This window comes from Cupressus sempervirens, chromosome 1 (genome assembly GCF_028749045.1).
Source record: "Cupressus sempervirens isolate cs-2001-9-10 chromosome 1, ASM2874904v1, whole genome shotgun sequence".
NCBI classification, from domain to species: Eukaryota; Viridiplantae; Streptophyta; class Pinopsida; order Cupressales; family Cupressaceae; genus Cupressus; species Cupressus sempervirens.
This window is the reverse complement of record NC_143118.1, coordinates 218,997,941-219,142,119: the sequence shown is the minus strand read 5'-3', so window position 1 is coordinate 219,142,119 and position 144,179 is coordinate 218,997,941. Positions and strand designations below refer to the sequence as shown.

Sequence of the window (144,179 nt, the reverse complement as noted above, 5' to 3'; positions counted from 1 at the left end):
GTGGAGTTCACTATATAGTTATCTAATTATAATTAATTGATATTATGAGTAAAATTATAGATAATGCAATTGAAATTATAAATCTCAGTTTAAGTTATTTATAATTACACTATGAATTTAAAGAAGAGTAACTATTAATATTGGACCTAAATGGATGTCAAATTAATATTCTTGAAATGAAATTAATATTGATACCTAATCCAATAATATATTTATGTTGTTAATTAAGTTATTTATAATTTAAGGTAGTTTAAATTAATATAATGATAATATTACATGACATTTTATATGTACAAAGAGATTTGACATTTAAATACTTATTTATTTAAATAAAGTATATCAGCATAACAATTTATATTAACATCTATATTCTTGCCTTATTGCTAAACATGTCTTTATGCTCCAAACTAAACAATAGAAAATAATGGAATTAAATCATATGCTTGAAAACTATGTGTTTATTTATGTTTTGTTTAAAGTCTCGTGATATTTATTTTGCGATGGTTTTATGTGACTTGTGTAGTTGGCAAAAATAGGATGTGCATCAAAGGCTTCTTTTGTGATTTCTTTTATCATGTTTATTTGGTTGGATGTCATTATGTATTTTATGATTCAAATTGAGGTTTATATTTATGAGATTAATTTATAGACCATTTATGATGACTGGGGTTTCAGAACCAATGCATTTTTCAAGTTGCCTATTATGGAGCCAAATTGGATCAATATAGTTTTTGTGATATCGGACACAATTTTGCTTTATGAGATTTTGGAAGGTTTTCTAGGTGCATTCTATGGGAGTGGCTTGCAAAGGGGTTTGGGGCCCAAAGTGGTTGTTAGGATAACTCGTTATGAGTTTTGTAATAAGTGATAACTTAATAAACTTTTGGGAATGGGTTTAAACATTAATAAGATATTTGTGTTCATTGCTCATGCCTCAAGCACTAGTACTAGATAGGATGGGAGTGGGAGAATATGTTTGATTATGATCTTACATAGTTTCTTTGATTGTACAAAATTGTTATTGATTTTGCATAAAGTCACTAAGGGGTCGAGGCCTAGAGAGACTATCAGGGTAACCTTAGAGTTGGGCTATCATGATTCCTTGCCTATGATTGACTTATGGTTTAGTATATGTATGTGGATCGTACATTATTTCTCATGCATGGTGGGAGTGGGAGCTTAATTAGGTTACCACAAGGTCGAGAGGTAGTGACTTCTTACCATTTGGATCCCCCTCAGATTGACAGATATTGGATGTTCGTTGATGGAGTTGTACCATTATCGTTCTTATTATTATCTTTGAGACTTCATTTTCAGTTAATGTATATATGTATTTATTTGTGTTGTATTTTGAGATCATATGGGATGATGTATTGTTTTGATGTAATTATATTTATTATTACATACCCTACGACATGTGCAATGGACATTGTGTATTGGATGTGCTTCATTGTATCAGTTGTAATTGTGTATTTTTTTAATGAGATTATGTATTTGTTATTCATTTGTGATTATGGAAAATTTACTTAAGATTGAAATTAATGAATGCAACTTTTTAAATGTGACTCAACATGAAAGAACCCTTGAGCAATGGAATATGTATTTGTATTGCATATGTGCAATTGATGTGTATGTGTAGATTGCTAGTACATTGTTACTTTGATGTTTAAACTTCTTTTTTAAAATAGTCCAATAAAATTTGTAACGTATTAGATTAATTTCTCTTGGGTTCCTAAGAGGAGCATTATAGATTGTGTGTTCCTTTTGAGCCAGCATTTCAGGTCACACTTTGTGAACCATCATCAAGAATAGAGAAGCAAGAAGATGAAAATTTTTTACTACTCTTGAGGATTTTCTATTGGTGGATGAGGAATAATCTAAGATTCTCCATTCCACATCTATCCAAATTTTGGTCAAGTTGGATGTTTCAATAGGTTTGTTCATTGAGATCTTGATCTAATCTTCTAAGAGTAGTTGGATTCAATTATTGGACTATGAAAAGATTCCCTTTAGGTGTCAAAGATGTTATAAAACTATTCATGTGGATCTATATTGTGGGTTTGATGAAAAGAGTTCATTAGTTTCTTGGTGGTTGAGCACCTCAAATCAACATTACACAATTGGGAAGAAATCTTATTTGAGCTTCTCTCTAGTGGTGGCTCTAGATCTTGCTATTTCTTCTCTTTTTTCTTTTTTTTTTTATGGTGTGGTTGTTCATGATAAGTATGACCCTCGCATTGTGTTGGAGTATGGGAAGGGTGATTCTAGAGCTATCAATATATCTTTTGATGGAATGATTGGGGTAGTTGGTACTGTTGTCACAAAATTTTGCACCCTTGTCCAAATTTTTTACCTAAGGACAACCTCATGAAACATGGAACCAACCTCCAAGCTATGGGACTTGAACTATGAGGTTGAGTCTCCAAAGAAAGCTAGCTTCCTCTACTATTAGGATGCATTTAAACTATTCTTGAAGAGAAAAGGGAGAAGGAATACATGAAAGTAACTATCTAATCTATTCTAAGGAGGAGATGCACCAAAATAGGGTGTTCAGACCAATCTCTACCCATACATGCATAGTATTATTATTATGACAGTCCAAAGATATACGGATTCAGACTTGCTTTAATCTATTAACTACACAAAGATTAGAAAACCACATGAGTGACACAAGGAAAAAATGCTTCACTTCTTATCATTCATGGGCCAACAAAGATACAGAAATGTAGCTTATAGATATTCATAGTAAATCGAAGAGACAAGATGTCATATAATTCTGCGGCAAAGAGGGAATTTACAGTAGCATGCCAAGGAAATACCAGAGAAATAGAGAAGATCTGACCCTAAGAAAGAAGACAAAATTTTCCTTTATAGTGCAAACATAACTTAGATAACTTCCATTATAAGATAGAATTCAACCACTATAATCAAATCTTCAAAGAATAATCACTGCAAAATTGGAAAGATCTGATCACAGCACAAATCCATACACAAGAAGATCACTTCTTCACCAAAAAAAGCTCTGAGAGGTCAAGAACAACGGCTATTAACTTCTAACTGAATAGATGGATCAACAAGCAATGGTGGAGAATCTCTTTCCATTTACCAAGCCTAGGGAATGATGAAAGTGGTTGCAGGAGATTAGAAAGATTAGATTAATCATCAAGGAATTGCTCTCATTGTCATCAACTTGCCAAATCAATCGTGTTATTTGGTCATCTAGATTTATCCATCAAGCTTTTCCATGTGGACCAGATATCTCTCAACATTTTACCACTCTGGTAGTACTCAATGTTATATTTTATATTTGACCACCTATGATCATAGTCTCACCACCACCTTCCCTTAATAACAATTCTTGCTTGTGAAACTGTGACTCTTTGATTTTCGTAACTTCATAATCCACCTCTACCTCTAGCATTTTCCATTAACCGTTGCAATCCTACAAAGGCTGAGATCTTGAGTGCAACCCACAGCATCGCCACCTTTCTCGAGGTTCATTCTTTAATCCTTGTGACCCAATAAAACAAGATGAATTGTTTGATCACAACTCAAACTTTAGCCACCTCTTAACCTATTGTGATCATGCATTGGTCATAGATTTGAAAGATCTAATGGTGCAAAATGTGTCCTTGGAAATATTGAATATTTGCCCCTTTTTGCATTGTCACAACTTAAATCATAGCATGTTAAATATAACCGTGTAATCAGGTGAAAACAAAGCAAGCGTGCCTTCACTATCCCAACTTTGGTTAAGCCAATACACCCTACGATAATGCGAACATAAAGCAATCGTGCCTTCACCATTGTGACCTTAGTTAGCACTTAACAAACTATGACTGTGCAAATCGCATGGTCGCGACTCAAAATGTTCTAAGGCCTAATATGGAATAAGGAATATAGCCAATGCTAAATTATTTCATAAAAACCCTAGATAGTTGTTAAAACAGACTTATATTTGAAATTGATTTTCTGGTGGGAGGGCATTTTTGGCTAACATTTCTGGCAACTCAAAGGGGATGCAAGTCTACTTGGCATAAGACCAATGACCAAAAAAAATCCATTGGGCTATGGAGTCTCTGAAACCATGAAACTCATCAAATTTATCACTTCTACTACATTTTGAGCCATAAAACATGCCCTTCGAACTCTACAAATTTACAAAAATTGGAACCAAAATATTCTTTGCTACAAAACAGAACATGTGCCTATGCGCTTCTTGGAAAATAGGAAAAGATAGAAAGAAAAATAATTAAATATATGAATGAACATTTATTTTCATCAGAAATAGCACTTGAGATATATCCCATTTACTAGAATAGATATAACTTCACCATCAGGTCTGCTTAACTGAAAAGCATTGGCCTGCTTGCAACTACTAATTACATAGGGACCACTTTATAAGGTATCAAATTTTGAGTGTCTCCCTGCTTTTGCTAAGTCCCATTTTAACACAAGATCACCTTCCCTAAAAATTTTGGCCTTAGCCTTCTTATCAAAGCTCCTCTTCATCTATTGTTGATGTATCTCTAAAGTCCACATTGTTTGACTTCTTTTTTCCTCTAGCTCTACCAAATTTGTCATTCTCATAAACATAGCATCATTTTAGATTAGCTCCAACTGATGGACCAGCTCAAGAGATGGAAACTCCAATGAGATAGGAAGCCTAGCTTCCCTACCATATACTAACATAAAAGGAGAATTTCATATAGCTCTTTTAGGTGTTATTCTATCAGCCCAAAGGGTAGTCTTTAACTTCTGGTGCCAACATCTTTTACTATCCTCTATAGTCCTCTTGATGCTTCTAATCAAATTCTTATTGAATGACTCAGCCAAGCCATTACCTTGAGGGTAGTAATTGGAAGATGTGCTCAAGTAAATACCATGATCAATTTTCCATGCACAGATCTGAGCTCCTATGAATGATTTAGCATTGTTTGATATTATAGTGGAAGGAACAACAAACCTAGTAGCAATTCCATTAAGGAATTCTACAATTGAAGCCTCTGTAGAATCCTTCAAAGCTACTATCTCTGTACACCTTGTAAAATAATTTTTTGCAACCAAAATCCACCTATGACCAAAACTAGAAGGTGGATTAATGGGACCAATAAAATCCAATCCCCATTGAGAAAAAGGTTGATTAGCCTGGATAGGGTGGAGTGGAAGAGCTACAAGTCTTTATTTACTTGAGAAGAAAGCACACTTTTCACACTTCCTTACATGTTTGTGGCAGTCATGGAACAAGGATGCCCAGTAATAATTGGATTTCATGATCTTCATTGTTGTGGTTCTTGTTGAAAAGTGACCACCATTAGGACCATCATGAATCTCTTTAACCATTCTCTCTACTTGATCTATGTCAATACATCTTAACAAGGCTCCACTGAAGTCTTTCCTAAAAAGAACACCATCAATTATAGCATAGGGGATGGACTATAGTCTAAACTATCTTCTTTGGATTTGTCCTATCCTTGGGGATATCCATTCCCAGCTAAGAAATTCTTCATGTCATCTATCCAACTCCTTGGATTATTATTTCTTGCTTCTTGTTGTTTTGTCAATACCATAAAAACTTCCTCATTTGATTCCTGAGATGAGATCATTTGTTTGCACAATCCTTTTCCCCTAAACAACTTTGTAATTTGAATGTCTACATCATATTCCATCACCTTGGTGATCCAGCCAGCCCTTTTCTCACTAATGTCTCTGCTCGACAAGAAATCCTTAATGCTTGCATGAGGAACCAGCAAATGGATTTTTTTATTGGACAGCAGGTGTTTGAATTTCTTCAAGGCTCTTATGAATGCAAGGGCCTACTTTTCCACATAGCTATACTTATTCTCATATTCTTTCAGCCCTTCACTAAAGAAAGCAAAGGTTGCTCTTCATTTTTTTCATTTGATTGAGTCAAAATAGCAAAAATACTTGACTCACCTCTTAAGGTGTAAAGAATGAAATCCTTATCAAAATTTGGATTGATGAGAGTAGGGACTAAAGCTATGGTCGTTTTGATTTCTTCAAAACTTGCTTTTTCTTCCTTGGTCCATGAGAAGACCATATCCTTTTTAAGCATTACTGTAAGAGGTCTTACCATGGTAGCTAGATTAGGAATAAATCTTCTCACAAAATTTATCCTACCAAGAAAAATTTGCAGACCCTTCTTGTGGCTAGGAAGAGAAAGTGCAAGTATTGACTTTGTTCTTTCTGGATCAATAGTCAAACCTTCCTTAAATGAAATATGTTTTAATAATTTCCCTTGAATAGTGGCAAAGACACATTTTCTTGGATTCAAAGACACTTCATACTCTCTACATCTTATAAACACTTGTTTGAGATGACTAAAATGTTCTGCTACATCTTTTGAATATATTGTGGTATCATCAAGGTAAACCAAAACAAACCTTTCAATCATATTTTTGAACATCATCTCCATTACCTTTTTAAATGTGGCACCTGCATTTGTTAGTCCAAAAGGCATTTCACTATAGGCATAGGTGCCCCATTCGGTAGTGAGGGCAGATTTATATCTATCATCTTCTTTGACTAACACCTGATTATAACCTGAGAGTCCATCCAAGAAGGAGAATCTCTCTTAACCACTTTGGACAATATTTGCTCCATGGATGGGAGAGGATGATGATCTTTGAGGGAGCCTTGGTTAAGATCCCTAAAATCTACACATAGTCTAATTTCTCCATTCTTTTTTCTAATAGGGACAAGGTTTTCCACCCAAGAAGAGTGCTTGATAGGGAAAATGATATTGGCCTCAATTAATTTGGATAGCTCATTTCGCATTAGTGGCTCAATCTTGGGATTTACTAGTCTTTGTTTTTGTCTAATAGGCTTGACATTATCCACTAGATCTATAGTATGTTGAAATGGAAAAGGGTCAAAACCCTTTAAATCATCACATGTCCAAGCAAATATATCATTAAATTCTTGACATAGATGGACAAAACTTTCTTGCTCAATTTTAGAACATACATTTCCCATGTTTAGCATCCTTCCATCAACAACTATAATTGGCATATGGTCTCCTTTGTTTGCAAAAAGATTCATCCATCTTTCCCTTGCTTGGTCATTAGGATTGAAGAAATTCTCTAAGGTAATGATACCCTTAGGTAACTTATTGGAGTTGAGGGTGATGATTTGATCACCATATTAACCATGCAATCTCAACTAATTTTTGTCCAAGAACTCTGCTTCATTTTACAAGAAACTCACAATTTGTGCATCAAATTCAAAGACCTTCCAATTGATATTATTTTTAGGGACAACGGGTCTGACCACCACTTTAATCTTCTACCTCTTCTTGTCTTTGAAGTTGCTTGGGATATCATAAGATGCACCCATTTCTGCAAGTCTTTTAGCATGTCTATTTCCTCTTCTAGGGATGCTTTGAATATTAAATGCACTGAAACCTTCAAGCAAATCCCATATTCTATGTTTGTAAGACTTGAGCAAACCATTTTTAGTAACATTTTGATTCCTCACCTTATTTACCACCAACTCACTATCTCCATATACACTTAATACTTCAATTCCTCTTTTTTGAGCAAGAGACCTTGAATCAATAACTCATACTGGACCACATTATTAGTACAATTGAATTGGAGCCTAAATGAGAAGTAGTACCTTTCTAGTGCAGGAGAAACCAACATCACACCAGCCCCTAATCTATTTTTATTTCTTGATCCATCAAAGTACATACCCCATATCCCACTTTTATCTTCTTTGGTTTTCATTAGGTTGGGGACCAGAGCATCCTTTTCTAGTATACAATAGATGCCAAGGCCTATCTCTAAATAATTTGATATAGGATCAAACTAACATGTATCAGCCCACTCATCCAAGAGGAAATCAGGTGTATCAACTAAAGGAGTGGTAGGCTCATTTGTTGTATCATTTTCATCTATTTCTAAGATGGTACAATTCATATTGATGAGATTAGCAGTGTAGGGCTCAATATGATGGAGGGCTAATGGTTCTACTCTAATTGAAGCTTTGGTTTTGTATCTAGTTCTAAAAAACATATATGACCAATCAGAAGATATGTAACCACCTATTTGTGCAGTGAAGTCTCTTGAAAGACAAATGGAAAAGTGGGGCTTAGCCTCAACAATTGATATGTCTTGAACTAAAATACAACTCGAGCATGCATGTAAGGCCATTTCAACATTTATAAGGATTTCCACAGTCTTGACAGTACTACCATCTAGCTACAATACATGTTTAACAATGGGTTCATATTTCACTTCTAAACTATTAGCAACACATTTGGGCATTACTGAACTACTAGCCCTTGAATCAATCATGCAATTGTGAACTAGGTTATCTCTTATAATTAGAGAAACATAAAATGGAGTAGGTCTAATCTTTTTTCTTGTTTCTACTTCCTTTGATGGTTGTACCAAACTCACGGCATTCTCATGCTAGGTAGTTGATCTCTGAGTTCAATGCTTTCCAACTCCTATTGCAGTAACCTCCTTTGTGATGGCACAGTAGTTACAGCATCCCACATAGAAATATTCACATTCATCTTCTTCATTTTCTCTACCACACTAAAAGATGCATTAGATGTTCTAGTAGAAGCTTTAGAAGTAGAAGCTTGAGGCGGGATAGTCTACGAGTTATTTGCATTATCTATGCTTTCACCCTACCCTTACTGCTAAGGGACATTGGTAGGTTGATTCGCACTGTGTTTTTGGGCTATTGCTTGTACATGAGGCACTACACTTGATGTGGTAGTTTGATTAGGAGGTTGAGGAGCAACCTCTTCCATAGCTCTTATCTTGCTCCTAGTATTATAAGCACAAGAATCTTGGTTTACATTACCATGCTCTTCCACCAAGTAGTTCATGAAAGAGAAACCATCCTACTGAAAGGTATCAATAGGTTGATTACCATTGTGTTGTTGTGAAACTACTTGATCCGATACAGTTAAAGCCAAAGAAGATTCTACCTTCTGACACATGCAATATCCATAGGAGTAGTTACAAGAAGGGTAGAAATATTGATCTTGGACAAGGTTGTTCTGAGGGACTAAAGCCCTATTTAGGTTGGTGTTTGAAGAATGGGGTGGTTGATAGGTCTATTATGATTGTGAGGGTGGTTGATAGGTCTATTCTGATTATAGGGGAGATGACTCTAGTTTGTAGGTCTACCATGAATGGGAGCTTGACTCTAGAGTTGGAGAGGATTATTATTTTGATCTTGTTGCCTCTTCATAATCACCAGCTCATTTCCCATCTTTTACACTACTACATTGTTGTTTTCCATCTTCCTCTCTTGATCTTGCATCCTCCTATCCACATCTTGCATCATGGCCTCAATCTTATCGACTCCATTAGGGGATGTAGAGGCTATTGGGACCACAAAAAGAGGCTAACTTATAGAGGAGACATGCATAAGGGCTACAATAGGCTAATGATTAGGCATGTCGGGGAAGAAAGGCATTGGGGGCCTTGGAGCTAACTTCCCTTCCTATATCAAAATATTTTCTACTCTTATGGAAACCTCATAAGCATTTGATAAAGTGTTCCCTCCCATAGATTATAGAGTGGTATAAATACCATTTTTGAAGGCTCTGAGATAATACAAGAATGCATTACCAGGAGAGGGCTTCACTGTAGCAGATATTATGTCCCATGTCTTCTAAAATCTATATTTGAAATCATTCATCGGGTCATGGGGGGCCCTTTTGATAGTTGTTAGTTGTTCCAAAAGTGATAGGTGATCACTTTTGTCCTCAAATGTTTGCACAGAGCTACCCCTAATCCATCCCAATCAGTAATAGAGTTATGAGGCAAACCTTTATACCATTGTAATGCCTTTCCTTTCAAGGATGAGGCCAGAAGCTTGAATACTACATCATCCTTGGTGATGCCATGAATATTGTAGACATTAGACACCTCTTGAATATGTTCAACAGGGGAGATGGAGGTTTCACCAGTAAACTCAAGTACACTTTTAAGAGATAATATTGGTATGTCATGCCTTTGGGCTAATAGGAGGGGGCTCCCACCATTAAAGGTGGAAAAAGAATGAGCTCTAGCCATGTAAACAAGTGATCTATTAATATGAGTAGATGGCATCCCAGGCTCAGACCTAACAACAAGAGTGGAGATAGATCTTGTAGGGGTATGTGTTACTATTGCACTCCTAACTGGTGATAGAGATACCCTAGCCTTTCTTCTTGGATTAGAAAAAGAAAGCTCTTGATATTGAAAGTTACCTCTGGAAGATGCCCTTGTGTGTTTCTTGGGCATGAACCACAGCAACTTTGGTCTAGAAACCAATTTTTTCTTGAAAGTAGAGTTACTAAGTACTTTTGAACAAATGAGCCTCCTCAAGGCTTAATACTGAAGGCAATACTATCTCCTCAACATGAACATGGAATCTTTCTTTGACACTAGTGAACTTTAAATATTTTGATATATTGTCCCATCGAGCATGCCAAAAACTATTGTCACAAAAGCTTGCGCCCTTGTCCAAATTTTTTACCTAAGGACAACCTTGTCAAACATTTAAACAACCTCCAAGTTGTGGGACTTGAATTATGAGGTTGAGTATTTGGAGAAGGATGGCTTCCTCTACTATTAGGATGCACTTAAACTATTCTTGAAGAGAAAAGGGAGATGGAATACATGAAAGTAACTACCTAATCTATTCTAAGGAGGTGATGCACCAAGACAAGGTGTTTAGACAAATCTCTACCCATACATGCATAGTACTATTATTATGATAGTCCAAAGATATATAGATTCAGACTTGGTTTAATCTATCAACTACACAAAGATCAGACAACCACATGAGTGAGACAATGAAAAAATATTTCACTTCTTATCATTCATGGTCCAACAGAGATACAAAAATGTATCTTATAGACATTCGTAGTACATCGAAGAGAGGCAGAAAAAGCTTGTACAGTACATCAATAGCTGAAAAAGATAAAACACAATGTCATATAATTCAAAGGCAAAGAGGGAATTTAAAGTAGCATGCCAAGGCAATACTAGAGAAACAGAGAAGATCTGACCCTAAGAAAGAGTACAACATTTGCATTCATAGTGCAGGCATAACTTAGATAACTTCCATTATAAGATAGAATTCAACCACTACAATCAAATCTACAAAGAATAATCACTATAGAACTAGAAAGATCTAATCACATTGCAAATCCATACATGAGAAGATCACTTCTTTACCAAACAAAGCTTTGAGAGGTCAGGAATGGCAACTATTAACTTCTGACTGAATGGATGGATCAGTAGGTGGTGATGGAGTATCCCTTTGCATCTACCAAACCTAGGGAATGATGCAAGTGGTTGCAAGAGATTGGAAAGATCTAGATTTATCATCAAGGAACTACTCCCACTGCCATCAACTTGCCAAATCAAACATGTTATTTGGTTAGCTGGAGTTATCCATCAAGCTTTTCCATGTGGACTAGACATCTCTCAGCATTTTAACACTCTGGCAGTATTCAATGTTATATTTTATGTTTGATCGCCTATAATCGCAGCCTCACCACCACCTTTTCTTAATAATAGTTCTTTCTTGAGAAACTATGACCCATTGATTATCGCAGCTTCACAGTCCACCTCTAGCATTTTTTATTAACCATCACGATCCTATGAAGGCTAAGATCTTGATTGAAACCGCGATGTTGACACCTTTCTCGAGGTTCATTTTTTAATCCTTGCAACACTGCAAAACAAGGAGAATCACTTGATCTCAACTCAAACTTTAGCCACCTCTTAACCTGCTAAGATCATGCATTGGTTGTAGGTCTAAAAGATCTAACGGTGCAAAATGTGTCCTTGGAAATATTGAAGATTTTCCCCTTTTCGAACTGTCACAACTTGAATCATAGCATGTTAATATAGTCACATGATCATGCGAAAACAAAGAAAGTGCATCTTCATTGTCCCAACTTTGGTTAAGCCAATACACACTGCAATGATGTAAACATAAAGCAATTACACCTTCACCATTGTGACCTTATTTAGCACTTAACCAACTATGATTGTGTGAATCACATGGTCATGACTCAAAATGTTCCAAGGCATAATATGAAATAAGGAATATAGACAATGTTAATTATTTCATAAAAACCCTAGAGGACCATTAAAACAGACTTATTATTTGAATTTGATTTTCTAGCAGGAAGGCATTTTTGGCTAACAAGTAATGTTGGCATTGCACCTGTTGTGTCTAGGATGGGTGTTACCTAAGATAGGGCTCTTCCTAGAGGGTATGCTTTAACTATCAAGAATTATGTCGGTGTTGTCTCTCTAGTTGTTGTTGTTCCAAACTCACAATGTGTTATTGGGCCTATCTCTCATTCATCTTTGGGATTTTTTGGTTTCTCTCTTAGAGTGTTGGATCTTTTGGTTTGGCAAGATCCAATTGCTAACATGGAAGAGGATTAGATTATTCTGAAAGGGAAAAAAAATATTTCCATGCCCTCTTTTGATATGACCCTTCCTATAAGGGTAGTGATAAAGGTATATCTTAATGGTTTTTTGTTGTAGGTGGTGAGGCTAAATTCTTCTTTGGTCCTTTCTTTAATTTGTAGTTGCATATTGGTTGAAAAGAGATTGTTGAAGTGAAGAAGATTGATGAAACCTATCATGGAACAATAATTATTTTGCCACTAATGTCGAAGCTACTACTTTTTTGGTAAGACAATTGCTTGCTTTGGTCTGAATGATATCAATTGATTGATTGATGAAGAAGATTTGAAAAGAAAGGATAACAAGAGAACCTAGAGAAAGGTTGAGTTATATGGTGTATAAAAGGAGCACTAAGACCAATAAATACATTGATGATATAGTGTATTATTTATCTACTTAACGCTGTAATAAAAGGATACTTGAGAAAAGACTAGAAGAAGGCTAAGTAAAGAAATGTGTCTGCCAAGCCTGACTGAGAAAATAGTGCAAGCTGAGAAAAGTTAGTACAAGTTGAACAAAAAATTAGTTAAAACCAAGCAGTAAGTTTGGTATGAGTCAAGCAAGAGAAATCTAGTTGGTGCCAAGTGAAGAAAGTTAGTATGTGTCGAGCACCAATAAAGACAATGTGAATGTCAAGTGACAGTAAAAAGAGTTTAAGTGAAGACTTAACAAATCTGAGCTGACAAAGTTGATTTCTTGAATTGTGTGAAGCATGTGGAAGATTTCTATGATGATTTGGTGGCACATAATTCAAGATAAACTATTTTAGGAAAATTCAAAGAGGATTATAGAAGTTTCTAGAAGGGGCTAAAATGGAAACATGGGTAGATTCATTGAATCTTACCTTAACCTAGAATGGATGATTGTGGTTAAGTGGCAAAAGACCTAAATTCTCTATTAATAGAGATAGTAGGCTATAAGCAATAGTTATCATGTGCGTGAACCTAAGAAAGACAAGAATTCTAGGGTGTTTCTTCATATGGTGGCCGAATAGAAGAATCTGTAACTGGCATGCAAAGTAAGAATCCTTAAGAGGTTGAAGGCTTGAAGGATGAACAACCAATCAAAGATGAAGGGTATGAATGCCAAGTAGAATGGAGAACTAAACCAGAGATCTATAATTTGCAAGTGAGTTGTGTTTTATTATTAGATAAAGTCTTACTACTACTTTCGAATCATTGTATCAGTCTAGATAAATCCTTTGGATTAAGGTTGACCTAACTATCATTTGTAAATTCTTTAATAGGGTGCTATTCTAATGGAATGTTCTAAAGTCCTCTAACAACCCTCACTCCTAATAAGGTGATTGAAATCCTTTAACCAGGTCACATTTAACAATGTTTTTTGTAACCTTTAACAAAGTTGGCTCCTCAAGGAGCTCACATCAAAAGAGTGAAAATTGGTAGCATGTTACTGGTGGTTTTTCCCAAATTGGATTTCCACATAAAATCCTTGTGTCAAAATGTGTGATTGATTTTGTGGTATTCAATGTTTGCATTTTTGCAAAGTTATTTTAGCATAGGACAACAATATGCATATGTTTAATGTATTGAATGGTCAATGTATGCATAAGGATAAGTTGCAGTACTGAAAATTTTATTTGTACTTTTGGACTTTGGATAACTAATTCACACCTCCCCCTCTCAATTATTCTAAAGTATTCCAACAATTGGTATCAAAGAACAAAGTGCTTGTGAAGAGAAAGTTCGAAGGTACTTAAAGCTAAATATCAAGATGTACAAAAAGGAAGTGCCCAAGTTAAACAAGGAAAATTTTCCTACATGGAAAATTTTGATGAAGCTACATCTAGGAGGTCTTGGAGATTATGCACAGTCAACTATCACCACTGAGCATGTTGATCTAGTTGAAGCCGCAACTAGTGATCAATTGAAATAGAAGAAAGAACACAATCAGACAATGTTAGAAATTGCATCTACCCTAAGCTACTCAAAGTTTGATGACATCAAAGGATTTGATATTGCTAAGAAGATGTGGGATGCCCTGTAGGTAATCTATAGAGAAGACAAGAATATGTTGAGAGCCAAAGTTGAAAGCCTTAAAGGAAAATTTGATGAAAAGAGATTGCAAGAGAGTGAGACTCTAGTCCAGTATTGTACAAGGATAAAATATATTGTTAATGCTATTTAAGGATCTGATGGAAAGATTGAAGATGAGACTATGATCAGAAAAGTATTGAGAACCATGCTGCCTATCTATGCTATTAGAGCCCCTACTATAGAAGAACTGAGGTGTACCCCTGGTAGCAATTTGAACCTTGAAGGACTAGTTGGTAGACTCATTGCTTTTAAACTTTCAAATTTTGATAGTTTCAAATCTAAAAATGTTAAATCTACTTTTAAAGCCAAGCTAACACTAAAAGAGCCTAAAGATAAGAAAAAGAAAAAGGTCAAACCTACTACTAGCGAAAATGATACAGATGATAGAGAGATGGAAGAACTGGAAGCATTGCTCACTAGGAAGTTTCACAGAGACAAAAGAAAATACAAAGGTAAGTTACCTATCATATGGTTTAATTGTCATGAGGTTGGTCATATTGCAGCAAGATGTCCTAATAAGTCAAATAGCAAGAATGAAGACATAATTCAGAGGTAGAAAAGATGACAGTAACAAAGGCCACAAGGACAAGGGAAAAGAAGGCTTGTTACATTGTTGAAGAAGAATCTAGTGATGAATCTGAAGATCATGATGATGAAGTTGTTTATGTTGCTATGAATGATGATACTAATGAAGATGAGGCAACTACATTGATATCTTATGTGAACAAAAGTGATAGATGGATCATTGATAGAAGATGTTCACATCACGTGACTAGTGAAAAAAGTAAGTTCATTACCCTTGAGTATTACAATGGAAATAGTGTTAGATTTGTTAATGATGCACCCTATCTGATTAAAGGAAAAGGATCAATAAGATTGATAGATAAGATCATGTGTGGAAATGCTTACTATATGGAAGGACTTAACTATAATCTGTTAAGTGTGTCACAATTGAATAGTTCAGTTTGTAAAGTTGAATTTGATAACAGAAAAGATAAGATCTATGACACTGAGGGAAAACTAATTGGAAGTGAAGATCAGATTAGAGGTAATCTATTTTATCTTGATATTAATGATTCTACTTGTCTTGTTGTACAATTTGATGATGTGTGGCTATGGAATAAGAGGTTATGTCATGTAAATTTTGATCAATTGGTCAGTATTAGTAAGATGAAAAGAGTCAAAGGTTTTCCAAAACTAAAGAAACTTGATAATGTAATTTGTAAACAATGTTAGTTAGGCAAGATGACAAAGTCTAGTTTTAAAATTTAGACTCATAGTTCAAAATAAATTCTTGAATTAGTTCATACTAACTTGTGTGGACCAATTGATGTGCAAAGCTACAAAGATGACAAGTACATTATCCTTTGTTGATGATTACTCGGGAATAATGATAGTAATGTTCTTAAAAGAAAAACCTAATTCTTTTCAAATGTTTAAGTGGTATATGGCAAGAGTTGAAAGGAAACTGGCAAGAGCTTGAAATGTCTGAGATCTGACAGAGGTGGAGAGTTTAGATCAAATGAGTTTGAAAACTTCTGTAATGATAGAGGAATTAAGAGACAAACTTCTGCATGTAGGACCCCTCCACAAAATGGGATTGTTGAAAGGAGGAACAAATCTATAATTGATTGTGCTAGAACATTGATGATGGAGAAGAATATTACTTTGAAATAGTAGAGAGAAGTTGTCGGTATAGCTGCCTATACCTTGAACCAAGTACAAGTCAAGAAATGTACAAACTCTACACCTTTTGAATTACGGTATGGATACTCACCCAATGTCAAATATTTTAAGGTATTTGGAAGCAAGTGTTACATTTTTAAGGACAAAAGAAATGGTAAACGTGATGCTAAAAGTGAAGGAGGTATATTCCTAGGCTATTCCACAAGAAGTAAAGCTTATAAGTGTTTAGATACTAACACTAACAAAGTTGTGGAAAGTGTAAATGTGAAGTTTGATGAATATACAGAAGTGCATGGAGTTTAACCAAAGAAGGAACCTAAAAACTACATAACCTTCATGTGCTACTATGAAGACATGTGTGCTGATGATGATAATTTTGCAAACCAAGTTTTTAATCAATAAGAATCGGTAAGTGTTGAGTCACATACAATGGATGTCGAGCTGCAGCTAAGAGTCGAGTTGTAGACAGAAGTTGAGGTACATTTTGATACTAAAATTAGTATAAATGAAAGGAATGTCGAGTTACCTAATAGAGAAGTGCATAGTGACTCTGAAGTTGATATACCCATTGTAGAAAGAAGAGCAAAACCAGGATTATCAAAGTATATCAGAAGACATCACCTTGTTGGACAAATTATTGGAGATAAAGAAGCTAGACCAACAACAAGGAATAGGTTGAGAAGTAATGCATATTTTTTAAGCAGGCATGAGCCTAAGTCAGTGAAGGATGTATTAGAGGATGAAGACTGGACTAAAGCCATGAAAGAAGAAATTGATCAAATTGAGAAGAATAAAACATGGAATCTAGTACCCAAGCCAGAGAACAAGAATGTGATTGAAACCAACTAGGTGTACAAAAGCAAACTGGATGAGAATGATGAAGTCACAAGGAATAAGGCAAGATTAATTTGCAAGGGATGTGTACAAGACGAAGGAATTGACTATGGAGATACATTTGCCTTAGTTGCAACATTGGAAGGAGTAAGAACTCTACTTTCTTACTCTACATACAAAGGTTTTAAAGTTTATCAAATGTATGTGAAGTCAACATTTCTAAATGGTATACTAGAAGAAGATGTTTACGTAGAACAACTTGAAGGATTTTTTGATCCAAACAACAAGAACACGGTAAGTAGATTGCACAAAGCTTGATATGGTTTGAAGCAAGCTCCAACAGCATGGTATGAGAGGCTTCACAATTATCTTGTAAAGATTGTTTTTGAGAAGACTGGTGATAACAACAATCTGTACTTGAAGACAAAAGTAGGTAAAGGGATTTTACTAGCTGAAATATTTGTTGATGATATCATATTTGGAGGACAAAATGCATTGTGTAAGACATTTGCAAATGAAATGAAGAAAGAATATGAGATGTCTATGTTTGGAGAGATAAATTTCTTTGTTGAATTGCAAGTATACCAGATGAAATATGGTATTTACATCACTCAACCCAAGTATGTGAAGGAAATATTGAGAAAAATTTGGTATGAAGGATTCAAAACCTATTAGTACTCCTATGGTGACAAGACACAAACTATCCAAAACTAATGATTCTGCTGAAGTAAATCAAATATTGTATAGGTCTATATTGGCAAATTGCAATATGTAATTTATAATAGACCTAACATTGCATTAGTTGTTGGGATTGTTGCAAGGTTTTCTATGAATCCTAATGAGAATCATTTAATGGATGTTAAAAGGATTATGAGATACGTGAAAGGAACAGAAGACTATGGTCTATACTATAAGAAAAGTGACAAGTTTGAGTTGAGAGCCTATACTAATGATGATTACGCTAGAAACATTGATGACAGAAAGAGTACAAGTGAAAGAGATTGGTCACCTAGACCAGTAAGAAACAAAATTGTATATCACAATCTACTATTGAAGCCAAATATGTGGTTACTGTAGTGAATTGCACAAAATGTGATATGGATCAAACAATTACTGAAAAGAATGAAGGAGGAAATTACCAAACATATGGTACTTTATTGTGACAATACAAGTGTTATAAACATATCAAAGAACCCTATAATGCGCACAAAGACAAAGCACATTGCAATCAAGTATCATTACTTGAGAGAGTTGGTTCAAGACAAAGAAGTGAGAATGGAATATGTGAATACAAAAGAAAAAATAGTTGATATATTCACAAAATATTTACCTAAGGATGCCCATGAATATCTTAGAGGTAAACTAGGGGTGATACCCCTATCCAAAGCTACTTATGAAGCAAGAGTAGTGCCTTGCATCAACTGAGTTGAATGACAAATTTTACAACTTGATAAGTGGATCTTAATTAGGACCTACTTGAAGTAAGGAAGGAGCTGAAACAAAAGATTTATAGTTACATGCAAGGTGACAGAGGGAGAACTTGAATTGATTATATTTACATGTATAGATGACAAGTCTTTGGCATTGTTGTTAAAGAGGAAGATATAAGATAAAAAGCTAAGGGAGATATAATAGAAAGAGTAAAAACTTACTAAGAATATGTTGATGGATAAATCAGAGGAAGAGATTAGAGATCAGACAAAGGCAGACATATTGATAAAGGGAGAGATTTCACTACAAAGTATTGTAGTGGTATTTATTTTTCATCAATGCCAAAAAGGGAGATTGTTGAAATGAGATTGTTGAAGTGAAGAAGAATGCTGCAACTATCATGGAACAATCATTATTTTGTCACTGATGTCAAACCTACTACTTGTTGGTGAGACAATTTCTTATTTTGGTCTGAACATTATCATTTGTTTGATTGATGAAGAGGATTTGAAAAGAAAGGATAACAAGAGAACCTATAAAAATGTTGATTTATTTAGTGTTTAAAAGGTTCACTAAGGCCAAGCAAGGCATTGATGATATTATGTATTGTTGATCTACTTAAGGCTAAAGTGAATGGTTACTTTAGCTAAGCCTAGAAGTGTTTTCATAAAAAAGTGTCTACCAAGCCTGGCCGAGCAAACTATGCAAGCCAAGAAAACTTAGTTCAGGCCAAGTAGAAAAATAGTATGTGTCAAGTGTCAAAAAAATATAGGTAGTGTCAAGCATTAGGGAAATGATAGTAGTGACCAAGCAAGGAAGACTTAGTTGATGCTGAGCAACTCAATGTTGGTCGAGCATCAGAAGACTATTATTGCCAAGTGAATAGTGTGGATGTTGAGTGACAGTAAAAAGAGTTTAATCAAAGACTTAATGAATCTGAGCCGACAAAGTTGATTTCTTGAATTATGTGAAGCATGTGGAAGATTTCTATGATGAGTTAGTGGCACAGTATTCAAGATAAACCATTTTAGGAAAATTCAAAGAGGATTTTAGAAGGGACTACAATGGAAAAGTGGGTAGATTGATTGAATCTTACCTAACCCTAGAATGGAAAATTGTGATTAAGTGACAAAAGACCTAAATTCTCTATTTATAGAGATAGCAGGCCAGAAGCAGCAGTTGCCATGCGTGAGAACCCAATGAAGACAAGAAGTCTAGGGTGTTGCTTCATACGGTTGCCAAATAGAAGAATTTGCAATTGGCATGCAAAAAAAGAATCCTTAAGAGGTTGAAGGCTTGAAGGGTGAACAAGCAATCAAAGATGAAGGGTATGAATGCCAAGCAGAATAGAGGACTAAACTAGAGATCTGTAATCTGCAAGTGAGTTATGTTTTATTACCAAATCAAGTCCTACTACTACTTTATAATCATTGTATTAGTCTGGATAAATCCTTTGAATTAAGGTTGACCTAAGAGTCATTTCTATACCCTTTAATAGGGTGACATTCTAATGGAATTTTCTAAAGTCCTCTAACAAGGCTCACTCCTAATAGGGTGATTAAAATCCTTTAACAAGGTTACATTTAACAGTGTGGTTGTTGAAAAGGTGGAGGATGGATAGAAGTCAGTTAAACAGAAGAAAAAAAAGTTAAATCCTCCAAACCTTCATTTGATATGTCTTTACGTTCTCAAATGACTAGACCAAAATGTAAATCTTGATGGTCCTTTATTTTTCCTGGGCTGGTTTTTAGCCTTCTTGTTGGGAACTATGGTGTTTCCCTCTAGTTTGTTGGGTGGTGTTCCACAATTGTGTTAAGATCCTTCATTTCTATATCTTTCTTTTCTCTTTGTACAAGGTTTCAAGTCCTTCCAAAACATGTTTTTACTTAATCAAAATAGTGTGTTTTGTAACCTTTAACAGGGTTGGCTCTTCACATAGCTCGCTTCAAAAGAGTGAAAATTCGTAGCATGCTACTGGTGGTTTTTCCCAAATTGGGTTTCCATGTGAAATCCTTGTGTCAAAATGTGTGATTGATTTTGTGGTTTTTCATGTTTATATTTCTTCAAAGTTATTTTGACATAGGACAGCAATATGCATATGTTTAATGTATTGAATGGTCAATGCATGCATAAGGATAAGTTGGAGTACTAAAATGTTTTATTTGTATATTTGGACCTTGGATAACTGATTCACCAAGGCCATTACTCAAAGAGTATTTGATGAATGTCATTAATATTTAGGGAGGCCAATACTCATGATATCAAATGTGAAATCAAACTTTATTAAGTATTTGGTGAATATCATTGATATTCTGGGAGGCCAATAATTATGACATCAGGTGTGATATCAAACCTTATTAAGTATTTGGTGAATATCATATGTTGATATTCTAAGAGACCAATACTCTTGATATCAAATGTGATATCAAAATGATGGATATCTTCTTATCAAAGATATCCTTAATCTTGCTATCTTGATATTACTTTGAGGTGATATGTGTGTTTATCTCTCTAGCTAAGAGGAAGTGTTGATGTTTGGTAGCTTTTATCAGATAAACCTATATATAATTATATATGAAATATAATTTATATAATATTTTTATTTGAAAGAAATTGATATAACAATTATATGTGTGTGTGTGTGTATAAATGATTAAATTTATTATTATATTAATTATATGATTAATGAATAGACATATCCCATGAAGGGATATGTCTATTCATAGCTCATACTCAATTTAAATATAAGTGATTTTTGCATTTGGAAAACACATACCACATACCACCAGTGCTTAGTACAGTTGAGAAAGAGGAAAGAATGTCCAACCTCTTAATATGTCCCTACCCCCTGTCCTTCATCCCATCATAACTCTTCTCCTTCTCTAACTTCTCCTAAACCTTCTCCTATTTCCTCTTACTCCCCATCTTCTTATGGACCTACTCCTCTTTCCCCTTCCTCCCCCTCCCCATCTTCTTCTGAACCTATTCCTCTTTCCACTTCTCCCTTGGATCATGTTTCTCCCCAGCAACCTTCATCTAATTCCCCAACTTCATCATAAATCTTGATCTCCTTCCTCTTGTAGGAGTTGGGATTACAAAGGACAAGAATTGGTGCTTGAAAATAGTTTTAGTTGGTTGGCACAAGAAGATAACTCTATTTTGTCCCATTAAACTTAATCTATTTTCCTAGAATGTTAGAGGCATTTCTCACCCTCATGGTAGATATAAGTTTAAGGAGATGATTATGAAATGGAAACTTGATATTTTATTCCTTCAAGAGGTCAAAACCAATGACATTAGACTTAAAGTTACCTTACAAAATGTATGGGATGATGCCACATTTATACATACTTCTCATTTGTGGATGGTAAAGGTGGTGCAATTATTAGAATGGAAAATTGGGTTTCAAAATATATTATTGATAAAGATGAAGATCCATCTCACAATTGTGTTTTGGTTCTCATGCTTATTAATAGACAACTTGTAAGATTGGTTTCTATCTATGCCCCAAATATTTCTAAAGAATGCATTCTTCTCTAGGATTGGTTGGCCAATAACTTACCTAATGTTGATTGGATTTTAGGAGGTGATTTTAACATGGTTGAGCATTCTCATTATCGAAGCTAGACGAAAGCTTTTAATCTCACTAGCGATGAATTTGATAGTTGGTTGTTATGTTGTAATTCCTTAAGCATGTTTGATCCTATTCATGATAAAGTTGTCATCTATTCCAAAAATTGGTATACTTGGTCTAATTGTCAAATGGGAGACAATAAAAAATTAAGTAGGCTAGATTGATTTTATCTCTCTTCTACCCTCCCCTTGGTTTATGACTCTTCAAGGGTATGCATTAAATTACTCTTCTACCCTTTCATGTCATTTTTTGATTGTTTCTAGCATTTGTTTTTCTCAAAATTTCATTACGGAGAACTCTCTTCCTTTTAAGTTGAATGTTTCCCACCTAAGCAACCCATCTTGTTTAGCTACTTTAAAGGGGATCTAGAGTTCTCTTCCTAAACCCAATGATGGAGAATATTGGATTGATTAGTGGTGTAATGTCATCTCTCAATGATCCAACTTCCTTCAGTCTTTTGGCAAAAAAATAGCTTGGCAACGCAAATGAAAGGAAATATCTCTTCAAGGGAAAATAGTGCACGCTCTTCTAAGTTTTGATCCCACTAATATTAATATTCCAACTGCTATAGCTACTAATGAAAACTAGCTACACAAAATTGACAATTATAGAGGTAACGCGCCTAAAATCCTATCTCGATTGCACTCGATAAAAGAAGGAAACAAGGGTACACAATACTCTTTCAATTATCTCAACTATAAACACAAGAGAGAATGAATTAGTGCTATAAAAGATGAGTCTAATTCTCTCATTACTGATTAGTTTGATATTTGCAGTACCTTTAAAAAAAATTATGAATACCTTTTCAATGATGATTAATCGCATGACATTCAACATGCTCTAAAAGCAGTTATTCGTGGTAGAAGCAAGAGTAATGGGAAATGGGAAATAATAAGGAATCTAAAAGTAGGTATTCATGACTCACCTCCCAAGGGTTGGGATGTGAGACATACCCAAGCCAAATGACAATTTTAGCACCAACAGTTGGGCAAGTCTAAGCCCTCCATTAGCTCTATGCTTGTCAACTATTGGAATGGAAATGGCTTCCTATGGTCTTTGCCAGGCTTACTTCATGATGCAGTTGGGTATGTTGATTTGTTGGTTATTACCAAGACTCGTGAGAGTCCTGCTCGGCCCCTTCCAGGTTACACAAGATATCAGTGAATTTCATTTTACAAAGAGGAGGTATGTGCTTAAGGTGGTGTGCATGGTTCTGGTGGGGTTGCTTGTTTGATTAGAGATTATCTGTTCAATACTACCACATTGGTTCTTTCTGACTCTCAGGCTAGATTTATGTGGATCTGGGTTGGTGGCACCAGTCATTGTCAGAGAGATATCTTCATTATCGTTTGTTACTTTTCGTTGACTTCCTCACCTTATTCCATTCATAGTGTTGAGGACAAGAACCCCTTTACAAACCTATTTGAGAGTATCTCCAACTTTGGGGCTATGGGTGACATCATCATCTTAGGAGACTTTAATGCACAGACTAAAGATCTCCAGACCCCCCAATATGACTATGGGTCCTACTTGATTATATTCTCATTGTTGCTTCTTTCTTCCCCTCCATCCAAAACTTTACTTCTCCCATCTTCCCTTGGCGGATCATGCCCTCCTTAGCCTTTTGCTTTGCATTTCTTCCCACCCTATACCACCCATCTCTAGTCATCCTACCCAGAACCACTCCCTTACCCATTTCTGTTTTGAGGATAGTGATCAAGACCTCTTCATTTTCCATTTGAGAAGATTCCTCTGCCCTGCTAGCTTCACAGATCACAGTCAAGTGTCCACCATGTTTCACTCACTAGCTATTGCGATTTAGGAGTTGGCTCTCCTCTCTATCCCTCAACGCTCCATTCCTAGCACTCTCAGATCCGTTTGACAAAATACTTGTCCCATGAACCAATGGTTTGATGAGGCCTATAAAACCTTCCACCACTCCTTATGCTTGGCTTTTAATACCCATTCCCCCGCTTCCACCAATTTACGACTCTCCTACAAATGCTTTCTTCGCCATAAGAAGTGATTATTTATTGCTTCACATGGTAGATCCCTCTGTGACATGCTTATTCAGTATCCCAAGTTATTTTGGTGCATCATGTTCCCCTGGTGTAGCCAACCCCAGTCCACCCCCGACCTTCACCTCCTTGCCTCTCATGTCTCCACATTGTATGATATCCTAAGTCAGCTCGCTCCCCTTCCCAACTCACTCCCCCATTGTCACTTATTCTCCACCTCCAGCATTTACGAGGCCATCAGACTTATGACATGTAGCAAGGCGGCTAATGAGGAGGGTTTTGAGGCTGAGCTCTTCAAGATCCACGCCACGATCCTGGTCCCTTATCTCTCTACACTCTTTAATAGAATGGTTTGTTTTGGTTTTCCAGACTCTTGGTCGAGACACGTTATTCACTCGATCCATAAGTCTGGGCTGACCTCCGATGTTGGAAACTATAGAACCATCATGATTGGGCATACATTTGCCAAACTTTATGCTACATCATTGAATACTATTTTATCCAGTGAGCTCAACAGGAGGAATTGCAGGGCTAAGGGTCAAGCAAGATTTAGGGTAGACTCCCAGACTATGGATCATATCTTTACACTACGGGCTATTATTGAGGAGGCTCGACACCACTCGAAGAAAGTCTATTGCTATTTTGTGGATTTTCATAAGGCTTTTGATTCCATCCCCAAAGCGGCCCTTCTCAAAGACTAAGAGATATTGGTATTTCTAAGATCTTATTGACGACTATCATGAGATTATATGAGACAGTGATTGGTAGACTCATGACCACAGAGGGCCTCTTCGACCCTATCTAGAGCACCATTGGGGTGAAGCAAAGCTGCCATCTCTTACCCACCTTGTTTGAGATCTACATTGATGAGCTCAATGCTTTTCTAAGTGACTCCTCACTTCTAGGTGATGGTTGTCGTCTACACCAATTATTGATCTCCATCCTTCTCTTTGCTAATGATGTCATCTTTTTGTGACATGAGACAGTTGGTTGTGAACCTTAAGAAGACTCGTGTTATGGTCTTCAATGGTTTGAAGACCTCACATCCCCATTATCACTTCCAGGGTCAGGAAGTTGAGATCACATCATCTTACACATACCTTGGGGTTAAGTTTTTTGGATCTTGTTTTAGCTTGAGATCAACCATTCAGCCTCAGATTAGTAAAGGGTTGGGTTCCCTTGCCATGCTCAAGAGACAGTGCTTCAGACACCACTTTCAGGACACATCATCTAAGATATCCCTCCTATATCCCTTAGTAAGACCCACAGTGCTCTATGGTGCAGTGGTTTGGAGTCCTTCCCTTTTAGATTTGGATTGGACCATGATCGAGCATACCTAGACTTTGCTCCTCCATCTGATTATCAGATGTCACAGATCTACCCCCCATAGTATTATTTTGGCTAAGTTTGGAGCTCACCCATTTAGGCTTACAGCCATTTTTTACCTGATCTGGTTTCTCCACCGTCTTCATGGTTTTGCAAACTCAGTTGAAGGCCAACACAGATACCCTTACTTAGCCTACTACTCCTCAGTTGCTATTGCAGACTCCGATCTAGCTACTAGAGCCCACTATTGGTATGCTCAGGCTACTATCCTGCTAAGTTCAATTGAGATCGACATCGACCGTCTCCGTCCATACCAGTTCTCATTAGACACTCTTGCTCATCTACTCCCCTCTCGGAAGGAGTTGAACGGGCATGTCAAACTTGACATCTGCAGGCAATATATCAGACGGACCTGGGTGGATCCTCCAGGGGGATTACATCTGAGGATGGCTTTCTACACTGAGCACTTCCTAGATATTCAAGATGGGATTATTGTTTGCCCTAAGTACTTACACAGATATTGGACACATGCCCTGCGTATCTCCCTTAGCTCCTTCAAGGTGGGCTCAAACAGACTTCGGATCCAAGTCGATCACCATATTGCTAGAGAGGATCAGGTGTGCACACTTTGTACCTTAGTTGAGGTAGAATACGAGACTCGTATTCTTTTCAAATGCCCCATATACGACAAAATTAGAGGGAGATTTTACTATCTATTTAGAGATTGCAGATCCCTCTTAGATTTTTTCAGGTACACCGATCAACGTTGCATCGTGCTTTATCTCCATGAGTCCTTGCAACTTCATGATCATACTTTACAGCTTTCATTTCCCAGGAGTCAGGCCCAGACACAACTTATTATGACCACCTGCTCGCCCGTAACTCCAGTTTGGGTTGTGAAGCATCCGTACAGTTTCCCTGATATGGGCCATTCCAAATCTGTGAGACCCCACAGGGGACCTCTTCGCCAGCGACACTCCTCTCATAGCACTAAACTTCATCATAGGGCCTCTGGTAGCCGCACTGATCGATTGTTGTTGGACTTTTTCCCTGCAAGGACGGATGCCTAATCTTTTCCATGATGTCTCCTACTTTCTTCTTCTTCTTCATTTGTTGTACTTGCTCTTTTGTGGTCACCGTTTGGTCCTCTGTTTCTCTGCTATTTTCTTGATGTTAGCTTCTAGTCCCATAGATCCTCATTGTGGTCTTTTGTTGGACATCAATAATATTATCTTATCTTATCTATCTAGAAGACATTGTCATAGTTCATATATGTCACCACATTGATGTTGATTATAGTTGACATCTTGACAAAATCCTTACTTTGGAGGAGTTGTAAAATGCTCTTTTTAAGATGGCCTTGTATAAAAGCCCCGATAGGGATGGACACCCTATGGAATTTTGGAGGGTAATGTGGCAATACATTAAAAATGGTTTTTATTGCTTATATCTGGAAGCCTTTGAAAGAGGCTCTTTGGGTCCATCCATTAATGGTGGCATTATTAAACTTTTGCCTAAAGGAAAAAGGGAAGATTCTATCTTTAGTTGGTGTCTTATCACACTCTTAAACGCCTCTTATAAAATTATTGATATGGCTCTAGCTAATAGAATCAAGTCAATTGTGCAAGAAATTGTACAACCTGAACAAACTAGTTTTATTGTTGGCAGATTTATTCTTGACAGTCTGATTTTAGCCTGGGAAACTTTTGAATGGGCCCAACAAACTACCCAAAATGTTATTCTTATCAAACTTTATTTTGACAAAGCATGTGATAGAATTTGGTGGACCTTTATTTTGAAGATGCTCAAATGGTTGGGGTTTGGTCCTAAACTAGTAGCTCATATTTGAATGTTGTTTCAAGATGCTAATTCAAGGATCATTATTAACAATATGATGACTAATTGCTTTCCTCTATGGAGATCTATCTATCAAGGATGCCCTTTGGCCCCTTATCTATATGTGCTTACAGTTGATGCCTTGGGATATATGTTACAAGGTGCTCGCAACATGAAGCTCACTTTCAACATATCCATTCCGCAAGATAACTTTATTATTAATTCACACAATATTGATGATAGTTTATTATTCTTGCATAATTCAGAAGAAAAAAAAATTGCTGGCACTCTAGATGTTTTCGAATTATATTGTGTTGTTTTTGGTTCAAAGTTTGCTCATGAGTAAACAGAATTCTAATTATTCGTGATGGGCCTCTCCCTCATTGGATACCACAAGAATGGAAGAAGATTAGACATAAAGAAATTATGAGGTATCTTGAGATACCATTTGGTCTTAGAGTTTCTCTCTTTGACATGTAAAAATGGTATCTTAATAGTGACAAAGATAAACTCTTTAATTGGGGTAATAAATTCTTATCCTTGGGTGGAAGAATTCAAGTTGCTGATAAAAAAATTCTAGACACCCATGTTTACCATTCATCTAGTTGGATGCCCTCGAACAAAGGTTATGAGGATTTAATTAAAATTATTAGACGTTTCTTATGGTCTAAATGGGATGGTAGTCAAGGGTTATATGCACCTCTTGGTCTTATTGCATACAAGCTAAGCATAAAGGTGGTGTGGGGTTAATTGATAAAAGGAGTCAAGGGGTTTGTTTTGCAACTTAAGTGGATTGTCAAAGTTATCAAAGGGAATGCATCTTGAAAAATTCTTGTCCAACACAAGATTGAACTTGCTACTATTAAAGGCAAATGGCAAGTTTTGGGTTGGTTAGACAAGATTCTTCATGCTCCATTCTTCTCTATTGAAGCTTCACCTTATCTCCAATCCATCTGGAAGGCATGGCAAAAGGTTTGTCATCTTTTACATTGGAGAGATGCTTCTCTCTAGCATGGTTTCAGCGTTTCCACCTCTTCTATTTGGTGGAACAAACACATCTTGTATCTTGGCCAACATTTGTCCATTGGTTTTCCTCAATCCTCATATTTGGTGTTCAAAAAAGGCATCAATAAGATGGATGATCTTTGGGATTTCAACACTCTTACCTAGTTGTCATGAGACATTATTAGATCCAAATTTAATTTAATTAAGTATAATTCTTGTCTTGTCTTTGTTGAGTCTTTTGTGCCATTGGAGCTATCCATGAAGCTTTGTACCCCAATTCAAGGCATCTTTTCCAAAGACTGGTTATGGCTCTCTACATATCCTTTCTTGTTTTTCCCTTTGAAGAAGGATATATTTGTAGTTGCTTCCTAATCTACCCATAAAAACTCATTTGAACAGTAAATGGAAGTGCGCGTTTAGTGAGAAATTTTGGACCAAACCTAATGCCCACATCTAGAAGTCAAAGATCAATGTTGAAGCACAATTAATAGCATGGAAAATACTACATTACAAGTTGCCAATTGGTGGCAAGTTGAAATGTATTATGGTTCCATCAATTGTCCTTTTTACCATAAACACGAAGATATAAGACATTTTTTGGAGTTGTCAATTTGTCAAGAACTTCGAGCATTCTAATTTTCACCATTTGTCTGCTATTTTGTGTCATAATCTTAATTGGAAAGAAGCCTTACTCAAAATTGAGCTTCAAAACAATGTTATTGCTTAAGGAGTTCGTCAAACTGTTTTATTGCATTGTTGGAAAGCTCGTTGTAAAGCAATATTTAATAAGTCATATGATTCTTAGGATCTTGCATTCTAAAACTTTTCTCTGATAAATTTTATTGGCTTACATCTCTTTTCTCTTAACTACAAGAAAATTCCAAGAAGAGCTTAAAGATGTCATATCAAATCTAATGCATCCAACATCAAGTTTTTCAGCTTATTAGCAATCAGCACTTGAGTGTCCTTCAAGATCTTCAACCTCTTATCCTGATTTCATATAAAAATAGTTATGGATTGTAATATGCCTTTTATACGTATGTTCAACATTATTTGTATGGTATTTTACATCTCCGACTTTAGTTCATGACTCACTTCAACTGATATTATTCTATAAAGTTGTCTGTATTATGAACTGTAAATTCGTCTTCTCTTGCAACTTCCTTTGAACTGCTAGTCTTCCTATTTTAATTTACACTTTTTTTTTCAATATAACTACCACACATTCTATTAGTTTTCAAATCAAAAAGAAACCCAAATAAAAATTCAAATGATCCAAAAAGTAATTTTCTAAATAATAGATTGAGAAAGTGACCTGCAATGATTGCACCTAAGTCTGAAACTGCAGTCCAAAATAATAATAGAGGACAAAAAAGTTAGACTTAACCATCACCTTCATGATCAAACTTAACATAAAAGTTCACATGCCTTCAAAGGTAATTTTAAATCACTCATCTTCTAGATTATTTAATGTGTCATTATTGAGCATCTTTCAACAATATTAAGAAAATTTAATATATATTTTAGAATACTTTTCTTAAACAATTATTTCTATAAAATATATGATACTTAAAACTATTTTCTTTGAGTTTATCATATTCATAGAATTATTGAAAATTAGCAACATTTAAAAATATTATTGAAAAATCTAGATCTAGATATAAACATTTATAACTTGATTGATCAATCACTAAATAAATGAAATTTCAAAACATTATATATATCCATGACTGAGGCATAAATGAAATTTTAAAACATTATATATATCCATAACTAAGTTGCCTCAGAGATAAAAATACAAGTTATTATATTTCAGATATACATTCTACCAGTGCTGTATGTAGAAAAAGTTCAATCCATGTGGAGCATATCATCCACATAACATTATAGCACTAAAGATGGAAAATGTTTTATTGCATTTTAACAGTTGGGGTAGTCATACAATTAAACTTTGGACACTTGACGCAAAATTAAATCTGAACCAGGGTAAAGACCACCTACTTGTGGCCAATTATGTCTGCTGTCACCACTGGTCAGCACTTACTTCTTGTGACAGAATATATAATGTTTGCTACAGGTGATTAAGATTCAGAAGAGATCATTATTACAATAAATACACATAATAACAAAACAGCACTAGTCTTAACTCTATACCAAGCTGTCTGCAATGTCATCAAACACGTCTCCTGGTTTGCTAATCCCTATCTGCTACACATCAAAAACACTTGGTAAGAATAATGGATGGCGTCAAATATACATTGCTGAATGAAACATGAAACTCCAAAATAATAGTTTCCAATACACAAAATTTGATATGGAGTTAAAGTCGTACAAATCAACAGAGAAATACAGTCTTCTTGTATACAATGCATTCAAATTGATGAACAAAGTCCATACAACAGTGAAGGAATATATTTCTGCAGGCCACCTAGCTTCCACATGATATATTGTAGCATTTATAGAGTTTACTAGTGTTACTGAATTGCAAGGTAAAACAAATACTACCTTCCTCTAAAGAATGTTTGGAATCGCAACAGTCAATTAGGCTTCCACCTATTACATTTCAGTCCTCCTAAAATTCACGAGTGTTCTGGAATTGCATGGCAAAACAAACAAGATTTTTCTGTAGGACATGTATTCTGAGAGAAAGGAATGTTTGTAGTTCTTATAGAATTCACTAGTGATATAAAATTGTATGGTAAAACGACAGCTATCTTTTTCTAAGATGCGTGTCCTAAGTAAAAAGAATGTTTGGAATTTCTACAGATCACTTAGCTTTCACATAATACATTGGAGCCCTTGTAAAATTCATGTGTTACTGAACTGCATGGTAGAACAAACACTATCTTTCTCTAGGAAATGTATTCTAAGCAAAAGGAATGTTTGGGATCTCTGCAAATTATTTGACTTCCACATAATACATCATAGCCTTTGTAGAATTCGTGAGTGTTACAGATAAGACATAATAAAACAAACACTACCTTTGTCTAGGACATGTATCTTAAATGAAAGGAATATTTGTAGTTCTTACAGAATTCCCAGTGTTACAGAATTGCATGGTAAAACAAACACTGTCTTTCCCTAGGACATGTATTCTAAGTGAAAGGAATAATTGGAAGCCAAATGATTTACTTCAGTCCTTGTAGAGTTCATGAGTGTTACTGATCTGCAAACACTATCTTTCTCTGGAAAATGTGTCTTAAGAGGAAGAATGTTTGAAATCTCTTAGACCATTTTATTTACATATCCTTTCAGAATTCAAAAGTGTTACTGCACTGAAAAAGGTAAAACAAAGACTATCTTTCCCTGGGAAACGTCTCGAAAACTTCTTAGAAAGAGGCACAGTTTCAGTAACAAGCTAAAACCAGGTCGACAAGAGTGCCAGATTCAAACTTTCCAAGTAATTTCCTTTCTTTGGAAAAACTGCTAAACCTTGCCAAGAAAAATGCTCCTCTAAGTAGTTCAGAGTACTTAGAAAAGGTTCATTAGGCTCATACAAACCAAGTAAACTTGTTCCACTGCAGTACCCTTTCTTGGACATAGTGCTATCCCCCAAGGCCTCAAGTGAGATTGAAAGCGGTTCTTGGGAAGCTACTAAATCTAGATTTTCTTCTTTAGCTGAAAGGAAAATGATATATGAAACGTACAGGAACGATTTAGTTCTAGTGTGGGGTACGTCGGTATGGCGGGACACAGGAACGAGTTTGTGAGGTGGGGTACAATGGACCTTGATTCAGCACTGTAGGGAAATGGCGAGGGGGAGGCAAGAGGATGGTTGGGTAGGGAAGGGTACTGTATACTAGATATATAGAACTTGTAATGCTAGTTACGAAATGATGTTTTGGTATAACATATCAAAATCAAATACTTGAACATTGCAAAATTGCAACACAAACTAGAATCATTGAACATTCAATGTAGTAGCCTAGTACATACCCAATAGTAATATACAAAAATCAAAATTCAAATAGAAATTCAAGTGCTCATGCCAACAATAGTGTGGTTGCGGAATGGCAGACATGGGGATACTGGGGTTCAAAAATCAAAATTCAAATAGACATTCAAGTACTCATTCCAACGACAGTGTGGTTGTAGAATGGCAGACGTTGGCATACTCGGGTTCAAAAATCAAAATTCAAATAGAAATTCAAGTACTCATCCTAGTGACTATGATTGTGGAATGAAGGCCATAGGGGCACGGGGATACTCGGGTACTCAAAGTACCCAGTGCTGGGACAGGAACTTCGAAATTTGGAGGGTTGCAAGCTCCCAGGTTTCACTGTTTAATTCTAAATTTAAATGCACATTAATAATTAAACCCGAGTTCATGGCACAGCATTGATCGATGAATAATATGAATTTGCAAAATTATATTGACAGGCTTTGAGAACCTGCTGAACTCACGAACTTCAACAAACGCTAATACTTCGCCCTAATTAATGTATTGGATACCTCGGCAGGGAGCCCATTAAAACCCTCATTACATAATTTGAACCCAAAAAAGGAAACAGCCCCCATGAAAATCAAGCATCTAAGCTAGTTCATTTCATAGACTTTAAGTACTATAAACTTCCCATCCAAATAAAATTATAGCCAACAAAATATTGTGCCCTACCCAGAACGCATCTTGTTGATCTGATTAAGGGCGGGCTGGAGAATGTTATACAGCACCCACACAAGTGCGGGAGAGATGACCAGCAGGAGCAGAAGTCCCCGGTTATCGCTTCCCGCCGCTTCTGCCGCCAAACTGAGCACCTCATCTGCACGGGCCTCGCCAGGGCCAGAAAACAGGGCAGCGCCACCAGCACCCAAGCCCACGCATGCGACCAGGCCTTTGACATTTCTCATGCGGTTAATCTGGTTGAGCGCCGGCTGCAGAATGTTGTAGATCACCCACCCAATGGCGGGCGCCAAGATAAGCAGCAGCAGAGTCCCGCGGTTATCATTGGCCGCCAAATCCATCACCTGCTGCGCCGCAAAAGCAGAGTCACATGAGCTCAGTGAAGCCATGAATGCAGCCCCCATGGCTGTGGCAGGGTCCACCAGCGGAGCCAAGACCACATGTTCTGATTTTGCTGCAGCAGAGGTTGTAAAGCGCCTGGTTTGTAGAAAAAGGGGCTTTGGGCTCTTGATATTATGAAAGCTCTGAGGTCTGCTGAAATGTGGGGCTCTTGTTAGGGATGACCCTTTGGCTATTGCTACTGCAGTTGCCATCGCCATTCTTTTTTCGCTCTACCCGGGTACAAAATTGAGCTTTGATGGGTAAACAAACTGGTCCTCCGCGGGAGGGTATTTTCTTATATTTTTTCTGATTTTCATTGTCCTTCCTTTCTTTGCTTTGGTGGGGATTTGGGTGGCTGTCTGGATTTCATCCACTGTGTGATTGGCTGTGAGGATAAGATTTCTGGTTACGTGGCATTACTGTTGCCAACTAAGCCTCATCTGCCCAATTGTCTACTCTCTCAGAATTAAGTTGATAGGAGGCGGCTCAGTTAGGGGGAGAGTATGCGTAGCATATGTTTAGTGTAAAATCTGCATTCCTAAGCCATTTCTTAATTGGAGGTGTGCTGGTTTTTATTTGGGTTTGGATGTACTTTTGTGAAAATTTGATATTCATGTTATTAGTCCAGCCTATTTATAGGCTGAGATTTATGTTTTCACCTGATTTTAGGCTATTAATTTGCCTTAAAAGCTGTGCCTTTGCAAAATATTAAACATGATTTCCAATGTTTGAAGTGTCTTTTTTTTTTTGAATTGAAGTGTCTTTTTTTTTTTGAATTTCTTGAAAAGTATTTCTTTTTTCTTATTGGTTGACCCTATTTTTGCTAGGGGTTTAATTAATTTTTCATTTTGAAAATTACAAAAAAATTGTCTAATCAACTAAAAGTTTTTTTTTAAATAAATTTAAGTCTCCATATCTTTATACTTTCTCTTTATATATTATATGCTATATAATATATATAACTAGTAGTATGGAGAAAGGAAAGAACTAAGAATTAAATTATAAAATTTATTATAGAAGTTAATTAAATTTTATAAATGTTATTAAATTTTATTATATACTTTATTTTATATTATATATATATATATATATATATATATATATATATATATATATATATATATATATATATATATATATATATATATATATATATATATATAATCCCTAATCTCTTTCATTATTATAATTTTAAAATGAGATTTAAGTTTAGCATTCAAATTAGTTTTACAAGTAAAGTTAGAGTTTAGTATGGGAATTCAATTAAGATTAGATTTACTATTACGTTAGGTTAGGGTCAATAATAGAATTGCATTTAGAGATAAGCACCACAATATTTACCCATTTAATGTTTATATTGAAAAAAAAGTTTGAGTAATTTTTTATTTTAGTAGATAGTAATGAAATACATATTATTGAAATAGATTGATAGTAAATACGCTAGAATAAATTCATAAATTATGAAGAAAATTTGAAGTCATCATATAAATGAAATTATTTAAGTCAATTGATTTAAAATAATATTGTACCTATTGATTTAAAATAAAAAATATATGTTCAAACAACACTTTCCTCTAATTTTCTCTAATTTTCTATTTCATTATTCTATGTTCTTATATTATAAAAGAATTAAATTTTATTTTAAAACTTATAAAATTAATTTACTTGATTTACTCTTTAATAATTATTAGTTTATATTACTTTATTTTAATTTTCTTCTTATAATTATTTACAATCATTTACTTATGCCAATGTTTGTTCAATCCATTCAAACAATGTTTATTTTTTTACTATTAGGCTGGACTCTTGCTGTAACACAGCTCTTGTTTATCTATTTTTTTATGGAAATAAGTTTTAATGTCTTTGTTTATATATAGTTCATTAGAACATTTTGAGTAAGCATGTATCTATACTACAAGTCACTTTCATCTAAGCAACTATATGTAAAGAGATAAGAGTATCAAATTTTCGTGACCAAATACAAAATGACACAATTCCAACCAAATTATTAATAAGAAGAGTAACACACTAACCATGCTTAGCCATACACAACTCAAACTCACACCCTTCCCTCTAGTGTGGAATACGAAGACAAATTTCGCAAGAGCTTTCTTATACATTTGAAAATTTATCTTGGAGATATTATCACTTAGAACTAGGAGAAAGGGGTGAGGGCAAAAGAGAAGGGAACTCCCTTTTAGATGGATCATCCATAGCTACTTTACAAATAGATAATTAACTAATTGATAATCATCTCCAAGAGTTTTTGGATTCAATTGTGTTTAATATTTTTGACATCCAAACATCAAACACAATTAAATCCAAAAACTCTTGCAAATGATTGTCATGGATTGTAGAAATCTCCTCTTTAATTGATAATGTTAATCAACCATCTCAAGTAGGTGATTGATGTTGCGAAGTTAAGTGTGTAATAAGAGTAGGGGAATTGGACATTGAGAAAACTTAGACAAAAATGGATTGGACTAACCAATAAGATTCAAAGGAGTAGAACCCTCTATAGCATTTGTCAACCTCATGAGAAATCCCTTTAGACAATGACTCGCCATTGAAGGAATGAGAATAAAAGACCTAACATCCTAACAAGAAACATCATCATGACAGGAACAATTCACCAAAGTCAAAAGTGCTAATAGTCAAGTGATCATTGTAGTCATTCCTCCACCATTTAGTCACACCCTTGCATCGAGAGAGTGGATAATCAAAATCAAAATCCCTAATAGCTATCAATCAACTACACAAGAGACCCTCCTAATCAAGTGGTTAAATCCAAGTCCTATCCCACATCATCATAAAGATCTTTGGAGATACCTAGGTCTGCCAAATCCAAGAGAACAAAAACAAGCAACCAATTCTATTATTGATGGCCACTTACCAAGAATCTACCCAAAATTAGGGAGGAAAATTCCAAAGTCAAACCTAAATTGATCTAATGTTGACAAGTCCAAAGGGTGGGTTAAAGGAGATGGATCGAGGCTTAAGTGAGAGATGGTGTTCTTCCCACATCCATAAGCACCATATCACTTTCCTTTGAAAATGTAAAATTCATTATGAAGAAAATCTTTGCACATGGAAATAGCTAAAGCTTGTCATCATTGAAAGCTTCCAAAAATCTTAAACCCAATTAGTAAGTTCAGAAAACAACACAAAATGTAGTTTCGAAGATGAACCAAATGTCGAAAGGAAAATAACCTTTCATGTAATATGGGGGATGTAAGACAAACAAATTTTTTTATGGATTCTTAGAATGATAAGGCTCTCATTTGTCAAAAATATGACTTCACAACAAGACAAATAATCTTTCACAAGCTTGTGTGCAAGGCAACCAAATAGAGTTTGGAAAGATTTATTGGGTCTCCTAATACCAAAAGATCAAATTTTATGACTCAAAATTTTGAAGTTGATGAAAGATCAACCCCACAACTCCCAAGAATTGCCTACATGCAAACATCTAAGTAAAAAGCTATAAAGGATGGAATTCCCAAATCCATAGATGAGACAATCTTGATGAGCAAAAAGAGAAATCGTTATTCTCAAAAGTGAATCAATCAATAATTACAAAGAGAGATTGTCCGTATAAAGGAGATTGAAACCCTAAAAAGGTCTAACCTAGGTCGTATCATAATAATTAATAAAAGAATTAATTATTAGATGCCTAAAGTTTAGCTTAAGCAAACTAGAGTTAATTAGGAAATATATAATTACTCTAACACCCCCCTTAAGATGAACTTAGGGAGTAGCTAAAACCCTAGGAACTACTGTTGAAAGTAAATATGGGTCCTGACAAAAAAGCTTGATGAGGTACCCAAGCACAACCAAATTTTTGAAAAGAGGAGAAACAAAGAAAACCACATAGGAAAAATCATATCCAAAAAGAGATGGAAATAATGCTAAAAAGAACTAGTGAAGGACTAAAGAAGCCTCCAAACCAGGGAATGTCATAGAAGATAGGAATAAAAGATGATCATGAGGAACAACACTGAAGCATGTAGAAGCTACAAAGCTCTATCAAAAGTAATTGTTGATCTGAAGAAGCTCCATTGAAATAGAACTTGACCAAGTAGACAAGACTATAATCTGCATTGAATCAAGAGGCACATAAAGGAAAACAATTGAACTTGAAGATACAGATGGCATAAAACACCCAAGCTTGAAGAGTTAATCAATCGAACATGGAAGGTTGCAACCAAAGTAAGAATAAAAAAAAGAATGTCTATATGGTAAAATGATCCATCTCACTGAAATGCATAGGTACCCAGCCATTGCATCTATCTAGTACATAGGAACAAAAACTGAATACATAGCTCACTCCATTGAACCAAGGAAGCATGAGAAACAACAGAAGAACCCCCCTTATGCAGACAAGGGTGAGGTGACAGGCAACTAGAAAAGTGGGCCAAAAGAACTGCATGTCAAGGAACCACGATCAAGATACAAAAAAGAATATATGTGTGTGTACTGGGGTGATCAATCTCAGACACATCATGAGGCTAATGTCATAAAAGAGAAACTCAATAGACAAAGGAAGATGGCAAACAAAGGCCAAACATCAACCCCCCATGTCACTTTAATCATAGTAGTGCATGTACAATAAGGCATAAGATATAGTGAATCTTAATAATACAATAATCTATACGAGTGTCCTTAGCTGACACTACTTGAATTAGAAGACAAAACAAGCCAAAACAACTAAAATGAAAATACAGATGCAATATGACACTTTATCTCAATGTGTTTGCAAGAACGCATACAAATGATGTCTAAATAAACCAAAAGAGACATAAGGTTGATACAAAAAATAGTACAACCCATGACAAATCATTTAAAACAATGAAACCAATCCTTGAACCTAAAACAACCAAGATATCCACCAAAATGCAAAAATGCAAAAGGGTTAATAGAATGTGTCTAGAGAAGAATCTGAAAAAATAACCAGCATCACTAAAAAGAGCTCAGAAAGACTTTTCCAATGGTATAAAAAAATTCCAAATCAGAGATCGAATGCTCAAGATATGTCTCCCAGAGTGTAAAATTGTACCCCTAAGTTTGACAATAGAAAAAGCTATCAAAAAAGTATGAAAACTTAAAAACACTTGTAACACTCTGACAGGCTCGTAACCAAATTTCTAATGATATCTCATTTTTGGAAAATGGAGTTCGTATGCCCAAGATATGAGCAAAAATGTGAAGGTAGGTCCAAAAGGGCCTTAAGGGGTGATAGGGGTTTTGATGCAATGCTAACGTCAGCAAGTGGCAAGCATAATTTGATGGTTGAGGCAAAAAAAAGCCTAAAAAATGACCATATCGCTGAAAAAATATTCCAGGTGTCACAAAAAGAGATCAAAACCCTAAAAAGGTGTAACCTAGGTTGCATCATAATAAAAAAGAATTAATTATTAGATGTCTCCTATACATAGACCTGGTGGTCAGGGTGGTAACTGACGAGTTGTTAGTGAAGAAGAACACCAAGAGGAAGAACGTCAGGTTGGTGGGGGAGAATAGGGTAATAACAATCAAGGTGGCATTGAGGTATTCATGCCTGTACTACAAGAGATTCATGCTCGGTTGGGACCTTGTATAGAGGAGTGCCAACAGGACAGTGGTCGAGAAGAAGGATCTCATCATGGAGATTTTCACGTCTAAGCATAGAGAGGAGGGGCATGAATGTGAATGTTCTCATACACCATCGGGTGGTCGAAGGCACCATCGGGGTGGTAGGAACCGCAATGATGAGGATTTCATTTGTTTGGATATTATGAAAACTCTTCAATAGCCTAAACCACCATACTACGATGACAAGGGAGGTGGCCTCAGGGCGAAGACTTGGTTATTGGACATGAAACGTTACTTTTCCATGTATCCATATGCAACCAATCTAAGGGCCCGTTGTGCAATTATGCAGTTGAGGGATCACACATCCATTTGGTGGAATATAGAGGGGCAGAAGCTTCAAATCAATATCGTAGATCTCACCTGGGAGATCTTTGAGGAGAGGTTCAGAGAGAGGTTTTTATCCCCTCAGTTCAAAGAGGCTCAAGTTGATGAGTTCTATGAGATTAGACAAGGGAACATGTTAGTGGACTAGTACAAGATCAAATTCTTTGAACTTAGGCAGTATTCATGCTATAATCATGATGAGATACTCCTTGCTCAGCAATTCATCAGAGGAGTTAATGACTCTATCATTAGAGATGTCTATGTCCACCAGCCAAGGACACTTGCACTTGTCATGGAGAAGGCAAGAATTCTTGAGAGCAACATGGCTAGAGGGTTTAGTAGTGTGGGTTCGCAGGGTCAGTTCATAGGGTCAAAGTACACAGCCTGCAAGTTCGGGTGAACCCTTACCTCAAATTAAGTTAGCACGTTTAAAGTGTGGGCACTATAGGTTCAATAAAAAGAGCCATTCACAGTAGTTCCAAGGTGACTAGCAAGGTGGTTGAGGCATTGATACTATGGGAAAAGAGCAAGGGGACCATCAAAGTGGTCAAGCATGACAAAATTACCTAGCTCAGTGTGGATAGCAAGACTCTAGCAAAGGGATTGTCCCCCAACCTAGTAAACCTTAGGGAAGGCACAATTACGGTTATAGTTATGGTAATGGTGCATGCTTCTCTTGTGGTCAACTTGGCCATAGGGTGGCAGGGTATCCTTAGAAGACATCATTGGAACTAAGCAAAGGTGCAATGAGGTCTGAACCTACAGTAGGGGATGTAGGTAGATCCCACAAAGCTTATACGGCAATTGGTGACTATTAGGTAGACCCTCAAGGGTTAGGACATAGAGCTGCGAAGGGCCCTATGGGACCCGAGTGATGCAATCTTGACTACTTGGGAAGATCCTACACGATTGAGAGATTTGTACCCCTATCTTTTTGCAAGCCTCCAGGAGTAAGCTTATGCCTAGTGGGGGAGGATGTAGTGCCTCTCGTGGTTGTAGTCTGTACCTTGTTATATTTTGATTTGAAATATACTTGTACTCTTGTTACTATTTTTGCATTTGAGATGACCTAAGGGTTGGATGTTATACCTTAATTTCAGTATCATAGATGTTAGACTACTATGTTGCTCAATTATCATATTTGCATGATGATGTCATTTTGAGATGAGATTATGTTTTGTGATGATATCTAGTTATCTAGTATTTGGACATATCTTTGATTATGTTAGTTGTGTTGGATTTAATGCTATGGTTATTTACTTCATTCTTATTTCATTATTTTTATGTGAACGTGAGTGGTGTAAATGGATTATTTTAGTATAATTGAATAAATGGTTAAATTAGGTGATTTAATGTGTTTATTGCTTCAGCTATGTTATTATATGCAATTGCACTTAATCATGTGTTTTAGTGTGTAGAATTTATATCCCTAGCAGTGGCACATGGAGTTAGTGATTCAGCCATTCATATTTTATCAATGTTGTCCCTGTATGGTCGACATATCCTTATTTTAATTGATTAATTAAACCTTTTGGTGATTATTAAATCTGAACTCATTTGCATTATGTAATTAGACCAGTGAGTGTGTTTGTGCATTTAGAGGTTCACATTGTTACGAAAGTTAAAGAAATTTCTGTGATTTTTTATTTTCGAGCTTTAAATTTTATTGAATTTAATTTCTAGCAGCTTCACCATGGATGAATTGTTATTTCTAAGAATAGCCTATTTTCATTTGGATCAATTCATGATTAACTAGGTTGGCTAGTCATTTGCCCTAATCAATTATTCTCTCGAAAAGTGAATAAGTATTGAAAGAGGAATTTAATTCCTCACTTCTCCCTTTTGCAAAATACAAAATTGAGAGCTTTTTTGAGAATCTTCTTCTAAAGGATCACATTTCTGTCTGTTGTGAGATTTGCAGGCATGGGATCTTTGCAAGGTCAATCTCATTGGATCCGGCTCAGGGAGACCTTGTTGTGTTGTGATTTTCGGCAATTTCTATGGGGGATTTATTTTATTGTGTTGTTTCATGTTTCAGCCCCTTTTGTTGTCAGGGAGGGCTTTTCATTTTCTTGTTTTAGCTCTATTTCTTTATCTGTTTCTGCTAGTAGTTTGTTTGGAGGCTGAGAACTAGTGTTCCCCTCCATTTTTGTTTGTTGGTTATGCCTGTTTGGTCAGGTATGAACGTTTTTCCAATTTTTGGGATGAGGGTTTAGGATTTTGCACTATTATGCTGATCATTTTTGCATACGATGTTCGAACCCAAATTTTATTGGATTTTTTAGGCTTTTGTGCCCTAAGACCAAGTGGGTTTTGTCATGCCCGAAAATACAAAGAGCAAAAACACACCAACAAAAAAAAATTAAATGATAATTGGATTAAATGTAATATATAAGTATTCAAATGGAATTACTTAACTTCCTCACACTTATGAGAAATTATGAAATTTTAGTACAAATCAAAAGCGAATCTTTTCTTAACATATTTTAATCTTAAATTGTATAACAGTATATCATCATTCTATCAAATGAATCTAGATTAAGTGAATATGATTATCAAACATGAGAATGCCGCAGTGAGGTAAAAATGTCATCACATCTAATATCAAGTAAATGTATGCAAAACTGAAATACGAAAATCTCATATGTAAGCAACATTACTCAATTTTTTTTATCTTCTATTAATCAACCTAGTTCAAGGCTCCGTTGGGAAAGAACCAGTAAGAAAACCCAACATCCTTGCCTCTTCCACAAGAGTTTAAATACATTCTTACATAATATTACAATATATTATGAATTCTCTTCTTGGCCCTTAACAAGGTATCCTTTTCAATATCTTCAATACATCACAATGATCATGGAGAAGATGAAAATTGACTAGGAGACAAATCAAACATATCATGATGAACAAATCAAGCATGCATTCCCATCCCGGTTTGCACAATTGGTTCAACATTGAACCAAACTAGGGAGAAGGTGGATTTTTCCAATAGGAGATGTCGACCACAATACCATAACATAGCCCTTTCAAGGCTAAAATTTTGAAAACTTCTGTTCTTCCACAAATGCCCTTTCGAGGCCAATAATACAAGGATTTTCATTCATTCACTTCTTCAAATTTCACAATTTCAAAACATGGTATGTGATGACAAGTAGGGGCCCATAACACCCTACCCTCTTTCCCTCTTCTTGTCATGAGAAGAGACTCTACACTATCAGGGTCCAACTAAAGCCCTTCCCCCTTACATGGCCACTTCTTCCCTATCCAAGGCTGAGAAATGCCAAAAAAACCCACAAAATCTCTTTGAAAATCAAACAAAAACATGAAGGAAAACCATTCAAGAAAGCATGATTCAAACCCTCCCAAACATACCCAACATACATACAAGCATACCAATGAACAACATAATATTGTAAGCATGAACCAAGCATGAACAACATGAGTAACGTGAACACAATGAGCAAAGGAGATGAAGAACTCCTACCTCCGCAATATGGTTATGGTAAAATGAACAAGTTTGAGAAGAGCTTTTTCTTCCTTTTTCCTTCAATCTTCCTCCTTTTTTATAAAACTAGAGATTGGGTAACAATCAAAACTACTCCAAAAGGGCCTCAAAAAAAAATCCAAACTCAACCACCAAAAAAAGCAATAACTTTCCCCACTCACCTAAAAATCTAGAAGTTTCTAACTCAACCAAACTCGAGGTTAACCTCTAAGTGGAGTTGTGATTATTCAACTCATGATAACAACTTTCAATTTTCACACAAAGGCAAAAATAGACCTTTTGAGTGACCTCAAAAGTCAACAAAAGGGGCTTAGGGGGTGGAAAATGCCCCCAACCCATACCCATACCCCTTGGGTATAAAGATTTCATGATTTAAGGCCTTAGGAATTGATTTGGGACCCAACAATTGCAAAGAATAATTAGGACCATCTAACAACTCCAAAAATGCAAATTAAGTACTAATCCAAATTAGGGGTAACTAAACTCGATTAAGAAACAAATTAGCGAAAAGGTCACTAACTTAGTCTGACTTAAGTCCAAAGGTTACATAGTTAATCCTAGCTAGCATGCTGAAATGCATATGCAAATTCACGAGTGTCAAGTGACACTATAAGAACACAATTATGAAACATTAACATTTACTAATCACGAAAAGATACATTCACACATCTCACAATACAATTAAGATACAAACAACATGGTTTCCACAAATGGCACATAGGGATCAGTTTTGTTTCTTCGTTAGATTCTTCGACTAATAAATATCCTGCACACTCATTGCACACATCAGTAGCTCAAGAAAATCTTGTGCATATATATATATATATATATATATATCAGGGAAATCACATAACTCAGAACATAATGCTTCAATTAATTAACTATTTAATTCATTTCTACTCACATTTAATCATCAGTAATTACATAATCAATATGACATATAACTTATTCATTAATTCAAATTAAGTACGAGAATAATCATTGTTAGGCATGCATATACCTAAACATCATAACATCACCAACAGTGAATATTGAACTATCTAAATGCATAAAATCCTAATCATTGAGGTAACACAATCAATAACATCAGCATTAAGTGAAACACCTTGTATTATTGTTAGTGCAAATTAATGTTCAAACAGTCGAGATAACATAGTAGTTCTCCAATCTTTAAGTATTAAAGCATGGATGTATCTGTTGATCTCAATTTTCATTAGGACATCTAAAACTTACAACATTACTCCATATCCGTTCAAATCTCCTACAACAGATTTGACAGAGAAATTCATGTTTAATAAGTACATGCGAGGAGGGACCTTACATCCTCCCCCACTAGCCTTTGACTTCCTCCTGGAAGTCACACAACTAAAAAGTTCATTTTATGCTAGCCCTTATCTAGACTTATTCCAAGATTTACTCTTATTAAAAGAATAATTACTAATTAACATACATACACAGGGAGATAACATATTTGTCTAATTACCATTGTTAAAAGAGAAGTTCAATCCAAAATTCAGACGTGGTTACATTTTCTAGGGTCAATTATTCCTTAAAACATATCGGTCATATATAAACAACATTCTAATCTCTAATAAAATACTTATAAAGTCTCTAATAATAATAACAAAAACAAGTTATTTCGAATTCCACATACCCACTCATAGAGTAACAGTTGTATGAGATTCCCTCAAATGAGGTTTCATAATAAGCAACTTGTCCCTTTATTCAAGGTTAAACATTGTTACTTTAGAGTTTCCACAACGTACTAATTTCTCGATAGGATACTAAACAACCCATCGCTACACCTGCACCTTTTATCTAGAAGTTCATTTAGTTCACTTATAACCTTTAACCATATTTATCTTGGGGTGCAATCTAGCACTCATAATAGTCAACAAAAATTCATTGCTCTTAATCTCGAAGTCTTGGGAAAGGGTGGGGCATGAATACTCTTACTGATAACCCCCCCCCCAGCGAAACACATCCACTTAATTGTCATGAATCCCTCTGGTAGGCCCATCATATGTCACTTTTGCCAACAACATTTAGAAGAAAGTGCCTCAAAATTTAAATTCAACATCAAGGATGAAACATCCAACGCAAAAGTCTGAAACAAAAGAAGTAAAGAAATAAAGAGTGGCCACAATAGTAAACTTTTAAATCAAGAAATAAAGATAGAACCAAGAGGCAAAATAGAATCATCAATAATACAGTTGGCTAAACAGCCCCACATCACACTATTTGGAAAAAGGAAAGAACATTGAAATACCAATATCTGAAATCAACAATTAAGGAAATAAATCCAATTACTTATGAAATTTACATTACTGACATCATGCGGCCATACCAGCGTCTTGGAAGGCAAGGAGGAATCTTAGGTCTTCCTAATACTTTGGAGGGATCTTGAATAGAAATTAGATGGTGTTCTAACGACCATGTCACTCAAACTCTGATTGATCCCCATACTAACTACAATTTTAAAAAAAACAAAACCGTTATAATTGATAAAATGTTTTAAAACATATTAAACTATCTTTAATTAATTAATCACTAAATCCTAATCGAATCTAAAACTAAAGTTAAAACCTTTGAATTACCAAAATGTTAATCTAATCTGATACCAAAATAAATTAGAAATACCAAAAATAACCACAACTATAACTTTAATTATTCTAAATTCTAATTTAATGAAACTAACCAACAACTTTACTAATACTAAAATTCTAAACTAACATCACTAAATACAACTAATCCCAACTAACACAATATTAAAATTTAAAAAATAATACTAGCTACACTCTAATTAATACTAATCTCAAAATTTAACAATTATTAACTAAAATTCAAACTTCATACATTAAATTTAATACAAAACTACTTAAATAATAATAATAAACTAACAAAAAAAAAACTAACCAAATCTAAATCAACAATCCTACCCACTAACCCTATACTACCCAACTATACCTAACCAAGAACTAAATTCCAAGTGGCCCACTCCACTTGTTTCCCACACAACCCAAGGCCACCCTGTCATCACACGTGATCCAAGATTTACCCCATGACAGAGTGCACCAGGGCAAGGACGTGGGAAAATTCGCAAAAGGGATGAAGTCAAAGTATTCATAAAAGCTCCCCCAGTCTTGGTTGATGGGATGTTCTTTTATCCCTCTCGAACATGTTTTGAAAACATAACTACAACCAATAGCATCCCCTTCGCGAGGTCCAAGGAGGATGTAGTAGGGGTACGTATGCAAAGGAAAAGTGCAAGCTGACCACACCACAAGCAATCTCCTCCAACCAATTGAATTTAGGAGGAAACTTCCAAGTTAGAACCCATTAATAGCTATTAATACAAAACTCCATCCCAGCATATATGGGCACCGGCTACGGTGCAACATGTTTGCACCGAGCCGCTGCCCATCCAAACACCTAGGCTGCCCGCACTGTGATGTCCTATGCTGACAGTACAGTCAGATGCCGTCAGCCAAATATAGTAATTGTGCTGCAAAACATTTTAATTGAAGATATATACTTTGTTTTTATTAACCAAATCTTTTCATAGTTGTAGTTTGATGTGTAAAAATTATGAATTTTTATTAATCAAATCTCTTTATAGTTTTAATTTAATGTGTAAAAATTATGGATAATAATTTTTTATTTCAATATTTTGAATCATGAGTTCAAAAAAAATTTAATTTTTTAATGCAAAATATCTAAAAAAATTTAAAACATTAATTATAAAAGGAAGCAAAGCACCATGTTCCCACTATTAGCATGCTTAGTTTAGAGTAGATATAACTAGATATGAAGTAAAGAGATATATGTGATGAGTTATATAATGTGTGGGAGAAGTTTGATTTATGTGAATTTTTTTTTTAAATAGTTAGTTGTAGATCTTTTTAAAAATATAGGTTCTCACCTATGCCCTACTCCCTCTCATTTTGTTATATAGCATCTCGTATATTGGATCAATAATTTTAATAACATGTGTCCAATAACATTTTTGCTTTTTCTTGTTTCAACTCAAGTTGGTGGCTTGGGATCAATTTGGTATGTCTGTTGATGTGGTAGCAAAGATAAAACTATGATTGTACATCAACTGGTTACAAAATATTCAATTGAAGAGAAAGTGTTGCTATAATCAAGAAGAAAACTAGTTGTGGAGAATCTTGTTATGAATTGTATTAAGAATGAAAGTATTAAGAAATTGTATGATATATTACTCCATGGTGTCATTAATATTCTTGATGAGCATGGGATTGCAACCACATCCATTTAATATACAAAGTAACTCAACAAAGGAATGAAGAAAAATGTGCATGTGAGTCTATATCAATTGATGATGATGAATACTCATCGTCTACTATTAGCTTGAGTAGCGATAGAAGCTCTTGAATGCACATGTCAACTAACACAAAAATTATGAATAGAGAAGTGTTGTGGAATTAATCTTTAGAGCAATATGAAATGAAGCCTAAAATTGGTTCATTTGCAAGAAAAGATAGTGTTCATGCACTTCATTCCAACAACACAAATGTCAAGTAATTACAAATGTCAATTCATCAAGGCCCTTGAATTCATAAGAGTTGGGAAGCTAAGTTACTCATGTTAGACACATGATTCCTCAACATTCTTATCAAATTATTACTCCCTTCTAGACTCAAGGATGGTGGTGGCATAAGCTTGAAGTGACAAATATAATTTGAGCTCCCATTAAGACGAAAGACTCTAATAAACCATAGAGATTTAATAAGTTGGAGCTCTTGTACATCCAATAAGGGTTTAATGGAAAGTGCACTTGATAGATTGGACATAGAAGGACTAGGTCTCTCTCTTGCCCCTTCATTCCCTCTCTCCCTCTTCTTACAAATTATGTTAAGAAAGAAACTCTTAAGGAATTGCATGGTAGATTACTCCATGGTGCCATGAGTATTCTTGATGAACATGGGATTACAATTACATCTATTCAATATACAAAAGAATAGAATAAATGAATGAAATAAGATAACTTGTAAGTCCATATCAATCTGCTAATAACTTGAATAATAATAACAAAAGCTCTTGATTTTACATGTACACTAACGTAACAGTTCAAATAAAAAGTATCAAATGTTGCAAACTTATCTTCATAGCAATGTGAATTGTAAGTTTTTTTTGGCTGTTAAGAATTATTGAAATTGACTTGAATTTAAAAAGATAAAATACCCCCAACATTGGTGGTGGTGGTTTACCTTTCCCAGGGCAAGAGCATCATGGTGTGTTTTTATGCAAAAACAAACGAGAAAAGTCGTCTTCCATTGGTAGCCATATTTCGCAGCATTCCATGTTCAATCAGACATTTTTCTTATTTAATATTGGCACATCGGTGATTTAACATGCATGCACAATGCCATTTTATTAACCCCAATGATGCTGCGAACTAGCTAATTACTTCATATTTTATATTGCAAATTGACCATACTCAGATCAGAATAAATACAAATACGTATAACACAAATTTCCAGGCACACAACAACCAAAACAAACCATTCTTTTAATAAAAAGAAAAACACAAAATTGCAAGAGGAATCCCCTTTGTAGAAAAAAAATATTTGTTTATCATTTCATGTCTCAAACAATGCAACCAATCCAAAGTCGAAATTAGTGCTCTCTGTACAATTATTGTGTCCTCTGACAAAAACGTGTTCAATATGGTAAGACTAACCTACACTTTTAGGTCTCAAATTTGATGCCCTGCACACCCAAATCGTTTCTTTGAAATGCAATAAACATTAAACATCTGTTCAACATATATTAAATTGACAAGGGGCAGTTTTTTTGTTAACTCTTTGATACATTTTGTCTAGAGATTAGCCAAAGCCTATAAATAGAATCAGTATCTTTTATTTTATTCTATTGTGGATCCTCTTCAAACCTGAGATAACAACATCCCAAGATATGTAGTTAAGTCTATAGTTAGTGAGAAGAAAATTACTAAGCAGCGTTCCAATTCCTAGAAGGATTCTACCAAGAAGAAAATTATAAATATTAAAAAATCAAAATTTCTCATATAATTGATTTTAGTAGTCATTATGTAAATTTAAAAGAAAAGGAATGAATTTACTAATCATTATGTGATTTTAAAAGAAAAGGAATGCCAATAATTAGGTATATAGTATTCGGGACCTACATAGGCCAATTTTACAAAAGTACTCTGCAAAATGAATAATGGTAATGCATAATCCTAATTTATTTTCCAGAATTTGCATAATTAGAGGAAATTGCACCCCAGTGTAGCTTCCCTAAAGCCAAATTGGAGCTTTTTCGGTTTTTGATTGCACTATTATTGCAATAGATTCTTAACAAATGTATGGATTACAAAAGCATACGATGTGAAGTATCCAAGGCTATAAACAAGTTCCACTCTGTCTGCGCCACAAGAAGATATTCAAAGCATTTTGTAGCTCTTCAATGATACATGGGGGATAACTAGCTCAAATAACAAATCTATGCATAATTTGATGTAGAATGTTCAAACTTGTGGTCGTCAAGAGTTAACCAGCCAATTTAATGGATTGTAAGCATTATAAACATCTCTTCTTTAAGTGTTTTCAAAAAACACTATGCGGTCCGGTCCTAACAAAATTGCTGTTGCAGGAAACAGTAGAAAAATTTTACGCCACATCAACTCCCTGTAAATTGTGGCTGTAGTTTAGTGGTGAGAATTTGACGTTGTACAAAATATGGGAACCATATCTTTTCAAGTGCAATATTTGCGAAATCAAATGCCCGCATTGGCTACAATGGACTGTTTAATCAGTCAGATTATCTTACTTATCATATGGGAAATGTTTGTGGAAGATGAACTAGCCAATTTGCCTTGCAGATGGATACATTTCTAAGAATTTTGGTTTTGGCTATGGAGGGGTCAAAATGCACTTTCATATCATTTTTTAAATTTTTTTAATAAAGTAACATTCATTTGTAAATTTTAAATTAATTAATAAAAGTGCATTTTATCAAAAGTTCTCATATGTCGTTTAGACACTAGTAGTGGAGAGATCTCACTAACCATTGTCACTATATCAATATATCTTAAATTTTAGGTCACATCATCATTACATTTAAATTTTTTTTAATCTAATGAATACATGTCATTCTAATATGAACAAGATCTAATTATTAGTATAATATTATCAAAAATATTGATTATCACAAATTAACAAATGTGATCTCCCCTATTTAAAAGTGGACAAGATGAAATTATATCTCTTAGTCTTGGAAATTGCAACTCTCTACCTTCGAAAATAAAGAAATGCAACATATATATATATATATAAGGTAAATTTTATAGAGCATATACATAAGGTAAATTATATAGTACATATAAATAAGGTAAGATTTAAATTCTAATTCAAAGGAGGTAAAGATTGGGTTAGTAGAAACAATAAGATTATAGTGGTATGAGAAAGTTTATTTTATTTTAGATTTGTATTGATACAAAATAATCTTTTATTATTGAAATGGATTGTGTTTAAGAGTACTCATTTTTCATGTTTATTGTGTTATATTAGGATGAGATTTAGAAGTCAGTTATCCATTTACTATCTTTATATCTTTACGTTGTTATTGTATGCCCTCCCATCTTTGTGTCATATTCATGTCTATATTGTCACAATCTCATCCTTCATGTCTATATACTAGAACATTCCATAGCAATTATGGAGTCTTAACTATTTATATGGTTTCTTGCCTTTGACAAAGAATAAGTGGCTAATACCAGCATCAAGAACTAATGTGGACTATGGATTATGTACATGTGTCATATTTTTTTGGAAAGTTTAGATGTAGATAGGTGTATAAATATTCAACCATAGGGCAATGAAATTTTTGAACACTTAACTAGTATTGATTACATAGATAAAATGGTCTTAATGTGTGCAAGCATTAGTCAAAACCAAATTAGTATAGTTGGTTGAGCTATCTCACTTGTTGAAGGTGGATATAACAATTTCAAATTTAATCAAGTCTTTGAATATTGAAGTTTAAAAGTCACTAAAAGATTTTAATGAGCACAAACCTTTTTGTGACACCAAAGAGCCTTCCACATAAGAAAGAAGCATAAAATGTATTATATTAATAATACAAGGTACACAAGATCTTAACCAATATTGATTGCATATATAAAATGATCTTAATGTGTGCAAGATTAGTCAAAATCAATTTGTAGTATAGTTCATTGAACTATCTCATCTCACTTATTGAAGGTGGATACAAGAATTTTAAATTAATCGAGTCTTTAAATATTAAACTTTATAGAAGTCACAAGAAGATTCTCATGAGCACGAACCTTTTTGTGACACCAAAGAGGCTTCCATATAAGAGAGAAGCATAAAATCATTACTTCATATTTATGTAAATATATAGTTTAAATAGTTTAATAAGTAAATATTACAAAATCTCTATCCAAATGGGCATTGGTGGGAAAGAATGAAGAAGAAAACCTTCAGTATTGCCTAGAACATAAGTACTATATATAGATAGCAGACCTTAAAAGGGGCATACCCCAATTGGTGGGAAGAATGTACATTGAAGGAATGGTAGACTAATCTTCCCTTCAGGCCCTCCAAACAATTTTATGGGGGGGGAGTAGGGGCCATAAAATTCTAAGGCAAACTCTGAAGACAGACAATACTAACCCTTTTCCCATCCGCTGGCCCATAGAATTTTAGGCATCTTCCACCTAGGTCGAGTTGTTGGAAATGTGACTGTTGCATGACACTTGCGATCGATGGCCCTATCTGCATAAAGTGGACATGTTATGTATATAAGATGTAACACCCTACCCCTTCCCTATTGTGCTTGATAAATTGCAAGGGAAGGGTGCTAAGATGTGTGTGTGTGTGTGTGTGTGTGTGTGTGTGTGTGTGTGTGTGTGTGTGTGTGTGTGTGTGTGTGCGCGCGCGTGTGCGCGTCCGTGCATGCGTGTGTGTGTGTGTGCGCGTGTTCTTATTCTTTTCATTTGTACTTTTATTTTTTAGTTTTTGTGTAGGTTGTGTGTTTCTATCTACTAGTGTCTTTTGTTAATTTTTTACTTTAATTTTTTCTTCTTCTTGTTGTCCTTTTGATATTTTCTCTTGGTTCCTTTGTCCTATTTTTACTCCCTCCCTTCTTTTTATAGGGTTTTAGTTTGCAGCCTATGTCATTTTGCATTATGTTCAATTAGTTGATATACATTATCTTTCTTTCTACTGCCCTCAATACATTATTATGAGGGCACTATCTACGGGGCAACATATATGCACCATTAATCAATGGAAGTATAAAAGACTTCTACTATTTAACACTTGGGAAGGGTGCATATATGTTGCCTCATATCCATTGGCTTAGGCACTGACTACGGTGCAACATATTTGCACTGAGTCGGGCAAGCTGCCCTACCCGTCTACACACTTGCGCTACTCTCACTGCCATGTCCCGTGCTAACAGTACAGTTAGCGAAATCAATCATGCTGTCAGTCGTCCTCCTCTGACATGGGAATAGACAAGTTCATGAGCGAACAGATTACTTTTTTTTTTATTAAAACAATCCATTTTAATATTTTGAAGTTTAGTTTAATGTCTTAAAAAAATCCTATTATCTATTTTAAGGTTTATTTTAATGTCTAAAATTATACATAATATTATTTTATTTGAATATTTACAATGATATGTTGATTTTTTTTTTTTAATTATCTTAAATAATTTTAAAATAAAGAATACAAAAATAATGCTTATAAAATTATAAAATATTGAAAATTTAGTTTTAATGCTATATCTATAATAATATTTTTAATTAGAATTTTCCAAAATTCTTTATATGGACTTAAGTTTTACTCATATTATTGATGTTAGTAGATATTTTTCACAACAAATCAAATTGTGATAACATATTTGCACCTAGCCTGCTGCCCGTTTACATGTACTGCCCTGCACGTGTCGTAACCCTAATGTCCTTCACTAACACAGGAATAAACGAGTTCTAAGTGAATTAAATCTCATATTTGATTACTTTACAAGTTCTTGAGCAAATTAAATCTCATAGCTGATTACTTTTTTTATTATTAAAAAAATCATTTTAAATATTTTAGTTTAATGTCTCAAAAAAATTCTTGTTATGAATTTTAAGGTTTATTTTAAAGTCTAAAATTATCCATAATACTTTTTTATTTGAATATTTACAATGATATGTTGTTTTTTTTTTTTTTTTAATCTTAAATAATTTAAAAATAAAGAATACTAAAATAATGTTTAGAAAATTATAAAATATTGAAAAAACTCATTAAATTAGAAAAATTTAATTTAGTTTTAATGTTACATCTATGGTAATATTTTTAATTAGAATTTGCCAAAATTTTCTATATTGACTTAAGTTTTACTCATGTAGATGTTAAGAGATATTTTTCACAACAAATCAAATTGTAGAAATATTTATACCTTAAATATTTTCACCTTAAATATTTCTACATTTTAATTTTTTTAAACCTAACCTTTCTTATAACTTCTTATAAGGTTTAGTTCTATGCATAGCCACCATAAAAGTATATTTTATAATTACATTTAAAAAAATAATCTATTTTAAATTTAATTTTACATTTTAGTAAAGCCAAATTTTTAGTTTTATTTTGCATTTCATATTAATTTTCCTATTAATAAACAAACATTCTATGATTTTTTTTTATCAAAAATCATTTTTTATTTTTTCATGTATAGATCTATAAATAAATTTTAAATTAAAGTAGTATATAAATTATCCTTTAGGTTCAACTATATGGAACTTTATGATGTCTTCAAAGGATATTGTTTTTAACTATGCTACTTGGAAAATTCACAGTGGAGAGAAAGTAAAGTTTTGGGAAGACTCATGGAATGGATTTCCCCCTCTATGAAGACAAGAAAAGTTGGATGAAGCACGCCTAGTCCTAAAAGCTGAGTGGGGCTCCTCTTTTTGGGACTATGCTTTGGCAATTGAAATTCATTCAAGAAGGGTTCTCTGGAAAGAAACTCCAACATATCTTCTTAGTCAGCCAAGTCTCCTTTCTTTGAGGGAGACTCTTGCTGAAAGAATTGGTTTTCTTTCTAATAGGAAAGATATAGTTATTTGGGCCTCATCCAACGGTGGTGATTATTCAATTAAGGAAGGTTATTATGGTCTACGACAAATAGATAATTCAAGAAGGAAGTGTAGAGCATTTTCCTTTTGTTGAAACTCTACTGTGTTGCCCAAGGCTGGATGTTTTGCTTGGCTAGCCCTTAAAAAAAGAATACTCGCCAGTGAACGATTGTCCAGGCTAGGTATTGCTGAATCTTTTATTTGCAAATTATGTAACAAGGAGCTAGAATCTACAAATCACCTCCTTCTCTAGTGTCCCTTTGCCAATGTTGGGTTTTTGTGCTGAACAAGCTTCAAATGTCTTTACCTCTACCAAATATTTTTTGGGACCTATTTCAATCTCAGCTAGTTCTATTCTCAAGATCTTTGTTTGCTAGTATTTGGAAGTGCATCCCAGCTGCTGTGGTGTGGGCCATCTGGTGGGAACGTAACACATTTTTCGTAGTGAAAAAGCAAACCTAGAATCTATTTTGGATGGGATTGAGAATGCAATTTCAGAAAGAGTAAATGCAAATATATTCAATTGTATGAACAACATTTCAATATCTGCTTGGGATTATCTTCTTCTAAAATTGTGGAAAAAAAATAAGTTACCTCCAAGTTTCTTTGCAAATTGGAATTCTAATCATCAATCTGATCGACTTCATATAAATGGTTTCCTCCCTCTAGAAATTTTCTAAAGTTAAATTTTGATGGTTGCTCTCATGGGAACCCTGGTAAGTCAAGATTGGGTGCTTGTATTAGGAATTGGCAAGGTGAAGTAGTTGCAATCAAAGCAGATGTTTTACCAGTTGGCATTAGCAACCTTGCAGAAGCTCAAGCCCTATTGGCAGGTCTAATTTTGGCAAAGAGATGTAACGGTTCCTCCATCCATATTGAAGGTGATTCTCAGGTAATTATAAATGCTTGTCTCTTACGATCTTCTCATACTTGGAAACTAACCTATATCCTTCAACAATGCTGGGATTTAATTGACTCTTTTCAAGCTACTTGTTTCTCTCATACTCTGAGGGAGGGCAATAAACCGGCTGATTGTCTAGCTAATCTTGGTTGCGAAGGCTCCATATTTCAATCTTTCCATTCATAGGTTTTTTTTTTGAAAGTCCCATGCTTAGCAGAGTGCCATATTTGGGACGCAAAGAAGATGAAGGAAGCTTAATAGAAACTAGTACTATAATTGATTGACACACTTATCATTTTATTGGCTATTAGTTTGCACACTCTTTGTGCATAAGGATTCATCTTCTTGCTGAAAATGGAAAGTACAGAGCTGGCCTTCATGGTTCATGTCCCAGATTTTGATTTGGATGGTATTTTTTGGTTCACAAATGCTCTAATTATACATGAGGCTCAATGCTCTCTTGATTTTAGTTAAATCTTTCAAAAGGAGAGGTTCATTGGCATAATTGGACCCTACACATTGTTGACTATTTATATATACCATATTTTGGGAACTCTTGCTCAATGCAGAGTATGCCTTTAACACTTTTGTACTTTGGCAAGGATTTAGAGTTTTCTTGCTAGTTTTTTCTCTGATGAGCCCTTGAACTAGTTTATTAATAAATCTATTATATAAGTGCTATGTCACTTTTTGATTAAAAAAATATATATATTGGCCAAATTATAATTAAAAATATCAGTATAAATATAATTTAAAATAAAATTAAGTTTTTTTCTATGTTTGTTTTCAATATTTTATAATTACTTTATTTAATAAAAAATATTCAATTAGTTTATGAGAAGTTTTAATATTTCAAATTAAAATTATAGATTAATTTTTTTATTGGACTCATAGATGGCTTTCTACTGCTGCCCGGGTTACTCTTCTTCAAGCTGTTATCCAAGCTCTTCCTACTTATAGAAGCATGGTTCATGCTGCACCTATTTACTTTCTCAAGGAGTTTGATGCTCTTTCTCGACAATTCCTTTGGAGTGGTAATTTGCGTAGTACTAAATGGAGCTTGGTTAATTGGGCAACTGTTTGTAGGCCTAAAAAGGAGGGTGGTCTTGGTCTTCGTTATGCTCTATTGAGTAGACAAGCTTTGGCTGCTAAACTTTATTGGCGATGGTGCTCTGGACAGCATCAACTTTGGGCTCGTATTATCACTCATTAATATTTTCATGGTGCTGATCCTTGCTCTGTTTCTGCACTTCCTCTTGAAGGTCGTGGCTCAATGGTTTGGCATACTTTGAAGACAGGTGTGATGTTGGTGAAGAGGGGTCTGTTCTGGATATGTAAAGGAGGTTCTTAGGCTTTGTTTTGGTCTGATGCTTGGGATGGATTCCCTTCCATTTTATCCATATACCCTCATCTTCAGCCTCTTTGTGACTCTTTTTTGGCCGCTGGATGGGATAAAGTGGCTCATTACAAGACTCCTTATCAATTGGGACCTGTTGTTGGTTATAGATGGAAGCATTCCTCTGATTGGCCTCCTGGAGGTACAGACATGGATCGTCAGGAGCTTTCTCAAATTCTGGCCTCTAGAGAGTGTTCCTCCTTGCTTGGTCCAGATGTATTGGCTTGGGGCGGTACCTTGTCTGGTAAATATCATGTCTCTGCTGGGTATCAGGAGATAACTAGACAATTATTTGGGGATGCTGAGGTCCCTTGGTGGAAGCAAGTCTGGAATAAAGTTTCTTGGTCCAAGTGCAATTTTTTCATGTGGCTAGTGGCTCACAACCGTTGTCTTACCTGGGATAATCTTTGTAAACGTGGATTTCAAGGCCCCTCTTATTGTGTTTTGTGTGGTAATGGAGAGGAGTCTGTCTCCCATCTGTTCTTCCATTGCTCCTATTCTACTCAGATATCGCACCTTTGGTGGAGTGCTTGGGGTTGCTCTTGTCGGCATGCTTCCTCTTTGCCTAAGTTCTGGGCTCGCTTGGGTAGTGCTCCCTCCAAGTCTTCTTCTCTCCATGCTGCTTGGATTGATGGCCCATCTTTCATGCTTTGGCATATCTGGTTGGAGAGGAATCGTCGCATATTCCAAGATGTTCGGCTTGGTGTTTTACATCTTTGGTGGAAAATATCACATTCTCTCCAGGAAACTATTCTTGTGAAGTGTGAGCTTGATGGGGGTATGGATCCGGTTGATCTTGCTATCTGTAATCGCCTCAATTTTCATCTGCAGGATGGGGTTGCGGCTCATAGGTTTCCTTCTATGTCCAGGCAGCTTCACCATCAGAGGAAGGGTCGGGTTAACCGGGATGGGCACTAGACTCCTCCTCCCTGTGGAGTTCTAAAAATTAACACTGATGGTTCTTCTCGTGGGAATCCTGGTCCGGCTAGTATTGGTGGAGTGGCTCGTTGTAGTTCTGGGAATGTTAAATTTTTCTTCTCAATTCATAAGGGTGATTATACTAACAATCTCATGGAAGCTCAGGCTATTTTATATGTTGTGGGACAGTGTTGCTTGTGGGGATGGAGTAAGATTATTTGTGAGTCTGATTCCTAGGTGGTGGTGAACATGCTTTATTCGCAAGAGCTTGAGGATGTTAGTTGGCAGCTGGCCACTGTTGTTAAGCAGATTCTTTTCTTCTCTTCCTCTTTTCAGTTCATTAGGTTCAAGTATATTCCACGAGAATGGAATAGACCTGCTGATTGTTTAGCCAAATGGGCTTCTAGTCATGATCTGGGTTGGAATATTAGGGATAGGGGGCAACTGTCCTTTGAGATGGTGCAAGAATTTGATGATCTTGTTGCTCAGGATCGAGCTCCTTGTTGAGCTCTCCTTGTTGCATTCCTTTCTGTCTTAATAAATTTTTACCCCTCTTTTTGCGAATATATTTTTAATAGTAAATTTTTAGCTTATTATGATTTATGCATTTGGAACATTTTATAAATTACATTTATATATTTAACAAGTTACTTCAATACTTCTATATTTAAATTAAAAAAATATTGCAAATTTTGTATTTTTTAATTTTTTTTAATCAATTAGATATCATTTCTTAAAAAAATTATTCTAATTTTCAAATGTAATATCACAATTTGATTTGTTGTGAAAAATATCTCCTAACATCAATAATGAGTAAAACTTAAGTCCATATAAAGAATTTTGGCAAACTCTAATTAAAAATATTATTATAGATATAGCATTAAAACTGAATTATTTTTTTCTAATTTAATGAGTGTTTTCAATATTTTATAATTTAATAAGCATTATTTTAGTATTCTTTATTTTAAAATTATTTAAGATAAATAAATAAATCAATCAATCAACATATCATTGTAAATATTCAAATAAAAAAATATTATGTATAATTTTAGACATTAAAATAAAAAGATTTTTTTAAGACATTAAAATAAAAAGATTTTTTTAAGACATTAAACTAAACTTCAAAATATTAAAAAGGATTGTTTTAATAAATTAAAAAAAAATATGTTCGCTCATGAACTTGTCTATTCCCATGTCAGAGGAGGACGACTGACAGCATGACTGATTTCGCTGACTGTACTGTCAGCATGGGACATGGCAGTGAGAGTAGCGCAGGTGTGTAGACGGGTTGGGCAGCTTGCCCGGCTCGGTGCAAATATGTTGCACCATAGCTGGTGCCGCATATATGATTTTATTCACCCACTCTTCCTGACCTTATTCTCCATGCACATAAATGCCTCTGCAAAGGTCAAGGCACGTGGGCCAAAACCTACCACACGCTGCCCAAGAAGCCTATGCACTAATTAAGCCTACCTTTTTGTAGGTTTGTCTCCTCCTACATACATGAGCAGGCCTCCAAAAGGTTTAGGTGCTAAAAAGGTAAGAGGTGAGAAAAATTTTAAGAGCATTGTTTAAAAGTTGTTTTGATTGACTTGATGCCCATCATAAATACTTCTGCTATTCTCCCCTTGGGCGTCATTCCTCTCTCCCATGTGGGCGTACTGCCCAAGTCTATTGCTTGGAAAAGGAATGTGAACGGGTTTAGGGGTGGCCCATAATTCAAGGGTGATGTCGCCCCTTTCCTCCATGCAACACAATAACTTCCACCCAAACTTTGATACGTCCAGCCTTAACCACGTGGAGTGTACATGAGGTGAGATCATTTACTTATTACGCCTTGAAATTTTTTCATGCAATACTACCTAGGGAAAGTTGATAGTCAAGTCTATTGAATAATACTTCCTTAACTTAAATTCGCATTTGATTCTCCACCTCAATTGCCTAGGGAGGCGAGTGCCACTTGGGATGTGGGCACGCTGATTTAAGCACATCCCACCATACTACATCAGATCTAAGAGCAAATTGACATGGAGTGAGAGTTTTAAGTTTAATGATGATTCTCATTAATAGATGTTTGACTTCCTTATTGCGCCCAATATTTGAAAGGAGAAGAGTGAATGTGATGTCATGAGGTGGCCAAAAATCTTGGTATTAAATACATCGACAAGTTTCAAACACCATTCCCATTCAAACTGGCGCCTGGGATACGTAGGAGAGAGTTAAGAATAAAAGTACAGTAGTTGTGGTAGGATATGTTTAGAACTTAATATAAATATATTGTAATTATTTCTCTTTTTTTTTAAAAATTTATAAATATGTTCAAGGGAATATTTAGAGAATCTCAAAGATTTTCTATTCAAGAAAGAATTTAACATTTTCCCCAATACAAAATCCAGAGAGCAATGTTGCTTTTGGGGATTTTTTTTTTTTTTTTTTTTTTTAAGTCTATAATTTTTCTAAGTAGTTATTATTATTTTATTTTATTTTCACAAAAGGTATAAATACATATTTATTTATTTTTCTTCTCTAATAAGATTTGCCAAATATTATTTTATTTATTTTTTTAAATATGAATTATAGCAGAGAGTTTAAATGCTTTGTTAATACAATAACATAGGATTCTTTCTCTTTTTCCAAACAATTGCGAAAATGCGAGAGGAGGTTTAATTCATGTAGCTTTAAATGTCCACACTATACATGGACCCATTATTGCCCAAGTGTTACTAAACTTGGCTCTGATAGGTTTTTAATTCAAATTTTTCTAGTATTGGGGGTTTTTTCCTCAATTTGTGTGCCACCCAGTTTTCTCAAAATTTCTTCACATGATATTGGTCATGGACCTAGATCATCCTAGGATGTCAATTAGACCATTATTGCACTTTTATATTGCGTTAGGATGTGTGACGCATCCATTCTCCCGAGCTTGTATTCGGTTGGGGTGTATTTTTTGCTTGTGTTCTCATCCAACCCTTGTGCTATGATTTTTATGATGGTGGTGCGCCAGAGACAAGCACGTGCACATGCATTTGTCGGGTGACTTGGGAGGCCCAATCTCTCGTTTGTATTTCTGTTGAATATGTTCATTTGGGGTTGGGTTGGGAATATGCATGCCTACGGACACTCATCACGTGATGAGCATGGGTATGTAGAGTAGATAGTGGAGGGGCTTCTCTCGCAGCCTTGGTGACTATTTTCCTAGTTGGTGTGAAGAAGTTTTTAAATAAGTGATAATTATATAAATTAATGGGTAATAAAACTTAATTCGAATAAATGAATGCCTGCACGGGTTTTCTAAACACATGACGTGATGGTTTCTTGAGGGATTCGTTCCACATGGGTGTGATGGTTTGCTGAGGGATTTGTTCTGCACCGGTTTAATGATTTCCTAAGGGATTCATTGCTACTAGATGCCAAGTGAATCACCCTCCGTCGAGTCCCTACATAGTGACCCATAGAGTGTCTGACTAGGACCTATTATTCTTGCATTGTCTCATGATCTTAGTTTCAGTCATTTTTACTGTCTAGTGTGAGTGTTAGCTATGGATGTTTTCTTTGAGTGTGTTTGTGGTTGGTTCATTATCTCCATCAACACGGCGGGAGTGGACCTACAAGTTTTGTGTGGTTGGGAGGTGTAGCTACCTATACCACTGTTGGGGACCAGTGTACATAGATGGTCTATTGTCCCAGTGCGATCATTGTTGGATGTTTTCACTTGGTACTTTGGGTTCCGGAGTATGCTTTCTTGTGATTTATGCTTTCATTAAAATGCTTGTATATCATGTTTAGATGATGTTAGTTTATTGACACATAACCTTATTATGATGTTTAACATATGATAGATGACGGTATTTGCTTAGTTGGAGTATCTATTGCTTTTGGTTTTAGCATGTTAGATTTCATGTTCTTATGAGGTTATTACGCTTTAGTAGCGGCGTCCTTATAGGACAGCTCGACTATCTAGTTGGCAATTTGGGATGTTATGTGTGAGGGATGGCTAGGACCTTCGAGGTTTCATGATGCCATTACGATTGGGAGGAACGCGCACTTAGTTCATTGTTTCAGTTCATTGTGTTGTTGCTTTTGTACACTGCAATGTTGCTTTTAGTTATTTCCCTTCACTACTATGTTTAAATGATTAGATTTGGATTTTGGCTTTCCATCTTTCTGTTATTTGATGAGTCTTTCCTTGATATGTGGATTTGGTACTCCCTAATGTGGAGGAATTTCAATTCTTAGCTTTTTCACTTTTTGGTTTTTGGCGTGTTGTTTTGAATTCTCGCGCAAGATTGTACATTCTCGCGCGAGAATGCAAAAGCTTGTGTGGTGTGTTGAGTTTTCTCGTGTGGCTTCTAGCACTTTCTTGTGCGAAAACCCACACCAGTGTTGGGGTACATTGGCAACTAAGTTAAGTACTTCCTCGCGCCCTTTGATGTAGTTCCTTGTGCAAAAGGCATATCCTTGCGTGTAGTGTTGCACTTCCTCACATGAAATTCTGTCAGTTTGTTGTCCTCGTGTGAAAAATAGGGGGCATCTAGGCTTGGCCGAGGAAAGTTTGAAAGTTTGTTTTGGACTCCTTGTTGGATTTCACACCTTTCCAGTTCAAAATAGTCTTTCTATGGGGATTTGAAATATATCATTTAAGTATATGTTGATGTATATCTAATTCTTTATACTTAAGATATATTTTCATATATGTGACGATTCATTTGAGATAGGTTTCAAACCTCTCAGAGTTAAGATAAGGAATCTAGGAAATTTCAAGGTTTCAAGATTTTAGACAACCAAATTTCAGGATTCTGCATTTATCTTCCAACATGGTGTTTAGTAGATGAGTGGTTGTAACTTCGAACCCTCATCCTGTGCGTGGCCGTTGTTGGTCTCTGTTTGTAATTCTTGATTATGCTATCGTTAGTTGGAAATGGACTTGTCTGTTTAACCATGCTAGGAACTTGTTCTTTGGGTTTAAAAATAATATCCCTTTTGGGATTGGTAGTTTTGTATTCCCTCTTGGAATCTGTAGATGTTATTCGGACTTCATTTCGTTATTCTCATGGTCTGTGTTATCTTTGGTGCTTGGGGATCTTTGGGGATGTTTGTAACACTTCCATTGGTGTAAGTGAACATGTAATCTTTGACGTGTTTCCTATTCTTATTCTTTTTTTAGATGTTTCACTCTTGCACTGAGTTACTTCAGGTAGTTGTTAAGTAACTTATCTTTTAACTTGTTCCAAGGATCTCCAGGTGGGGCATTACATGTTGGTTAGGGTAGAAGATGAGCTCATATATTGTCAAATCAAATCATAAAGTTCCAAAAAATATCAATTACAAGTTAAAAGTAGATTGGATTGGTTATGTTTAAATTCACCATACTCCTACTCCACCCAAACGTGATAAGTCGGCTTGGTTGGTTACAAGGAATAAAATTGTCATTTATGACAATCTTTTGAAAAGGAGTATTTTTGGCCTATTTCACTACCCTCATAATTGCAATGATAAGGGATCTAGTAGCCATCTAATTTTTTATTGTGGTTGATGCATCTCAAATATGGTAAAAATTGGTAAACATGTCACAACTAGTTTGAATATTGTTGGAATATATGCACCAACGTATCTATAGTTGGTGAAAAGGCTCGCACTTCTTTAAGACATTTAGAACACTTGACTGCACTATGTTTTGTGGGACATTTTAGTTGGAAGGAGATTAAGAATCTTTAAATGTGAATCTTTTGACTGGGACATGTGTTAGATTCAAATTGTAGGCATATTAGTTGAAAATGTTAAACACAACATTAAGGTGAAAAAGCATGATATATTAATCCTTGAAGGGTGGCTAGCTAAATTTGTGAAATATAAGAGTTTCTCCACTTGTTAGTGAGTTAAGAGATCACAAGGAAAAAGATTTAGAGGATGCATATAAGGGAAATCTAAATTTAGTGTAGATTACTTAATTTGTGAAATAATGGTTGAGCCTTTTTTGGGTCTTCTTAATTGCTTGGTACAAAATCTAATTGGCTTTTGCTTAAAGAAAATCTTCCACTTTTCTTTAATCCACACCCTGATCTTGTTAAGACTATATTGGGCCTTAATGCAATATGAGATATAGGACATCCCAAGTCATTGTTGTTCAAGATTATGTTCACAACCTTGATCTTGTTAACTAAGGTGGTGAAATATAGAGGACATCTTAAGTTATGAGTTGCTATTCAAGTTATTTTCACACTACGCTAGAAGAGGTGAAGTTTTCCATATCCAATGAGGGTCTTCTTTTAATAATCCTAGAGACAAATATATTTCAAAGCCATTACCAAAATTGGCTTTGTTTTGTGTACAAGAAAGAGTGTCCAAGGAGAAATCAATGGGTGATTTCAATTTTATCTACAAAGAAATAAGATATTAATGGATTTCATCTCAAGATATGCATCATGTGATCAAGCATTTCATAGTTTCTCATCATGGTTGAGCTTTGAATATCACATGCTTTTTCTTTTGTTATCTTTTATCAATAATACTTTCACTCATTCTCTCAAGTGAGCAAAGTTAATCGACAAGGTACAAGTTCTAAGCTTGTTATCTACTTTTTTGACTATATTAATGAAGATAGTGGTGGTTGGTCATGATGATACACATTTGATTGGTGAGAGGTACAACTCTATTGAAGGAAATGTTTTTATGCCCCATTAGAGGGCACCATGCTCTTACATTGGTAGTGCTCAAGAAAATGTTGATTTAGGTAGTTGATTTTATATACCTGTGCTATGTGGGCATTTTGGTGTTCTTGGTTGCTCTTCTCACTCTTGGTGTGTGTGAGAAGTGTCTTCATTTTTCTTTTCGCACTTCTATTGCCATTTAAAATCAATCAAAAAAAACAAGTTTGATTCCAATGAACTATAGAAATGGTTGTCATTATGAGACCTTTTGATCTTCATGCCTTTAGGCACTTAACAAAAAATACTACTATCTCTCGTACTTATGTTGCAACACCTAATCTTATGTTTGGGGAATTTACCCAATGACCCCATACCAACTAAAACAATTTAGCAATAATCATGGTTTGTCTTCCATAATAGTCGTTCATAATGTCCTTGGTATCTTGACAATAGGACTATATCTTAATGTTTTAAAGGTGCTTACTACGACAACCATAACACAATGCCTCAGTTGTCACATTACATTTTCACCACACTACCATAGCAAGCATAGCTTGGTGTCTCTGTTGCCAAAACCCATCATATAGCATGAACCCTCACACCACGTCAAGTATAGCATGACATATACATCACAAAACCACTTCAAGTATAGTGTGGCATTTCTAAAACAACACAGGATTGCATTGCATCACATCAATAATAACATGGTATCAAATAAGATAGACATACTACACAATGTATAGAGTAAACCCACGTCATGTATGGCATAGCATCTTCAATACGACAAAACAAGAAGAATATTCTATCAAAATCAAGCCACCTCAATAAACACATGAAGTGTGTTATGACATCATATCTTAACATGTTGCATCTTTTGGGATGCCAAATCATGTCAACGGGTATATACAAAACCCATATAGCAACATACCCATTCCTCTTATGCACCATTATAACATAGCATCTTAGTATCTTCTAACAATAGTCAAGTAGCCATATCATAACCACAATGTATATATAATGCTAGAATAAGTTTTACTATTGATGCTGTAATGTCCCCATTTTGGAAGAATTAATTATTTATAAAGTTATCAATTAAAAAATATATTACAAGGTAACTTTATATTTAATTAATTTAATAAAGTGATATATTTTATAAAGTCATTAAATAAAATAATGTTCTAGAGGTTGCTAGAAGAAGCGGAGAAAAAATTTAAAAAGAGGTCGACCTATCGAAAAAAAAAGAATAAATAAGCATTGAGGGCTCATTGCCTATCATCGAGATTTATTATTGATATTTGCTAATGTGCGTTGTGGAGCCTAAGGTTTTTGCAAGTAGTCACAATTGGCCATTGATAACGGAAACTCTCAATTGGTATGCAATTTTGAGGATGTGAAAGATCACCTGAATTATTGCAGTTGTGAGAAGGATATTTCAGTCCTTTCACTTGTGCGTAATTGTTGGTTTGGAGTTTCAATTGGAGTTGCACTTTTATCATATCATCTTCAACATTCAGTTTCCAGCATCTGATCAATCCAGGTTCTTCATTTCAATTTGTAGTTGTAACAAGTTCTCAGTTGAATTCTGCCAATTAAGGTTTGTCTGTAATGTGCCATGTTGTAATGTTTCGGTGCTGAAAATTGCATATCATATGTAAAAACACTTGGTTATCATTGAATGAATACATTGGCACTATTTTACATCAGTTATTTAAGTAGAACAATTTCTTTTATTCAGCAATATACTTTCAGCATTGTATTAAATTTTTAAAAAAAATTAGTGGCCTGTTGGTAAGGGTCATTACAGATACTTCTGTCATTTCTATAAGACAGCATTTTTCCATAAGACAGCATTTTTCAATAGCTATTACTTTGCCTAGAGACAAAAATAAATATATATAAAATGTTTGTTTGCATCACTAATTGTTGACTTTGAAACTTTTTTTTTACATTACTAAACAGGTTTGATATCATATTTAAGTCATCACATAGCCCATCTAAAGACCCTTGATTTGATCAATCAATTATAAAGGCAAAAGGGTAAAATCTATGCTTTTAACAGCCCAAATTTGTACCTTATTTCTATAGAGGAGAAATTCATTAGTTTCACTGCACGTCAATTTGTGCAAATTGTGCTTGATCATTTCCTTATTGATAATCTACATGAATTATTACATCACATAATAAACTAATTAAAACTTCTAAAGCCCTTAATCATAAAGGAATCTCTACTGGTATAAGGGGATTAAAAGCTAGGACAAACAAGCTCCCACCAAAGTAGCTATTTGTCACATGAAAAGCTAGGACAAACAAGCTCCCACCAAAGTAGCTACTTGTCACTATGAATACGATAAGCAAGAAATATTTTCCATGGCAAGTCAAATTATGCTATTTTTATTAAGATTCCACTATGGAGTATCAAGCTAAGTGGACTTAATCTTGGAGGAAACTCCACATTTAAGCACACTTGAATTAGAGTAGTACTAAGATTGATAATCTCCCCAAAAGTCCCAATGATTCACCTCTATGATGAATGTTTCATAAGTCATAGCACTTTGCTTAAGATTTTCAAATGGAATAGCAAGTTAAGTGGGCTTAGACTTGGGTGAAACTCTATGGATAAGTGTGCTTCAATTAGAGCACTACTAAAATCAGAGAACTCCCAGGGAGGCCCCAACACTTGCCTTTCGGAGCATCACCTGGATGCAATGAGTGCCTAAGTGTAGTATTTGTTCTTATGAAAAATGCATGAAACATGTGCCAATGAGGCAGCTCATAAACTACATATTTGAATACTAATAGCAATATCATAACTATGTCTATGGTTATTGTACTAAAATGTGGACTCAGCCCACCACTGTTTAATAAGCAAGGTACCATGCAATATGATGGTAAACTACCATGTAAAATGTCCAATTTCCAACATTTTTAGTCATGAAAATTTGAACCAGCACACACTTGAACCTTAATTCAAAACTATTGTCTCTCTTGTTCTTGTGAGCATCTGCGGTATAATCTTTTAACAATGCATTTACTACACATGTTGCTATATCTTGAATGAAACAAACCATTGACACCAAAATCAATTTTAAAAAAGTAGTTACACATGAATTCAAGGGATGAAGTAATTTGATACAGAACACCCTTTTTAATATTTAAGATTTTCACTCCTGATAACCAATGGGTTCTTGGCTGCCTAGGACTCAACTTGAAACTGAATTGTTTGCATGGCAACACTCTTTTCAACTATTGCACTCGAGCAACCGACTGGCCTGATCTTGTTCTTCATTGCAGGCCAATCAAAATGAATATTCTTATAAAATCCCTGAAAAAGCAAATCATTATTATCATATGATGCTTTTACTCGATTCAATCAGACAAAATCATATTAGTTTCAAACAAAAGTGATAATTATAATTTCCAGAACAAAACCACAAAAGACAGAATATGTATTACTATTTTCACAAACTACCTATGTGGAGATTATTGATGTGGCACGAAAGCCCATCAATGAAATATGCTAGCATTTCAATAGTTCGGATGAATTCTAAAATGTACACAATACACAGAATGGCATGTTACATGGAAATATTGACCAAAAACAGTAAACTATAATATGGCAATGCACTTCAAAGGGAAAATCTTCCCATTCCTTCCATACTATGATAGTTTAGGTCGGGTTTATCAATTAACATTCATAAATACAAATAGGGAAGCCATGTATTTCATATGCCACTAATGCCTGACCAGTATCTAGGTCTGTACACTCAGTCTAATTCTTCAGAAACGCTGTTAAGTTAAATAGTGGAGGTCCATCCTGTAAGTCAGAAAAACAAAAAATGTTAGTCCGATATGCAGCTTCAAATCAGAAAAGATGCCCAGATAAATCTACAGAACGATGGCTCAGAAACCAACGAACATTAAATTTATTCATGATTCCTGACCAAAAAAGAGCAGTGTGTTATATAGACTAACAATAGATGATGTAAAAATATAAGCAAAAAAAACAGAGTTCTTTGGTTTCAAGGCCATCATTGCTTAGAAATAAAGTACCGGGTAAAATTTAAAAGAGTTTCTGGAACAATAAAAGGGAGATAATGATCTTAGCAGTATCAGGTTTCCACAATCCATATCAATGAATTATTTCTTCTGGGTATGATTGTGTAAATAATTCAAGATAATGATATGATTAGCTCAGTCAAAATGCATCACCTGAGAGAAGCCACAGATGAATTCTATTTATAATTTGCAAATAACAATGTATGCAAATATCAAGAAGAGGAATGAAAGAAACTTTGATCAATGTTAATCATATGAAAAATTATTTCACCATGAAAAAACCACCTCCACAATTAATATTATTGGAAACCTCGTAGGCAGGTGAATTACATTACAATACTTGGCTGATGTTTCAACTTTAACCTCCATAATAGAGTAAACAAGAACAAAAATTACAATGCAACATCCATCCAAATTATGTGCAAAGAAAACGGGGTTTTCATTAAAGATCTTGATTGAATTCAGGAAAGTTTTCAGCAAAAACCTTCATGGGAAGAGGCTACTAATAAGAGCATATTTGCAGTTACATCATTTTCATAACACAATTTTTCCTTGTACCATATGTAAATACTAGTTTGTCCCTTCTATTGTAATTTTAAATATTAAATGTACATCATTTGTCAATGGAACCTTGGTCTACTGGTGAAGTTGAATGGCTCACAAAGAGCCCACCAAGGATCAAGTCTTGCTGAGTGCAAGGCTCCAACATCGTAAGGGATGAGGCTAGGATCGTGCCCCGAGTGATTTTGACGGTGTGGAAGCCCCTCAGTCCTTGGCTCTAAGACGAAGAGGTTTCACGCATGAGTGGGCACGAGTGGGCCCGTATCGGGTTCCTAAAAAGTCTATGCGGTGGCCCTCTTTGGTTGGTATCTCGCAAGCTTCGTGCCTCACTGGGCTGCCTCGCAAGTTTGAACCCTCCATCAAAATATATATATATATATATACATCATTTATTTCGTATTTTGTAAAAAGGGGCAAAAAACACAGGTATTAATTAGAAGAGAAATGCACAAAGAAATCCTATAATGTATCGATAAATTTTGGACTAATAGGGAAATTCCATAAACACCTTTCCAACACATCCGCATTGTGCCATCCTCCTTCAAAACAACAGAAGATGTAAATGGACTAGCTATGTCTTAAGAAGCCCATATTACAATAATAGATAAGCCGTCTATTATTAGTTAATGGTTATCTTGTAAATATCTTTAGCTTTAGTTTGCTTTCGTTTTTTGCTTTCTCTGGAATAGAATGTTTCTATTCTTTACAATCGTTTCCTAAGGAAACATCGTCTCATTCTTTTGTATAAATTGACCTTTCGGTCTCTGTTAATAACAAGCAAATATTTACCAATTACCTCGTAATATGGTATCAGAGCTAAATGCTTAAATTTTTTTGTTAAAATTTATAATTTCTTCTTGAAATTATTTGTTTAAATTTTTCCAAAATTATTTCAGTTAATTTCTCCAAAAACCAGCCTAGGTTTTCCTGTCTAGAGAAATTCTGAACTCGGATCTACAAATTGCATGAAAATCGTGGTCGTTTTATACCATTCTCAGCTGGTATCTGAAAATCGCGATTTCTTTTGCCTAACATCGCGTTTTTTCTTTTCTTTTCACTCCATTTTTGCGTCTTCAGCCTGCACCCGCGCGATTTGGAGGCTCATGTTGTAGTTGCAGGAGTTTGTACTTCCTACCAAAGACGCGGAATCGACAGTTTTGGTTCAGATCTTTATCTAAGACCTTTTTTTTTGAGATCGTTTCCAACAGCCGCACGACTAGCAGACTCGCATTTTTGGGGTGAAAATCTGCATGTTTCTGTATCAAATCTTCATGCTCTTAGCCGTCTCAGTCTCTCATCTTGCTCTCGGAAGCAGATTCGACCATTTTTTATCAAGAAATCTGAAGTTTTTTCCCTTTTTTTTTAACCCTAATTTTTGGGGTCGAAAAAATATTTTGTTTGCAGATTCTTGGTGGGTTTCTCGAGAGCTCAACTAGGTTGTCCGTTTTTTTGGGTGCCTCGATTTTTGTGCCTCGATTTTCGAGCCAGCATATTCAAAAAACGACAGCAGATTCCTTTTGGGTTTTTCGAGCTCTCTTCTGGGTCATTCTCTGATTCTTCTGGGTCTTCCGTATTTTTGCCTCGAAGAACGTGCCTTCACAGATTTTCACAATTTTTCATTGAAAAACGTGCCATGGCATCTCTGACAAATATTCTGCTCGAACATAATTCCAAATTCAATGGTCGCAATTATGGAACCTGGAAGCAGCGCATCATCGCAATCTTCGAATATCGAAACACCGATCAACTTGTTCTGGGTGTTAAGCAGCGTCTGACTTCTCCGGGTCCTGATCAAGATACATGGGATCTGAACAATCGAGAGGCAGTAATGCTTCTCAAACTATCCGTAGCTGATGACCAGCTTTCTCAAATTCCATCTGGCAAGACAGCAGCCGAAATCTGGACACATCTCAAAGGTCTTCATGAGACTTCCGACAAGAGCAGAGCCTTCTTTCTGAAAAACACTCTATTTTCTATTGTCATGGATGAGCACACCTGAATCGGATTCAGGAAATCCGTGATCAGTTACTTGCCATCTGTCGCAAGATGGAGGAAGAGGATATTGTGGTAATCACTCTTCAAAGTTTACCAAATTCCTATGAGCATTTTATCGAGACTCTCAACATCACATCTACTGGTGTTGATCTAAAGTTCACTGATCTCTGCACCCTGCTACTTTAGCAAGATCGGTGGAAACAACAGTTCAGTAGCAGCTCCAGTTCCACCTCCACTGAGCAAGCCTTTGCTGCGAAATCCTTTCAGAAGGATAAGGGCAAGTTTCAGCAACCATCTCAGCAGAAGTCTTCTGCTCCAGCATCCGATAGTACCAAAAAGAAGAACATTCAATGCAACTATTGCCACAAGTATGGTCACATGAAGGTTGCATGTCGGAAACACTTAGCTGCCCAGTCTAAGCAATCAGGTTCGCAACCCAAAGCGAACAGTGCAGAGCACACTGAGCAGGCGGAATCTGCCTTTTACGCCTTCATCGCTAAAAGACCCGCAGATCATGTGCAGTCATCTGCCTGGTACATTGATTCAGGTGCCTCTCGACATTTCACTCACAGCAGAGACTGGTTTACTAACTACCAGCATTATTCAGATTCTATTATCTTTGGTGGTGGAGAAGAGTACACGGTTGTTGGTAAAGGCAACATTCAAATTCAATCTGTTGGGAAGAAGCTCATATTCCTTGATGTGTACTACATTCCAGGGATGGAACTAAATCTACTCTCGGTCAGTCAGTTGCTGCGACATTCTCCACACTTGGCAGTCACTTTCAGTTCACATCAGTGCACCATCACTGATCGGGCGACTAAGTCTACTGTTGCAGTTGGTCTTGAGGATCATGGTCTTTTCAGACTTACTAATTGAGGTGATTCTCAGGACTTAGCTATGGCTGCTCGGCGATCTTCCATCAGCACACTTTGGCATCAGCGATATGGGCACTTAAATGTGCATTATCTCTCACAACTTGCTCGGGATGAGCTTGTTCTTGGTTTGTCAGAGATTCAAACCCAACACCTTGGAGTTTGTGATGCATGTCAGGCTGGGAAGCAACATCGCACACCTTTCCCCAGTGGCGATTCTTGGCGAGCTTTTCAAGTCCTTCAGCTTGTTCATGCTGATATCTGCGGCCCTATGGCCACTCCTCCTGTTTTTGGGTACAGGTATTTTCTGTTGTTTGTAGATGATTTCAGTAGAAAAATGTGGGTGTATTTCCTTAAAAAGAAATCCGATGCATTTACTGTATTTCAGAAGTTTAAACCCTTAGTTGAAAAAGAGTCTGGGAAATCTATTATTACTCTTAGATCAGACAATGGGGGGGAATTTTGTTCTAATGTTTTCTCCAGCTTCTTGGATACACATGGCATCCAACGCCAGTTCACCACACCCCACACGCCACAACAAAACAGTGTAGTTGAACGTCGGAACAGGACAATCACCGAGATGGCTCGTTCCATGCTCGAACACAGACATGTTCCGAAGCGTTTTTGGGCAGAAGCAGTTAACACTGCAGTTTATCTGTTGAACCAGTCACCCACAGTGGCGGTCAAAGGTAAAACTTCGGAAGAGGCCTGGTCAGGTCGCAAGCCCAGAATCAGTCACCTGAAGGTTTTTGGCTCTCTTGCTTTTGTTTGGATCCCTGATGCTTCACGCACCAAGTTGGAGGCCAAAAGTCAGAAACTGATGCTTGTTGGATATAGCAGTCTTCACAAAGCCTACTGCCTTATTGATGTTGAGACATCTCGTCTCATATACAGCCGCGATGTAGTCTTTAATGAGCAGCGAGGACCATTCATGCCTGTTTCTCCTGTTCCTGATCTAGCAGACCAGCCTATGCAGGTTCATGATTTGGGAGTTCGACTTCCATTAGGTCCACCTGATGGGAGGGCTCCAGTAGCTCCTCCAGCTCCAGTCCTGCCAGTGATACCTATACAGACACCTCCGGCTTCTCCTGCAGGATCACCTCGTTTTGAAGATGCTTCACCTGAGTTTGATCCAGATTCTTCTGATCAAGATCCTGCTGATCAAGCATCTCCTAGTACTACTGTTGGTCATTCTCCTCTCCGACCTAAGTGGTGGGCTAAGACACTTGCTGATCTTCATGATGATGAGCTCATTGATGGGAGAACTGCTCGGAAAAAGAGCAAAACTACAGATTCTGTTAACTTTGCTCTTATGGCCAACATTCATAGTGTGTTTGAACCTCAAACATATTCCGAGGCTAAAGGAATTCCAGAGTGGGAACAGGCCATGCAATCTGAACACCAGAGCCTGCTGAAGAACAACACTTGGGTCCTTTCTGATCTTCCCCCAGGGAAGAAACCCATTAGCTGCAAATGGGTCTACAAAATCAAATACAAATCAGATGGTACTTTGGATAGGGCTTTTCTCAGCGTCAGGGCATTGATTATGAGGAGACCTTTGCTCCTACTGCAAAGATGAGCACCATCAGATTAGTCCTAGCCATGGCAGCACAGTTTGGCTGGAAGGTCCATCAGATGGACGTAAAGAGTGCTTTCCTGAATGGTGATCTCCATGAAGAGGTCTACATGACGCAGCCTCCTGGTTTCAAGGTTGTTGGTAAAGACCATCAAGTTCTCAGATTGGTAAAAGCTCTCTATGGTTTGAAGCAAGCCCCTCGGGCATGGTACATCAAGATTGATACGTACCTCAGTGATCAAGGCTTCAAGAGGAGTTCTTCAGACTCAAATCTGTACATCAAGACTACTGACAGTGACATCATCCTTCTGGTTATCTATGTGGATGATCTGATCATCACTGGCAGTTCGGCATCTTTGATTCAAGAAATCAAACAACACTTATGCCAATCTTTTGATATGACTGACCTTGGGCTCATGCATTATTGCTTAGGTGTTGAAGTTTGGCAACAGTCTTCTGGTATATTCATCTCTCAGTCCAAATATGCCAGGGCCTTGTTAGACAAATTCCAAATGCAGGATTGCAAACCTGCATCTACACCTATGGAGAAAGGTCTCAAGTTATCAGCCAAGTCTGATTCTCCTTCCGTTGATGATATTACGTATAGGCAACTAGTAGGCAGCCTCATCTACCTATCTGCTACTAGGCCTGATATCAGCTTCGCAGTCAACTATATTTCACACTTTATGACAGCTCCTAAGGCTGATCATTGGATGGCAGCAAAGTGTGTGCTTCGTTATGTGAAGGGCACTTTTGATTATGGACTCCTGTATTCTCGGAGTTCTAATCCTAAACCAGTGGGTTCACAGATTCAGATTGGGCAGGCTCTGTTGATGATAAAAAGTCAACATCTGGATATGTGTTCAGTTTGGGATCCGGTGCAGTCACATGGACCAACAAGAAGCAGCAGGCAGTTTCTCTCTCTTCTACAGAGATTGAATACAGAGGGACTGTTAAGGCATGATGTGAAGCTGTCTGGCTTCATCGAATGCTTGGGGATATGCAGATGTCACCAGCAGGACCGACTACTCTGTTTGTTGATAACGAAGGCGTTATCAAGTTAGCACGAAATCCAGTCTTCCACGAACGAACCAAGCATGTGGATGTTCATTGTCATTACATACGACAGCTGGTTGAAGACGGGACTATAGATCTGCAATATGTTCCTACCACAGATCAGACTGCAGACATTCTCACCAAGCCTCTTGGTCCTGATAAGTTTGTCAAATTTAGAGGACAGCTTGGTGTGTTAGATAGATCAACCATTAAGGGAGGGTATTACAATAATAGATAAGACGTCTATTATTAGTTAATGGTTATCTTGTAAATATCTTTAGCTTTAGTTTGCTTTCGTTTTTTGCTTTCTCTGGAATAGAATGTTTCTATTCTTTACGATCGTTTCCTAAGGAAACATCGTCTCATTCTTTTGTATAAATTGACCTTTCGGTCTCTATTAATAACAAGCAAATATTTACCAATTACCTCGTGATAGCCCATCACAAAAAAAAAATCTTTGATAGCCTTCTCAATTCTCTATTGTATCCTCTTGGATGATGATATGGTGTAATATAATAGGTTGGGCACCTTGTTCTAACTCTAAAGCATGCCGAAATACTCTAGCCGATGGAAATCCTAGAGGCATGTCATTGAAAATGAAACTGTAGTTGTCTAAATATTTTGAACTTCACAGTGACTAGTACCTCTATTATTAGGTGGAGACATTGTGGGAAGAATCAAGCAACTTGTTGTCCATACTGCTTGGCCTCTATAAAAAATTCTCCCCATGTTTTTAAGGACAACCCTATAAAGCTACTTTTCAGATCCCTAAGTACAATATTATTTCCATCTGCTGTGAATTTTAAGCTTAGTACCGATCAGGATGTGGATGCGAGAAGCAGGTGCGCGGATGTGCGAAAAAATATATTTGGGATGCAGATGGATATTAATGTGTGTGCACATATTCTCTAGGCACCGAGAATTATTATAATTTGAAAAGAAGGTCAATTGGCCAATCCTTAGCATAAGCAAGATGCGTAAGCTTACCTATCACATTGGACATAAAATTTCCAAGAGGGTAAGTATTGAATACATACACAAATGTTGCATTGATTTGGACGAGCCTCATAACCAAAGACACCACTCCACTATTCCCACTGTCATGTCAAAGACACTCGCGCTTTCCGTCTTTGCGCACACACACAAAAAAGTTCAGTCCTCTTGAATGGTCCAAATATCGATCTCCTTTCAAACCTCTATTGGACGGCATTGGAGCATTCAACATCATTTTAACCATACATGGTTTCAAAATTGCAGGCTGTTGAAGGCTGTCAATATCATCCATAAATTTAATGGCGTCTGTTGCATTTCACGTCTGGCTTGTCACTGAATCAAGATTTCTATAATCCACAATGCTGTATGAAAGCATTGCATTCTGGTAAACTATTGTTCTACCCTGCACACATCCAGTTGGCTGGAAGTGGCTTCCAGCCAGCATCCAGAGTCTGCCTCCTTTCATATTCACCTCTGCCTCTACTCACTGGAGGCACAAATCAGTATCCTAGAACTCAAGCTCCTTTGTCTGGTAATCCTGTGTATAATCCCCTTGGAAATGCAACCATTGGCCACCCAAAATCATATCAGTATCTTCTAAACCAACCACGTTAAAGTTATCACATGCCTTATGGTCTCCCAAAGTTATATTAAGCTACTTACTCTGGCACATGTAATGGTGAATCTATCACCTTCAAATTCTTTGTCGTCAATCCTCTCTTCATTGCCAAACATTCATTGCTAAATGTGGGGGCAGCCCCACCATCAATGAGAATGGACACCCTTTGTCCTCCTACCTCCTAACACTCCACAAACTCTAAAATGGAAGATACTTTGGAGCCTCTAAAACAGAATTAATTGTACTTTCTTTTGTGACTTGATTCTATACCAATTCAGCTACATGTTCAATTGAATCTTCAAACACCTAAAGTTCATCCTCTGACTCTAAGTATTATCTAACACCACTTCTGTATGATCTACTTGTCCTCTACCCAAGCATTTATGTCCAAGCACCTATAGCTCTCCACAAGAGAAACATAACTTCTTTCTGTTGAGATCATTCTTTCTCTCTTCATCCATCCTCTTTGTTAAAACTAATGGAATGAACTTCTGAGTTAGGGTTTAAAAATTTTTCATTCAAATCCTCTCTTCTGTTGCATGAGGTGGATGCATTGGAATGAGGAGAAAGGGCATTCTTCTATACAGATGGCTCTGAGGTCAAAGCTCTCTTCATGGCTTCTTGCAATACTATAGGTGCAAAGACCTTCACAACCCCCTTAAAGATATAACCAAATCCTCAACAAAAAGATAGTGATTCTTTTTTTTACTGACACATGGTATGCCATAACCACAACATCCTGAAATTACTTCCACAATATCATGGTGTTTACTCATTGCAAGCTCTTTAGAGTACTCATCTTCAGCAAATGTTTACAAATGATCATGACCCTATGTAATTTAAATTATGATGCCAAAGGCCACAAATCTTAGCAACTCCCTTCAAATGTAAAATAGCAAACTGAATAGTATCTTCTTCCACCACAAGATTGAGCATAAAGAATGCTTACAATTTTGTAGCCAAGTCCTTGCCAAAATTTTATTACTTCCATCAAACATGGGTGCACTCAATTTCGTGATTCCCTATTGTAAAGCTCTCTTCTCATCATTTTGGTGATCGTTATGATATCTTCTTCCTGGAGAATCCTTGTCTTGGATTTCTAAAATAAGTAATAAAATTTAAATGATACATCTCTTTTTAAAGCCTCAATTATATTCTTCAACAATCTTTTAAGATCAACATAAGGATCTTCATGAGCTTCTACTTCAACTCTTTTTTTTCTTAAAAGCATTAGCTTTGTAAGGTTTGGTAATGGAATCCGCCATAGATCTATCATTTCCTAATGTGCTTTCTTCACCCTAAGTTGCTCTATGTAACTAAATGTTCTTCGATGCATTTATTGTCTTTAATATATTCACCATTAGAGCAGTCAATGCATCTTGCCTCTCATTCATTCTAATTACATTTTCTTTGAGGATTTCTCTATCTTCAGCATTCAGTCTTCTTTCTTCTTCTGACATTTTGCTTCTCAGTGCTCAGAGAAAATACAATACCCCCAACGAAATTCAAATAGCTTACCAAATCAAATAAATTTAAAAGCACAAATTATGATATTCATGTATCTACTTCCAACATAAACTAAAATATCCACACATTTCATCAATTTTACCAATTGTTTAAGCAACTAGTTAGGCATTAAACTTGCATTAATCACACTTCAAAAATTTCAGACAACTTAACAAACTTGCAACACAAACTGTTACATCCCAAATTTTGCCTAATTTTTAAATTGCTTAAGTAGTGGTTGTGTTTTCATGTGAAGTCAGTAGACAATTAAAATTAGTTATAATCATGTGAAATAGTAAGATGGTTAATTGTTAGGATTTCATATGAAGATGACATGTTAGTTATATTCCTTATGATATTGCTATATTTTTTGTAGAAATATTGGAAAGATGGTTACTCATTCATGAGAAGTGAAATGGTAGTTAGCCATTATGATCAATGACTTGTTATAGTAAATTATGATTATTTGAGGAATATGATATTATCGTGGAGAATTTCTTCTTGCAGGAGCATGTTGAAGGGGAGAAGCATTGCCAAGAAAGGAATTGGGCAAGGGACCACACTTCACCTATAATTCAACAGATATAAGTTCTAACCAGTAAGGCTAAGGGTTAAACCGCTAGGCAAGCAAGAGTATACTAGGGACTATCATGAGCTACCAGTAACTACATGCATTAATAAAAAAAGATCACTACGCATTTAATTAAAATATGTTACCTTATGATTTTTTATGATCTCAGAGCTTCATGTGATATTGCCATGCCTTAGTACAATAATATCATATTATCTACGTATGCTTGCATGTGTGTGTGTGTGTGAATTAGAAGTATGTATACATCCACTTTATATAAGACGTATACGTTAATACATTGTTATAATACTATGCATGTGTGTATGTGTCTATGTGCACGCGTGCAGGTGTGCATGTGTGTGTACATACACAAGTATAGGCAGGTGGTGTATGACATTATTTTACTAAGGTATTAAACGTGAGTTAAAATTATTCATTGGCAATAGTTAATCTTTCATCTTGGGCAACTATATTTCTAAAATGCTCTTATCGGCCTTATATTATTTTGCTTGTGGGTGGCCACATTAATATTATTTTATTTCCCACATTTAACAGATGGCCATGTATCTTGTAAGTCTTGCAATGTTTGCAATCTTACTCGTAACTAAGCATACAGCTGAGAAGGCTAAGCCTTTTGTGTGGTAGCTCATTGAGCACATACAATATTCCTCATCTTAGCAAAACATACCACGGCAAAAACAAAGTCACTACCTTCTCTACAACCGTTGCTTCAATCGTATTCATATTACAGTGCATACTCGATCATTACAACTATAGCCTTTCGGAGTTGGGCATTCTAAGCATTATCAAGTGTTGCTCATACTATGCAAGCCAGTCGACAATTGGGCCATGTTATTTTCTCTATTTTTCATGTGAATATATGTTTCAAACGAATTGTGAGGCTTAGCAAAACTGTTGGAAAGATCTTGTAATGCTATTGTATTGAACATGAATGAATTGATGTTCACTCCTTATGTACACACTGTATGAATGTACCAAACTGCAACATCTCTCATCGAAGGAAACTTTCTTTCAGAATCATAACCAACGAGTGTGCAACTTATACAAGGGTATTTGAAATATACTCCCTGCAATAAGAGATATGCACCATGTAAATAAAGATTGGTAAATGTTCTAATTTCATTACCATTGTGTAATAACAAAGCCAGAATGGCGGATGTAATGGCTACAAAAATAATTGCTTAGATATTTAAAAGAAACAATCTTTAAATTGCGATCACCACAATGGTAGATGTACTGGTTGTACATATGAATGCTTAAACATTTTAGATATTCTTTTGTAATGCCAATGCCAGAATAGCAAATGGATTGGCTATGCATATAATGTTTTTTAAATTCAGAATTCCTTTATAATACCAAAGCCAGTTGGGCAGATTTATTGGTAGTGATTACAATTTTTCGTTCATCCACCCAATAAATCATCCAGGAAGACCAGCATGGTCGAGATGAAGGGTGTGAGAAAGGAATCATTGAACTATGGTTACTCCTGCATGATAAAAAGAAAGAACCATTAGTAACTAAAACAAGTAACGTGATTTGATTAAAAACCAATGTTAGCTCATGACAGTCCCTAGTGTAGTCTTGTTGTCAAGTCGAGCAGTGGGTGATCGGGTACATAGTGCCCTCACAAATCCTTGGCCAAGGTAGGTTAATGGCATGTTTTCTATTGTGATCACTAGAGGTCAGAGCACTAACAACTAGCAAAAAGGTGGAAGGAAGTCTTAAGCCTAACTGGTTGTATAGTTGACACTCCAACACTAAGATGCTCAGTGGCTGGACAATGGTGCCCCAAACCTGATTCCTAGGGTAGGGAAGGTCTTTCTTGGTAGAGATTGTGTGGGGATACTAAGAGGTTCGTGGTTGGGATGTTAAGCCCAAAGGCAATGCTTCTCCTCTCCTCCGGTAGCCAAGAAGTCAAAGTCTCTATGCAATCATCTGAAAGTTGGTACTTCATATTTATGTTTTGCATTCCAGTTAATTAATATAGTTAGATGATATGGTTAATTTCTCTTTACTTGGATTAATGCAGTTAATTTAGTTACTTTCTTTACTTGTTTAAGTTTAAATGGAAAGGAAAACAATATACATGTGTAGGTGGTTATAACTGCCTTTCATGTTATATTGAAAGGAAATGCTAATTTTAGATGTTTTCAATTCATTAAATTTAGTATGAATATTTAACATGTTACACAAACTAGCAAGTAGCAACTAACCAAAGCTAAAACTGCATCTAATGAGCCTGAAATGCTTGCAACTTAATTTAAGACATGAGCATGTTTTTCACATCATAACAATCATTGCAACACAAACTAGCAAGTAGCAACTAACCAACGCTAAAACTGCACCTAATGAGCCTGAAATGCTTGCAACTTAATATAAGACATGAAAATGGTTTTCGCATAAAACATGATTGTTATGACAATCATTAAAATAATATGGAACAGCAATTAACCATATCATAAATTGGCAACACAAACAGCAATCCTTAACCTACAAACACACATAGAACCAAACTAAACAGGTTACATTACTCCTTAACGCTCTGTTGTAACCTCTCAATGAGATCACGCTCATATACCCATGAGGTTACATCCTTTGAACTGCAACCAATGGTTTTCTCATACACTGACTACAATCTACTATAATCTTTTATTTGCAAATGTAAGTTGAATAGAAATTCTCAATCAAGTAAATTGACATAAGATATATTCCCAGCTACAAATGCTTACAATTTTATATGTTGCATCCCAAACATGGGTGCCCAAAATTCCACACCTCATTTTGTAGTGAAAACAAATTAAAATAGCTCTTCAAAGCCACTGGCCTAATCCTAAATGGGCACTTGGACCCAAAATGTAAAATTTACAAGTTACATTACATGGTCAGCCCAAAAGACCTTACAAGAATTAAATCATGAATCGAGAATATTATCCTTCACACTAAAACAATTAAAAATGGGAAATGACAGAACAATCTCAAAACAAGGGGTCAAGTTGTCTCTAAGTAGAATTTTAAACTACTGAACACTTTGTTAGCAAGACTGTCATCAAAAATGCCTGTTTGAAATATTTTGAAGTCTTTAAGAATAAATTTGACTTTGACGTCAAATGTTTTCCATTTCAATGATTGTAGCTATGCTTGTTTGCACTGCATCTTAACACTCTTTGAGTAATGTTAACCAATATCTTACTATTGATGTTCTCTAGCTTTGTTTGAGCTTGACCACTCTCTAGCAACATATGCATGTTGATGATAATTAACCATCACCTCCTAATTTCATCACTACATTGCTGTTTGATCAGCAGTTGAATGACCCTTCTCTCTTTTGCAAGATTCATCAAGCCATGCTTAACAATGGAAAAAGCATCCTCACAATTACAATATGTTACAGCATACTCTTTCAAAGTTGCAATTCACCTATAATGATCATGTGGCAATTGCACCAACAAATATTTTATGGGGCATCAATTTATTCACCCATCTTTTGATTGGTTGCTTATTGGCCCATCTTTTACTCGGAAGCCTACTCCTTAGTCCCACATTTATCACAGATATACCTTATTTTTCATCATGGCCCTCAAATCAGTTTTAGGGTATCCCTTAGAAATACACACATTGCAGTCAATAAACCATCAATTTTCTACAGTTCAAAACTTTGGACTTTAGTTTCAGATCCCTGACTATGTATCGATAGGTGTTACTATAACACTTCAGCACCATTTTCTGCAAAGGTAAATAGCACTGCCATTGTTATTGATGTATCTCCAAATGCAGAGTTCAAATACTTATAAATATTCATAGAAGAGACATGTCTCATGAAGAGACTTGTCTCTACAGATCAATCATTAATTAGTCAATATTAATAACACACACACACACACATATATATATATGAGTGTTTATCTAATTTATGATTGACTGAAAATCATAGAGGAATTGTCTCTACATAAATTCAATCCGACTGAAGCTACAACATTAACACTCCCTCTTAGCTAGGGAGGATTTGTAACACATTATGCTCTCAAGTATATGAAGAGATATCATCTCACCTTTCATAACACACAATTGAAATAAATTCCATAACTTTAATATAAGCTTAAACACCACCTTAAGTGTGGTCTATAATAGTAACTATGTAATGGTATCCAGCAAGATTCGGCCCAAAGAACCATGACAAGTTGGTTATCATAGTGTCCAACAAAATCTGCCTCAGAGAACCATGACGAGTTGGTTATCATGATCAAAAAAATCCAGCCCAAAGAACCACGATGACTGGGTTATCATGGTGTCCAGCGAAATTCAACAGGTCTACCATTTATAAGATTGCCACCTTACAATGGTTACCTTTTGTCTATGTAATGTCCCCATTGGTTGCCAGCATTAGAATTTTAGGGATTAGCCTAATATTGGAATTTTGTAGGCTAATGAGGATGGTTAGAAGGTCTTATGAGAATTGATTCATATCCAACATTCAACGATTTATGGATTTGGCCTTAATTGGTTAGGATGCATGTTAAATGATGCCAACATAAGTTCAATAATCAAACAAAAGTTCAATAATCAATCATAAGAAGAAAGCACTACATTCTATGTTACCAATATAGTCTAAATCATAACACTAAGATAAAAATTTAATATCATGCAATAATCATACCATGCAAATGCTTCTTAGTCGAATGCAAACTCCATCTATAATTCTTGATGATTCTCGTGAAGGTAGATGCCAAATTATTCTACCCTACTAACCATCACTAATTTATGATAAAGCATGAAGTATCGCAAAGCCCTCTACGCAGGTTCTACTCTAATATTGTGACACGTCAAGCCTTTGTTCAATAAGTCTAAACACATCAACCTAATGTAACTGAATAGGAGTTACAATCATGGAAATAGATAAAAAGCTATATCAGCCTCAAATAGGTTCTCACAATTTAATCAATCAATGAATGAAACGACATACAAAAAATCCTAGAAATCTTCTTAATGACACTTCTATAAAAAATTTCCACATGGAGTAGCAATATAAGATTCATAATAATATTCTCAAGGAAAGCCATCACTTATCTCTCAAATGCAACATCTCATTTCGCATACTTAATCTTTCAATCCCTCTAACAAGGGCACATTCAAAACTAATGGGTTTTATTAAGTGCATAAGAGGGGTCCTCTACAACTTTATCCATGTTTTCATATGAATATTTTAAATTTCTCTATTTATAGCTGCCCAATAGTCATCACTAAAATTGGCAAAAAAAATTGTCATCTTGGAAACTAGGCCCTCTGTCCTTGCTGTAACTGTCCCGGAAACTTGGGGTAACACTGTGGTGACTTTAACTGTGTTTGATTTTTCATGGTCGTGGAGAATAAATATAGCACGAGAATTTTATTTCAGTTTGTGATTTTATATAAACATAGCACTAGAATTTTATTTCAATTTGTGATTTTATATCTCATCGTGAGTGTATCTGTTAGAAGTTTGTTCAGCGTTCCCCTTGGGATTCGTGACAAGGGCTTAACCACCTCCTATGTACTATAAGTTGAGTGGTTGTATCCAGCATTGATAGATTGGTCTTTTGGTGGAACGACAACCCCACTCTAACAAGTGGTATCAGAGCTTGGTCATAGGTTCGAATCCTTAGACCCTAAAGTAACGGTGAGGGGGAGATTGTTAGAAATTTGTTTAGCACTCCCCTCAAGATTCATGACAAGGGCTTAACCGCCTCCTATGTACTATAAGTTGAGTGGTTGTATCGGGCATTCACAGATTGGTCTTTTGGTGCAACGACAACCCCACTCTAATAGTATCATGGTGACGAGTGTCCATCTAAAGCCCCTCTTAAGCACTTCCTATAGATTGTAATTATTCTTAATTTTTCCTACTGGTAAGCATATGGAATCTTTGTTCTATGTCCTTCAAGGAGGAGATTGGGGGTATGGGAATGTTTGCCCATCTTTAGATAACAACAGTTTCCTTCATTGACAAAAGTAGGTGTGCTTATTGTTCTAGAATCTAGATGCATTTTATTGTGAGAAACCTTTGACATTATTTTTACTTTTTATGTGATAACAACAGTTCTGTTCATTGACAAAAGAAGGTGTGCTTATTATTCTAGATGCATTTATCGTAAGAAACTCTTGACATTATTTTTTCTTTTTATGTGATGTTTTAGGTCCTATTACGGCTGTAAAGGTGAGATGTGTTTCCGACTGTTGGTTTGCAGAGAAGGCTATTGCTTTCTCAGTGGGCCAGGGCATAATTCCCTTAACCAAAAGGAAAGGGTGGAGTAAAGTGACTATACAAAGCTGTTTTAGTGGAGAGTGTTGCTGGTTTTGTTAGTCATAAGCTTGGAAGGCTCTGTAGACCATCCTAATATGCAATGGAAGCCACTAATCTGCTATTAATGTTTTCTAGAAATAACCTTTTGTTGATTTTTAGGTCAATAGCATGGATGATGGGTTGTCAGCATCACTTTTGAAGGAATTACATAACTTGCATTGCTGAAATTAGCTTCAATGATATTGACCTCGGAATTCTCTCAATGATTTCTTAAGATTTGTGATATGTAATCTATTTTGTCCACTGTGACCTTTACCAATAAGTTCCATATCTACATTGTAACTTTGTTGGGTATCATAAATGTGATTGAAAGTTGTCTAAGCTTTTAGGGCCACCTGACAGGCTTTGTTGCTTCTTTATGCTCGTATTAGATTTGAAGCTATTTCAACTTTATGAAGTATTGAAAACTTATTCTGGCAGAGTCCAAATTTTGTCGTATCATCTTGATTCATATTGTCAACAGCTTCTTTTATCAATCAAGTTACTGGAGGCAGGTCATAATTTATTTTCTGTCATCTCAATAATGGTTAAATCTTGACCGGTCATTGTTTTGTTGTGTCTTTGCTCACATAGTTCTATAGTGGCTTTCAAGATACTAGTTATAATCGATGATGTTCTGCTTGGATATTTCCACCTTGTTTCCTACGAGGACATTCTCTTTTGGAGATTATCCCTGCAAGTATATCAGCTACTTTTTGATCATGTCTTTGGGCAGTGCTTTCTTTTATCTTGGTAGTCTTCCTTGCTATGTCTTGTGCTTTTTTCCAGGCTTTCACTCTCGTTGGAGTTTTCTTACCAGTTTTTTAACCTTAATAGTGGTTGATCTTTTTATTGCCTTTTGAGCTGTGTGTGACAATCTGATACCTCAAGGCAAAGCACTACGAATGAGAACAGAAAGGTTCAGATGTTTTAGTAGAAGTATGTTAAGATGAAAGTTGTTTTGTGGCCAAGCCCTTATTGATTTGAATCAACCATAAATTATCACGTTTAAATGTTGACAAGAAAGCTGGGCCAAAATGTGGTGATCAAGTTGATAGACATCCATTATAAAGTTTTATGCCTGAATGTGACCTCTTCAACAAAAAGGGCTGGATGCATTAATTCTGATGGTGGAAAATGGTGTATATTTTTTATATAGACAATGTCATCTCCTTTGTATCTCGTGGCAGACGAGACACTTGAATATAAATATTCCTCATTCTCCACTTTATATAGAGAACAGAGAATAATTATATTACCATGCAGAATAATGTGATTGTCTACATTCATAATTGATGGAAACAAATCCTCTTATGGACAAGGGGAATTCTCAAGCCATATATGATTAGTAATGTTGAAGAGAGCTTGGATGAAACTCTGTCCACAATTTGGAAGAAATTGTCATTAGAGAAAGTCAAGTTGTGCTTAAGAAGATGGTGGACAGAGGTTTCGGTGACCTGTTTTTTGGTGGTTGAGATATCTTCTTTAGACATTCTGCTTGAAGAATGTGGCGAGGGAAATAAATTTCATCAAAGCCACTTAGGGATTGAACCTTCTTCAACTGATCTGAACAAGAATTGAATCATAAGGGGGTCGTGAGCACAACTGTATCACCAATGAGATTCTCATCCTGACCAGGTTCATGTCACTTGAATATTGTCAGTTTGTATTATTTCTGACAACTCTATCGATCATATCCTTTAGTGGCTGAAAAAAAAGGATGTACATTCAATGGATATTTGAATGAAGTTAATTAATATAGTTGTTAGTAGACTAAAAAATAAAATGTCCAAAAATATCAAGAACTTGCATGGTCAGAATTAGTAATCCATTAAGAGACGATTCTGTTGGAAGCAAAATATGCAAATATGGGAAACTCTACAGCTTGAGGCTGGTTGAAATACTAAATGCAATATTTTCTTAAGAGAAGGGGATAGAAAACACTGTCAACACGTAAAAATGAATTGAGAAATTGTCCCATTGCTGTGTTGATGTGGCTTCAGTTGGATTGAATTGACATGGAGACAATTCCTCTATGATTTTCCATCAATCATAAATTAGATAAATACTCTTATATTTATGATATATATTATATATATAATATATGTATTATATATATTATTATGTAAGTAATATATATATATATATATATATATATTATTATTATTATTATTATTATTATTATTATATAGATATGTTATTAATATTGACTAATTAATGATTGATCTGTAGAGACATGTCTCTTCTATCAATATTTATAAGTCTTCAAAATCTGCATTTAGAGATACATCAATAACAATGGCAGTGCTAAGTTTTCCATTTATTCTCATGAGAGATGGATTCATGTTGAATCACTACTCATGAAACATGGGTAAATGAGTTTGACTCAAAATCACACACTTAAATCCTGATAGCAATATCACAATGGCAGTGCTATTTACATTTGCAGAAAGCGATCCATGTAACTGAACATGGTATCAGAGCAGGCTGTGAATGTAAGAAAAAGAAAGAAAGAAAGATAGAATGAATCACAGGAAATGCAATCAAGTTCAAAGACCAACCCAGTTTGTAGAGGTATACCCGTGTCTATTTTTTGTCTGACATTGTGAATGCAAATGCCAAACTCCACTGTCAGTTCCAGCATCAGCAATGCCCTGCATGAGTAGGCAGTTTTTTTGGCAGGGTGCATCCTGGATCTACTTAGAACTACCTCGTGAAAATACATCAGAGAAGGTCATCCTCCCACATCTGTGGGACTGCAGAAATAAATTAGAATTCATTTCCAAAACTTCGAAATTGCCGATGCTTGCACTATCAAAACAAATTCTTATTAGGGGCCTGATCTGAATCTTGAAAGTCTTTTGTAACCATGCTATTTCAAATTTAGTTGGAGCGAAGACTACAATCATGTATTTGTAAAGTGAGTGTGAATAATCTTGTGGTACCCGATACCTTGCTATGTAATGGTATGAGGAAATAACGATATTTATTACTTTACAGAAATCAAATTTATGGAGTGGGTTTAATAAGTCATATTTGGAACTTGTCAAAACGACAAAAGCAAAATCATCCATACTGTGAGAATTTGTGGAATATACATAACACTTCCACCGCTGAAGTCACATTACTGTGACTGGATTGTATTCTTATTTGAATAAATAGTTTGACTACCACACTGGTTCATCAGATACGGAGGAATATAGGGAACCAAGACCATTATAGGCAGGAATCATACCAAAGACTGAAAAAAAAAAAAAATTGCATAGTCCAGGGACATTGAATGGAGACCAACAGGTTTCATTGAGTTAGGCATCGAACATTCTCTTATTATAATTCCACTGTGAATATTGTATCCCTCAAGTTGAGCAGCAGCCATTCAAGACTGGAATGCACAAATACAGTGACATACATCAGAAATGTTGCCAAGGAAATCTGTACTTCAAGATGATCAACGCAGCAACTAATCTTATTACTGTCCACTGATTGGACCGTTGGCATGTCAACCATTATTGACAGATACTCAGAATAGGATAGACGAGGAAATCTTCAGCAGCAACAACAATAAAATTTCAGGAATTGCATCTCAATAAATTTGCAGCCCGTAGAATGTCGAACTCCAACGTCATGCTAAGAAATACTATTGGGAGCATGCAATGGAGGCAATCACACCGAGTCAATGATATCGAGACCCACGAGAGAACAATATAAGGATCTGCACTCACGGTGAAGACACGCATAGGGACTGGAGGTAGTCGGAAAGGCAGATTTAATACAATTGAAATATTATCATGAGAATTTGAAGATGCTGTAAGTAGCAATCAATTTCCACCAAATAAAAGGTCACAATAAGTGATGGGATTTATCAACGGACTGGGTATCTATTATGTGCAGTATATATTGCAGTATACTCCGGGTTTGATATGGATATTTTCATTGGTATAAATTTAGAACAGCGGCTTCTACAAACAGTGATCAGATATATCAATAAGCAGCACACACAGAAATAATCAGGAATGTGTGATCTACACCTCTGTGGAAGAGGCAAAAGTCCGAGAAGACTCAACCAATAACACCAAAAAAAAATCTTATATTAAGAGGGTGACTTTGATTGGAATGCCCTGTCCAATGTGCCAACGCGGATTCCACGAGGACAAAAGTCCAAACCAAACGGACAACTTTGTTAGCTTGAATGACAATCAAGGGGGATCCTTATTGTTCGATAGCGGAATGAATCCGAGGCAGAAAATTAAATATATTCCTTGACTCATATTACATGCCTATCACCTCTACTAAGGGGTTGGCGTGGATGGCATGGAAACTAAAACAAATACATATGGATGGGCCCATGCTTAAGGTATGTAATAGAAACCAAGTGAAACATTAGAGCCCTAAATTTGCTGAAGGTGCATTCAATCCTTGTGAACATGTAAGGTGATATGTAATTAAAAGATGATAAAAGGTACGAATACTAACTTTTATGGATGTAGTATGATGATATGAGTATTTTTGGTAAAACAAATTTATAAGGGATTGACTATATTACATGTTTGAGTTCCCATGCGAGTTCCCTTGCGATATAGACAAGTTATCAAGGAAAAAGGACGAGAGTAAATAAAGTAAAATGAATTAATAAACAATTAAGAGTTATCGAAGATAAAATATTCAAGTTAAATTTATTACTAGGTGATATTTTACCTTAAATCTAACTTGTAATTGCACAATAAGAAAAGAAGAAAAGAGAATCCATATCAATTTAATATAAGGATGATAATCACATTGAAATCAAGATAAGGAGAGAGATAAGTATTTTCATATTATTATATTTTGCAAACTATCGTATTTATTTTTGTAGTGTCTCTTTTCATATTTCTATATGTACTATAAGAGCTATTTTCCTTGATCTTTTCCTCAAAGAATGTTACTGCGGGAGGACGGAGATTAAGAGGGAGATAGACATGTTATTAGAGGCAACCTTGAAAGAGAGAGAGAAGACTGAGGATGTTAGTTAGTTAACCTTCAGTGATTTCGGTCTTTTTGATTGAGAGGGTGTAATTGATAGCATAATTTTAGTGATAAGGAAGGAAATATGAAATGTGAATGTTGATTCAATGAATAAGAATGCACATTCACTGTCAAAATAAGATATCCATATTAACTACCACCTTAAACAAATCGAGAGCAAAAACTTTAGATCATTTAATACAAAAGGTGCTAGGCACTATGGGCCCACCTTTTGAGAGAAAACTTACTAAGGAGAGGGGTCATCACAGTGGTAGCTAAGATAGGAAATATGCAATTTAGTTGAACAACGTTTTATCGATAGGGTGCATATACATTGAGATCACAAATTGATTACAAGCTTATTCCTAAAGCAAATTTGTAGAAATTTTACGACTCCATAAATGAAATGAGTGGAAATCATACATTGTAGGGGGAATAATAATAATCAATGTTTCATTCCGACTTAAGCCATCTTTAAAAGGGGGAGATGTCAGGGAAGGGGAATCATCAGAGTTTCAAATCTGAATCATCATTTGAGTTGATGCATGTGGGCTTTCATTAAAAGTAGCTTGTATCAAGGATGTGTAGATAAGTATTCCTCTCTTTTACATTCATCTACTTATTGTACTCTCTCTCCTATTTGTAGTTCTATACATTCTAGAAGAGTTATTTGCCTTGATCTTTTCCTTTATGTCTGAGGATGTTCTTGCAGGAAAAGAAGGCTGGTACACATGCTACCAAAATTGTGCAAACTCAATCTTATGATCAAGCTGAATAAAGTGAGGCTCTCGAAGAAAATACCTTTGATGATTGAGATTATGAGTATCCTTCTACATTGGGAGGGAGTATGACACTTCTTTGAAAGCAACACATGAGCTCAAAAGATCGATACTCAAAGGGAGTCTAGAAATACATGTGTGTGACTACATGATTTTGATGGACCTACTCTGGAGTACATCATGAGGAAGTATTGACTTATCACTTGAAAAACCGAAGATTAATATCAGATTTTGAGTAAGTCTGACAAGAATCCTTGGGGGACAAGATCCTCTAAGGGAGTAACTACTGGACCTAACTTCCCAGGATCATTGTTAAGATGGAGAATCTTGAGATGCAATCCTTTGTAAATGATATCATCTCTATGAGGATAAGTTCTAAAGTGAAATTTTTTGTAAAGCATTCTTCTCTGTGAGAGAGAATTGAGGTGAAAACCTATGTACCACCCTCTGACTTGATTCATGGTGGTTACTATTTCACATATGATATGTAATGAAAGGTGACGATCTTTTGTTTACATATATAAATAGAAGGTAATCATTGTAAGATGACAATCTTATAAATGGTAGACCTGTTATCATGACAAACTTCATTAAATTGTTGTCCTAGAGTGCTGGAAGTCACGATAACGAACAAAATATAATGATCTGGGCTTAAAATGATAAAAAATAGTTAAATCTCCACTTGGGGTATTTTGTCAAACAATTGGCATGTAACCTAGGGCTGAAACTTTGATACTGTTGCCAATAAATCCAACTCTAGAAAATGCAGAAATATGGCAAATGAATTTGCAAATAATGTGAAAGTATTGTAAATAACAGTCTCGAATTCATACAATCCTTAAACAACAAATATAATAATGCTTACAAATTAAGAATGTACCAGATGTTCAAGTAGTGGTTACGCTAACAAATAACAACATTAATTTGTTTGCCATATTATATTACAATAATAGATAAGACGTCTATTATTAGTTAATGGTTATCTTGTAAATATCTTTAGCTTTAGTTTGCTTTCGTTTTTTGCTTTCTCTGGAATAGAATGTTTCTATTCTTTACGATAGTTTCCTAAGGAAACATCGTCTCATTCTTTTGTATAAATTGACCTTTCGGTCTCTGTTATTAACAAGCAAGTATTTACCAATTACCTCGTAATATGGTATCAGAGCTAAATACTTAAATTTTTTATGGAAAAATTTATAATTTCTTCTTGAAATTATTTGTTTAATTTTTTCCAAAAATTATTTCGGCTAATTTCTCCAAAACCCACCTAGGGTTTTCTGCTTGGAGAAATTCCCGAATTACGGGTCTGCAAATCGCGTGGAAATCGTGGCCATTTTTTACCATTTTGTGACTGGTATATGCAAATCGCAATTTCCTTTGACCGAACTCCTCTGCAAATCACGGCTTTATGACTGGAAAAAGCATTTTTTGGAGGTCTGTGTATGGTCGGCCCGCATCTAAAATTGACAGGGAAATCGAGTTTTTTGCAACCTGCGCGATTTCTTCTGTTTTTTCCTGCAAATACAGTCACGACCTTGACCCAATACTTGTCGCCTCTGCAATCCCACCTATTCTTAGTCATTTTTGAAGCAGATTCGAACATTTTTCATCAAGAAATCTGAATTTTTTCAAGCTTTTTTCAGCTAGGGCTGTTTTCTTTTCAAAACCCTAATTTTTGGGGTCGAAAAAAAAATTTGTTTGCAGATTCTTGGTGGGTTTTTTGAGAGCTCAACTGGGTTGTCGTCTGTTTTTTCTAGGTGCCTCAATTTTTGTGCCTCGATTTTTGAGCCAGCAGATTCAAAAAATGACAGCAGATTCCTTCTGGGTTTTTCGAGCTCTCTTCTGGGTCATTCTCTGATTCTTCTGGGTCTTCCGTATTTTTGCCTCGAAGAACGTGCCTTCACAGATTTTCACAATTTTTCATTGAAAAACGTGCCATGCCATCTTTGACAAATATTCTGCTCGAGCATAATTCCAAATTCAATGGTCGCAATTATGGAACCTGGAAGCAGCGCATCATCGCAATCTTCGAATATCGAAACACCGATCAACTTGTTCTGGGTGTTAAGCAGCGTCCGACTTCTCCGGGTCCTGATCAAAATACATGGGATCTGAACAATCGAGAGGCAGTAATGCTTCTCAAACTATCCGTAGCTGATGACCAGCATTCTCAGATTCCATCCGGCAAGACAGCTGCCGAAATCTGGACACATCTCAAAGGTCTTCATGAGACTTCCGACAAGAGCAGAGCCTTCTTTCTGAAAAACACTTTGTTTTCTATTGTCATGGATGAGCGCACCTCGCTCCAGGCACACCTGAATCAGATTCAGGAAATCCGTGATCAGTTACTTGCCATCGGTCGCAAGATGGAGGAAGAGGATATTGTGGTAATCACTCTTCGGAGTTTACCAAATTCCTATGAGCATTTTATCGAGACTCTCAACATCACATCTACTGGTGTTGATCTAAAGTTCACTGATCTCTGCACCCTGCTACTTCAGCAAGATCGGTGGAAACAACAGTTCGGTAGCAGCTCCAGTTCCACCTCCACTGAGCAAGCCTTTGCTGCGAAATCCTTTCAGAAGGATAAGGGCAAGTTTCAGCAACCATCTCAGCAGAAGTCTTCTGCTCCAGCATCCGATGGTACCAAAAAGAAGAACATTCAATGCAACCATTGCCACAAGTATGGTCACATGAAGGTTGCATGTCGGAAACGCTTAGCTGCCCAGTCTAAGCAATCATGTTTGCAACCCAAAGCGAACAGTGCAGAGCACACTGAGCAAGCGGAATCTGCCTTTTACGCCTTCATGGCTAAAAGACCCGCAGATCATGTGCAGTCATCTGCCTGGTACATTGATTCAGGTGCCTCTCGACATTTCACTCACCGCAGAGACTGGTTTACTGACTACCAGCCTTATTCAGATTCTGTTATCTTTGGTGGTGGAGAAGAGTAGACGGTTGTTGGTAAAGGCAACATTCAAATTCAGTCTGTTGGGAGGAAGCTCATATTCCTTGATGTGCACTACGTTCCAGGGATGGAACTAAATCTACTCTCGGTCAGTCAGTTGCTGCGACATTCTCCACACTTGGCAGTCACCTTCAGTTCACATCAGTGCATCATCACTGATCGGGCGACTAAGTCTACTGTTGCAGTTGGTCTTGAGGATCATGGTCTTTTCAGACTTACTGATTCTGGTGATTCTCAGGACTTAGCTATGGCTGCTCGGCGATCTTCCATCAGCACACTTTGGCATCAGTGATATGGGCACTTAAATGTGCATTATCTCTCACAACTTGCTCGGGATGAGCTTGTTCTTGGTTTGCCAGAGATTCAAACCCAACACCTTGGAGTTTGTGATGCATGTCAGGCTGGGAAGCAACATCGCACACCTTTCCCCAGCGGCGATTCTTGGCGAGCTTCTCAAGTACTTCAGCTTGTTCATGCTGATATCTGCGGCCCTATGGCCACTCCTTCTGTTCTTGGGTACAGGTATTTTCTGTTGTTTGTAGATGATTTCAGTAGAAAAATGTGGGTGTATTTCCTTAAAAAGAAATCCGATGCATTTACTGTATTTCAGAAGTTTAAACCCTTAGTTGAAAAAGAGTCTGGGAAATCTATTATTACTCTTAGATCAAACAATGGGGGGGGGGGGGGGGATTTTGTTCTAATGTTTTCTCCAGCTTCTTGGATACACATGGCATCCAACGCCAGTTCACCACACCCCACACGCCACAACAGAACAGTGTAGTTGAACGTCAGAACAGGACAATCACCGAGATGGCTCGTTCCATGCTCGAACACAGACATGTTCTGAAGCGTTTTTGGGCAAAAGCAGTTAACACTGCAGTTTATCTGTTGAACCGGTCACCCACAGTGGTGGTCAAAGGTAAAACTCTGGAAGAGGCCTGATCAGGTCGCAAGCCCAGAATCAGTCACCTGAAGGTTTTTGGCTCTCTTGCTTTTGTTTGGATCCCTGATGCTTCACGCACCAAGTTGGATGCCAAGAGTCAGAAACTGATGCTTGCTGGATATAGCAGTCTTCACAAAGCCTACCGCCTTATTGATGTTGAGACATCTCATCTCATATACAGTCGCGATGTAGTCTTTGATGAGCAGCGAGGACCATTCATGCCTGTTTCTCCTGTTCCTAATCCAGCAGACCAGCCTATGCAGGTTCATGATTTGGGAGTTCGGCTTCCATTAGGTCCACCTGATGGGAGGGCTCCAGTAGCTCCTACAGCTCCAGTCCTGCCAGTGATACTTGTACAAACACCTCCGGCTTCTCCTGCAGGATCACCTCGTTTTGAAGATGCTTCACTTGAGTTTGATCCAGATTCTTCTGATCAGGATCCTGCTGATCAAGCATCTCCTAGTACTACTATTGGTCATTCTCCTCTCCGGCCTAAGTGGTGGGCTAAGACACTTGCTGATCTTCATGATGATGAGCTCATTGATGGGAGAACTGCTCGGAAAAAGAGCAAAACTACAGATTCTGTTAACTTTGCTCTTATGGCCAACATTCATAGTGTGTTTGAACTTCAAACATATTCCGAGGCTAAAGGAATTCCAAGGTGGGAACAGGCCATGCAATCTGAACACCAGAGCCTGCTGAAGAACAACACTTGGGTCCTTTCTGATCTTCCCCCAGGGAAGAAACCCATTAGCTGCAAATGGGTCTACAATATCAAATACAAATCAGATGGTACTTCGGATAAGTACAAAGCTCGTTTAGTAGCAAAAGGCTTTTCTCAGCGTCAGGGCATTGATTATGAGGAGACCTTTGCTCCTACTGCAAAGATGAGCACCATCAGATTAGTCCTAGCCATGGCAGCACAGTTTGGCTGGAAGGTCCATCAGATGGACGTAAAGAGTGCTTTCCTGAATGGTGATCTCCATGAAGAGGTCTACATGATGCAACCTCCTGGTTTCAAGGTTGCTGGTAAAGACCATCAGGTTCTCAGATTGGTAAAAGCTCTCTATGGTTTGAAGCAGGCCCCTCGGGCATGGTACATCAAGATTGATACATACCTCAGTGATCAAGGCTTCAAGAGGAGTTCTTCAGACTCAAATCTGTACATCAAGACTACTGACAATGACATCATCCTTCTGGTTATCTATGTGGATGATCTGATCATCACTGGCAGTTCGGCATCTTTGATTCAGGGAATCAAACAACACTTATGCCAGTCTTTTGATATGACTGACCTTGGGCTCATGCATTATTGCTTAGGTGTTGAAGTTTGGCAACAGTCTTCTGGTATATTCATCTCTCAGTCCAAATATGTCAGGGCCTTGTTAGACAAATTCCAAATGCAGGATTGCAAACCTGCATCTACACCTATGGAGAAAGGTCTCAAGTTATCAGCCAAGTCTGATTATCCTTCCGTTGATGATACTACGTATAGGCAACTAGTAGGCAGCCTCATCTACCTATCTGCTACTAGGCCTGATATCAGCTTCGCAATCAGCTATATTTCACGCTTTATGACAGCTCCTAAGGCTGATCATTGGATGGCAGCAAAACGTGTGCTTCGTTATGTGAAGGGCACTTCTGATTATGGACTTCTGTATTCTCGGAGTTCTAATCCTAAACTCAGTGGGTTCATAGATTCAGATTGGGCAGGCTCTGTTGATGATAAAAAGTCAACATCTGGATATGTGTTCAGTTTGGGATCGGATGCAATCACATGGACCAACAAGAAGCAGCAGGTAGTTTCTCTCTCTTCTACAGAGGCTGAATACAGAGGGACTATTAAGGCAGGATGTGAAGCTGTCTGGCTTCATCGGATGCTTGGGGATATGCAGATGTTACCAGCAGGACCGACTACTCTATTTGTTGATAACGAAGGCGTTATCAAGTTAGCATGGAATCCAGTCTTCCATGAACGAACCAAGCATGTGGATGTTCATTGTCATTACATGCGACAGCTGGTTGAAGACGGGACTATAGATCTACAGTATGTTCCTACCACAGATCAGACTGCAGACATTCTCACCAAGCCTCTTGGTCCTGATAAGTTTGTCAAATTCAGAGGACAGCTTGGTGTGTTAGATAGATTAACCATTAAGGGAGGGTATTATAATAATAGATAAGATGTCTATTATTAGTTAATGGTTATCTTGTAAATATCTTTAGCTTTAGTTTGCTTTCGTTTTTTGCTTTCTCTGGAATAGAATGTTTCTATTCTTTACAATCGTTTCTTAAGGAAACAATCGTCTCATTCTTTTGTATAAATTGACCTTTCGGTCTCTGTTATTAACAAGCAAGTATTTACCAATTACCTTGTAATATATTATGCTTATTAAATAACACATACACGATGATAGCCAATACAGTTCATATATTATAGTCTCAACACTTTGCATAACAAATTAATGGTTCAATAATGATACACCTGTAGTGGCCAGTAATAACCTCTATTCCGGTGCTAATACTCGACACCTGTAATGGATTGATGCTACTACTATGTTGGAGCAGAGATGGTCTGATTTGTTGTATAGACTACCGTTGTTGAGAATGCATGTACAGGTGGAATACCAACTGCAGTAAGAGGTCTACCGACAGTTGTACACTGACTGCGGCCTCACAATGTTTCTCTGCAATTCTTCACAATCCCTGCCATGCCTGTGATGACCTGATTCTGCCACGCAACACTTGGTTTGTTGTCTCAAAGCGGAGCATCCACAATAGCCAGTCCTCCTTGTCTTTCCTCCACAGAATGTTACCAGTGGTTGCCTCTTGCTATGAGGCTAGAAAAGACACCTATTGGTACCGTCTGCACTTAATACTCCAGCCACACTCGTTTAGTAGTCATCCATTAACTGAGACCTTGCGACTAGACTTACTTCAGCTGGGTTTGTCCTAGCATTTACTAATTTCTTTATAATCAGAATTTGAAACTTCTATCACTGGTTACTGTACTTACTTCTTGGAGGCTGATTCGATTAATAATTAAGTCCACCATACAGCTATAACCTGAAAATGAAAAGTTACTAATGAGAGGCTGGGGCTACATCCAACTCTCACACTTGCCTTTAAGGGGTTTCATCCTCAAAGCAACCAATAACATTTAAGCAACCTTGTATTTGAATAATATCATATATTTGTGGTGTCAATGCCAATGTAGCTCCATGCTTTTATAGCCTCGATATGAGGGAAGACACAAACAACTAGGCAACGTGGGATTAAAAGCCAATTTCGTCTTTTAGTCACTTAAGTTACTTTATAACTTTATAACATTAAAATATTTAAATAAATCACTTAAGTCACTTGAACTTTAATATCTCTTGAAATGCTTGTCTGATTGCCATGCCATCTGAAACAAGATTCTTTCTTCACAATACCATGTGACCAAATACACTTTCTAAAAATAGAAAGGGTCCATCTCTATTACCCCTGACTTACTATACATAGTATGGAAAATGGAGTGCAAATAACATCAAACGGAGGTCAAATCCATAAATCGTTGAATGTTGGAGATGAATCAATTCTCAGAAGACCCTCTAACCATCCTCATTAGCCTACGAAGATCCAATATTAGGCTAATCCCTGAAATTCTAATGGTGGCAACCAATGGGGACATTACAGTCCTCCCTTCCCGAGATTGCTTTCCCTCAAGCAATCAAGCAATAACAGTGAACTCTGACCTCCACCTAGATCCCAAATGAAGTAGTGCGTGAGACCCCTGTTAATATTGAACCAACTACAAACCACTTACATCATCAGGACCAACAACATAACTTGCAGTGTCGCACTCAAAACTTGTGCTAATGATGTAGGAGTCAGAATATCACCAGAAGAATCCCCCACAAGAAATATCTTCATCCTGGTTGTCACCCATATAATATAAACTAGACCGGAATTCAGATCAACAATCCGTTGAAGAGACCTAGCTACAGGAGAACCATATGCACTCATGCCAGCTATATCAACCATAGGTGTAGCCACGTCAAAATCTGTGGACATAGGAACATTACTAACTGCTGCAACACAAAACTGAATCTTTACAAATGGTGAGAACTGAGCCCAACTCCACTCAGGTGAGTGATCAATATCAACCTCAAACAATGGATTGTCATAAGACAATGTTGCATCCATGTCAAACATAGGACTATTCATGAAGTGAACATCAACACTTTGTTGATCAATAGTATAACATGACTCTATCACTACATCGCTCACCTCATTTGTACTACCATCAGAGCACACATATACAACCACTCTCATACTGCTAAACTCCTTACTGGATGGCTCAACCGACACAGAAGTGGCTGCTGACATGATAGTATCCTCGCATGCTCCTGCTCCCACTATTGTTGCATCGCTTCCCACTACTACTACATCGCCATCAAATACATGATTCGAGGAACTCATGCCAACAACTGCATCATTTGACTTAACCTAACATAAATTCTCATCATATTCCACCTCAATTGTGCCCAACTCATGCAATGTCTCATAAGAGATGTCCTGCAAATCTGAAGCCGCAACTGTATCATCACCTTCCACTCTTAGAAAAAGTGATATCATTCTCTGCTCAAATCTCGACTTTGAAATCAGTTGGGTCATCCATTTGTGATTTTGATTCATCTCATTTACTAGCACATCCAACTATTTCACAATACCCTGTATCTTAGAATCTCCCTCCATTAGCGGAGACGTACGCCCTCTACGAGTGTAATGAATACCAAACCTTCTTTCACCATCCATAACACTAAAAACCAAGTCCTCCACCTGTGGGTCAAAAGGAAAGTGATGAGCACTCCTCACAGTGTAATGCCGATAAAAACTCCCAATCTATGTCAAGGGCTCATCGTCATCAAATTGGAAATTAGAAGATGGCTCCAATCTCTGACTCTGAACTATTGGTCGGGCAAGATCTTGGTCAAACCTCTCCACAAGCCCAACCAAAAAATCCCTTTTGGGAACCATAGTAGCCAAGGTCTCTACAATCTTCTTCACCAATCGTCGAATAGCACAAGAACCCCAAATGAGAGCACCCTCAAATGTACTGTATGAAACCTCTCGCAAATCCAAGCTGTCAAGCAAATACTCCATGAATGACTCAATACAATAGAAATTATATGTGGAAGCATCAATCTAATCCCCCACAATCCACAATCGATCTCTCCGAAAATGTGACAATGTCAACTGTCCAATGTTACTAGTTGTATGAAAAGAAGAAATAGATTCACTTCCAGTAGAAGGAAGCAAATCACCATGAGAGCCCGTCTCCACAGATGCTCTCGCCTGCTCAGTACATACTATACTCATATCATGGACGAATGTGTTCGCCACATCATCACATCCCTCATCCTCAACCGTAGAAGCAAACTCACCACCAACCACAATATGTAACTGAACAGGGTTTGGGGTTGGTGTTGACTATACCCATTCTAACTCCACGGTAACCTCACCTAGCCTTGACTGTGACTCTTAAAGAGCCAACTGAGTATACTGAAGAGAGTCCACCATCGCCTCAAGTTCCCAGGTGAGCTCAACTACCTCCTCTTTCCCTAACAACGCCTCATAGCAGGTGCTACCCCACTCCAGAAGGTAATCTCTGTCATTAACTAACTAAGAGTAACTATGCTTCAAGATCCTACCAGCCTCTCGAAGCGCATGAACCTTTGCTAGGGAAAGACTATTATCACCGCGCTCATCTAACACTGGGGCACCTCAACCATATGTAGCTAGCATATGCCGAATAGCATCATAATGATCAACAGATGAATAAATGTCCCTATCACTCACACCTTCTGCTGATAAGTCACATGATGCCTTTGTAACCCCTAACTCCTATGCAAACTTTGTGTCTCACTAACTGCATTGTGATAGGAAACTGAATCAAAACTGTCCACCACAAGATCACTCATACATGTGCTATCGTCCTTGCACAACTCTGCACCCGAGATACAACAACTATGTACCTCAAAACAACTCCTCCGAAGAAATAAAAGCCCTCACAATCTCAATCTCCCCACCTGTCTCAGCTTCCACCTCAATAATAAGATCTTGTAAACATTGATCTCGGGACTCATCCAAAATCTCACGAGTCATCACCCAATATCTGACAAGGGGTATTATACCCGGTGCAATTCATAGCATCATCCAACAAATCACCAGATGTGTCCACACTATTTGCATCCCCATCACCTAACAGAGTCTCAACTGTCGTCACTTGAATTTGCAAACATGACTCTATTGCAGGTTGTGAATCAATAACGCTAGGGCATGAACCCACATATATTGACTCCGCTGTAACACCGAAATCACCAACATCACAGCTAGGTGACTCCATACATGCATCAGTCCCACCTAAGGAAGCAACTGCTTCCTGCAATGGAGCAACACTATGACAACTCCCATACAAATCTCCAATAATAATTCCCTCCTCAAGAGAGCCTGAAGTATTAGTAGTAACAACTGCATCAACTGTTTTTGCACTACTTGCAACAACTCTAGGGGCCTCAATGTGCTGAAGCTTAGTGGCGCTATTCACCAAGGGTACTGACACATCTATTGATCTCTGTGAACTGGGTCCATCATCAACACAATAGATAGGACTAGCAGGTGTCGTACTAAGTACAGGTGCATCTGCATCATAGACCCCTGTTGGGGAGAACTCAAGTTTCCTTCCCTACAATCTCGATGTCGGCCTTCTAAACGCAAAAACCATATACCTCACTATCCTCTCAACTATCTCTGGATCTAACAAGCTCTCAATTTTTTGATTTAAGTATTGAACAAAGGACACATTTGGCTTAAGCGGATCAGGGAATAAATTATGAATTATGTGCCTGATTCTGCTATGCTTTACCTCTGGATGATTGAATACTTTGATTACATAATGGTTCATTTCTCTGAAAAAACAATATGTGGTGTAAGGCCCCACCCCAAGCCATCGTAGCATTTGATACATTTTCATATTAGACTCATTTTGCTGATATATCATGTTTATGTTTTATGAAATCATAGACTATATTGACAGGGATTGATAGTTTAGGGTGGGATGCTTTTACTTTATGGTTGGCTTACTCACTTATGATGACATTATTATTTATGCATCTTTATTTATTTATGCATTCCATGATTATGGTTAATTACCTTACTTTTGATTGTTATCTCATGATTTTAATGTTCATGATTTAATTAGAGTTAATTGAATTGAAAAGATGTTATGATGTGATGAATATTTTCTTTATGGGATGATTCTGGAGATGGTAAAATAAGTTAATGTGACATGGTAATGGTTTTAATGTGAGCCACGTATGTTGTATATTGAAAAAACATTGAATTGAATTGATTTGATTGAAAGGTGATTTGAATTATATGATGTTGTAATTTCTGCACATTGTTTATATATATATATATGCGATTTCTTGGGCTACTAATATTTGAATTGAAATGTGGAAGAAAGCCCAAGAAATTAAATTCGGAGAACTAGGACCAAACTTATGTTAATCCGTTAAGCCAAGGTTGTGTCTATTGAAGAGACGATACCTAGTTGTATCATGTTTTCTTTGTAAACATGATTGTCTGAATGTTTGTTCAACATATAATTGTAAATTTGTAATTATGTAATTTCCCTATGGGCATGTCAGTGTAATTTGTGATGTATACTTTTGTGTAGTGCCACTTGACACGTGTTGTGATTTGGAAATGACATGTTTTAATGTGGGGAATTGTGTAAGTGTGAGTCATACAAGAATCTTGTAGCATTACCACATGGACCATTTGGTTAGAGAGCCTTAGGTTGGGCCAAAGCACTTGGAACCCGTATGTATACTTTAGGTGGGTTTTTGAGTGTTCAAATGAGCACCTAGGGTTAAGTTTAGGTCATTTTTTAAGGCCTATATGATATGCCTATGGGTAAGGGACATTCTTAAGAATGTGACCACTTCCATGTGAGTGTAGGCTCACCTCAAAAGTTGGTTTTCCAAGATGGACGAAAATCAACTTTTGAAAAGTTGATCTTGTTTAGAGAACCATTCCTTATATTATTAACTTTTTTTTTTTAAGTCACCTTTGTAAGACCCATTCAGGAAGCATGTAAGAGGTTGGGAAGACCAACCAATGAGATCTCTTGCTTTCTCCCAAGAGGGTTGTAGGAAGTGTGTAGAACCCTTTTAGAGGGATCTGCAAGAGTTAGAGGTTGTTCGCCCACTCTCCAACTTTGGAGACAATCTAGGAGTTAGAGATTTTTTTTGAGGTTTTGGAAGGAGGCTCTTCATCAACTTTCTTGCCATAGCTTGGACCAAGGCTGGTCTCCCTTTCACCCTTTGTATTCTATGTTCTTGTTGAGAAATGTTATTGTAATATGTTGTTTTGTGTCTTGTTGTTATGATAAGATGTTGTGTTGAAAGATGTATGTGAGCTATCTTTTTTTGTAGAAGTTTTTTCCCCTCTGTTTTTTGTTGTCTATGGGAGTATCAAGGCTCTTCTTTTCCTTGGGAGGTAGAGATGGCCTTGAGGGTGAAGGGATGTGACTCTATTAGAGTGTAGAGTCTCTCCTCAAAGAGAAGAGCGATGTAACAGGGATGTATGGGCTACTTCTGCCAATTGCAAATGGGGGGCATATAGGGAGTTTTTGGCTAGCAGGGCCTTATTGGGGGTCCTAAGGGTTTATGGGTTTGCTATGTGATAGCATTGTGATACTGTTGCCTAGTGAAGACATGTTCTTTTTTGGTATTTTTATGGCATTCTCTTGAATAAGGTGTTCACCTTCACCCCTCTTTTGGGCCATTTTGTGGCCTATTGTGTAAGGCTTGGGATGGGCAAGTTTATGTGATGAAACATTGAGTTTGTGATTGTTCTGTGGGCTTATGTGTAGAAGGAAAGATGCAGATTTGTAAGTGTTGTTTTTGTGGTAAGTGTTGATGCGATACCAGGAGGTTTTCTCTAGCCAACTCTTTCCTCCTGATGCTCCTAGTGAGTCGGTTTGTAAGTAGGATTTAAATTTTAATAAAGTAATATGGCTAATAGCCTTTTACCAAGCAAAAAAATAATATCTATAAAGTACGTTTGTACAGAAAAAAAATGGTAGTGTCTATCCATGAGCTGTAACTTATGTTCAATGAAAAATGGCCTAGAGGCTTGTACTAGCTAGCATACAATTCCCCTAAAGTGGCATGATTTTATTGAGATAATATCTTTAATATCTTTACTAAGATATTATCTCCTTAGTTAAATACTTTCTATAATGGTCAACTACTTGTCTGTAGTCCGTCTTTTAGTCCAAATAAGAATGTTTCCTATCCTGTCTCTTTTGGCTTCAGTCTAGATAGGAATGTTTCCTATCCTGTCTTTAGTTTTGTTTCTAATTTCATCTTCAATCTACATTGTTTCTTTTAGAAACAACGTCCTTGTAACTCTTTATAAGGAATACATTTGTTCCTCTATTAATAAATCAATCATCCGAAAATCCGTTAATCTGCCAATTCTTGAATCTTGTAACATGGTATCAGAGCCAATACTTGAGTTTTTTGAAAAATTTATAATTTCATTCGAAATTATTTGCTCAAATTTTTTGAAACTTGGCTAGGTTTATTCCCTGGAAATCACAGAGATTTGTTTTGGACTTTTTTTTTTCACTTTCAAATCGAAGTTTTCTTAACCTGCAATCCACGATTCTTCTCTGCAACCTGTAGCATTTATTTCTTTGGAAATCACGGGTTTTCTTTTGCAGAAATCGCAACTTGTTCTTTTGCAAAAATCGTAGCTTGTTCGAATAATAGGTTATGATAAGAACGCACAAGTCTAGCGCACGGGTCTGAATAAAAATGCACGGATTTGATCCAGGGCACAGTGTCTACCGAAAACGTGTTCAATCCGCCATTTTTTTATATATCCTCATTCAGGTGGTCATTTAGTACAAATCCGCCTGTATCCACCTATCTCAAATCCACCTGTATCTACCATTTTTTTTGCCCTCAAAACCTTCATTGGCCGCCGATTGTTATTCTACTTGAAAACCCTAATTTTCGGGGTTCAAACTTTTTTTGGTTTCATATTTGTGGTGGGTTTTTCGAGATCTCAAATGGGTCTTCATCAAATTTTTGTGGGTACCTTGTTTTCCGTGCCTCAATTTTCAAGCCGACGGATTTGAAATCCGACTTCAGATTCTTTTTGGATTTTGTATCAGTTCTTCTGGGTACTTGTCGATTTTTTCTAGGCCAGCTAGGAATTTGCCTTGAAATCTGTGCTTGTTGAATTTAAGTCTTGAAGTTTGTACCTAAATTTTTTGAAATGACATCTTTGACTAATCTGATGTTGGAGGGCAATCTACGATTCAATGGCCACAATTATAACCACTGGAAGTAGCGCATCTTAACCATCTTCGAGTATTGTCATTTTGATGAGCTTGTTCTAGGCACAAAGACTCGTTCAACCTCCGACCAAGTAGAACAAGACAAGTTTGATGATCACAATCAAGAGGTTGTTATGCTTCTCAAGCTCTCTATTACCAATGATCAGCTACTGCAGATTCCTTCCAGTGAGTCAGCTACAGAAATCTGGAAATATTTGAAGGAGCTGCATGAAACATTTGACAAAAGTCGAGCATTCTTTCTGAAGAATCAGTTGTTCTCCATTATGATGGATGAACGTATGTCCTTGCAAAAGCATCTGACAAAGATTAAGGACATTAGCGATCAGCTCGAAGCTATTGGTCGGAAAATGGAGGAAGAGGATATGGTAGTCATCACTCTGAAAATTCTACCATCGTCCTATGAGCACTTCATAGAAACACTCAACATTACGTCAACTAATGTTGATCTAAAGTTTCCGGAATTATGCACCAAACTTTTGCAACAGGATCCTTGGAAACAACAGTTTGGCAACAGTGCTTCTATAGCCTCCTCAGAGCAAGCATTTGCTACAAAATCCTTTCAATAGAACATCGGCAACCATCAGTCTTCTCAACCTTTCTAGCATCAACCTTCTGCTCAATCCCTGGATGGCTCTACGAAGCAAAATGTATAGTGTAATTACTATCACAAGTTTGGCCATATGAAGTTCAATTGCCGAAAACGTTTGGCTGCCGAAGCAAAGCAAAATGCTTCCCAACCAACAACACATGTTGTCAAGGTTCCTGATCAAGGCGAAGCTGCATTTTCACCTTCTAAAAATGTTTCTGTTTTTATGGGTTTGTTGATTTTCTCCTTAAAAATCATTTCATGTTGTCTATAATACGCAAGGTTGCATGAGATTCTAGATTTTACCGTTTTTTTCACAAAAACAAAGTTTTGTAATTGCAATCTGTTTTGAGTCATAGCACTCTTCTGGCAAAGCTTCTTGGTTTCAGCATTTTGTAGATCCAGAAAGGGTCTCAGTTATCCCAGAATGTTTCGACATCCATATGTTGACCATTAAGGGAGGGTATTAAGATAATATCTTTAATATCTTTATTAAGATATTATCTCCTTAGTTAAATACTTTCTATAATGGTCGACTACTTGTTTGTAGTCCATCTTTCATTCCTATCTCCTATCCTATCTCTTTTGTCTTCAGTCCAGATAGGAATGTTTTCTATCATGTCTTCAATTTTGTTTCTAATTTCATCTTCAGTCTTCGTTGTTTCTTTTAGAAACAATGTCCTTGTAATTCTTTATAAGGAACACATTTGTTCCTTTGTTAATAAATCAAATCATCCGGAAATCCGTTAATCTGCCAATTCTTGAATCTTGTAACAGATTTAACATCCTAATAGTGCAATGCAAAATACATGAAAAGACACAGTAGTAAGAACAATAAAGGAATGACACAAAAGAATTATAAACTGATATTGGAATGTACTGTAATCGTCGCAGACTCTTCAAATAATTAATACTATATAGACTCATATCATCTAAAACAAACAGACTCGGAAGGAGCATAAACAAATTATGGATTAGGGCAAAAGCATATTATATGTAGTGCACTGGCAAAGAATTGTACAACTCACTCACTCTGTACTTAAAAAAATAGTTAGCTACCCTTACAGTGATATACATCCCTGTTAATAAAGTCTAAAAGTAAAATTATATGATACTCGAAAAATGCAGAGAAGACAATAAAGATTTAGGCTTCTAAGGATCCAATTATGTTGCAAAGCTAATGGAGACAAAAACCCAAATCCAAAGTTCTTGAAGGCAATGGCTTACCTTACCATGATGTAGCCTCTGTCTTACAACTGTAGTTTGTTGGACTAGCCTTTCCAGGGATGTGTAGCTAGGAAGATTGGCATGTGCTGCCATAATCAAAAGCAAAAATATCAGGAAAGATACATGAAATATACTTCTGTTCTCCCATAACTGATTCAATAATTTAAGATACAAAACAGAGGAAATAAAGCCACAAGAGAAAGTGATATTAAATTTAACATTCTCAACATAAGAGATTAAGAATAGAGACCAACTAACTAAAGCCAAAATAAGGAAACTAACCCAAGATTGCTCGATTCAGTGAATCGGCGACATTTTGACGATATTCCATGCTTAAGAGATGAAACATGGGTGACTTCTCAGGTTCCTCATAAGCTAAAAGTGCCATGCAATCCTGCAAAACTAGGACAAATACGCTAGCTAAGAAGTAAGCAACAATTACTGCTGCTCTGAAGTACTCTAAACAATTTCAACAGTACTACTATGATGTAGGTCTTTTAATACTAATATTCTAAGTTACCCTAGTTCACCCGAAACCCTGCCGGACCAGCCTGGGTACGAACTGGTACCCTGTCCTGGTCCAGTTCACCTGCTGTCCAGGCAGGGTTCGAAAATCAAGGACCCAGTTCAAACTTGCTGGCTGTCAGAACAGACCAGAGCGAACCATGCCCAAACAGGTTGAAACAAGCACGAACTTTGACATACTCGGACCTGCGGATGTCATTTAAGTGATGTTTTTTTTGCAAATTTTATAATGTTTTGACATCCTTAACCATAAAAGGTGAAATGAAAGGCTTATGTTGGCTTCTATTCTCATTTGTAGTGTGACGATTTAAAGTTTATGATGTTTTTATTGTTTAAATCGTATGATTTTATGATACTATATGACATTCTAATTTTAACTCATGCTTCTAGGCTTCATAAATATGTATGTATATGTATATATATAATTTCTACATGTTTTTGTACAAATGAACCCAAACAAACCTAGCCCCTTTTTAAAGTTTTTCCGTACCCAAACTTAGAACCGAACTCAAATCGGTAACTAAGTTAATAATATATGAGCTATCCCACTTGTGAGACCTCTTGAAGCATTAAACAGGCAAAGCAAACTAAAGAGGAAACAGATACTAACCAGCCTAATGCTATAAAAAAATTAAAATCAGCTAAATCATATGTTCAATTGCCTGACATTATTTATATGTAAAATTCATAACCCTTATCCCAAAAAAGGAGGATAGACTATCTTAGGATGACTTTTGCCAAATATCCTTATGTAACACAGTTTACAAAATTATTGCCAAGGTTATTGCAAATAGGCTGAAAAAGGTCCTTGGCTGCATTATTTCTCTAGAAAAAAGTGGTTTTTCTCCTAATAGATCCATTTATGAGGAGGTGATACTAGCTCATGAAGCAATCCACACGGTGAAGTCAGACATACTGGAGAGAATGATGGACAAACTGGATATCAGGACAGCTTATGATGAGGTTAACAAGGGCATCATTCTTAAGGTGCTGAACAGGTTTGGTTTTTATCCTGCATGTATTAAATGGATAGATAGTTGTATTTCTACACCTCATTTCTCAATCTTCGTTAATGGTAACCCTCAAGGTTTTTTCGAATCTTCAAAAGGTTTGAGACAAGGTGATCCCATATCCCCTTTTATTTTCATTATCTTGGATGAAGTGTCAAGCAGATTAACTTCAAAATCTAGTGCGGATGATCAGTGGAGAGGCATCTGAATGGTTAACGGTATTGATCCCCGATCTCATTTACAATTTGCTGATGACGCTTACTTAGCTGGTGAAGCTTCAGTCAAGGAGGCCCGAGTGATTAAATTTGTCTTAGATAAATATAGTGATGCCTCAGGACAAAGAGTTAATTGGCACAAATCTGAGGTTTTTAAATACTAATGTGCAGTTACAGTTTAGAATCAGTCAAATACTGGAAATTAAAGTTGGTCATTTACCCAGTAAATTCTTAGGCATCCCACTTTTGACGGAGCTTCGAAGGCAAAATTATGGAAATCTTTGGTTGATAGTTGTCTCAAAAGATTAGAGGGTTGGAAAAGCAAATGGCTTACTTCAACTAGTAGAATCATGTTTCTAAAACTGGTTATCTCAGCCATCCCAGTCTTTTCAATGATGTGCATGAAAATTCCAAAGACAGTAATAAGGAAAATTGAGCAAAGAATGCAAAAATTCTTCTCGAATGGGGGGAGAGATGAAGAAAAGAGACTTTTGTTGGCCTTGGATAAAATTTGCAAGTCAAACAATCAGTTCAGTACAGGGCTGCACAATTGGGACCTTATGAATGAAGCTTTAGTGGCCAAGTTGGTGTGGAATATGTATTTAAATCCCAAACTGTTATGGGTAAAGGTCTTCAGAGCAAACTATTTGGATAGTCAGGAAGACAATAGAATTTTAACCATCCAGGATCCACCTCAAGGTTCTACGGTCTGGAATTTTATACTAGACTGTAGGCATGTCATTGTGCAACACCTAACTTGGCAGATTGGGGATGGATTGTGTACTTAATTCTGGAAGGATTCGTCGGGTGAGCATAAAGCATTAGGGACAATGGAAGGTTTGGATAAAGAAAGAAATGTATTAGTGCAATGGTGGGGAGATCGAGTTAGAGCCTGCTTGGAGATTATAGGAAAACTCCATATGGAGAGGAATGGGGCTGGAAAGGTTTGGACAATCTTAATATAGCTGAAAACCAAAAAAAAATCAGATGACAGGGTTATTAAAAGAAAAAAATATAGTTCTAACAGGTGTGGTGTGTAGCTAAGATTGGTGCATATTCAGTAAACCAAATATTGTCAAATGAAATGGAGGTAGACATGTCACCTACTAAACTGTTTGCAAGAAGGATTGTTTACCTAAGGCTAGGTCATTTGCTTGTTTAGCAACAAAAGGCAGGATTCTTACAGATGATAAAAGAAGGAAGTTTGGATTTCAGGGCCCTTCCAGATGTTGCTTATGTGAAAAGAATGAGGAAAATGCTAATCATTTGCTTTTAAATTGTAAGGGTGCAATGAAGGCCTGGAAGATGTTTCAAGGTAAATTAGGTTGGCAGTGTCCCTTACCTGAGAGTTTAAAAACTCTTTTCTATTGTTGGCCAAGCAAAATGCCTCGTTCGAATTATTCAAGTTTATGGAGAATATGTCCATCCATTGTTATCTGGGAAGTGTGGAAAAAATGTCATGGAAGAATTTTCCAAAATAAGTTTGAACCTGTAACCAAAATTTTGCTTCGAGTGAATATGGCCATTGAAGAAACTTTGCATATTGCAGCCTCCAAAATGCTTGTGGGAGTTCCCTTCACAAAATGGGATCAGCATACTCAATCAGAGTGGTCAGGCCTGCAGTTTAGAATAGATGGAAATAGCAAACAGGGGATGAAAAAGATTGATCGAGCATTGGTGAAATGGAATCCACCTACGGAGGGATGGGTCAAAGTAAACTTTGATGGTGCTGCCTTAAGGAATGGTGGGAGTTTTAGTATTGGGGCTATTTTTAGAGATCATTCAGGCAATGTGATGGCTTTAGGAGCAACGAAATTGCCTAGTGGATCCAATAACATAACAGATGGGAGAGCAGCTTTAGTAGCATTAAAAATGGTGGAGGCTCTTGGTTGTAGACAAATCCATCTAGAAGGGGATTCTGTAACAATCACAAGGGCTATTGAGAAAGGGCAGATTGAGGCTTCGCATCTTCAGCCTATTATTGTGGCAATTTTGGACAGTTTTAATAAAACTAAAGCTTTATAAATTTTACTATAACACATATTTGTGGAGAGGGAAATCAGAAAGCTGATAAACTGTCGAAATGGGCCTTTTCATTTGAAAGAGTGGGTAATTTTAAGATAGAAGACTTGAGAAATATCAAATTTGATGTGATGCGGAGTAATTATGTTTGAGTGGGTTTCTCGAACTTAGTGTTAACTAGCTAAAGTGATGAGGAATGTTTTTTTATTACCATCCCACGAGCTGGAACCAGGTAATGTCAAATCATGATGAAATCAGTAAACATAGGAGGCCAGAATTTATTTAGAACGGAGCAAATTTCAAGGCATGGAGTAAGGTTTTGGATTGAACTAGCCTGAGTCTGCCTTTTACACCTTTTGAAGATTCTCCTGCAATTTTTTTTGTTTTGAAGTTAGATTGACCATTAAGGGAGGGTATCAGAGTAAAATCTCTCTAATTTTGTTTCTCTCTCTTCCATAGATTTACTTCTATTTATAATGGTCACTCGTCTTCTATGTTTCCATATTCTCTCTTTTCAATATGGAAACTCTCCTTCTCTTCAAAATGTTTCTATTACTCTCTCTTTGTTCGTTATGGTAACATTCTTGCATATACATGTATATATAGATCATTTATGATTTTTGTTTAATAACACATTCATTATTTTACCATAATATGAACAGTGGCTCCTGTTTATTAAACAAGCTGGCAGGCCTGACGACAGGTCTAGTCACCACAGACAAGCTTATGCAGAGATACCATTTCATAATTACATTCATAGGAAAACACCCTTATTAAGGCTCGGTGGGGGTTAAACAGACCTGCTCTGGATTCGAAAACCAGGAAATTGGAGAGGAAAGACATAAAGTGGTATTATGGAAGCAAATTTCTCAGTGACTGCGACGCTGCAACAAAAAGGGTTGTCTGGACCTGTCAAAAAAGAAAAAATTATGGGGCTGTTGAAGATTAAATCAAAGAGGCTGGTGGCAATCGTATTGGATGTTTTAGAGTGGAATTTTCGTCAGCTGGAAACTTGAATTTGGAGAAGAAACAGAAACTGTGAAATGGGTGGTGAAATCTTTGTTTGAAAAAGAGATTTTAAATGGTCTTGACTCCATTCTGGAGTGGGCTGTTCCAAGTGTGGGAACAGATATTACTGAATGTTATGAAGACAAACAGGATGCCAAAGACTATCGCATAATTCCTTTTATAAAGTGGACTAGAAGGAATGAGAAAGAAGGTTACATGGACCAGAGGTTGGAGACATGGATGAAGCTGAATGTGGAGTTGGAGAAGATTGAGGAAGGGATTGCTGAAGACTTCTCCTTTATAATCCCACGCAAGGCTCAGACAAGAGTGGTTGCTCGGCGCCAACGGGGAGCTGGAATTTAAGCCGAAAGCATGCAGAGTCCAGACAGAGAAGAACCTTGCTTTTGAATTTTGGTTTAACTTCATAGAACAGGTAGTCGGTCGGAGTCATTTTAAAGTCTGATAGTGTCTTTAACAACCTCCGATATATTTTGAATATAGTTGGGTCTCTCTGTAATGAGAAGTTCTTGTAAATTGATGTAATCAGTTAGTGGGTGTAGGTTGTAATTTTTTGTAAATGGTTGGATTGGGAGTGATTATGAAAATTCGGGGTGTCGTAGTTATGCAATAACGAATTTAATGATCTGTCTGTCTCTAGCCTGATAGGTAAATAGAAGAATATGCAGTTATAGCAGTTTGATGGGTTTGGTGTAAAAGACTATAAGATATTTAATTTAATAAAATTATCATACATTACCAACCAAAAAAAACTGATATAGCTAGCCTGCACAAGTAGCGGAATTGGCTTGGGTCGTGAATTTGCTCCCATTGGTCTCGGGTTCAATCCCGACACTTGGATTCGCCCTATACACGTGATTCGCGGGTAATTGTGTACATCCCCAAGGGGCTGTCTTGGGTTAAATCCCGACGCTTGGATTCGCCTTAGACACGTGATTCGCAGGCAATTGCGTACATCCCCAAGGGGCTAGTCTCACTGCAGCTTGCCCTTCCCTGAAACCCAACTTGGCTGTTCAATGTAACACAGGGTGGGCTTTGGGCTGGGTCATGGGGATACCCCTGGGCTATCAAAAAAACAGATATAGCTGATACTCAAAGCATATTATAATGTGACTAGCAGAGCGCAGGATATGATTTTTTGCAATTACTACTAGAGATTAAACATACTAATCAATCAGATGAAACAAATACTTACTTCTAATTTTTCAACATATTTATCCCGGTTTCCAAATGGTGTCAACTCCGTCTGAGCAAACTCCAATGCATCTGTGCTGTTATTGAAATAAACAAAATACTTATATTCTCAGACAGTAGGTTCATTCATATTCGGTACCTTATTGATGTTTAAAAGTAATCTAGATATGGGAAGGAAAAGTTGCTATAATCAGTTAGGGCAAAGGTTCATCTTGAATATTATATGGATATTTATTTTTCTAGCCAGTATAATAAATGATAATATGTATCTCGACTCTTGCTATGGTTAAGAAAAATCTAAATTGAAGTGTAATCAAAACACACTTCACATACCACTTTCTCATGCGGACAAGCTCAACATAATGAAGACTCAAAAGATCAAAATGTAAGTCCATGTTATTCTGGAGCAGATCAGGTGCGAGCTGGTTTGTAAGTTCTATGGCCTTCAAAGCATTTCCTTCCAAAGCAAAATTGTAAATTGCTGAAATAGGGCATATGGAATCATCAAAACAAATCAAAGAACTATTAGGCACTCAATTAACTAAAATGAAAATCCAAACACTTCGCAGATAATTGTTTTACAAGTTGCCATAAATGCTGACAGAAATCAGTCTCAAGACTAAAACAACACAAAGTTCTATAAATAACAGCAGAAAACAAAATTTCTCAGCATATCAGTAACACTCACGTTTTCTCCTGTCAATGTCAATGGGGCAGTTGGCTGGTTGTTTCATCCCAGTGCATGAGATGAATGTTTCTGCAGTCTCCTTGAAACAATTGTGCATCAGGTAAGCAAGCACGATGTTGCGTACATCATTATCATTGACAGTCTGTCCATTAATAATTATTAGATACATCAAAGAAAGAGAATCATCCAACACTTGAAATCCATTGTGTTGATTCGACAAAATGACAACTGAAAACAACTCCCCAAGAAACATTAAGTGAAGACACTTAAATTATCTGTTATAATAATAAACTGGTAACGAATCAATATATATAATTTAACAACTAAAACAACCATATGCATGAGTTTTCCACAGTCCACAGTCTTTTTGTAGCATAGGTTAAATCAAAAACACTCTCCAACAACTCAAACAACTGTCAGATGCTAGCAAGACAAAAAGGCATTTTTTAGTCCAGAAGAGTTAAAGAATCTTTACTACTTTATAATAGGGTAGTCTAGTCCAAATTTTCCGCAAGTTATAAAAGAAATACTCGGCATACCAATCAAAAAGACTATGGAGGTAGTAATGATGTATTTGGCTATAAGTCAATCAAACGGAGTCTTGTTGATAAATAAAACTTACACCAGATTAGACAAACTGTCTGAAGAAATCTGTGTCACCATAGATAAAAGTTTACTTATTAATTCCAAGAAAATAAGAAATTCATTTGTATATAATCACAAGCGACAGAAAACTTTCAGTTGTCATATAGAACTGTAATTTATAACACAGTTTCTCAGAGATCAAATCCACAGGAGAACATTACCCAAATTATGTCGACCATAGTATCTCACATATTCCTAATTAATAGATAGCAATATTGTTGGGCAGTCAAGACAGAAGCTATAAGTTAATAACAGTAGCAAACAGTATGTTAGTGACTTATTGCTCACGAAGGTATCTGAGGCCCAAGAACTGACAACAAACTCCTCAGCACATACCACCTTGCTATGGGCATATATAAATAAAGTAAAAGTGAGTTCCTGGGGTGATTCTTGACATGGTTTTTGGAAGGTACTTGCCTTCAAGAAACCCAAGTTAGAAGTTTCCTTGTTTCTATGTATCTTTCTTATCCATGAGAGAGGACATACAAATTTGCTAAGCTAACCTTGCTAGACCACTTTTTAAAGCTTAATGTAGTTATTTATCACTCAAAACTCAAATTCTGGTCATTCTCAAATCTGATACAAAGCCATTGTTGCATGAAGAGCGATTGCAAATCTAAGCACTTGCCGATTGATGTTGGTGCAATAAGACCCCTCTTGTCCTCAAAACACACACACACACACACACACACACACACAAGCAATAAACTCGAATGACAAAAACAGAAAGATTTCAACACTAGTCAGTTTTTTATTCATTCTCAACTCAAAATCACACTATTCATTTACAATAAATTTAACTACAAAGTTTGGCCTTTTCATTGGCCATTGTCTCTTCATATTCTACTTGGAGTCTTGCGCTCTATTCTCTTGTGCTCTTACGCAGCTCATTCGCACTTTTCTTCTCTTAAATGCAGCTAGCCATGACTTGCTCACATTTCCTCTATTTCGGTGTGCAGCCACACACAACTCCAACAGGCCAATACCTACTACTTTATTCGTGCTGATGCCTCTCTAAATACCATAGAAGTCTACATAGAAGGGAGTTTCCTTGTGCTCGCACAGGTACACAGGGTACCTAGTACAAGTGTATACAATTACAAACATCAAAACTACATGCCATGACCCATAATCCATGCACGCTGCACCATTTGGTCAGCTCTTAAAAGCAATTATCCAAATGCCACACACTAGTGACCAACACAACATGATTCAAGTGAATCTTAAATCTTATAAAATAATCTCATTGAAATCTTCTTCCATGCTTTATGCTTGCATACCAAGACTCCAACTCGCCATCAACTTATACTCAAAACATAGTAACCATCTCTAACAGAATTCCTTGTCACTGGTCAGAAACCAATCTTCACCAAAACAACTATAACTCTCACTGATCAACTTATAAACCTCTGCGACCATAGACTTAAGGTCTATACTCACTTTGAAACATATATACAAGCTCGCATACTTAGGAATGTCGTATACTATCTGTATTGCTCTATCCAACAGCCCGTAACATCCAAAGTTATAGTTTGTCCAACAACTTGTAATATCCAGAGTCATAGTCTATCCAACTCATCACTAAAACATATGAACATATGTTGACATCAATGAGAAAACCTGAATGTCAACATCCCATACAACAACAATTCCAACCAATAATCCAACAATCTCCCCCTTTGGCATTAATGAAAACATGTGTAAGAAAAATTATCAATCCAAAAGTAGAGTAGTATTGCAATACAACTTTTACAATATCCTTAATAGAAACACCTCCTAAAACAGTAGGAAGTTATTTCACATATTCTCTCCCCCTTTGACATTAATGACAAAGGGTGTCAAAAATGTCAAAAATTGGAACAATTTCGTCCCCCCGACATCAAACTACTTTAGGACATAGATCTCCACAATTCCTGTGATTCAAACAGCAAAGCTACTATCAGGTGCATCCGAAGGCAAATCATATGCCACATAATATACCAAGTGCTTTGTTCACCAAGTCTTATTACCTAAAACTAATCTAAAGAGCTCTTAAGCTTTGCTCTGACCACAACAACTACTCCCCCTGAGGAGCAACACCAACACATCACATTGTTACATCTCAATTTTTAGCTCAATATAAAACTATTCATATAGTCGTTGAGGTTTCATGTGAAGTCAGTCGACAGGTAATATTAGTTACAATTCATGTGAAGATGACATGTTAGTTAACCGTTATGATGTTATTAAATAATTATCTTGAAAACATGGAAAATGGTTATTCATTATGAATTCAAGGGAAGGAGATAGTGATTAGCCGTTGTGTTGTTTAATGAATAATTAAATTGTATAAGTAATACCGAGTCAGCTCATGGTAGTCCAATGGTTAGATCTTGATGCCTAGTCGAGCAGTGGGATTGATACTCTAGTACCAGGATACTCAGTGGCTGGACAAGGTGTTCCATGTCTATTTCTAGGTTGAAGGTGCCTTTCTCAAATGAGATTGTGTGGGGATATTTAGGGTCCACGGTTGGGAGGCTAAACCCCTAACAATGCTTCTCCTTTGCACCGGATGCCAAGACTTGCACAAGACAGAGATACGATTCTACATTCAATATCTTCTGGTAACGGGTATTTAACTTTTATGATATTTGAAATTACAAGTTGAAGATATGTTAGATTGATTAATATCGTTGAATCAATTATTCCCTTCAATGAAATCAGCTTTTCCTCTTCAATGTAATTGGTAAACAATAAGATCAATTGATCTTCCAAATTGAACATTAAATATATACGTATGCTTGAGATAGGCATGCTTGATGGATGTTATAACTGTCCTCCTTTTATGTGAATAATGAAGATGGACATATCTTTTAATTAGATGTTATTGCCATAATTAGCAATAGGAAAAGGGATGATACAGTGGTATTTGATGCCCTAGATATTATTGGTCATGTTGATATAATGGTATTTGATGCTCTAAATGATATTGGTCATTATAAATTGGTCTAACTATTTGTGCCCTAAGTGGTATATGTGGACTAATCTGGGTTTTGCAGATGTTACCCTAGGTGGATTCCAATTTTGGAATTTAGGGTATGGAAAACTTAAATCCTCTATTTAGATTTATTGATGATGCCTTCAATAATTAGTTATGATATTTCAGTTAACTTGATTGTAATCGATAAGTAGGAGATAATTTCCATAGCAAGTCATATTGTTATATTGCTATCAGGATTTAACTGTGTGATTTTGAGTCAAAATCATTGACCCATGTTTCTAACTCATTGATTGTAACCATTAATCTCCTTCGCATGAACATAACTATTATAACTGCCTTCTCATAAATGTGAAGTAGTATTTGTATTTCGATGTTATGTTAGTTGTTAGCTAAGACCCTGAAAAGGGGGTTGTTACACATATCTAGATGTATTATAATGCTCTAATAACTTCTGGACCAATGCATTCCTACATCATTTAGTTCTCGTAAGACAAAGCCATCACCCCAAGCATACCTCTAAGATACTCAAAGGTTTCTTTAGGCAAAGGCTTTGTGAAAAATGCTACTGTGTTCCTTTGTACTTACACATTCCAATTATATTTCTTCTCCACAAATTTCTCTCTCAAAAAGTGATACTTTATTGGTATATGCTTTGCTTTTTAATGAAATAATGGATTCTTTGACATGTTAATTGTACTTGTGTTATCGCAATGAATAACAATAAGATATCCAATAACAATCCCAATATCCTTCAATATTTGTTTCATCAATACTAATTGAGTGCAATTATTTGCAACAACAACATATTCTAATTCAACAATAGACTGAGATATACAATCCTAGTTCTTGATTAACCAAGAAACAAGTCTCCTTCCTATAAAGAAGGCTCCTCCACCTATACTCTTTTTGTTATCCACACTACCTACCCAATCAACAACAATAAAAAGCATGTAAAGTGAAATCATCAGATCTAGCAGACCACAAACCATAATCCACTATTCCTTTCAAATATCTAAAGATTCTCTTCACAACTGCCAAATGAGTCTCTTTAGGTTTTACTTAAAATATTGCAACAATTCCAATTGCATTAAATATATCTAGTCTTGTATGAGTTAGATATTGCAATCCACCAATCATTGATCTATACCTTTTCTAAAATGTACTTGACAAATCATCAATAGAAGATAGCTTGCAACCTGTAACCATAGGTGTTCCTACTACCTTACAGTTCCCCATTCCAAACCTTTTTAACAAATCCTTAAGATACTTGGTTTGAGATACAAAAATTCCATCTTTACTCTAAGTGCTTTACAAACCTAGGAAAATTTTCATTTCCCTTATCATTCACATTTCAAATTCATCTTTCATCTCATCAACAAACTTGTTACTTATTTCATCATTTCCACCAAATATCATCAATAAATACTTCAATGATTAGGAAACCATTAGAGTTGGTCCTTATATACAAATTACTATCTACACTTCCTTTCTTGAAACCAAGATGTAAAAGATACATGTCCAATCTAGCATACCAAGCCCTTGATGCTTGTTTCAACCCATACAATGCTTTCTCCAATTTGCATACCATGTCTTCTTGATCAATCAATGGAAATCTGTTAGGTTGTTCTATGTAAACTTCCTCTTCAAGCTCGTCATTCAAGAATGCAGATTTAACATCTATTTGATAAACCTTGGAATCCTTATGAGTTGCATAAGCCAAAAACAATCTAACTGTGACAAGTCTAGCTACTAGAGCAAAAGTTTCATCAAAATCAATACCTTCTTGTTGTGAATACCCTTTACAAACTAATCTTGCTTTATTCCTTACAACTTCACCTTTCTCGTTCATCTTATTCCTAAACATCCATTTAGTTCTTATAACACTTTTATTCTTAGGTGTGGGAATCAATTCCCAAGTGTTATTTTCCTCAATCTGATCCAATTTTTCCTGCATTGCCTTAATCCAAGATTCAACTTTACAAGTTTCATCGGTAGTCTTAGGCTCTACTTGAGAAATCAAGCATAATTTATTTCTCATCCTAGCTCGTGACATCAGACCTTTGTTCACATCACCAATGATTGATCTTCAGAAGGATTCAATGATACATACCTCAGAGCTCTAGGAGTTTCCCTTGGCTCTTCAACACATACCTAAATCCCATTATCAATCCCAAAGAACTGTTTTGGTTCTTGTTCCTGATTTTGATTCTTACTTTGACTTGTAGATCCTTAATTCCCTTCATTATCTGAATCATAATCATATGCTCTTTCATGTATTTGAAATCTCTCATCAATCTTCACATTAGCATTTTGATCATAGTTCAACTTATCATTATCAACAACTTATCACCGAGGGCAAAAAAATCAACAAATATCAGAGATAAGTCGAGAAAATATTGGGAAAATTTGTTTAAATTTAATTGGAATGCATTTTTAGCAAAATTCAATAAGAAGATACATATAATGAGTCCATAAAAATGAGGAAACAAACCAAACATGCTAATCTAGGTATATATAAATGCAAACTATAAATAGCAAATTGTCTTTTTAAAACTATAAGCAAATACAAGTGTCAAGTACAATATCAAAATAGGCTACATCTTCCTCTTCTCCTTCCCAACAGCTCTGGTAAAAACTACTAGAGTGGGAGGGAGTCCAGCCCCAGAAGTTTGTTGTGGTTGTGGTTGTGGTTAGGGTTGTGATTGTGACTAGGCCTCCATCCTGGATGTACATGGTGTTGACACTAGCAATGCCTACTCATCATTTATATCCTCCTCCCTCTTGGTGTCATCCTCCTCATCAGTGTCATCCAATCCCAATGTGAATCCACTCTCCTCCTTAGCCTACCTCTCCAAATCATAGATGTCATTTTCTGTGAAAAATGGAGGCTACTCATGTGATGTCCAATCACATTCAGGATCTTTTGTTGGACTAACCACCAATGATCCCCTTTGGGATTCGTAACATGGTTTAATAGCCCCCTGTGTCTTCTATAAGTCTAGTGGTTGTATTGGGCATTAACAAGTCAATCTTTTGGTGCAACGGCAACCCTAGTATTTATCGTATAGGGTAAACGGATGTTTATCGCATTTAGAGACTAGAATGTAATGCAGAACAAGATCCTTTATTCATATAAGCAGATATGCAATCACAATTACAATGATGCTTTGTAACTCCATTTGGACGATGTACTTATACTTCCCAAAGCGGTGACTCAACCATCACACAACCTTTCGGACACTAACTAATCTCGTCGGCTATAATATGGGTTTTACCGACAACATCATCCCCACAAAAGAAATTGCTAATGTTTCCTCGTCACATCTTTCTATGATCAACAAGTTCACCCCGAGTTTAGGGCATTTTGAGTCATCATGGTCTCCAAGACCACACCATCTGCACAATAGTTGTGGTGTTCCCTTCGTAGTACAGTCTTTGGAAAAGTGTGGCCCCAGAGATTACACGCAGAGCATTGTATTATTGGTCGTCAAGTCGGATCGTATTGTATTCGGCTACAGGCCCCCGTTATTGTAGTTATTATTGTTGTTGCCACCCCGTCCGCGTTGGTTGTTATTTCAATACCCTCCTAAGGTTGTTGCGTCATTAGTTGTATTTGTTCCTGCTCCCGAGGTGGACGCTTCTTGCGTTAATAACACTTTTTGGTGTCCCTTTGTTTTCATATTGAACAAGCATTCCTTGGTGGAATGTCCCGCAATCTAGCAGATATCGCAAAATTGGTCCTTAAGACAAGAGCCCTTTGTGTGGCCCTCTTCCTTGCAATCCATACACCATAGTTCCCCTTCTCTTGTTTGGCCAGGATTCTTTTTCATGTTTTTAAACTCTTTCATCATTCAAAGCATATCCTTCTGTAGTGCCTGAACCTTTTTACTCGATTCCTCATTGCTGCTACTTTCAGAGGATGAGTCTTTAGACTCTGACAATCTTTCTTCTTTTTGCTAGTTTTTTGTTCGCTCTCCAAGTCCATCATGCGATTATATGCATCAATGTACGATGCTGGAGGTACAATTTTCATCATTTTCCGCAGTGTTGGTCGCAGCCCTTCGATGAACCACCTTTTCTTCAACCCGTCCGCTGGTTGTCTTTCCATTTTTCCTATCAGCTCCTTCAGCCTCCTCACGTATACGCAAACTGTTTCATTCTTCCCTTGTTTTGTACTGTAAATTTCCGCTACCATCTCATTATCATCCTTGAGTAGTTGAAACTTTGCTATAAATTATTTCTTTACGTTCGTCCATGTGGTTACCTTCTTCGGATCGGTGTCTAAAAATCAATAGATTGCTACCCCTCGTAGGGTAGCTAGAAACTATCGGACCCAATCATCTTGGTTCGTTACGCCATTTGCAGTCCATATTGTTTTGCACGTTTTACAATGTCGAACTAGATCAATCGTCCCATCGCCATTAAACTTTGGAAGTTTTTCCTCTGGCCCTGCCATTGTTAACTTTTGTATTTGTCGTACATGTTGCGCACCCGCATTCTTTTGAGTAACTGCGTTGTTCTGTATACCCGAGTTGTTCTGCACAACCGCGTAACTCTTTGGTGTGAAGCGGTCTTCTACAAACGAAGTTGTTCAATACTCAACTTGTATCCGTTCATTAGGTGTATTGAGAACGAAGAGTTCACCCCACACTCGTGCTCTTTCGGCAACTCAAGCCATGAGGATTCCTTCTTTTTCGCCTTGACTCTCTACCCTCGGTGTATACAAGTTTAGGAACTCCTCCCTTGCCTCTTCCACTAAATTCAATCTTTGTCGCGTCTCCTCAAGCAAGTCCTCAACACTCCTCAGTTTGCTAGGTGAATGCACTCTGTCAGTCCATACTCCTTCACCACTTCGATGCCCATGGGCAAGCTATTGAAACTTCTACGTTCGCTCCGCCCATTGTGTGAGAATTAATGCTTCTATGTTGTGCGTACATCATCCTTGTCTTTTATTTTATTTCGATCTTTATTGAGCAAATTCACCATTAATCTTCATAATACATCTTTTGTACCAGGTTTGACTAGCAACAACACCAAATGTTTACCATACAAGGTAAACGGAAGTTTATCGCATTAAGAGACTACAATGTAATACATAACAAGATACTTTATTCATATAAGCAGATATGCAATCACGATTACAATGATGCTTCATTATTTCATTCGGACGATGTACATATACTTCCCGAAGGGGTGACTCAACCGTCACGCAACCTTTTGGACACTAACTAATCCCGTCAGCTATAATATAGTTTTTACCGACAACACCTAGCTTGTAACAAGTGGTATCTAAGCTTCGTCACAGGTTTGAATCTCCTTGGATAATGCTGAGGGGGGATTGTTGGACTAATGACCAATATTCCCCTTCAAGATTCGTGACATGGTTTAATAACCTCATGTCTTCTATAAGTCTAGTGGTTGTATCAAGCATTGACAAGCAATCTTTTGGTGCAACAAGAACCCTAGCTTGTAACATCTATGTAATCCAAATCAAGTGGACCAACTAGTGCTAACTCTACCTTTCTTATCTGCAACTTAAGGTTATAAAGCACATAAACAAGGTCATCAAGGCGTCTATGTGCTAACTTATTCCTCTTCTTCATGTGAATGGCCTTGAATAAGCTCCAATTACACTCACAACCAAATAAGTTGCATGGCTAACATAAGATGCGAAGGGAAAAATTTTACAAATCTGGAACATTTCCACCCCAATTTCGCCACCAAGCATTTGCAAGATAAATATTATAGTAACAGAGTTTTTATCTACTAATCATGCATGTGAAAGGCACCAAAAATCCAAATATTGTACCTGGGGTTTGAGTGTTTCTTCCTCTTCTTGCCAAACCTGGGGAAAATAGCTTTCCCATTGCATTTTGATACACTTCCTTCTCAGCCACAATGAGGTCTCTCACCTCAACCTCAACTACTATCCTCTGCATGCAATCAATGAAGCCCTCTATGCCCTCTCTATTAGGATCCCCATAGGATGAAGATAAGCAAAAAGAAAGGTCGAGAAAGTACTATGTCACATGAATGGGTTGGTGGAGCTGATTGTTCCACCTCCTATCAAGAATTTCCCATATGGGGTCAAATTTTAGGTTGCCCTCATTGTAGTAATTTTTTACAAACTCTTTGGCCCTATCCATGGCTTTGTAAAGATACCCCGTTGAGGTTTGCTCCCCATCTACCAAGCGAAGAACTATAACCAAGAACTCCATCAACTACAATTGAAAAGTAGAATAAGGTTAATCATTAAAAAGACTAGAGTTAAAAATTAATTATAAAAGACCTAAATACTTAATACAAAAAAAAAAATCAACTTTTGAAGTTTCTAAGTTACCTTCACAATTTCTATAGCACCATAAAAAAAGTGGTTGTCAAAGACAATGTATGAAACACGATGTCCATCAGGTTTCTTTAACTAGCTTGGGTCTATCCATGGTTAACTCACAAACAATTGCTTCAAAGGAGTCAAAGAACTAATAACATTAAGAAAATCATTACAAACCTTGTGGCAGCAAGTCTAACCAACTCCTTCCCATGGTTGTATTCTCTCATCAAATAGAAAACCGAAGGATGATTGTAATTATATTTTCTTACCTATCTTGCATCCTCTACAACTGGTCTCACCCCTATCCAATTTTCCCATGTCCTCCAAAAGAAGGTCAAGGGCATGTGTTGCACAAGGGGACCAAAAAAGTGTACTATACTTATGTTGGACAATTCTCCCAAACCTTTCTACCCTCCAAATTCGTTCTACCAATTAAAAAAATGAATTTATGGCTTCTTGTTCGGTTGTCACAGACCTCTAAACTAGTGCAGACAATAAGTTATCAGATTCCGTGAGGAGAAGTCAAGTTATTGCTGATATTTTCTTCACTTCTCGACAATATTTTTTGCAGTTATCTGTGATAGGAGTTGGCCAATATTTTGGCGTAGAATATCAACACGCCAAACTTCTCGCTAGAAGTATGAACTATGCTCTCAATTATCTTTCTCAATTTGAAATCATATCATATGTATGCCTTATTCTTAGTAGAGTAACCAAGAAATATCCTTTCATCACTTCCAGAATGAAATTGCCTATCTCATCATCTCTCTTGATATAGCATTTACTACCAAATATTCTAAAATACTTAAATGAAGGTACATGACCAAACCATAACTCATATAAAGTCCTACTAGTGCCAGACTGTAGTAGTAACTGATTCTCTCCAATGCCTCTATCATACCTTTCCTTCAAGTATAGTCGTCCTTGTGGTATCAAGAATAGTTTTGTTCCTTCTCTCTACTACTCCATTTTGTTACAAAATCATAAGTGTAGATGTAAGCCTAAAAATCCCATGCTCTTCACAATATGCATTAAAATTTGTCTGATGTAAATTCTCAACCTCGATCTAATCTCAAACACTTAATGTTCAAACCTAGTTCATTCTCAACTTTTGCCTGGTAAATCTTGAACTTGTCAAAAGCTTCAAATTTATGTTTTAGAAAAGCAACCCACATAATCCTAGAATAATCAACAACAATGAGTATGAAATATTTCTCACCACAATATGACCTTGTGCTTGTAGGACCAGAAAGATTTGTACAAATCAGATCCAACTTCCCTTTTGTAGTAAAATTCTTGATCTGAAAACTACTCTTGGTCTACTTTCCCATAAGACATTCTTCACACATCATGTTAGTAGGCTTCACTATCTTTGGTAAATCTCTAACAGCATTAGTGTTACTAATAATCCCAATGATATCAAAACTCACATGACAAAACCTTTTATCCCACAAACAATTGTCACCTATCTTCACAACAAAACAACTTACTTTTGATAGATTCAATTAAAATACATTACCTCTTATCTTTGTACCTAATGTGATCATGTTTTGTAATGTACCCATTTTTCCCAGCATTGGTGTTTTAGGGATTAGCCTATTACTGTGATCCTCGTAGGCTAATTATTGTGGATAGAGGGTCTTCTATGGCAGTGGCTTGGCTTGGGAGGGTCTTATCTTCTCCACATTTTAGTAAGCTACAGGTTGGTCTTTGTCTGGCTCAAATCAGACTTCATTTTGGCTTAGTCTTGTGTACTTACTATTTGTGGTAAGTTGGTGTTGATCGAGATGCACCCTTCCGATTTTTGGAAAGTGCATTTGGTCACGTGGAGAAACAATAGGTATGACTCCTATTTCAGACGGCATATTTAAATGATGAGTATTTTGGGAGTTATTATGTTTTTAGTGGCCAAATTATTATTAATTATTTAATGGCTTATTATAAAGTTATAATTTAACTTTATAATTTCACTTAAGTTGAGAGTTGAATTATCATTAGAAAGTGTCATTTATTAATTAGTTAAGCCAAGTCAAGTGAGAGAATCTAAAGGAAGCTTCTAATTAATGTTGTGTGGTGAAGCTTCTTGAGTGAAATTACATTTTGGCAACAAAGGGGGATTATGATGTTATAAATACAAGCTCATTTGTTGAGAAAAACACACGAATATTTATTTACTTTTGTTGCCTTTGTGGCTTTTCCTGAGCTCTGATTTCCGTGCCCTTGCTTAAGTATAAGGGCCTGAATTCTAGGTTGTTTCATAGGATCTACAGCTGAAGTATTGTAGACTCAAAACTGAGATTTAAATCTGGGATTGCTTTGCAAATAGTTGCTGAGGTAAAACTATTTGCTAATTTCTCCTACTGTTTTGCTGTGGCTAAGGAGAAGATTAATAGTTGGAGCTGATTATTTTCCGACCTACTGCTGAAGTATAGTAGTTTTAGAATTTGAGTCTTGTGAATTAATTTGGGAGTCTTCCATTTCTGCTGCACTGGAAGTTTGTGATAATTCTTATTTGCATTTGGGAGTTTGATCTCATTGATGTTTGGCATCCATTGTCCTTGGATCGGCGTGAATGTTATCTGCAATTACAAATGCCTAATATCCTTTCTGATTGGCGTGATTTCTGTCCTATGTTTGGCAATCAAATCCATGCCACTAAATGTCAAATTGCTGCACATTTGGGCAAGCTTTTAGTGTGGTTCGATCTGCATATATAAGGTGAACAGGATTGCCCTATCGGGCTGTACACATTTCCTTGGTCTGGGCGGTATTCGGATCTGAATTTGGGCTGGTATTTCAGCCCTGTTAGACACTTCAGTGGCCTGCCATAAGGAGTGACTTTGATCTGCTTCTATGGTATGTTAAATCTGCATCTAATGAAAACTTTTTCTTCTGCTATTGGGCGTCATTTTGGGACTGCTGTAGCATTACATCTTAGGCCGCAATTGGTGGAGAAGTCTGAGTTTGCCAGGTTCGCTGTTACATTTTACATCTCATTGTAGGGGTGTTTAATAAGTACTATTTATGCAATGAATAAAGTGGATCTCTTCATTAAATTGTGTATCATTATTCTGGTATCAATTGAAGTTGTGTATGCAAAGTTTATTTTTGAATAAGTTGAAGAATCTAGTGTTTGTCGAAGTTATAACCGGTTGGGGTTATTACATGTTTCCTGATTAATCTGCGATTGTGCATTTTCCATCCTTAAATTGCAGATGATAAGTGCTTTGTCAACAAGCTGCCCAACACTCAATACATTATGCTTTACTCCATCAATGAACAATACGTCATCAGTATAAGTTTTACAATCAAGAGTTATAGATCTTCTTCCTTTAACCAAACAAGGAGTATTGTCTCCAAATCTGACAACACCGCCATCACACTTGTTAAGTTGCACAAATTTACCGCCTATCATGTGATGGGAGCATCAACTATCTATAATCCATTTCAATTTCTTTTCCAAATGTGAAACCAAAGCTCTTTCTTCATTCACAGGGTTTTCATTTTTTATAGCAACAAAACTAATCTCATCCTCATTCTTCTCAGATTCATTGTCAGAACCATCCTCACTAGAATAATAGCATTCCTTAGGATATTTTGACTTATTTGGCTTCGCCTTATACTTTGGAACTTTGGTAGGACATCTAGAAGCAAAATGGTCTATCTTATTACATAGCATATCAAAGGTAACTTACCTTCATATTTTCCTTTACCTTTGTGTTCTCTTTTGGCAACCAATGGTGTAAGTTCTTCCAATTTCCTCTCTTCTTCTATCTTTGCTCAATCCTCAACATATTCCCCAAGATGTGCATGTTTACCACTTTTACTAGAACTTGCATTGTTCAGTAACATCTTCTTATCCTTATGAATAGTAGCCTTAAATGCAGATTCGACTTGTGTAAAGCATCTTGCAATCTACAAGTTTCAAACGGAGATAGCTTGCTTACCAATCAAAGTCTCCCTTGTAAAATCTTTTGTGAGCAATACGATCTCCTCTATCACCAAGACTTGGTTATCATATGTTGGTGTCAAGGATCTTAAGATCTTTGCAGTCTCCTCTTTAGTATTAACTCTCCCTGAATTCCTGATGTCAGTAACAACCTCTGTTATTCTCTAAATATATGGTCTAATTGTCTCATCTTCTTACATCTTTATGCTTTCCAACTTTGCTTTCAAACTGTGTAACTTAGCCTGCTTGGTGTATTTTGTCTCCTTCATATAGTAATTCCAACATTTCCCACATCTCATGTGCAGAATCAAGCTCTTCGACCTCTATAAACTTTGCCTATGTTAGCGCACTAATTAAAGCTTCTCTTGCAACCATATTGCAAGAAAAAAATTCCTTCCATACTCTAAGCTAGATTCCAATTCATCTTTTGTCTAGATATCCTCCTTGTTCTTTATTATCAACTTGTATTCAATACCTAAGCAAACCATATGATTCCTCATCTTGTTCTTCCAATTGCCATAGTTCACACCGTCAAACTTAGGGTTGTCTTTCCTATAATTGCCCATTCTAGATCTCCCCAAGCGGTTAAGCTTTCTTCTCCCAGAGGACCAAAAGATTGGCTTTTCAACACCCAATACAACCACTAGACTTATAGAATCCACAAGAGGTGGTTAGTCCCTTGTCACAAATCTCGAGGGGAGCGTTGACCATTTTGTCAACATAACATCCTCTTACAGTTGCCTATGTTCTATGGGCAACAAGTATAGAGGGAGATTTTAACTCTAGAATAACATCAGATCAATGGTTGGATTAATACAACACAGTCATCTCAATAGCATACTATATATTTGCGAAAAAAAAATCATTATCAATACTATCCTTGATAATTAAAATAGAATTTTTACATAGAGCTTCTTGAGAGATGCATACATGATGAATGATCCATATTTACATATCTATCTATGCACATCATAAATAAATACATATATTATCATCGAATATAACTTTTGGGAAAAGACAGAGCAAGTTCATTCAACGGAAAAAAGATGCTCTAGCAAATCTAGACTATTAAGCTTGTCTAGAGACGTTGGCAAGGTTGGCTAATAAGGAATAAATCATTTTTTCCTTTCCTCCCAAGAATTCAAAGGTGAAAAACTTAAATCCATTTAGTCAACCTTTAATTTGAAAAGGTAACAAAGAAAAATCTGGAATCCCACCAAAGCAAGACAAATAACTGTATATTTCACAAGAACCAAATAGGTTACATTAAAAATGGCTTAACTAAGACCATTAAGTTTTGTTGAATTGTCATTGTCACTTGTGGACAATAACATTATTTGGTTCTTTAAATTTTTTTTAAAGGGTTTTAAATTCCTCTAATAATGGTTATGCAGGCAATCCAAGTGCAAGGACACTCCAACTTAAATTTTATTGCTCATAAATCAGCTAATCTACCCAAAGCAATTTGTCTCAAAAGTAACATGGCAAAAATCAAGAAACTTGAAAACTTAGACATAATTTCAATACCAGTGCTTACAGCGGCCAAATCAAAAGAAGATTTAATACAATGGTTTTGAAACTGGCCACAGAAGCAGCTTGCTCTTCCCTTGGAAAAGTTGAATTTGATTTCATCCAAACAAATTACTAACCCATTTGCTTTTCGCATTCAACATTTAAAATCTTTCAGGATATTGCAGGTTTAATCTTCTTTAACCACTGAAATTCAACCCCATTTCCTACTTCAGAAAAGTTACGTCAATAGTTCCTAGAGATGAAATTTGACCTTCAAGATGTTAAAAGCCATCTGTTTCAACTTAATCTCTCTCGAAATTTTGAAGTTAGTTTCTTTTTTGCTGATCCATTTGCCTTTCACTTTCAACATATACTATCTTTGAAGATTGAAATCTGGTTTAATCTTTTTTAACCACTAAAATTCAAGTCCCTTTTCCTAGATCAGAAAATATGTTACTAAATAGTCCCTACAGACCAAGTTTAGCCTTCAAGAAGTTAAAAGCCATTTGTCTCAATTTTACTTTTGTTTATTGTTGAATATTGTCCCATTAATATGTTTACAAATTGTTACTTCACATTCAAGGTGGATCTCCTATTATTGAATCTCTAATGCCTTAATTTGTAAGTTTGTAACTTATCTTCAACTTCATTCAACAAAGCTTCGTTACCCTAATTGTTTTAAAATTTCCCTGCAGACGATTTCCTAAGTTATAAGAATGGTGAAATAGTGGGTAAGAATTTGTTCCATTTTACTACATGCACTCAAATTCAGTTTGATTCGAAGCAGAAAACGAAGGAATGCTAATTTTCTTTAGCTCATAACAACAGTCTTGCCTGTATGGTAGTGACAGTATTTTTGCAGGAATGTGAAGTGGGACATTTTCAGAATCTTCAAATTGTGGGTAACAAAGGAATCATCAAATGCAGAAACAAGAAAAATCATCTAAACGGTCTCTTCGGCAGGCTTCATAAAACACTAAGGATCCTTATTGTTCATGTTTCTGTTACAATATATCATTGGTAACTTATTAGCAAAGATAAGATGTTATCATATGGGGGCAATTGGGCCACAACAATATGTAACTCTAAAAATTCTGTAGTTTAGGTCTTACTGGAGCTACAATTGGAGGTTTTCTACCTGGTTCTTTCCTGCCAGTATGCTCCCATCAACCAGATCTGTTGTACTTTTCCTTATTTATTAATAAAATTCATGTCTTTGGCCTTTTACCGATCTAAAAATAATAATACTAATAGTTTGTTCCATTTTAGGAATCTCGTATCTAAATGGTCTGCTATGATTCAGAAAGAAAACAACAAAATTGAGCATCGCCAATCACAAATGGGCCCAGCAGTCCTCTGCAACGTGGATAATGTTTTCAAATTTTGCATTCCATTTCTATCAGTAAAATATTAGGATTAAGGTACCCCATAATGGAACATTCGCAAAGAACAATAATGAAGGTTAGCATTTAGCAACAATGAAGACAAAATATGCCATCATCACCTTAACGATTGTATGTTGTATAGAATGTGCACATATGTTACATTAAGTTAAGTTCTGCTTGAGGCCCAGTTCACAAAAAAACATCTAAATTAATGTAGAGTCGGCATACATGTTCCATTGTGTTAAGATCAAATTATTTAAAAAAAATAGCCCCTGACCAATCTAATAAATAGATAGTCGACTTGGTTTACTATTCCGTGAAAGAAATAATAACTACTACTTTAAATGGAGAGAACTACATATAAAGAGAACTACATATAAAGAGAACTGCATATAAATTAAGAGTATTCTAGCGAAAAAAAATAATCAAGAAATTTGTAAAACTCTCTGCCGCTTGAAACTGTAAATTATATCAAAAAACGACATACCAAATGGTCATATTGGCGAGGATCCACGTCCATCCCAAACCCTAACTTCCAGCTACACTTAAATATAGTCCACCACTATCAGCCAGCAAGCCTTTCAACTTAATGAGAACACCAATTTGACCTGAATACAAGCATCTCCAACAATGAAAGCATAATTTAACACAGCAGGGCAATTTTCAGCGAGCAGCCCACAATTTAGACAAACAAAAATTGAAAAAGGGTTAAGTAAAAATGATTTGTTTATTGCAATGAAAACATGAAAAGCAATAATAATGTTATCTCTTAAATTAAATTAACCAATGACATAAGATACCTTGCTGGCCTACATTATTCTAGCTGATTATCAACGGGAAGAAAGGAACCCTCCTCTGCCAGTCCTCGGAAGAATTCAAACTATAGCCTGCGCTTAATATATAAAGAGGCGGGGATTGCAGGAACTTACCGGGGAGTACTTTATCTCGGTGTTCAGGAAAGGAGCTCAAATTCCCTGATGTGTAAGGCGCAGATTCATTCCGGGCAGATCGGAGTACATGTCCACCCTCCCGTACAAGAAGAACTGCCCGGTAATACGAGGCAAGATTCTCTTTCGTTTCTATTGAGCTCTTTCGTTTCCATTGAGAAGGTATATTGTTTTGTAATTTTCAATATGTTGCTTGAAACAAGGACGCGTTGCTGCCTAATTTTGTTTTTTAAAATATGGTAGGAAAAAATAATATTAATATGGTTTATTAATTTATGAATAATAAAAATAAATATTTTCTGAAAATGACTATTATTAATTAAAAATGAAATTAGAATAATGAATGTTTTAGGACATAACTTTGGGAAATAGTAATAAAAATTTTGTATTGAATTTATCTTTAAATAGATGTGGATAATTTTTTTACTTTATACATTTAATTGCAACACTTACCATTGCTTGGTTTTTTCCTAAGCTTAGTAGGAAAAGGCAAAAGTTGAGGTGAAATATTTGACTTTTATTTGAAAGTAATAATTATTAGAAATGAATAAGGAATAAGGAATGAAATAAAAAATTGATTATAAATTTTATGAAAGAAATAGAAATTAGAAACATTATAAAGGTACCAATATTTGTAAAAATTCTATGATTTGATTGGTTAAATGAAAAAATAAATTGACATTCCATGAATGTTATAGTATCTTGTCTATGGCAGGAACCAATAATAATAACAAGGATGGAAACGTGCGAATGGTACATTTCAATTTAAGTTTTGCTTATTAACTCAAGTGGTAGATATTATTTTCTTAGAAATACATTTGTGAATGGTAAATATTAGTGTAAGTTGGTATGTTTGATTTATTAATTTTAGGATGTTATAAGTATTTAGCTTTTTGAATTGAATTAGAGGTTATTAGTGTCTCCCGCTAAGACGAGGACTAAAGTTTTCAGTGCTCTTTTTTGCATTTAGTCTCATCTCAATTTTGGTGCAAACAATCACAAATTTTCTATATACTAAGGTCTGTCAGTTGATTTCTATTAAACTCAATTTCCTCATGCAAATTTCTAATTTGCGATCTTTTTAATTTCTTGCACAGAAAATTCAGCATAATATTTGTGTCAAGTCATGGGAATAGTGTATGTCGTGACAAGAGGTGGGAAGACCTAGGCAGAATAGTGGATGTGGCCTTTTGCATGTAATTGTTACATCAACAACATGTATTTTTAGCATTCTTGTTTATGTTCTCTAGCAATTTGCTTTCTCGTTATAATCCAAAGATATTGTACTTTAATCATTTATGTTTTCCTTAAAATAAAAATGCCTTATTGCATTGCATTACATTGTTTGCATTGTAGGACAAATCAACAAATAGGAAAGGAAATTGTTGGGACAAGAGGAATTGAAGTTTATTAGTGTTGAAATGGGTAAGCCTTTTGAAGTTTTATTATTATCGTTTGCATTTTTTTAATTGTATAGATCTACTGCTAATTAAATCATAATACTTTTGAATTATTTTTTTCCCTCCTATCTCTTCTTGTTTTATCTAGTATTGGGCACCCAATTTTGTTTTTTCACTAGAATTGCTTTATGTACTCAAGTGTTTTGATTTGGCTAGATTGATGCCTAAAAAGTTTGTCAAATATGGCTCTACATGCCATTAATGCTCTCTTCAACGCTTATGTTGTGTCCATTTTACACTAAGACTAAACTAAGATTAGTAGCCTCTAGCATTGATGGCTATGCAAACAACCAAATTTTCATTACAGAGATAGTAACCCAGTTCCTATCTTCAAAAAACTAAATAAAACTCAAAGCATACTGACTTAAGAAAATATGTTATGTTCAAATCTTTGGGAGCCCTAATTTTAGTTGGTAATCTGTCAGTTTTGCTTGTTGATGTTGTGGCTAAGATGGGGGGTAGTGTATATGTTTGGAACCATGCAAAGCTTCAAACTTGTTGTGAGCAACTATAAGATGTTCATTTCAAGTGGAGGAGAAGTGGAAAAGGTTACTTTGAGGTTTTTGAAACCGTTCTCTACTCATTTGCAGGTAGTTGAATAATAGGCGGGAAGAGCTGGCCATTTAATTAGGCTCAAATTACTAAATATTAATGTGGAGGAGCCTCCTCGTTCACTAAAGGCACTTTGGAAAGGTAAGTATATCCTTCTAGTAATAAGCCAAATATCAGGATACTTATTATAGAACCTTCATTTTGGGACATTTTGGAGAAACTTGTGGTTGCATTAATGTGGACATAAAAGTAGTATCACATTCTTCAAATGCTCTCTGTTTTACTAATTTGGGGTCAACCATGAGCTAGGTTTGTCTAGTTTGTTGGCACACTTGAATTGTCAGCTCATCAACACTATGGACACTAAGATGTTGCAATTGGAGGTTGCTCATAATTTCCATCTTAGCGTCTATTCTTAGGTGGGAAAGTCTTAAGCTCTCTATTTTTTTGTTCTCGATATGTAGAGCCATATTTCAAATTATTAATTAGCATTGGCTATTTTCATTTTTCTCACTTTTAGGGTGGTCTTCAAGATAACTTTCACATTAAACTAGATTAACAATGTTCTCATTTTTTGTAAACAATTTACAAAGTTTGAATTTTCCTATTGACATATGGGTTGTTTCTAGGTTTGGATTTTCCACATCGATGGATAATATCCAATGCTTAATAGGTGAAAGCATTAATTAAATATTTAATCAAGAATGCTTATTTTCAAGCTTCACATATTTTGGGTATTTTTCAAGGTAGGTTGTCATCTCTAATTAGATTATCACTCACTTGGGAAGTGAACAAATAGGGTCAACATCCACCAATAACACTACAAAATCAACGAGAAAACTTACTCAACAAGTTTTATGGAAATATTTTATGAGCCCTAAATTCTTTTGAGCATATGTTGGGACTTAGTTTCAGTATTATTTGAATTTTTATTTTTGAAAATATTTGTTTCTACAAATTAATAATGCAATCAAAGTTGTTGACTAATAAGGTTATTTAATTGATTTTTAAAGAGAATTTTAATGTACAATGCTTGTGTGCTAGTTTTCATTTAGTTTTTATTTCTTTTCTACACAAGTGATAGAACTTATGTGAAGATATCCACATACTTCTTCCTCCTACCCCACCATAGGTAGGGACTCGAGCTACATGCAACACTTTTTTATCATAATTTGTAGTTTTATTTTACAATAATTTATGCTACATTTTTTAGTTGTCATAAATAATTTGTAATTATGATAATTCCTTTTTTCATGAATTAACCCTGCAAATTCAAGATGTAGAAGAAAGGAAAAGTATAATTCATCAATAATTTAAAAGGTATGTAGAATCATTAAAATAAATTATGAATCCATGGGAAGCTATATTTGTAGATAAAATTGAAATAAAATATATATTTAAAGTGACAATAAAATGTAAAATGTATATATCAATGGGAAGAGGCTATTTATTTAGAGGTAATATAAGAGGAAGTGGCTTAACAATAAACACTCATTAAAATCTTTTTATTACTTTATAGATTGAATATTTTTTTAACAAAAACTTAAAAGATGAAAAATATATTCAAATTTTATTAAGTTTGTTGACAAGTATTATTTTTAGATGCAATTGGTTGTTGGTTGATACATGCATTATATGATTTCATAATTTATATTTTAAATAAACATGCCTTGTGTAAATATATTTTGCTTGTAACTTGTTGCTGTTTTAAACGTCATGTTTCAAAAATCTCGATTAGAATAGAATACATCTAGGGGAAACTAATTTCAATCTACAACATACTCGTTCAAACACCAGGGCCAACTATAAGGCTAGACCCTTCTTCTTATTTAGGCTCTGCAAAACCTAGGCAAGTGTACCTCAAATTCATTTATCTAGTACTAGTGTTAAAGCATACACTTGAATCTAACAAAGCAGATAATACCCTTAATACCCTGGTGGGAGAAAAAAACCTATGTTGACTTAGCCATTTCAAATGATCAACCACCATGTTGACATCATACCTCCTAGTTGATGTCCTCTGCAAATTTGGAAGGACAGTGCATTTGGAAATGCAGGATTTTAAAATTCTAATTGCTCCATGGTTTCAAAACCTTTCCCAATAAAAGAAAATAAAGGCTTTGAGCCTACTTGTGGGACTATTCTCTTTCATTTGATAGTGACATAGTCAATCCATACTTCGCTATGGTTATAGTTTTTTCCTCGACTTTTCACTACATACGTAGTGCTTGTCTTAAAGGCTTATCCATGCCTCTCTATATTTACCAACACCATATGCCTTTCATTGAAATAATGATTCTTCGAAACATATTTATTTTTCCATTGTCGGCACTCACATTTTGTAATTTTATTGAATTACCAACTAATATGTGCGAACGATAAACATATTTACAAACTTGGAGAGCTCATTTTCTTAGTGACATGGATTTAGGACTGTGACCTAGTTATTGGGGATGAGAAAGCACTTTCTAAGACTTGTTTGCATTATACAGTATGGTTATTCCCCTTTTACTTTCACTTACCCTGCACCCCTTGTTTTTTTATGTGAACCATTTGTCATCATATCACTACACTATTTTTAGTAATCGGTCATAACTATAATCTTTTGTACATCTTGAAGCTTCATAATACCTCACCTATATAGTGCAGTCAATCGGGACCCAAAGTGGGTCCACCTAAACAAATTTTGAACTAAAACACCTAACTCCCCAAATTGATCCAATGAATTTACCTCACTAATTGGAATCAATTTGAAATACTAATTCAACCTTTAAAACTCATTTTTTACCTCTCTTACAAAATACCAATTTTGTGCCAAGGGGTCCTTTAACCAGCCTTAAAAATTGACTAGAATAGATGACCAAGCCTTAAGCTCTGACATACTAATTCTTTGCTCAACAATCTCTTAGCCTATTAGATCTCATGTCATAACAACACCTGGGTCAAAAAATATTGATTGTCAAAGTTGCCTTCCTGAAACTGCCTTCAAGCAAACATGTCAAAAAATAATAAAAAGTGTTTGGTTTTGGCTTCGAAAATAGGTCAAACTAACACTTGGGAACATGAAAATTGGGGCATTGGTTGACTGTCACGAGGAGAGTATGAACCTATGATTAGGGCTCATGATGAATAACAAGGCACATTTGGCAAGTGTACAAAATCAAGTACTTGGATTTGCAGAACTAGGAACATTGACAGAAAAGTGATTTTCGCAAACAAAATGGACCTGGGAAAGTGTGCAGATGGATTCTTCAAGACTTGCAAACTGGTACACTTAAAGAATTTTTAGGGTAGAACATAGTGGTACAATCTATTTGGTTTCATCTATCATAGATTCAAATTTATGACATCTCAAATAGGGCTACTGATCAATTTGCACTATATGACACCAATAAAACTTTACAAATTGCAATTAGAATCACGTTTGAAAACTAATCAAACGGATTCATGATAAGATCAAATCTAGAATATGAAAGTATTTGACCCATGGAATGCAATGCAAAAGGATTTTTCTCATTTTTTTCAACTAGGTCAAAGTTATAACTGGTCAAACAAGGCCTCCTAGAATTCTAAACAATTTACATCAGCATGACAATAGTAAACAACCGACTTTGAGGGATTCAAAACCTAGACAAAACATATCAAAACAACTTGAAAATTAAAACATAGGTTCTCAGATGTACATACTAAACACTCCCAAAGCAGTAAGTCATGAAACATAACCGGGTGCAAGATATTCAATTGCAAACTAGGCCTCCTATCGATGTTTGACACTTTGGCAAAAATGCAAATTTGGACATTACTCAAAACAAAATTTCATAGATTGACTTGGAATGGAAATTTATCTTCATGAGACATATGGATATATTAAATGCAAAGTGTTAGAAACATTAAACACTTCATAGGCCTCAACAAGACAGCTGAGTACTCATGCACTAAATGCGCTTATAGGGCTCAATTAAATGGGGAACACAATTTTGAGTCACATCATAACTAATTTCAAATTAGTTGATCACTCATAAACTGAATACACATGCTTAATTTACACTCTATCTTATTTATATGCACTTCATGTAACACAATATTTAGATACAATGCATTTTTTCAAATGTGGACATTAAAATTTATGTACAACTATCATATGTTTTGACTATCAATGAGAACATTTATGAAGATAAGATCAAATGTTCTATAATAGGTAATGGTGTGGTCTTATAGCATTAGAGTTTTTTTTTTTTTTTTTTGCTTCACAAAATAACCATGACTGATGATAATGTACTAATGTCTGGTTTTATATTTAATTTACATAATTGGAGTTGAAGCATTTCTACATATTTGAACTACCATAGTAGAAAGTTAGCTTTTAATTATTTAGCATTCTATTATTACAATGCACATATCATTATCTAGCAGAGCTTGTTGGAGTGAGGTGAAGTAAAGCATAATTATTCTTTTTTTGCATGCAATAGTAGGAAAAGAATTGAGTTAGATATGTATGTGTCACATATTCAATATTATTCAACTGATTTGTCTTTCAATTGCTTGCTCTAGTAAATTGTATGGCGTACCTTTTGTCCTGGTTGATTGGTAGGCATGTGATTAACATGGATTATTGCATTGGCTTGAGTGAGTCTAAAAATTCTTTCAATGGAGAATTGCCTTAGTGTGAATACCATTTTTTATTTGTCTTGCATCTATTCCTCATACTTGGTATCATGAAGTGCTAGAATTAATTGGTCAATCAATGAGTTGGCGATAGAGCAATGGATTGGTTGTTTATTTTTAGAAGTTAGCATTATCTTTAGATGGAGCTTGTGCACATAGTTGACATCTTGGTTACATTTGGAGCAATGGGTAGATTCTTCATCTAGTACTTTGTAACCTTCAAATTTGTGTTGGCATTTTGGATTAAAAAACACTAAATGGACTAGAGAATAGATTTGTTATTTTCAATACTCCATGAAGCTGCTACAAAGTTTAGTTTGTAAGTTATGTTTAAGCTACAGTGCATAGACATGTACATGTTAGAAATTACTCAACATTACCTCAATGGTATTTTGCAGTATTTCATGTAGCATCTGCAAGGTTATTTTACTAATTAAGTTGCAGATGAATGTGGATAGTCTTGTTCAAAGTTTTCTTCTTTTGTCATTCTTTGTAACAATATTCTTGAAAAGTAGTTTTGGTGTCTCATTCTAGGCCAGGTGTTCTTCTTCTGAAATATAGTGATGGAGAGAATTGGAATGGATTTCTAACTGCAACAAGCATACAAAAAGAGATTTTATAATGTTGCATAAGAAACATGCATTTCAATGTACATTAGTGGTTGCAATAATTATAAGAGTAGTCGTAATATGGAGATTATTTGACCTGGTGGGGCAGCCATGAGTTGGGTTTTTAGGTTACAGAAGGTTAATGCTTTATCCACTATCGAGGCAGAGTATGTAACTGCTATAGAGGCAACCAAGGAGATGATATGGCTTTAGTTCTTCTTGGAAGAATTGGAACACCCTCAGAGGGATAATTATTTGTTTACCAATAGTCAGAGTGTTATTCATCTTGCAAAGAATTCAACTCTGCATTCAAAGACCAAACACATACAGTTGCGATACCATTTCATTTGATCAGTTTTGGAGGATGGACAGTTAAAGCTGGACAAGATAAATACAGATGACAATCCAACAAATATGTTTACAAAGGTAGTAACAAGGGAGAAGTTGAGCTCCTCTTCAGCTTTGGTTGGTCTTCTAGACTGAACATGAATAAAAAAACCACAAAGTCCAAGGTGGTTTGATCTAGTGGGAGATTCATGGAGTAGTGGCATAACTATAGGATTAGTCTCCAAGTAGGAGATTATTGTTTAGAGTGGAGCCTGATCAGTCCCCAAGTGGGAGATTGTTAGATTGTGGTGACTGATCAAAAAAGTATTATACATACTTCATAAATTCTTTGGGGCTCGGGGCATCGCTTTGAAAAAAATAAAATTGGGCCCTATTTTATCGAGAATTTGGGCTAACATGTAATTATTAATTATAACCCTAAAGTGGTAAAAATACTTGTATAAAAGAGCTTAGGGTTAGGGATTGTTTCGTAGTTGTGATGCAAAAATTGGTTCTTGTGACGATATTGAGCTGTAAGGGATTACAGATTGTAATCAGGTTGTAATCACTGGATCATAATAATATTGGACTTGTTTGGTGGACATAGCCCAAGGATTGGGTGAACCACATTAAATCTTGGTGTCTTGTGTTCTTTTCTGAGTGATCTATTATTTTATGATATTGGTTATATTTGCATGTAATTGTTGTTTATGTCTGTGGTTTAATCTTAACAAGTCAAAGTTATTGTCATTTCTAACCTTGTGGTCTATTAGATCTACCATTAACACTTTAGGCATTTTGTTAATCTACATTTTTTATTGAGGTAATTTATATTATCTATTGTTTGGATGGCCTTGTGGACTCTATTTAGAATTTGAACAAAGGTTTCATCTTTTTGATGCATTTTCATTTGTAAAGTGTAATATTTGACATTATCTTTCAAAAAGTTGTAGGGCATTAAATCTTAATCTGTAGGCCTATCTTCAAACACATTAGCATCCAGAACTAGTTGGGCCTAATATAGTTCGCCACAGAAGATTATGTTTAAGTTTCCAAAATAAGAAGTTGGTGTATGCATAAATTCTTGTAGACGTTTATTTATGTAGTGCAAGAAAGTTGAACCTACTAAAGATATCTCATCAATCAAAATAGTTTTAAGTTGATTGCAATGCTTTAACACTTTGTCAAGTATATCTTTGTTCAGTGGTAGGAATTTTGATTTGTTAAGAGGAATATGGAATGCTAAATGTATAGTCACACTGCCAATATTGTATGATGTTTTTCCTATATATGTTGTAAGTATTCCTGTTGGTTTGCCAGGATCACTGTCTATAGTGTTGTTGTATATATGTAATTGTGTTTGATACATGGCCTTTGTTGTAAAGGTCTTACTAGTTCCTGCACCTCCAATTAGAAATAGGTTAATTGGAGTTTTGTTTTGTTCTTTTCTTCATAACAATTTCTTTTACTATCATTTGTTGTTCCTTGTTTAACATTTGTCTAATTTTGAAGTATTCAACATTGTCAAGTATTTATGGGTGCTTTGTTATTTTGAATCATGAATATGATGTGTTTAGTGCTTTGTCATATGTCGTTCCTATAATGGCATTGTGAATGTCATACTAGTTCTTGCACCTCCAATTAGAAATAGGTTAATTGGAGTTTTGTTTTGTTCTTTTCTTCATAACAATGTCTTTTACTATCATTTGTTGTTCCTTGTTTAACATTTGTCTAATTTTGAAGTATTCAACATTGTCAAGTATTTATGGGTGCTTTGTTATTTTGAATCATGAATATGATGTGTTTAGTGCTTTGTCATATGTTGTTCCTATAATGGCATTGTTCATCTGTCTTGTATGTCTTTATTGTTTCATTATTGTTATTGTTATCTAATATTCACATGTTGATCTCATTGGCCTCTTTATCAATGTCACCGCATGCATTATTCATCTCATAGAAGGATTTAGATGGTTCTTTCTTATTGTTGCCTCATGATATGTACAAGATGATTCTGAAGATTTGAAATTTTATTTGAGATGAGTTTCATTCCTTGTAAATGGTGTGAAAAGAAGTAGCTGCTCTTTGCAATAATTTTCCACATCATTATGCTTGTTGTAAATAATAAAACATATTAAATTTATTTATTTTCTTATTATGGATTCCTTTTTTGATATATTTTGAAACAATTTCAACTAAACATATGTCATTGATACTTTATGGTCGACTTTTGTAGTGCTCTATTATGGATTTTTTGATTACATTATCTTATTTATTTTGTTCTTAATTTAGTTGTGTAGATGATTTCAGTATAAATATACATTCGTCATCTAATTTTCTATCAATGAAAAGAAATATTTGTGAACTTCTATCAAGGGGAAGTGATAGAGCTAAATGAGCAGCTTCTTGAGATGATACTTGTTGCAAGTTTAACAAAGGATTGTCCAATTTATATATCATCCTTATTGCATCTATATTTTCTCTTTGTTGATCATCTATTATTCTTTTGAATGCACGTGTCATAGACTTGACAACCTTTGCCATGTATGAGCTGCAATACATGGTTGCAACATATGCATTCAACACAAACTGAGCTTGTATTGGCTCTCCATAGCTCAAGGATTTTTTTGCAAAAACTATTGTTTCATGTTTGTGAAGGTTTCCTTTCAAGGAAAAGAGTGGCTTTGTCCAATGTTGATCTTAGAGAGAGAATGTAGTTTATTTCTATTGTTTACAGTTTGTCTAAAAACATTTCAAATGTGAAGGAATTGTCATATTGCATGTTTGCCAAAAATGCAATAATGTTTGCAGCATAAGTGATGAGGCAGTGAGTCTAAAATCATAGTATATGGTAGCAGATGAATGGGAAAATTAAATTTGCATTATTTTTCATTGATTTATTGCTTTGCCTAGTATGGTGTTGCTTGTGCAAAAGAGCCAAATGTGATTGTATATGGTCAATATTGCATGTTATGTGATTCTGGACAAAGTTTACAATCTCCTCGTTGCTTTATCTCCCATAAATTCGTGCATTTTCAACCCAAATAAGTAGGTGGTCATGTTTGTTCCCCCTATTTTGGAATTTTGTGACTAAAAATAATCTATAACTTTTTTCAGTGAAAGAAGTACGGATGAGTATTAGTTTTCCTAATGCATTAATCCTATATCGATGATATCTTGCACATGTAATTAGGTCTTTCCTGACTAATAGGTCATCGTCAATGTCAATGCATTCACATATCTCTTTTTTTTTTTGTCTTTCTTGATGCAATTTGTGTAAATATTGAAGATTTTTCATTAGAGGACCTCATTTTTGTTTAACACTAGTGAAAGTGAGAAAAAAATGTAGGTGGTCCAAGTTGTCGTGTCATTGCAAAGACTTTTTTTTTTCAATTGGTTCATATAGTCTGAGGATATTTTGATTCTTTTGAAATCAATATATCCAATATTAGATTTTAATATTTTCTCTAAGTTTGGTTTTTGTTTAACATCCTTTCCAAGCAACTTACTAGCTTTACTTGTCCTTTTCTAATTCGAACCCACATTGTCGACAAAATTTGTTGCATCAATATTTTTATAATTTTGAAAAATAGATTTGTTGTATGAAGTGCAAAATCTTGATGATAATGTAATAGTTCTCGTTGTGTGATTTTCTGATAACTAAAGTTATGCATAATGTCAGAATTCCTTGGTTCACCGAAGAAAAGTGTTGGAAAATTCATATCCTCTGCATATTTGTCTTTGAAAGTTCTAATTTGATTAGAGTCTTGGGCAAGAGAAATATCAATAATTTGGTCGTCCATGTTGTGGATACTCCTAGAATCTGTGTACCCATGTAGTAGTGTATCACTAGGGTTGTCAATTTCCATTTCACTTTGAGATTTGAAATCATTAGGACTCATACCATCCATGTTCTTGTCATTGTTGTAGACGTCTAATGTTTTAGTCTAATTATCATTTATTTCTACATTCTCCAGTTTGTAAAGTGTTGTTTGACTCAAATCAAGTAATGTTTGCATTATAATATTTGATCATACCATGCCCTTTTGAAAAGTATTCTTATATTGCAAACATCATTTTAGTGACACAACAATTGTTGAAAGTGTTTGATAGTGATAGTGGCAAAGCATTCTAAATAGTGTCAATATTGACAAGAACATTTATCGTGGAACCTCTCAAACCAAGTTGTGATTTTTTGTAGCCCAGTTCCCAGATTTGAGAAAATATAATTCTTAATGACACCAAACGTTCCTCTAGTTATGATAACACTTGCACATTATTTATTGGATCATTTTTCCTAATATTGATAGGGAAAACCAATTTTGGGATTTTTTTCTTCAATGAAATCTTGCACATTTTACATATATTGTCATTGGAAAATGCAAAGCAAGATTTTGTTAGGTTGTACTATTCATCGTTGTGCCTTTTCTTAATTTTTTTACATTTTTCTTGAAGTTTAATTGTTGACAGATTGAGCAAGCATGTCTGGGCATATCTTCTATTTCAGCTATAGATTTGTCTATTGGTGTCAGAGTTCTTCTTTTTTACATTCTTTCCGTATTCATTGTTACAAATGATTCTTTTTATAGTTTAAATTTAATTTGGTTGACAATTTGTGGAGGTTTCATCTTGTCATTGTTGACTAGACTTTGATTCATGTTTTTATTTTATTCCTAATTAGTCTTTCGTTGCAAGCAAGGTTTTCTTGATTGGATTATCAATATCCTCCACTATTGAATTGTATGTTAGACTATTGGTCTTAGGAAATTATTTTTTTGTTTTTTTAAGGTGGTATGATTTTTATCATTGTTGTCCATTATCATTTTTTTAAAATTATGCAAGTTCATGCTTGGTTGAGTATGTTGTATGGAAATATTATTTACGGATGTTTCAAAATGCTAGCACAAAGGATTTGCATTGTGGAATAGGATATTGTATGGTATAGAATCAAGTTGTTGATTGAATCCCAGATATTTTTTCTCATTGCTCATAGACCAAATACATAAACAAATCTTCAGCCACTTTGATAGCCAGTTTAGGCAAAATATATCTCTCCATAAACCTTGTTTTTGGTTTATTTGTTTTGTTAAAAGTCGCATTCTACGTAAGTTTTTGTATCTTGTACATTGTGGAGCTCTTTCAAAGATTCAAAATGCAATTCATGGTTATAGGAATTTTTAGCTTCCTCATCATCATTTTCGAGGCAAGTCATGAAGAAATCTATGGTACCATTATGGATTTCAATTGACGTATATTGGAATTGGAGTAAATATTTAAATGTATCAAATAAGAAATCCCCAACATTGTAGTTGAAGTCATGCAACTTGTACAAGCCATGATGTTCAAGAATTTGGTCAATGTTACTTGTTTTTAAATGGGATTTACATTCCTATTTGTCCACTTTCATTATTTTCAGAAACCTAAATTAGTGTTTTCTTGAATTTTCGTAGTGCAATGTGAATTAATTTGATTGTTAGGGTTTTCATTTTGAAGTACTATAATTTTGACTTATTTGTTCCTTTGCAATTTATTGTGTAAGTAGTAATGTTGACAAATATTTAAGGATCTCAATTACTAGTGAACAAGTGATAATGTTGAGTAAGGAGCACAATCACTAATCAACCTACATTTACAAAAATTACATTTTCTATTAATTTTTAGTTCTAAATTGTCACTTTTTTTGTTTGAATTTGTAGAGGTCAAGAATAAATTAGGGATAACCTATTTTTTATCTTTCTTGTTAGACAACGTTGTTCTTTATCACAATTATCACATATCATATGATTTTAGTTTTTTTCAAGTCACATATAGAAGCCACACTTTGTTATCTAATGCATTTACAACTCATTGTCTTGTTTGCACATTACATCATGCATATTTTCCTATTAGGTGTACATATTACAATTGATTTGCACTAATTGAAATAAAATGTACTATTTAGCAAAGAGAAGAATTTAGAGCGTTACAAAAGCTTATTTTTCTACAATATGTTTCCTAAAAAAAATGTAGGATTATAAAAGTAGCGAAATCATATATATTTGGATAAGAAAATGCATTAGAAATTATTTTAATTATTTTTAGACTATTTTTCTTCAGGCACATGGTAGAGTTTTATTATAGTTTGATATATTTGTACATATTACTCATTATCGAGAAATATTGTGCAATCTAATCAAAATATTAAGGTTGAACTATACATTATGCATAGTTAAAATAGTAAATAAGAAAAATAGGTTACATATAAAATTATATATGTCTATTGTATTTCACCAAAGAAAATGTCTTAGCATTCAAATGTTCCTTTGTAACCTTCTTTGTTTCACTTT

The 144,179-nt window shown here is 35.7% G+C and overlaps 2 protein-coding genes across 20 annotated transcripts; both read right to left on the bottom strand.

Moving 5' to 3' along the window:
• Nucleotides 1-30,172: 30,172 nt before the first annotated feature.
• On the bottom strand, nucleotides 30,173-33,552 carry PSBY (photosystem II BY). Of its 3 annotated transcripts, none has more exons than XM_089821033.1 (2): nucleotides 32,904-33,552; nucleotides 30,173-30,496 (listed from the first exon to the last, which is right to left on the bottom strand). In XM_089821033.1, exons 1-2 carry the CDS (start codon nucleotides 33,506-33,508, stop codon nucleotides 30,490-30,492), a joined length of 612 nt encoding a protein of 203 aa, XP_089677159.1. In that variant the 5' UTR covers nucleotides 33,509-33,552; the 3' UTR covers nucleotides 30,173-30,489. The 3 variants fall into 3 exon arrangements, with proteins under 3 accessions (XP_089677159.1, XP_089677168.1, XP_089677175.1); XM_089821042.1 differs by having other exon boundaries at nucleotides 30,173-30,493; XM_089821049.1 differs by lacking the exon at nucleotides 30,173-30,496 and having other exon boundaries at nucleotides 32,900-33,552.
• A 33,016-nt stretch (nucleotides 33,553-66,568) lies between these two features.
• LOC149576935 (LisH and RanBPM domains containing protein) lies at nucleotides 66,569-130,443 on the bottom strand. Of its 17 annotated transcripts, none has more exons than XM_089820905.1 (8): nucleotides 130,227-130,443; nucleotides 129,785-129,905; nucleotides 112,496-112,637; nucleotides 112,141-112,288; nucleotides 111,809-111,884; nucleotides 106,098-106,209; nucleotides 105,816-105,901; nucleotides 66,569-67,068 (listed from the first exon to the last, which is right to left on the bottom strand). In XM_089820905.1, exons 2-8 carry the CDS (start codon nucleotides 129,815-129,817, stop codon nucleotides 66,940-66,942), a joined length of 726 nt encoding a protein of 241 aa, XP_089677031.1. In that variant the 5' UTR covers nucleotides 129,818-129,905; nucleotides 130,227-130,443; the 3' UTR covers nucleotides 66,569-66,939. The 17 variants fall into 17 exon arrangements, with proteins under 17 accessions (XP_089677031.1, XP_089677141.1, XP_089677148.1 ...); XM_089821015.1 differs by having other exon boundaries at nucleotides 105,821-105,901; XM_089821022.1 differs by having other exon boundaries at nucleotides 105,821-105,901; nucleotides 129,785-129,919; nucleotides 130,227-130,412.
• Nucleotides 130,444-144,179: the final 13,736 nt, after the last annotated feature.

What these genes read in the sequence shown, in the direction of transcription:
- LOC149576935 (XM_089820905.1), bottom strand. Translation starts at nt 129,817, where the DNA reads ATGGACGTGGATCCTCGCCAATATGACCATTTG. An exon ending in CTCGCCAATATGACCATTTG is followed by an intron (nt 112,638 to 129,784) that starts GTATGTCGTTTT and finishes ATTAATGGACAG; the next exon opens with ACTGTCAATGATAATGATGT. An exon ending in ACTGAATCGAGCAATCTTGG is followed by an intron (nt 105,902 to 106,097) that starts GTTAGTTTCCTT and finishes TGATTATGGCAG; the next exon opens with CACATGCCAATCTTCCTAGC.
- PSBY (XM_089821033.1), bottom strand. Translation starts at nt 33,508, where the DNA reads ATGGCGATGGCAACTGCAGTAGCAATAGCCAAAGGGTCATCCCTAACA.